Source organism: Scophthalmus maximus, chromosome 3 (assembly GCF_022379125.1).
Source record: "Scophthalmus maximus strain ysfricsl-2021 chromosome 3, ASM2237912v1, whole genome shotgun sequence".
NCBI lineage: Eukaryota > Metazoa > Chordata > Actinopteri > Pleuronectiformes > Scophthalmidae > Scophthalmus > Scophthalmus maximus.
Window position 1 is genome coordinate 12,621,778 of NC_061517.1, and position 139,449 is coordinate 12,761,226.

Sequence of the window (139,449 nt, forward strand, 5' to 3'; positions counted from 1 at the left end):
GGTGCTATCAGAATAGACCCTTTGTTCTGTTGTTGCCAGAGGTGCTGCTCTTTTCCATAGACTCTGAGGCTACAGCCACACTTACGTTTGAGTTTTAAACTGGACTGGGATAGTTTTAATTTTAAAACATATTAGTATGGATGTAGCCTGAATTAAATGTATCAGTTTGTTACACTGTAGACATGTTCTACATTCACGTATAGCCACCAGCCTCCAGAGAGTGGACCAGTCCCTTTTTCTACTAACCAGAGAATTGCAATGCGAGTCTCTTGTGCTGATTGTTTTCGCCTCTGTACTGATGGAAGCTGAATTTGTAGCAGGCCACTCTGACTGGACTGTAGCTATCCTGATCTTCTCCCCTTTTCTGTGCTTCTCGACTAGAGGAAAGCGCACAGCGATAATGGCTTCTCTAACCAGCTCCTCCTGGATCATAGACATGGCCTAATCCTCTGGCTGAATTGGAGATAGAGACAATTACCTCACCTCTTTCTCTTAGTACCAAGTTCAACCCTTCTTTCATCTGGGTGAGCGGAATATGGGGATCTGCCCCCAAATGCAGCATGTCCCGCCCAGGTTCACCAGACCTGGATAAGGAGGGCAGCCTTGGCTCCACTTGCTGCAGTTGGAGTGGGTCTCTATAAATATTTCCATCATGAAACTCACACTCGTTTCTTTCTTATGTCTCCTTTACAGAACTGGTCAGGATGGTGATGAACGGGTGAAGAGGAAGGGCATCCCACTTTTTTTTCCTCTTTTTTTTTTTTTTTTACCCTATCACATGTACTCTCCTTTTGCAGTTGGCTTCTACATTGCCCACCCCCTCCTCATTCCATGGATTAGTTTTCCACATTTAATTTAAGAAGTGCCTTTACATTCCCTTCTAAAGACCACAAATAATCTGGCTATTGCCCCCAATTATGTTGTTTGCATTTAAATAAATGTTTTCCCCGAAAACTTACCATGGGCCTTTTGATTTGATTTGTTTGATTCATTAGAATAAGGCAGAGGATCGTCACTGCCTCGACCAAAATGATTTTACAGAGCATTGATGTGTTTGTACTCTTTTTCCATTGCCACAAGAGGGCAGTGTTGCAGCTGAAATCTGCAATGTTGCAAGGTTGTTTGTCAAATAATATAATACAAGATACAAGGAGACAATCTTGTTCTGTGTTTCCTAAATAAATAATCTAAAGCAAACCCTGAGTGAAGGCTTTGGTCCTCAAGTCAAATGAGATTATTTTTGCTGACAAAATGTTGTTTTTTCTACCGTTGATTGCAAATCTTTAGGAACATTATAATATTAAATTTTAAACTTAAAAAATAAAAGATTTTAGATTGATTGTGTTTATCCCATACATTTTCAGAGACTTATTTGGCGACAAAGCGCTAGGATATGAGCTTCAGAAGGTTTGTTTGGTTTCTGACCTTTTCTTTATTTTCCCCACAAGCAGACACAACTATTTCCCCTCATTAGGCACCACAACTATCGGAGTGTGGAACTTATGTGTGTGGGATAAGGTTCAGGAGGGTGTCATAGTCCACTGCTGAATAGATTGTCCACTAATTACGCTGTGTGTGTGGTCGATGGAAGTCAAGGCTATTGATTATTTTAATCCTCCCTATTTGTGAGTCTGTGATCCTCATGGCTCGCCATTCGACAGGGGAATCGCTAATGGGCCTCAGCGCAGCCTGTGTCAGACCTCTCCCCGTCCAATTAACTTTCAACTGGAATCTGCCAGGAATGAGAGCCGGGGGCTGGGCCCAGGCACGGCGCCGCTACATCCCACCTTCTCCGCTCAGGAGCAACAGATTTACCAAATCCTTTAAGTCGTGTATGCCATCGACTCTCTACTCTAATTAGATGTTTTCCGATAATGTAATAGGTATTTGAGATGCATTCTCTTCAATGTTAGGATGATTTTTTTTATGGCTCCTTTTATAAAAAGGGGTGAATTTGCTGTTGAAAACGACACAGTATGGAAATATTCATCAATAGACTCGTTTTCTATCAAACAATGGCAATATATATAGTTTATGTTTATAGCAATCTATTGAGATTGTTAGAGCTTAAAGCTAACGTCACCGCATTAAAGAACAGCCACAATTTCAATACACAGCGTTTGTCAGCTCATGGCAGGTGTAACAGACTAGTTTATCAATCTTTCATGAATCTAAACCTGTTAATATGGCAAAAATTTGATTTGAGCTAGGCGGTCTAATGGACTATTTTAATCATAAACACAATCTTAAATGACAATTTATTTTTAGACAATTCAAAAGAAATACCACATCTAATCTCTTATTTAATTTTTTTTAACCTCTAGTGGCTATTTCATAGACTTATCTTTAGTGACATAATTGAGTATATTATCAGTAGAGTAAGTGATAGTGAAACTTATTGTGGGATTAAGCAAATTTTGGAAAAACGTTTTGGCTATTTACCGTACCACTGAAAACATACTGTATGCATCACTATAGGATAGCAATAAAATGAGAGGGATTTACCAATATTATTTACGAAAATTTCCCTGGATGTATTGTTGCTCCTGTTTATCTGGTTCGAAACCCAGATATACAGGAGCAACACATATCGAACACTGATCCAATTTGGTTTGTACACTTGATTACTATAATGCTACATTTAAAATGTATACATTGCCTGGAGTTTTTAGATCCTGGGTGTATTATAAGCTTAGATCAATATAGAGGTATTAATGTCCGTGTCTTAGACAGTGTCTCAATACATATTGAAAATCCATGTTGTAGCAGGCGGTGGCTGTGGTCAGCTACTGTTGCTTTGACTCCGCTGTAAGGCCACACATCACATCACATGTCGTACACCTGACTCCGCAGTCAGTCTCACTGGTCGCTGCAAATAAAACTGAACAAGGGTCTTCATGTGTTGATCACTGTTGAATGTAGATGATTTTATTCCGCCATGATCTTCACCATGCCAAAACAACATGTGGGAACACAGACACGATGGGTAGGTATAGATATTTTAATAGCAATATTGTCTACTCAATCTGTTCAACATACCAGACAGCCCATCCCAAGATTACGGTGTTTACACATATGATCGTACTTTCACAGGGTCTCTCAAAAATAAAATACTAAGTATAGGTATGGCAGTGTAATTACAGCAACCAGTCTGTAATATATTGTACAACATTTATAAGTAAAACACTGCAGCTGTCACATTTTTGGTGCCCCTGTATCCACTCATACCCACTGACACACATATTACATTCACACACACACACACACACACACACACACAATTGTCAATAATGCACTTGGCAATTTAAACTTCATCACGCAAGTGCCATCCACAAAATGTGAATTGATGTTTTGATTTGTAATATCAATATGTTTTGTTTTATCTTAACGTGGCGTCCTGTGTCATTGTGGAAACAGGAAAGGTATGTCAAACATCTGTGTTTATTCAGATTGGAAGATTTATTAGGGGTATTTTGCAGACCAGTCGCAAAATATAGGCAGGCTATTCGATAAGAGGTCATTAAAATGGAGAGCAGAGACATTTAAGTGAAGTACTGCTTCGGTAAAGACTGGAATTATATTTCCATTTGTCAGCTTGATTGACGACACCCTTAATACCCTTATTGCATTAAAAACAATCACACTGATGGTGTTTGTTACATTCTAGTTATCACAATGTCAGTCAACATGGAACACATTATAATATTTTAGATATTTCAGAGTCACAACTTGCAATTTTAATGTGCTCTTATACTGTACATATTCTGAAAATTCATGTTGCATACGGTGGCCGTCAATCAATTCAATTGATCATGGTGAATGGATCAACATCACACAATTCAACTTAATTCCATTCATCTTTTCTTGATTTTCACTCAAGTCACACTTTGTAGTCTGTTGGAATCTCAGGATGTGTGTGTGTGTGTGTGTGTGTGTGTGTGTGTGTGTGTGCGCGCCTGTGCCTGTGTGTGCATGCATGTGTGTGTATCTGCATTGAATTGCATACATACATGTCTGTGTAAGTGTGAATATGTCTTTGTGTACATTGATGTTCTTCTAACCAGTCCTCTCCCTGTGTGAGTAACAATTAGATTCAGTCTGGGTAGATGAGGAAGCCGGAGAAGGTGCTGTACTTGTTTGTGTTCCCTCCGTGGACCTTCCCTCCGTCCAACTGCACACACACCTCGTCGCCCACGTCCAAGTGCAGGATCACACTGTTGGAAGCATAGTCGTAATTCTGATCAGCGTCCTGAGCGATGGCGCTGGCTCTTACCTGTCACCACCCAAGGACATACAAATCAACAATTAGAACGTGGATAAAATTGAACAAAACATTTCAGATGTCACTGGCACTATCTCAGCAGCACTTTAACACTAAACCCACCATGTCTCACTCACTTCCTAAATTACATTTTTTTATTTTATTTTCTGGGCTGATCAGTTATTAACAGCCTTCAAGACAATCATGAATATGACATCACCTCTGCATTCATGGTGGATCAACAGATGGAATGGGACTGTGACCTGTGACCCCAGAGGTGGACTAAAAACACAGCCACTCCGCGTCTTATTGATCAGCTGTAGCTGAGCTCAGGTTGGTGGTCTGATTGGGTTGTGGAGATAAGCGGACTCAGTGGGGACAACAGGTTGTCTATGGGGAAACTAGCTCAGCCAAGAAAGAGCAGCTCTATTGACCTGTTGCTTATGGGTCCTGGGCCAGCTCAATATGCATGATATCGACTGGCTATGCCTAAGCCAGACAGTTTCTCATTTGCATGCTGTGCGTTAGTTCGGTCTTATTGACCCCGCGGCAGTGGATCTTTACTTGTTTGTTAACACATTTAATTGGGTTTACTCATTGTGGACATTTAAATACACATCTCCAGACCTAGTTACAGTTGGAGAGGAAACAGGATTTGTACATTTATTAATTTTTTTGTTCATGCTACTTTAGTTACATACCAAGCATAATAATATACAAAATATTGTGTACACTTAAAAAAATGATTAACACTTAAAAAAATGTGTTCTCAAATGATCCTTTTAACACTAACATTCTAGTTTTGTGTTACTAAAACAAATGACATGTCTTTGACAAATGCAAAACGTACAATTGTACAATAGGTAGCATCCCGACAAAACTCCACAGAGGGACGTATCAATAATTCTGGTGCAGCAGCTCCAATCATCCGACATATGTCAGCCATCAGTGGCCTTGTGTCTGGCTTAGTGTCCATCTATGGTGGGAGCACTCAATCTATGTCAGCAGCCAGACAAGCCACGCACACCCCCGTGACAGCCACAGAATATGATCTGCAACTCAACTACCATCATGTCATCCCCATCACTGGGGCCCCTTTCTCCCCAATGAGCATGCATCAATTGGAAAACAGTCGATCACTCAGCAACAGCCTGTATTACTGTAACAAAAAAAAAAAAAAAAAAAAAGCTATTTTCCTCTGCACCCATACATTTTGCCCTCGTCCGAGCACATTGTTTTCCATCTATCAACCCCGGAGTTGTGCTCTATTACCTTAACACTATCTGCAGGTCCTCTGAAATGAGATTCAGGTCATGGATGCTACATTCGACATGGAGCATGTTGGCGACCAGTGGTTAAGCATGTCCCTGTCCACTCTAAACCAGATTGATTAAGGGGGGAGAGAAGTCGATCTCCCGGGGCTTCACAGCTCAACAAACACACCATAAAACCGACCACAGCTATTGTTCCACCGTTATGACGGTCTTGTTTCATTAGATGTCAGATATTCTGTGGTCCTCAGGGGTGATGTTAGATTTCAATAAGTGAGGGCACCTCTGTCTATACCAGACCCATTTGATACAGAAAAACCCGTCATCAGTCTATCTCTACATGACAGAGAGTCTGATATGGTGAAAATGCCTTATGCTGTATACTTACAGTATAAAGTGTGAGGTATTGTAATATATTTATATATTCCATTTAGCTTTTAATGGCATATATTTAATTTCTCTATTCTCTATTTATTTTATTATATAAAATGAAGTTCCTTATTAGAGATTTGTTGTCTTTCCTCACAGTCTTTCTCTGCTGGTGTAACATGGGAATTTCTCATCAGGAATCAATAAAGTCTCATCTAATCTTAATAGGAGCTGAACAACCAGGACACTGTGTTTCATGTACACATCACGTCCAGAATATGATTAAGGTCACCACAAGACTTCTGTGGTGTGCATGCAGACATACAGACATACTCATTCCAGCTTTGTCCCCTAGAAATACAGTTTATATTCTGAACAAATTTGCTTTTGCAAATGTGTTTTTAAAAACGTGTTATTTATGACTGAAGTTAAGTTTACAAGATCAAAGTCCAGAGGGGGCCTAGTGTAAAGCTGATCTAGAGCACAAAATGACCAAAAAACAGTCCACCCTGTTGACACTATACAGATTGCATCGCCCTGTCTTCAGTAAATTGACTGATAAACAAGCCAGCAAAATCATTTGCTCCCCTCATCAAAACATGAATCATGTCAAGTTAAAGATTCTAGTGTATATCTGACATCCTTCATATTGCTATGTCTATATTATGTAGTGTAAAATAACATTTTATCAACAGTCCCTAGTCGTCAGGTGACAGAATGCTATTGGTTCATATGTATGAATGTTTCCGGCATTCATGAAAATGTGTATTTAGGCTTTAGAAAAATATAGCATAGAAAGACAAATCATTAAAAACATAAGAACATTTTCGACCCCTGTGCGAGCCTTTTTGAATTGATGTAATTAACCACTAAGCATAATCTACCCTTTCATAGACCGTCATAAGACCATCTTTTAAAACAATGACACCAATCTATTGTCATCTGTAAAGGTTATATTTTTGTTCTACTTGACATATGTAGTGACAGCCAATATCACATTTGCATCCTCGGCTGCTCCTGACAGTGATGCTGTTGTTGCGACTTCCCATATGTCATCCTGCTCATTATTTTAGCCAAAACAGTGTAATCGGGGGAGAAGAAGGGAGATCCCCCATCCACCACCACCACCCTCCTTCTCATCCACCTCCAAAGGCCTTCTCAGATTCTCGTGACTTAATCCATGCAAGTGTGGTTAAATTCTGCACAACAGAATAATGTTCCTCAGTGTCAGTGAAGACATAATTTTGCCAATATGTGCATTGGCGCTTAAGCTGAAGAAATATTGCAAGGCATCCTTTAATGTAGACACCAGACAGAGAGGCACGAGAGAGCCGTGGTGGGATTAGGGCGGGAAGCCGACAGAGGAGATGGATTCGGCTGGAGGACACAGACTGATCCATGTGAACCAGGCTGCACGCTGTGCTGATTCTGGAGCTGGAAGGATTGTGAGCTGTGAGGCAGGGACCCCCAGGGCTTGCCTGTGGCTGCCTCTGTGTCTGCCTAGCCCTTTCATTATAGGGCCTCCAGTAAACACACCCGGGAGCAGAGGGGGCCACAAAGGGGGTGTGGTGGTGGTTGTGGGGGGGGGGGGGGGGGGTTAGCTGCAGTGTCATTTTCTATACAAGGGGAGCCGCACTGCAGACGACAGACACGGATAGACAAAAAGAAGGGACAGGCAAAAAAGAAAAACAAGGGCCAGAAAAGGCGAGGGAGGGGGCCTGGTGTAACAGACTGATCAAGCGAAGCTATTTTGTGAGACCAGGGAGATGTGGGGGTATATGAAGTCTTGTTTTTATCTGTGATGCTGTGCTCCACTGGTAATAAAACTGACAGGATTCATTCACTGTGATATACTGACCTCTTAGAGTGGAGACAATAGAAAAGTAGCTGTTAAACTTACCTAAGGGACTCCAGTACATGGCAAGAGGGTGGTGGACCATTGTGGTGGGGTGGGGGATGTTGGTGAAATAGAATATTTATTGAGTTGGTTTTACCCTTCCCCCTGGGAGTCCAGGGATTACATGGCGACAAGCTGTAGCAGATCTGTATCTTTTGCATTGCCTTTACCGGCCATTCAGTAGTAAAGCCTGTGGTCTGCAGCAACAAAACTGTCAAATCAGTGCACAGTATGAGTGGAATTGACTCATCTTAATTAGTGTGTTTCATCAGAGGCATGTTCTGATTTATTTTTCACATCTCTTGTGGAAAAGACAACTATGTTTCTTCTATGTATCCAGCTCTTTCTTATAGCCTTCGCAGTGAGGCTAATTATATCTCACCTGTAGTATATCTACATCTCTGTACAGGTACCGGTCATTATAGTGAGTGATGACATTTTAAGGCTTCTGTGAAATAACTTGGCCTTTAACTGAGCCATTAAAAGAGTCTATGATAAGTAAAGGGAAAAAAAGAGAGGGGGCGATATTAATAAGAGCTGCACCAGTATCTATTTGTCTACATTGTACATTGTGTTAGGAATATTTGATATGGATATACAGTACAGTGGTGCATTATGGGAACACAAATGAGCAGGTGAACAGCCCACATACCCCGTGGTTAATGAGGGGAAAGGGTGAGGTTCTGTTGAGAATGTGTGCCGGACGCGTTACCACCCTTCAAAGCATAAAGCTTGCCGCCATTAGAATAGACCGTCTTAATAACATTTGCTACCAAGCTGGAATGTTAAGCAGCATAAAACCCATCCATCCCTGGCAGTGAATTAAGAATGGAGTGATTAAGCACATTTATAATATGGTGGCACCAGTAGGAAGGGCATTCATGCCTATTTATTTTGAGCAAGGCTAAGATAATATTTAATCATTAAGTATCGTAAGGGTATAATATGGATCCATCATCATCCCAAACTGGGTTATCAAATTTGACATTGGGAAGAAAATTACACATCTTGGTTTGATTGGCCGAGCAAGAATAGGACGTAAAAGAGTTGCTTTAACATCCACATTGCACATTGGAATTGTACCACAAGTCAATTACCGTTGCATTACACACATGGAGGCAACTGAAGTGTGACCCCCATTCAATCCCAAAAGTCCCGACTCTGAAACCCTGTCATGCTGCAATGATTTGTTGAAAGTTAGGTTGAGGTGTGAGCTTTTACACAGCGGGGATTTGGTGTAGGAAATATTTTTTGGATCTATAGGATCCAGTCCTGCACAACCCAACGCGTCCTCCTGATATCCTGGCATTGCATTGTACATGCACAAGTCACAATCCATCAGCCAATGCACTGTGCAAATTCCAAACACTATCAGCAATAACACAGATAGTTATATATTTAATATTCCCATTAGAAATCTATTGTGTTAAGAGTTAATTATGTTACTGTATTTAATCCGTCTCTTATGAGCATCTGCACCTGCTGCATTGGTGCATAAACGTAGTTTGTAAACCAGTTTTCTCTCTTTCTCTCTGGCCGGCCTTGATCACCTGTCAGCGCGAGACATCTTGAGTGGGTGTCCATTGGTCATCGTGCCTGATCCCGTCCTGGCCTTCACCACCAGCCTCCCAGATGCCTCATCTACCAGCCCACTGTCTCCACAACTCCATTAAGTCATCTATCTTCCTCTGCTCCACCCCTGATCTTTCCAACAACTCACTTGTTTTTGTTTTGCTCTCCCTTTCACTGCGTCCAAGCGGATGTTTAAGCATGTCCGTGGCATGTCGAGTCTCCTGCGTTTCATTCTTTCTCAATGAATTTGTCTGAGTCCTCAGTCTGTTGAGCTGGCTGCCTAACAAACACAGGGCTGCAATTGATCTTAGCTCAAGTTAATACTCAATCGGAAAGGGAAGGTTTTTTCAGATTTGTAACTATGGCAAACCTTTTTATTGTTATTTATTTTTTTATGAAAGAATACCCAGTGGGTAGACAATATATCCACTAAAGTAACAGCAGCCAGGGCAATGAAAAAACAGACCATTTGATTCCACAATCAGGAATGCAGCCCGTCAAACATAGTGCCCACTAAGTAAACCCTAGCCACTGACTGGCCTCAGGCAGATCACCCGCCTGCCGCTAGGCTTAAATAACTGATATTAAACATAAACACGATCAAGTATTCTCCAGCAATTCATCCCCATGCTCTTTTCATGTACCAGGAGCTCTGTTTGGGTAGATCCCTGTTAGTTGAGTGCTCTATTTAACGGGAACTGTTTAAGGAGGCCACCTGATGGGTGTCATATGGACCTCGGTGAGGTTAAATAATTGAGTTGAGTGAAAAGATAATTAATGGAGAATCAATGGACAAGCTGGGGCGGGGTTAGGGGAGGAAAGTATAGTGGGTGTTCAGGGGATCTAATCAAAGATGTATAAATTATTTAGCAGTCTAAGATGACTTGAATGACAATATAAGATATAAGGCGGGGACTCATAAACATATTCATCTTTGTGGTCTCATGCATATAATAAAATGATGAATGGTTTTAAACATTTAGTTTTACATCTCACCAAATCAAGTCTAAATGAAGTATTTTAAATCAACCTGATTTATTACTAGAACTGTGTTGGTGAACCATATAGTGCGTATGATTAGTGTGTTCGACCAGTCCTTGGTACACTACATTGGAGAGTGAGGTCTGAGTACAGAGTATTTGCATTTAACGCCCTTGCTGAATGAATGAATGAATGAATGTAAAAAGCAACTTGAAGAATGTTTCCGGAATTTGGAGTCGTCTGATGAATTCCTTGTGATTTATCCCACCTCTCCTCTTCCCCCCCATCAGCCCCTCTGTCTTTAATTAGTGTCTGGGGAACGAGGGAGTGGATGAGTGGACTGTCAATTTTACATTCATTATTTATTTAGCTGAGGTGTACGCTGACTGGTCCACATACTGACTGACATTTCTTCTGTGCTCTCTTGCACTTGAGTTTATGCGATAATCAAGCTCTGTGTATGATACCCACTAATTAGGCTGTTCCTTTTGGCGACAGCGTTTGCATTCTGCCACTTGTCATTTAGCCACAGTAAATGTGGGAATGCAAATATCTGTGGCTGCAAATTTAGACTGTATATCATGAATTCCCCATAATGAGGAGGAAGATTGCTGTTTCATTCTTTGGCTGTCATGTTTCCACCTGCCAAACGGAATGTGCTCTGAATCTGAAGAGCTCAATGTTACCGAGGTGAATGTGTCAATGGTAACACAGGACGGTCAACAGTGGAAAAAAAAAATCTGTTGCATGATCGTGTGTGTGCATACAAACACATATGTGTATACACACACACACACACACACACACACACACACACACACACACACAATTTTACTAACCAGTCCGTTCTTCCTCAGGTCTGCCCACATGCTGGTCCCATCACCACCTCTCATTAGAACATGGTAGGTGAAGAAGTAGATGCCAGGTAGGGGGCAGGTGAACTTGCCGGTGCTGGGCTCATAGTAGTTGCCTACATTGGTCACCACATCGTCAAACTTCAGTATTTCACTCCCCTCGTGCTGCTTGCGTAGCCCTGCATAAAAGGCAATTTTGGGAGTGTAGAGTGAGGCCGAATAGCCACCAGGACCTGGACCCGGGGGCCCCTGTGGACCTGGTTTGCCCGGATCACCAGGGGGGCCACGTGCCCCTGCAGGGCCGGGGATCCCAGGAGGCCCACGGAGCCCTGACTTCATCTTCTTCCCAGAGTAATCCTGGGGTGGTGGAGAGACAGCTGTCAGCTCCTGGCCTGGCTGAGAGGTGGCGTAGGGATCACATATCATCCGGCAGCTTCCAAGCTTTTCATAATGGCTCCCTGAATTTCCAGTGTTCCCCCCTTTGGTTGTGTGGACCAACAGGGGAATGGCCACTAACAGTATTAGAACCATTGCCACACCTACAGCAGCGCCAATGACACGTTTCCTGCGGCTGAGCCGCGAGGCGGCCAGCGTCAGGAAGTCCTCCTCTCCCTTGGCTGGAATAGTGCCGGCCAGGATGAAGCCTCAGATTGGTATGGATAGGTGAAGAAGAATGTGGAGAGGAGTGGGGAGTAAACGGTGTATCACTGGGCCGAGAGAGATAATGCAAAATGGCAGACGGTCAGGTAGGAAACGACCAGAGGAGAGGATCCTCGAGAAATTATAAAGATGTCCAGAGGACTGGGAACAAGATATTCAAAAGCCTATGTGGTTAAAAAAAAAAGATTTACATACCATAATGTTGAAGGGAGTAAACACAAAATTTTAAATTCTCAGATGTGTGGTGAGACACATTATTTATCTGATGCAGTCTGGATCACCTTTTTTGACCTCTCCTGTCGTCCTTCACTTCAATGCAATTGGCGGCACCAAACCATGGCCGGCACGCAGATCGTCGAGGCTTATTGTGAAACAGATCCAATCAAAAGTATGCTGGAATAAAAGCTGGTGCCAAATTCAACTCATCGGGGAGGGAGTGGGGGTACTGTTTGTTGGACGAAGAGGTAATTTACAGTTGTTGTTTTTTTTCTTTTTTCTAGAAAAACCTTTCCAGCCTCCGCTGCAAAGCACAGGATTTCACTTCACGTGGATGTCACTTAATGCCATGACTGTGAGTGACAGAAGTTCATCAGAGCTCTTTTCTGAACACAGCCATCTTATGACAGTCCCGCTTCTCTCTTATTCCCACTGTCCACATGAAACAGGTGGCGTAACAGGAAGCCAGGGACACTTTTGTCAACCTGGGGTGTGATTCTTCCTCTATATTTGGATCTGGAAATAATAGCAAAAAGAGCAAAGACACACAATAGATCATTTGTCCCAATTTGACCACAACGATCAGAGAATGATTCAAATCAAATGATAATGCTAAATATCAAAATAACCTATTTCAATTTTTTATTTTTTAAAAAACAGAAAATATGTAATGACATTTTACAAAAAATAGCAAAGCCAAATTATTGTTTTTATTTTCTATAGATTAAACATGCAATTACAGAAAATATGTACCGCACTAAAACGCGCTATGGCCGCGCGTAAGGTTAGATGTGAAACTGCAAAGAAGCGGACAAAGACGAAGAAAAAACTCACCATCTATTCCTCATAATCCCCCCACCAAAAAAAAAACTGTTTCAGAAGAAACAATGATCTGAGTATCAGTCCAGTCTGCGTCCCGGCAAAGCGAGCGGAGCACTTTGGACCGCTGGAGTTGCCAGATGGAGAGAGATGGAGAGAGATGGAGAGCCGCGCGCACGAGATGCCGGGAAAAGTGATGAGAGTTTCTCAATCCCCGCTTTTCTTTTCGGGCAGGCAGAGATCGCTGTTTGAATGCCGCTAACTTCAGAGTGCGTGAGGCACCGAGGAAAAGACCGAGGAAAAGACCGAGGAAAAGACCGCTGCGGGGACACTTTTTGATGCAATTACACACGAGGGACGCGAGACAAATCTGACGCTCGTGCCCAGCGCCTGTCCACTGTGGAGCCTATTGCAGCGTTTGGTCCATGGGCAGTCCGAGCCGACACCTGTTAGATCTCTCTCTCTCTCTCTCTCTCTCTCTCTCTCTCTCTCTACCACACACACCTACTCCTTTACACTGTACTAACATCTGTGTTTTGCTCTTCTATGCAAACTGTAGTTCACAGCCAAGCGTATGAAACACAGACGTTGCAATTCGATGGCCAATATCCGCGGCATTTTGCTTCTGTATCATTGTCATCATTTCTGTGAGCCAAGCTCAAACGGTGAATGCATTTCACCGGGGCTGCACTGGTGTGTGTGTGTCTTGTTTCGCCTGACATTCACCTGTTGTTAGAGGCAAACTCTTTGCAGGCAAAATGTCTGATGAAGTGTTGCCAAACGGAGGCAGATGTTGTTTCATCTTCCGTATGCTATGAAAGGGAGGACAGGAGGGTGACGAAGTAAAAGCAGCCACGGCGTGGTGTGCGAGGAATGGAGTGGAGACTCTAAATGTTCCCGTCTGTGTGTGTGACTCGCATCCCACAGTGTTGAAGCCTCATTAGTGAGAGGCCGGGCCCCACACGTTGTGCTGCTCCCGTTCCTTTACCCAAAACCTTACACACAAACGTATACAATGCCTGCTCTCTGGTGGCACTGTATGCAAACACACATGCACGCTCATACAAACACACAAGTATACAGAGAAATTTCTAGAGAAGTCATTATTTTATATTCTTGCATCCACATTTTCACACTGTAGGGGTATTAATAAGACGTAGTCAACAGTAGGCTGTAATGTCAGCTAAAGAAAATGTGTGGTGTTTTTTTTTACAATTTACCACCAAGGCACATTCACTGGTGAGTACATTTCATTTCAGGGACATTTAGGGGCAGATTTTTTTTTGCTCATTTCATAATTTCCTTGGAGTCGCGTGTCACCTGTCTGACAGGGACAACCACACATCTGTGAGTTTAAAGTTTAATGGCTGAAGCGTCGGGAGCAAGGCGAATGGGTCTACATACAGTATTGATGGCTCGCCTTTTCATCAACCACCACCTCCGCGACCTCTCTCTCCTCTCTCCTGATGACCACTGTCTGGCAACAGGGATCACTCCGCCTGATCCCGCTGGACATGGCGAGGTGGATGATTGCTGGGTTTAAGGTGGTTTTCCAAGGATGGTCTGGAGTCAGTCAGATATTAAGGTGGAAGGGTGTGGAAGGCCTGTGATATTTCCATTGGGAAATGTTGGTGTAGCTGAGCAGCGTATGGGGATCAAGTTAAATGCTGTGTCAGTCCCGGTTGGCGGGTCAGTCAGTCTGTCCCACTAGAACATTGCTCAGAGGTCCCAAGCAGCATCGGGCAGATAATCATTGCCAACAGTCAGAGGCAATATGCTCAGGATTGGATTTTTAAAGCCTGTTAAAATATTACTGAGGTGATTAATATTGAAATATGTGCATGTCTTTAAGCTATCTATCTCCCCCCCCCCTCGCAACTCTCTTCTTCATTTGTTCCCCTTAGTATTCACACTCACCTGGAATTTCAACATTATGCATTATGTTGATGAAATATGTCTTTTTTATTCAGTGCAATTGTTTTATCATTTCACTTGCCCTGACGTCACTGACACACAGTCTCCACTGTCACCAGCAGGAAAAAAGGGCCATAGGAGAATCAGTGCCGGGCTGTTTGAGTTATTAGTTTGGTTAATAATTAATTTAAAATATTATGATGGACCAAGAATAAATCTCTGTCATTTGTGCACACGTCTGCATAATGCAAGGTCTAACTTTTCTCTCCTCTGTTCTATGTAAACAAGTGAGAGAAGAGCGGGAAATTATTTACGGCCACATTACTCATGTTATATTTCTCTCCTGCTGCGGCTGGTTTGCCTGCATGTTTTCTCAAAGACATTCTAATTCTTCGGGTCATCCACCCACAGCAAGATTTAAATAACTTATTTTCTATATTTTATGAAATAAGTCGCAAAAAAGAAAATCGGGTGGAACTGTCTCAGCAACCTCAGTCAGTGGAATATATATCACACGTTATATAAAGGTTCTGCATATGTGACATATTGTTTTATTTTGAGATAGCAGCACCATAACACCACCCAACCCAGCACAGGGGGTGTGACCAACTCATACTGTGCATCAGCTCTGAGGGATGATGACATATCGTCCTCAAGAGGCACGTAGCTGCCTGATGGCCGTCACTCCCCGGGGAAACACAGCTCACGTCTTCCACAGTTAACACTGACAGGAAGCCAGCTATTAAGATCCCATTCCTTTCTATAGATCACTGCCTTGTAAATCAATTTTGAGGTCATTAGGGATATAAAGAGATGATTTGGGGGTGAGACTAAACCCAGGGAGAGCTGTACAGTTGAGGAAGAAGTTGCCGGAAAAAGGGCATCCACACTGCTGCGTTTACAGTCATGTCTGTACGCGGAGAGTAACAGAATGTGAACAGCTGATACCGAGGCTGCTGTGGGACATACTGTGGAGTGCAAAAGTGTGGTTTTGCCATAAGTCACAAGCAAGATAAATCAGAGATAACTGAGAGGTTTGTTTATTCAGACCTCCTCGTCCATGCATCGCGTTGTTCTCGCACTATATGAAATCCTCTATTCACTCTATAGTCTCACCTGAGCATGTGCTCACTGTACAGTAATTTGTAACCAGCGTGCACATGTGTGGACATGTCTACATCCTGGTGTTGTGCTGTTTCATTAGGACCTGATTATGGGGCCTGATGCAGAGTGACAGTGTGCAGATTGAGTTGCACAGCCACTCTAATTCTCTCTATTAATAACAACCCCTGCACACTGCTGTCCTGAACCACATTTATTAATCACAATTTGTCATCTGTCCGATGCTCCACCCTCTCTTCCCCCCCTTCTGTAGCGGCGTTCTCCCTCCCAGCAGGGACAGTTACCGCCTGCCCCTCCCCACCTCGCCCCCTCCTTCCCCTCACCCCGGCTCCGCTCGCCCTCAGCTCAGAGACATGGTCCAGCATACAGAGGGATGTTCTGGCACTCCTGCCTCACTTACTCCTCTGCTCGCTCACTTTAACTGCACTTCTGAAGGAGTCTGATTAATCAAAAGCTCTCCAGGTTTGATTGGACAAATAACAGTTAACAACTTAGGTTGTGTGGACAGTTTTGGTGACAGTGTACTAGCGATAATTCTAGATTAAGATAAAACAAAACCTTTATTTGCAAACAATCTTGTTCTCTGCTGGCTTTGCAACACATACGAACCTCGTACATTGTAGTGTAGATAGCACGCCATGGCCTTTTGGAACGAGTTCCTTTATAGCATTGATCCCAGCTATTTGGAGTTTTTTTGTACACAAAATGCAGGCATTTAATCAATATGTATGCAGGGATGTGCAGATTGTATCGTTGCATTATCGGTGAAAAAATATTCCCATAGCTAAATTCACATTTCTGCTCATGTCTCAGTCAAATGGCCCTTGACCCCACTCAGAAAGATGATTTATGAGTCAGCCAGTCCCCTAGGTCTTGCTCTGCCACTCCAATTTTCAAGCCGCTTTTATGCTCATTATATTGACACATTGAGGATATTCATTCACCCTGAACTGCAGTTTCATCACGCAGATGAGAACGTTTCTACTAATTTGTTTCTCCAGGAGTTACAACCATGTAGTGAATCTGATTGTTAAATGCCCAGCGCACTTTGAAAGTAGTGCCTCCACTGCTGTGTGTTGAGGTTCTGTGGCAGTGGTGTTCGTCTAATTGCAGCCCTCCCTCTCCTCAGTGCTACCAATCACAATCCACAGCCGTCTCACACAGAACCAGGGTCCCTCTACTGTTTCCTTTCAGCAAAATGGGTGTTTGGGGGAAACAGGGGCGATTTTCATGTGCAAATGTCAGTCAGTCCGCTCCCAGCAATCACAGGCCCGTCTTCTCCAGAGATCAGGGCTTGAGACACAGCCTGAATAATTTAGCAGCTCTGTGCCGCCGTGCTTTTGGGTCGCAACCTTCTAAAGTGATGACAGAAAAACGTTGGCTGACTTCCCCTCCGATTCACTCCCATTACCACTTATTTACCATTCCTGATTCCAGGCAGACGAAGCAGAAGGCCACGCTAGGGAAGAGAAATCATCGTCACTGTATAAACTGTGTCATAAAGCAGAGCACAACCAAACAATGACATTTTCACAGCATCCCCAAGTCGGTGACGATCCCCTCCTGTGCCCCACTATGAAATAAACACGCGTCGCACACACGGTCATCCAAGCCAACAGTCACAGACAAAAGAGATGATCGACACACATACAGAGAGGAAAGGTCGAGAAGTGACACACAGCAGGGACAGATGTCAGAGTGGAAACCCTACCGATGTATGACAGGTGTGGATTAACATTCAGACAGCGGTGGGGGGGGGGGGGGGGGGGGGGGGGGGGATAATTCTCTATTTCATGGGAGAAGAGAAAACATTGAATTTCAAGGTACGACAAGGAAAGGCATGGAGACATAGAGGACAGAGTGAAAGAAATTGATCCCTCCTGCCGCACAGACACACTCTACATTTCTATCATTCAGACGGAGACAGACAGCGTTTGGTCTGACAAGGGTGGTCATCACTCGTCGGCGGCAGGGCTCTGACAGCAACATGACGAGGATGAATGGACTGACCAGCTGTCCCAACCAAGACGCATGCTGTTGGAGAAATGATACATTTATGCGCCTCATAATTTCTCTCGGTCATGATCAGGTCCTTCACATCTCTTGTTCAATTATCCCTCAGCTCTTGTTACACATTTTTGGCCACATATCATGGAGTTGGGAATTTGTATATACATAATAATTTCCCACTAAGCAGTGGAATTTTTATGCAATACAATTAATATCTACTGACAAAATTGTGATCGATACGTGATTCACACCTGCACATTTGGAATTCCAAGAAACAGAAACAAAATACAACCTCTGAATGTCTCCAGAGTACAGGAGGATATCATTGGAATGTGACTCAACAGCAGTGAATTGTGTATTAGTGATGCTGTGGGACGTTCCCATGGAGATGTCAATTGTGAAAGCCTATTAGTCCAGCTGCTGGGATGCAGAAGGCACACTGGGAGGAATGAACGGCACATCCTGCTTCTCTCTCCACCCTCACGCTCTAACCTGTTGTCATGCACTGCAGCAATACAATCAGTCAAGTCAAACCCGGTCTGGTTACACTGCATTTATGAAGAGCTTAGAGTGTCAACAGGCATGTGGTTTGACCGCGTGTCATGGGAATGCATTGCAAGGGCAGACGGAGGGGAAGGGAGGACACGAGAGATCCCTGCAAATTATTGAGAGTGATTATTTGATGACTTATGGTTGGTGGCTGTCAGGGACGGCATGATAAATTGTGCCGAGCAAGAATTACACTTTCTCATTTCTCCACTGTCTATTTATCTGCTTTTCTCCCCCTGACCACCCCTTCTTCACCGCACACTCATCCCTCAACCTCCTCTGTCCTTGTACTAGTAAGTTCTCACACTGGCTGTTGGGGCTGCACAACCTCAAACGTCCTGTCATGAAGCAGCATGATAGCGGCTGTAATCACTTTAGGTTTAGTTGTGCTTTTTCAGCCAATGATGGCAACATGGCTCAATGGTTGACTATGTCGGTCTGTTGGTCATTTTGTTGGTCAGTCCATCACTTTGGGTTCTGACTAAAATGCTATGGACTATCTCAACAACTAGCCTACTGTACGAATTGCCATGACATTTGGATAAATCACTGACTTGTCCTCCAGCTCGATGTAGTCCTGGCCTTGAGGTACAGGAGTCTGGGCTCAGGGTTTTAATCCAACCACAAACAGCCTGTGGCAGCCAGTGACGGAGCTGCAAGAGGAAAGGGACGAGGGTGATTTGATGAAGATGAAAATGAGGCAGTAGCATCCTTCTGAGTTGGAGGAGGGAGTTGCAAGAGGGATGATTAAAGCTTGTTTATGGAGCGTGGTTGAATGTACGGTCTGATGCAGTGCACATTGTTGATGGAGTTCCCTTAACGGGTAGATAAACTGATGGATGATGAGAGGACGTACAGCACGGGGTCAATTTTGACTTTGGTTGAGCCTGTTAAATTGGAGAACTCCTCTCTCAATGAATAATAAGTCCCCAAAGACCATGAAGTTTGGGGTTCTTCAAGACTTCTCCAGGCGAATGTTATCCTCTTGCTCCTCCTTGAGTGGCTTTGTTTTCTGTTTTTATTGTGCGCATACCTGGAGACCCATTTCCCCATTTATAATTGACATTCCCTGTTGCATAATGTTTCTAACTGACTGATCAGGTATCAGAGATGGAGTTCTTTGTGTAAATGCAGTCTGAATAATTCATACAGGGCCGTCAGAGAGAGAGAGAGAGATAGATAAGGGGCATTTAAGAAATCAGCTCGTCAGGCCCCTGACCATGAATAATTGATCTGAACTGATTAAAGTTTGCAGTGATTACCCCTCACCTCCCCAACAGATAAAATGCCACACCTGTGTTTGCTGTCTCTGAAGTCATTCTTTTTTTTTTTCTTTCTCATTCCTCTCACTCAAACATGTTTTAATTAACCACATGGTGAAATTGTGTGTGGTGGAATTTAAGACACTGTCTCATATTGTCAGTTGAATTTATAGAAACGAGATGATTTATCATTCCTTCATGTGCATTCACAGGCACAGTTGCGCAAAATTCAGTTCATTAAACAGTGTTTGTATTCAGGAAACACTACTTTGCTACTGTTCTCCATCTCCCTGGTGAAAAAACAAAATTATACTATGTTTTAACTGCAATTCTAATTATCATAAGTACTGAAAAACACTTTTTCCTGCCTTTACCTCTCAGGCAGGGGATCTTCAGATAGCTTTAGGCTCTCTAAAACACCACTGTAATTGCAACAGGCAGAGTGTCGTTGTAATACTCAGAGACACTGGGCTCCCAGCAGGGCTACCTCGATCAACATGTCTCCACTCGCTGCACATCTGCACATCAGATAACACACATGCACACGGACTCATAGCAGGCTCATTCTTGCTCTGGGATCGCTCCTCACTGTTCTTAACCTTCAAAGTCCAACTAAAGATTGGACTTTGATCCGTGTTCCAGAACCGTAGAGAAAAAAATGCGTGACAGAGAGCGACTTGAAGGAGGAGAGGGGCAGGGAGTGGGAGGGAGTGTGGAAGAGTGACAGCTAATGACAGTAGCTACAAGCTGTGACCTTTAGAGCGATCACACAGGCATGACGAACCCGGCTCAAGGTGACAGAGAAAGCTGGCTACTTTGGAAGAGAGATGTTCGGGACAACAAAAGCTTTGTGTGTCGGTGGGTTGACTGTCATGGCGCGGCTGTGGTAAATGGAGCTGATAGGTATGCAGGTGATCAATAACACTATGTTTCGTCAGAGAACAGTGGTTAACTATGTTTAAATGCACCTGCAGATAAAATAATCACTCCAACTGTGTGGGAGAACAGCAACATTACCTTTTTAACCTTCATTTATCCAGGGAAGGTCAACTGTGCACATGCTACTTCACGGTAATACAGGCAGGTAATAACGCACACTTGCATCTGCATGTGTATGTCATATTTACAGTAGATCAACATGACTGTCAAGTGAATACACTGAATTAATTGTGCATCATCCACCAGGAGGACATTGCACTTGCACCGGTTGTTTCATCACATCGGTGTTCTAACAGGTCCAGCTCTGAGAATAGGGGGTCCACAGAGTCAACCTGATGTACAGATTTTTTTTAAAAAGAGAGTGGAGGTGGATACATGCAGAGGATGTGTCCAGTTCAGGTCTCTGGTGGAAGTGACTGGGCGCTCTGCCTGTCCTGTCAACCTAAAACCTCCCAGATAGCATCACACACGGCTGGCCTGGGCCTCACTGGCCATCCACTTGTCTGCGTTCCCTTCGCAGAGCCTTCATAAGAGATGGGAGGAATACTAAAAGCAGCCATGGATTTTCTGCTGGGGGGGTTGGAGGAAGAGAGGGAAGGCTGTTGGAGGGTGGAGGGGTTGACTGCCCACATCAAACTCACCCCTCTCCCTTTCTCCTCCTCTCCCTCTCATCTGCCTGGCTCTGGAGGGACCCCCTGTTTGTCAGCCAGGCAGTGGAGCGTCTCTCTCTAACCCCACCCCATCCTGGCTCTCTCTCTACCTCTCCCTCTCTTCCTCTCTCTCTCTCTCTCGCTCTGTTTCTTTTGTCTTTTCACAATCCCGGTTTCTTGCTTTCGCCAGGACTGTTAAACAGCCTCTTCCATCCTCCTTTAAGAGAGAGCCAACTGATAAAGTCAATAAGGACAATAGTCAGAGCGAGATATGATAGATGTACCTATAAGTGAAGAGCAGTGTAAGAGATGATGCAAATCAAATTGATGCAAAGAAATTCATCAAATAAGTTTGCAAAAAAAAGAAGAGGAAGAAGAAGAAAAACGAGTATCAGAGACGATGACTAGCCAATAAAGCAATGAAAGTTCTGTGTAGCATTTCAAAGTTTCTTTTCCACACCAATATGTTGCATGTATGTCTGTGTGTGTTTGGCTTGCAGTGTCTATAGGCTATGGAGCACGTTATATGTCATTTAAAGGAGAAGTCCACACTCTAAAGTCAGCATATACTACTACTGCATATATGAAATATAAGACATTGTATAAATCCTGATGTTGCTCCAGAGGGAGCTGCATTAAATCTGATGAACCACCTCAAAAGATGTCGTCTCCGTAGGCCGCCCCTCATCTCCGCTTGAGGCTGTAGCTGCTTAAGGCGGGGATGAAGGCGACAAATAAAAAAGATGATAGCTCTGGTTTTGCATTTCAATATTTTTTTAATCTTTTATTTAAACTGTTCATCATGGGTTTGAGAGTGTTATGGGTGTGCAATGTGACGTAAAGTGGAGTTTCCTTTAAGGGGTCAGATCCCAAAATAGCTGTATGTCTGTCCCTGTTGCTCTGCGTTAGCCAAAGACTTCACAGTAACCAACTCCTACAAGGTCTATTTCTTTTGTTTGTACAGGGTAATTGGAATGCTATTTTTGGCGCAAACTCAGAATTTTTATTAACATAAATGTTTAATCCTGTAAACACTGCTTTTCATTTCCAGTCTACTGGGGTACAGGTAGAAATGTGTTATTCTCATAATTTTGGGTATCATTTCTCGATATGAACTGATTAACCCTCATTTCCCCCCTGGCACAACCTCTTCCTCTATCCTTAACCCTTTCTTTCCTCTCAGTCTGCCCCCTGTTTACTACCAGCCACTTGTCTCTCACAGAGAGGTAGAATATCGGGAATCAGGGAGAAAATACAGATATTTATTACCTACATCTTAAGTGCTATTGTTTATGTTTGTGTTTGAGAAAATGCCAGGGGCAGTCCATTGTGGCCCACCACTGAGCTGCCAGGTCAGATTGCAGCAAATGCCAAAACAGAGGAAGGTGAGTCACAATGGCATTTGGAAGCGGAGGTCTCAGTGGATGAAATCTATCATGCCTGCAGATGTGGCCTGCAGCTGCGGCAGGTGGATCGCAAGCAGCCACAACAAGGGAATAACTGGTGAGAGAACAAGAGGGTGGCATAGACGAGATTACTGTGACATAACACCATGCCATAAAAGGAAAGCCCGTGTACCACAACCCCCGCCGCAGACCGGATAGACTATGGGTCTGGTCCTTCTCCAAAGGATTAAACTTGATAACATTTTCTGATCTGTCAGTGTGTTGTCCCCTGACCCTGTGTGACCTTTTTCCGCTTAACTTGTTTTCCCCTTATTCTTCGAGGCAGCTAACAAAGAAAGAAGCGTCGTACATTTTTTTATGTGGATGCATTCATTTCGGTGAGCCACACGTGACAAACTTGCATCTAATTTATTTTCCTCATTGACTGCCAGGTGTGTAGCATTCCATCTTTAAGGATGCCACGCATCACCAGATATATAAATCAGTTTTAAACTGGGTGTTTGTGTCTCTGAAATGTGGGCATTAATAGCTGACAGTCTATTGACTGGCCTGCCAAGTCTTGTTAGACCAACTGGCAGCTTTTCCAAGACCAAAGCCTACATCACATCCTTTTATACCGACCACAAACTTCCTTCCTCCCCTGCAGCTATTTATCTACCTCTCAATGCATGTCACCTTTCATTTCTCGCTATTGTTTTCAGCTGTCTTCTTGCCTGACCCCTGGTCTCTCTTGAAAGATGCATGTGGATTCCTGGCAGATTGCCGGGGTTTTTTCTACCAACATGCCACGATTCGATGATTGGCCTATGAAGCTCTCTTTGAAGCCTCCCCGCATCCTCTAAACATCCTGGGCACCATCAAAGCCCACACGTTACAGGGGGAGCAGAGTTCGACTAGGGGCCACTGCAATTCTCCCTCTTCCCCCCATTTTTTTGCAAAAAGGATTTGCGAGCAAAGGGGAAAAGGGGTTGGAGGAGGAGGCAGCTTCTCTTCCTGCGTTTGTGTCCATCAAGTGTCATGGCCGCTCTTGGCTTTCATGTTCTGTCTGACTGAGTCTCTCCTGCTTCAGCAGTCTCTGTTTCCTTGTTGAAAACCGGTGTCCCTCAGAGGCAGGAGACGCGCTCTCCTCTGCATCCATTTCAGCTCAGCTCAGCGTTGCCGGGCTCTGCTCTCACCTTGCTGACACCAGCTCCTCAGCAGACACCTCTCCCCCTACATGGGCTCAGCTGGCTGACAGGCAGCTGTCCATACAGATAAAGCAGGAGAGGACACACACTGTACTATAGTCACCACCGCTGCCTGCTTTTCTCACACCTTTCCGATTGCACCTCTTTGATTTAGACACTTGTACGGGAAGCATCTCATGCTTCCTCCGAAAAAACGAAACATTAAGGAGACATCAGGTGATTTCTTTGTTTTTACTGATAGTCTGATCGAAGGTTTTCAAAGGGTATATTTTTTTTGCATTTTGTAGTTGTATTTTTATGGTTTCTTTTACTCCAGCAGCTGATCATGTTCAAAAAATACCCTCTTTACTAGTTCATGATGTTGCTGAGTAATTTCAGTGTTGCATCTCAAGTGTGGCTAATTGTTTAGTATAATATAGCGGACTTGGACTCAAGCAGTTGAGAAGTTGTCCACGTTTGATTACCAGGGGAAAGGAAAACTCAGTTGCAGGGGCCCAAAACAAGCCAGTGGCTGATGAAGACAAATGTGCAAACACATGTTGGCAGAATTGCTTTTCAGTTGAGCGTGATCGGGTACGCTCAGGAGGGCGGAACCAGGAGTTGTGATTTATAGTTTTGTGTTGTCCCTGGACCACCGCTGTCTGCTGCCTCCCACTACTGTAATTACCATGTGTCTATTAGAATAGTACAGCTGCCCACAATGCATTGCTTCAGCCGAGAGGAGAGGAGAGGAGAGGAAGGTTTCCAGAGATAGTCTTGTTATTCAAACAGTGTTCTCTACAGAAGCGTAATACAGAGGAAGGGTGGAGAGCAAAAAGACTCCACAGATGATGAGATAAAGGTCAAAAAGAACCATGGTGAAAGGTTGAGGTGTGTATTGAAAATGGGAGAATAAGGACAGAAACAGGTCTCTTCCTATAGTAGGTCATGAATGACTTCATTTAGATGCCTAAAGCCACACAAAGATTTAGTGACCGTAGACAGTATTTTGTAATTGCAGACAGTAATTGTTTACACCAAAGGCCACTTAGTATTCTGTAAAGCCTCAGATCTGCCTTGCCAAATATTAAATAACAGTATCAAGGTTGTTGTATGATGTTATTTTATATTGCTTCAGCAGGAGATTTCAACAACATTCAATCTTGTTTTTTTACGCTACATCTCCTCCTACATCCTATCTTCACCCCAAATGTCCTAAACTCTGCTGGTCAGGATTCTGTTTGCTTTGCCTTGGGCCTTATAGCATCTCCTAATGGGCAAACTGCCCAATATTTTCAGTCTCATGAAAATTAATGCTTTGAATAATGTGATTCAAGTCGATATCACCAGGTACCTTGACAAATTAGAGAATTTGACATCTGCTGAGCTTGTTTATAAGTTGGATTTCTCTGCAGTGTTTTCATTATGGATACTTTTCCTCTGCTGTTTTGTAGTCATGGTGTGTGGACAGTCCACAGTCGTTGTCAAAACATGTATGCCTGCACAAATTACCATTTTGTTTAGAGCTAATAAAGCATTTTACATACATTAGATGTATTTCCTTAATCAAATGAATCCTTTTTTTTCCTACATCTACCTTAAAGTAGGCACTGAATCTCCTTTTTCTTCTTCTTGAGGGCTTTGAACTGATAATGAGAATGGGCATTGACCTCTGGTCAGTGTCATTATACTGTAATTGGGTGGGGGTTGTAAAGAGCAGTTATGCATCAGAGAAGACAGAGAAATAAGTGGCTTACAATGACAGAACTGAGAGAACGTAAAAAAGTCAGTGGGCACAAGTCACACACCGAAGAGAGTCAATTTATGACACGACTTGCATTATGTCTACAAAACATTATGGTGTTTATTACAAAGAAATGAACAAATGGAAGAACAACGGAATTTTAAATCTACAAACAAGTTAAAAGCAGAAGAATTTTAAATTTAAAATAAAATTTACATTTTACCATATTTGTGCCCCATAATCTCTCCCACTGTTTACTCATACGGACATCCCACCTCCACCCCATTTCTCCATGTGTGGTTCAAGCAAATTTACCTACAACCAGAATACATATTAGATACATATACACCCAAACCATTCACATCCTCTGAAATACTAATATCTCACATCTTATATTATGTTTTTCAAAAAGAAGTTCCTTGCAGCATTTGTGTTAGTTTAAATGGTTGAATCAAGGGGATACTCGAATGATTGGGGTTACACAGAGGATGGGGTTGGCATGTTCACACTGCTATTACAGCTCATTAGATAAATAACCATGGTCTCAATTGATCTCACTGACCATGAGCTCAAGAGGTTCAGGTTGAATTTGTGAGCCATTGATTTCTATGGCTTATTAAAGGAATGAGTATCTTACAATACGGAGAGATGTGAAAGTGGGATTACCAGGAAATAGAGGTATTGATTGGGTCAAGAAGTCCGGGCTTACATTTCACGTCTCACCTGGGAGATAGAATTTGACAGTGTTAACTGACAGAGATGGTGAAATATATGTGGTGAGTCACAAATTCCTTAGTCATGTGTTTGAAAAAAATACAGAATCTCATGTAATAATAAATTTCACTGATGATAATACAAAACAATATACAGGGATTCCAGATAGATAGATAGAAAGATAGATTATACATTTGATTTCTGTTTTTGTCATGGATGTAATATTATTATTATTATAATTAATAATAATAGCATTATATTTGTTATTGTTGTTTTGTTGTTTTGCTTTTATTACTACATCCATGGTTTTTGTCCAGTAGGTGTCAATATCTCTGCAGCGAATTTTTTTTTCCCCCACCCGAGGTGGAACAAGACCCGCCCCTACCTAGCCTCTGATTGGCTTACTTTGATGTTGTTGTCTAATATTAACCAATCATTGCTCCTCTTGCTTGGCCCTAACCCAATCACAGGCAGGCTAGGGGTGGGTCATCGTCAACATCCGTGACGACAGCCGGAAGTGTGAAGCATGCTAGCTGCAAGTACGTGCTGAATGCCGAGCTAAAACAAAAGCTTCAGTTGCTTTTACAACGTGAGTCAATTGTTTTTCTAGAGTTTTCTCCGCAGTGAAGTTAGTCAGTGTTCGGCAGATTCTTGCATATCTGTGTGTCTGCGGTGCTGTGACAGAGCCTCGCCTGTGGGAAGATGTCGTCCGGTCGTGGAGCATCGTGGACTTTCATCCCGACCGCGGCGGTGACCGTGTTTCTGCTCAACGCTGTTGTTGTTGCAGAGGCGAAGGTAAAAACCCGTGACGCATCCTGAACAATACCTTGTTGACGTGTTGCGTTTCTCTTGTGTTCTGTCTCCTCCACATGGTTTCAGTGTGAGATGGAGTCTGACTGGACCTGTGTGTACAAGCCATGTTGTGTGTACACTGGCGGAAGAGAACAGTGAAGTATATGAAGTAAACACTTGATCCCAGGTTTGATCCGCTGTCTTCTCAAATTGCAGAACTTTGAGGATGTTCGCTGCAAGTGCATCTGCCCTCCGTACAGAAACATCACTGGCCACATCTATAACCGAAATGTGACCCAGAAGGATTGGTAAGAGAAACCGACAGCCACGACTCAGACACCGTCTCTGCTGTCACACCTCACTGTAACGTTTAATACCTTCTCTCTCCATCTAAATCAGAGTCACATTCGCTCACGAGCAGAGTTTTCACATACAAGGAATTTGTTTTGGTGCATAACAAACTTCTAACTAAGTAGAAAGACAAAAAAAGCACATCCAAAAAAGGACTGTAACTACAAGGAGCAAGATAAAGATTAGACCTTAAAGTACAAGAGCAGTAAGTTAAAAACTACACATCAAATTAAATATTTGACATAAAAGCAGAAATATCTAAGCTATGAAAACATGTGCAATCTGCCACCTTAGAGTTACAGCTGTACAAGTTGTGCTGGAGAAAATGTGTCCAGACAAGGCGTTAATGTAGCGCATGAAGTCCATGGGGGCTTTTAATGCTGCGTTCCAGTATACCTCGGAACTCGGGGCTCGGGCTTATCGTTCCAGTACCATTTCGGTACCACGCCCAGGAGAGTTGGAATTACGACTTGGGAAGTTGCAAAATAGTCCCCACCCCGACTTCCGGGGTCCGAGTTCCGAGGTAAACTGGAACGCAGCCAAAGTTGGGGGCCTCTGACCTTGTAGATAAGGTCCGCTGCAGAGGGAGAGCTCTTGAGGGGTGAGGTTTTGGTTCTGATGGATCGCGGCCTTCTGCCAGAGGGGAGTGTCTCAAACAGTTTGTGTCCGGGGTGGGAGGGGTCGGCTGCAATCTTACCTGCACGCCTCAGCGTCCTGGAGGCAGTTTCTCTGCAGAGCGAAGTATACGGTGCAGTCTGTCCTTAGCTGTGGCAGCAGCGCATCAGGAGGAGGTGAGGATGGGCTCGATGATGGTCGTGTAGAAGTGCACCATCATTGTCTTTGGCAGGGTTGGATTTCTTCAGCTGCCGCAGGAACTACATCCTCTGCTGTGCTTCTTTTTTTTTTGTGAGGGAGCTGATGTTCAGTTCCCACTTTTGCTGGTGTATAACGGTTGATCTCCTGGGTATTACTGCTCACTGCACAGTTTTGATGTGTTTCACAGTAACTGCCTTCATGTAGTGGAGCCCATGCCGGTGCCTGGCCATGATGTTGAGGCTTACTGCCTGTTGTGTGAGTGCAAGTATGAGGAACGAAGCAGCAACACCATCAAGGTACCACCAGACTTTTGTCAGCATATATCATTTAGTCATTAAGCAAAATAACAGTTTGTACAAATAATGTAATGTCTGTTTAATCTGTATCCTTAGTAAAATAAAAAATGTAGTTGGGGGAAAACCACGCCGGAGTGGCTTGTAGAGAGTACCGACTGCTTCTACTGACTTCCAATCAACATTTTTGGCCTTTTAATGTCTAACACTCACCCTGAAAAATTCCCAAGAAATTGTACGACGAGCACAAATGATGACATATAATTGCCAAGTGTTGTTGAACACAAGAAGTAAGCTGTGTTGTTAGATGCCAGCATGTTAGCTTGGCATATTTCTGAATGTGTTTTTTTTATCCGGTGTATCCCAGGTAACCATCATCATTTACCTGTCTGTTGTGGGTGCACTGCTGCTCTACATGCTGTTCCTGCTCCTGGTGGATCCTCTTATCCGCAAACACGACACCTACACCCAGCCTCTGCACAATGAGGAGGACTCTGAGGTTAGCATTCAAACAAACAAGACATATGTGCTTGTGTAGAATGTGTTTAAACATTACCCGAGGGCCCCCGCAGGTTCTCCTACACACTCAGAGATGTATGGGGTTAAAATCTGTAACTTCACGGCTAGATGCCACTAAATCTTTCACCCCGGTCATTAAAACGTGTACAGTACACCCATATATTTCATCTTAGTTGATTTCACGTGAAGTCATTGATTTTGATTTATTCTTGGCTTTTGTGCGTGTGTTCAGGAGATGCGTCCGCAGGTGGACAACAGCCAGGCGAAAGGAAACACAGTTCTGGAGCGGGTTGAGGGAGCACAGCAGCGCTGGAAAAAGCAGGTCCAGGAACAACGCAAGACGGTTTTTGACCGCCACAAGATGCTTAGTTAAACCCCACAGCTGACCTCAAAACAGGTTTAGAATAGGTAACTTCATCTGGCTCAGCACACTGTCAATCAACCCTTTGCATTTGATGTGCACACATTTGAATTAACATTTCCTCTCTAAAAAACATTTAAACACACTGATCTAAAAAAGCTGATATTTATTAGACGCAACGCTGCTTTATTCAACGCTAAGTGGCAGTTTGCACACGAAACGGCAATTATACATGGAATATCTTGATAGTGGGAACTTTATTGTCTATTGAGACAAACTGTGAATAGCCTATAAGCTTCTTTGTGATACTTTTTGTTGTTAGCTCCTTGCTAATATGGTATTATAATAACAAGCAATCTTTCTTGTAGCATGACTTATGACGTTACCTAAGAAGAGGTACAGCTTTATGTTTGTGAATGATCAGTGGGGTAGAAAGCGCACCCCATATGTGCGTTTGCAAAGCATTGCACATTTTGTTGTTTAGCACTAATGATAATTTATTTACACACACACGCACACAAAAACACACATATATATATATACATATATATATGTATATATATATATATACATATGGCTCACAAACATATACATATATATATATATATATATATATAAAACCCTGGGAATATATGGCTTCATTTGCACTCATAATTTAAGGAAAGGATTTTACATTTTTGGCTCTGTATTTCAAAGCTACTTTTAATACACCCTTTTCTGTTTTTCTCCTTTTGTCGGTGTGTGTGTGTTGCACATAACTCCAGTGCAAAAGTTGGCTCTTAAATGTTTATTCACAGCTTAAAAAATGTGACAGGTGGTAAGGTCTACCAATAGATTTTGCAAGATATGTATACCATGCAGCAAGGAAAAGTTATATTAAATCAATTCCTTTTGGATTTATAAAATCCAACGTCAAATGGATCAAATCCTGCCAGTGAAGAATATTCAAAATCAGTAACGCTGCTGATAATGTGTTGAAATATTGCAGAATCAGGAAGCCTCATGGCTTTGAAGGGCCCTCGTGCATCATTGTATTTCAGTGAATTTTCACTCCCATTCTACTACTGAATTTTTAATTTTACAAAGAAATGTACGCTGACATTACCTCATGCACAATGTGAACTGCTGAAGCTTATTTGTTTATTTGTAATGGTTTATTTCGTCACATACGTTCTAGGTTGATTTACCTTTAATTTATTATCACTGGTAACAGTGTTTTGTATTTATTTTTCTCTCTCCGGCTTAAACTGGAGTGTTTTGCTGCTTATGTCTTTACATTTGGCTTGATGGTAAACAATAAAAAGTAAAAAACTCTTTGGTGAGCGAAAATGTTTTGTTCCTGCCTGTCATGGAATATTATTTTGGTTGCTGCAGATTTTCCACTATTGGAGTCACTGTTTCTGTTTCATTGGCACTAGAGGGCGACAGAGCACATACGACGTGAGGGTCGTCCGCTTCCACTGAACCAGGAGAAACGCTTCAGTGTTTACCGTCAAGTAAATCCTCACATTTGTTTTTCCAGCTGTTGTGAAAACTACCCTCTGACATGCTGACGATTGCGTCCAGTTTAAAAAGAAGTAAGCAACATAAATATTTTATTCCCAAAACCACATTCAGACTCATTTCCTGTGGGCTGGGGGGTCATTTATTATATACATACATTTAAATTGCATCATGATAGCATTTTTTTTATCCAAAGAAACACATTTTTGAACAGCTAATTTGTTATAATTGCTTGCATTTTCTATTAATTCCCCCATATTGGTAACACTTACTCCCCATATAGACGTTAAATAGATTATAACACACAATAATGTATTTGTATGCAGTTGTTGTTTTGAAATGGAGAGCAGCTTCTGAAGGCTGGTGGGGATATTCTGCCCCTGCAAAACCCCCCAAACGGTCTCTCCCCGCCTTTGTGCTCTTGTCTGCCACTGCTGCCCTGCCCCAACCCCCCTTGATCCTGTCTACTCCCTTCTTCCACCTTCTACCCACCCCACCCTCATAACCATCCCCAAGCATGGCCTGTGTCAGTGGTTCACAGTCTAAATTTAAACTACAGCAGGGCCAACTGCTCCTCCAGCAACTCTGGGCCCCTGTTATTTTTCCCTGCCTGGGGGGGGGCTTTTTCTGTCAGAGGCCCTCAGCCAGGAGGAGACGCCTGTGAGGGAGACGAAGTCATAGGGAGAGGAGAAGAGGGGGAGAGAGGTTGGCGGAGGAGTGAACACAGGATCAGCAGGCCAGGACTCCACGTGCCTTCGCAACAGGGAGTCTATAGCGTGCCTCGCTTTGGGATTATACAGTTGAAAGGACTAACTTCTCGTGGAGTGGGAGTTTACCTCAGGTGGAAGCATCAAGATGGCGGCCAACGCAGAGGCGGCCAAGCCGGTCATCATGAATGAAGAGGAGCTGAAGAGGAAGCAGAGGGAGAAGCTGAAGAAGCTACAGGCCACAGGGGGCAACCCTCGACCTGCAAGAACCCTCTTCCTCTTCACCCTCAAGAATCCCTTTCGCAAGGCCTGCATCAACATCGTAGAGTGGAAGTATCCTTAAAATCTTACACACACACACACACACACACTCTCTCTTTACCTAACCCTGACCTTATGATATTTGTTTCCTCTTAAATTTTAAAGATTTACATTATGGGTCTTGCTTTTTGTCCCCAAAATGAAACTGTTAATAGATTCAGGTCCCCACAAGATGAATAATACCTAGACCACACACACGCATACACAGAGTGAGCATTCCCTTCAAAAATATGTTTAAATATAAAATGCTTAGTCAATCCTGCTACAGAAAAGCTACTTTTGAGTAATGAAATGTAATCTTAATGAATATACAGTATGTAAGATTGAGATATTGTATGCCTTCCTGTGGTTAAGATCACTGACAGTGCGGATACACAGAAAATATGTGTCTGCATGGCAGTGAATTATCAGTTGTGTGGTTCACCTGCGATAAGCCTGGGAGGCCAAATCTCTGTTAAGGCAGTCACTGATGTGTTAAGACTGTTGTAATGTATTTGGCCACCCCCTGTGCTAAAGTCAATTCTGTAGACCTCATATTTTCAACAGTAAAGCTTCCTAAACTAATCTACTTACATTTTAGCATACATAAAACATAAATGAAGCAGCCTCTTTATAGCGTCCTGACCGGCCGACATTCTGATCTTAATGTGGAAATCGTTTGGGCTCTGCTGGCCCCGATAACAGGAACACAAGGCAGGTTACTGAGTGATGTTAAGGCCCCTGTGGGGGTTGTCCTGCTTTTAGCCTGATGTCCATTCCTGTATGAAACATATTATCCATTCTTATGTTCACATTTCAAATAGTATGTATATATATAGACGTATAGAGTGTATCAGTGAATGTGCACTGTAACTCATCATTATGGTGTAAATAGTTTCTGAACAGTTGCATTGATATGCTCGACCAGGTCATGGGCTTTTTACTGCAGCAGATTAATCACATTGGTATGTGATCCAGTCACACAGGACATGGGTGCTGTAATTAGAGCAAAATTACCCAATATGACTAAAACTCTGTAGGTGCAACTTAATGTTTTTAAAAAGAAAACAAATCACTGCTCACAGACCTAAAGAATCAATAGACACCTCAAACGATAACACTTTTATTCCTGATGAGTAGTCGGTGTTAAAATGGTTTGGTCATATTCTTGGGCTCTGCAGCTGTTGGTCGGCATCACAGAGAGACATGATGCTGACCTGGCAGGGGAATTTTCTTGGAGCGCCCCCTATGGGCGAGAATGAAGCAGCACAGCAGACAAGATTACATGTGCTGCGGTTGCTCTGCCATGCCGGCTGCCCGACGGGCCAGTGTAGGGATGATGTTTCAAGCAGCATTTAGAGGCACCGATCAGTGTCGGCAGAGCTGCAGAGTTGTTTTGTTACATTACATCACAAGAAAGTACAGAAGAAGCCACACGAATAAAGTAACGGGCCAATTATTTTCAAAAAATGCCACTCAAATATTAGTGTCATGAGTTATTCCCTGTAAATTGTATCCATTTTTGCAATATTTCCTTTTGGAGTTAACTGGGTTTTTACCAGTCCTGCTCTTGTGTTATTGTTATTATCCTGACCATCCCCCATCCAGAACATTTGAGATCATCATCTTATTGACCATCTTTGCTAACTGTATTGCTCTGGCTGTGTTCCTGCCCATGCCTGAAGAGGATAGTAACAACACCAACACAAGATTGGTGAGTATGAGTGTGTCCCTTTCGCCTTTACTGTACTGCATTTCTTCAGGATCTGGTGGATCCCAAGTGGTTTGTGTTTGTATAATGACATGCTGGATGTGGTAAAGGAAACTCCTGGTCTCTTGGTTTTCTGACGAATCCAGTTTTTCACCATGACCAGAAGATAACTGTGCAGCTAGGTTCAACAATTTACTCGAGTTTAATCCAGTAAAATGAGGCTGCTTGGTGTTTCAACTGGTCACTGGTCTGAGTGCCAACTCACTTTAAAAGCCTCTAGACAAAACTCAGTTCTTTATTTGGAGTCCCATCTGTGTCTCCATAGGGACTTGTCATGAGACATGGGTCATGTACCCCTAAACTGGGATCAGTTCATCCTTCTCTGACCAGAACCTGCCTGAATTCATGTACCTCATGTGTGTAGTTTTCACCTCCATGAAACTCAAACCTGAACTCATTATATCTGAGTTGGTGGTTCATATGGCTTCTTTTTTTTGTTTTACAATAGTTATAGAAACATGTATTCTTCAATACAGGCATAGTTATCTAAACTAGCAGGGGGAGGGTTAACCCCAGGATACTACTTTATCATATTTGAACCTCAGAAGTGTGTTTATACTGCTGGGAGCCTGCGGACAATGTTTCACAGGTCTGAGACTGAACAATACAACCAATTCATTTAATTCATTCATTTGGTTATAGTGAAAGTGTCTTTGTGACCATAAGAGGAATGTTTGCTCCACAGTGTACTTATCCCTAATGTATTTAACATTGTATTTACATGGGCGTCATGATATTGATGGGCCTTATAGTGAGAGTCTTGATTTGTGGATCTCTGACATCCAGTTCAAATGTCATTGTACAGCACCCGTAGCCAGCCGTCACATAAAATCCTCCATGCATTCAATAAACGCCACAAATCACTAGGTCAAAGGCAAAATAAATCTTGTTGGCAAACAACCGGTTGACCTACATCACAGCCAGATTCGTCAAGTTATCAGGTAACTGGACCTAAAATTCACCCCTTTACTTTGGCCCTCCTACCAACCTGCTCCAAAATCCTTCTTACTTTTGCGTGTGCCATTCTTCCGAGGTGAGCGATGTAAGAGGAGCTAGTCAACCCATCCACCACCCCCCACCCCTGGCCCTATCCCACCCCCCTGGTACTGTTAGAAGTAGGTCGGCCCAGACACGTCAGCGTGGATACAGGAGAATGCACAAATATTGTCTCACGTAACCACACTCATACTACACACTCAGTAGCTCTTTCTATAATTCTATAATTATAAAACATCTTGAGTTTATATGTATCATTGTCAGTGTGTCTCCTTGGAGGTTCTTATTGATCAGAGGCTTGGGGGGCTGTTGTTGGGTGTTTCAGCCAAACATTATTGACCCGATTTGTGTAAAAGGATCAAAGGGAAATAAACATGTCATATATAATTTAGTGTTCCTCAAATGAACTCTGCTGGGGCTAAATTCCCCATGAGTCTTATTTGACTGTTCCCATGTAATTTCCTCTACATTTATATTTACATCAACAATAAAGAAGAAAAGAAAAAAAAATTTGGATGACAATTGCAAGTTGATTTGTGTGTGTGCCACCAAATAATACTAGTCTGACATGTCGCAGAAATGATTCAGCACCTGAGGGAAGCCGTGTTTACTCAAAAATATCATCACCGATTATAAAGACACAGATGCAAGCCAGAACTGCCAGCAGATGTTTTATTCAACAGTCCTGACATTTATCCGTTCCCCACTTCTGAATAAAGTATTTCAAATCCGGTAAACTGTTTGCTCTGTGTCAGACTCTCTCTGTCTCAAAGCTCTCACTTGATAAATTGTGGCTACAATTGTTCCATTCATCACCGACTCACGGGCCACATTTGTTAAAGCTGTCTGAGGTCATGACAGGTTATCAGAGCTAATGAGTTCATCTCTATTTTAAATTCAACCTTTGCTTAAACTCGAGAAGCTCGTTGAGGTGGCTCTCATTTACAGCGATCTCGTGTGATTGAATATTGTCAAAAATAATCACGCAAAAGCAACTGCAGAAATCAATTTAAAGGGCAAATTATTGATAAACGAAAAATAAGCAGTTATACACAAGGATGTAGTGGTTTGTTAGTAGGGATTTGACTGACACACATCTAACACCAGCAACATGTATTGCTCAGCTCCATAACAGGTGCTTAAAGCCAAATATGTAATTTTCTGCAATCTTTCCAGAGAATTGAACCCGAGTGTCGTGAGCTTTACAAAATATAATATCCTGGTTTGTGCTTGTCTTTTTGCAGGAGAGTTTGGAGTACATCTTCCTTATAATCTTCACGTTAGAGTGCTTTCTGAAGATAGTGGCGTATGGGTTAGTCTTCCACGAAGGCGCCTATTTACGGAACTGTTGGAACATATTGGACTTTGTCATCGTCTTCATGGGGTAAGATGAGCTGTGCGCTGCAGGTGGATATCGCCTTTGCCCAAGGACAGTTTTTCCTTGTATCACTGTAACTTCCTTTGACAAAGCGGAAAATGTTATATCTTAATTTTGTTTTGAAATTAATTAATACAGCTCATCTTCAAAGCAACATTTTGTTGGGGTACTGTAGGTGCTTATATTATCTCTTTGTCTGGCAGACTCTTCACCTTTGCTGTGGATACGATCCATATGATAGCCGACATGCCAGTGGAGAAGGGTGGGGGCTTTGACATGAAGGCACTGAGAGCCTTCAGAGTACTCCGACCCTTACGCCTTGTCTCTGGAGTCCCCAGTAAGAGCCTGTGATTTGATCCACATAAACCGTGTTGCTGTTTTATAGTGTTAAACCCATATTGAATCAATGTTTGTCTGTATTCTACAGCATTGTGATGATCTGGTTTTACTGTTCTCCTTCAGGCCTGCAGGTGGTGATGAACTCCATCCTCAAGGCCATGCTGCCTCTGCTGCACATCGCCCTGCTTGTCTTTTTACTGGTCACCATCTATGCCATCATGGGACTGGAGCTCTTCAAGTGCAAAATGCACAAGACCTGCTATTATACTGACACAAGTATGTATGAAGGCCACAATCAGATGCAGTTGAAGTTGGGTATTCACGTGATGTTATATTCATCTCTTTTTATCCGTGGCCCACAGTTCTCTATGCCACGGCAGAGGATGAGCTGCCGGCTCCCTGTGCTCAGGCTGGTAACGGACGCCGTTGCCTGATCAACGGCTCTGAGTGTCGACCAGGCTGGGAGGGTCCCAACAATGGCATCACCCACTTTGATAACATTGGCTTTGCCATGCTGACTGTCTACCAGTGTATCACCATGGAGGGATGGACCAAAGTGCTCTACTGGGTCAGTGACTGCTTGAACATTGTCTCACTTGTTTCTCAGTTTCAATATTGGGAGAATTTGTGTTCTAACCACCGACGCCTCTGGAATTTAGGTATTTCTTTTCAGAAGCGTAACAGATGACAGTGTTTGTCTTTCAGGTAAATGATGCCATAGGAAACGAATGGCCCTGGCTCTACTTTGTTCCCCTCATTCTGATCGGTTCCTTCTTCGTGCTCAATCTGGTTCTGGGTGTGCTCAGTGGGTAAGACGGCTTTGATAATTCCTGCTGTCCGTGTTTTGCTTCTTGACACAAACAAACTAAAAAATAATCACATTTGCTGATGTACTTTTCTTCCTCTCTCCAACCAGAGAGTTCACCAAAGAGAGAGAAAAGGCAAGGTCGCGTGGAGAGTTTCAGAAATTGCGAGAGCGTCAGCAGCTGGATGAAGACCTCCACGGCTACATGGAGTGGATCACTCACGCTGAAGTCCTGGATGCTGACAGAGAGGGAAAAGGTCAGTACTAAAAAACCAGCTCAGCACCCATCCCATGCAGTGATACTGTTGAGGTCAAACTGTTATTCTCTCTCGTCAGGACTGCTGCCTTTGACCAGTGGTGACTCTGACACAGACAGCCTGCATGACCTGGAAGGCAAGAGTCGAATCATCTACTATTAGTGAGTCAGCTGTTTTGTAAATGTGTAAATGTTGATATGGAATATCCACAGCGGCTTGTCACTGTAAGCCAAGATTATTTTTGTATATAGCCGCCTGGGCCGTCGCTGGAATCGTTTCTTCAGGATGAAGTGCCTGGTGTATGTGAAAACCAAGAGCTTTTACTGGGTGGTGATGTTCCTTGTTTTCCTCAACACCCTGACCATAGCGACAGAGCACCACCACCAGCCTGACATGCTCACTTCCCTACAAGGTTACAATGATTGATAGATATTATCATTAATATCCTTTTTACATCAATCATATTCCTCCCAGCTTCATCCATTCGCCTCTTTCCCCTCTTACCCCAACAGATGTTGCCAGCCGTGTACTGCTGGTGCTGTTTATCATTGAGATGTTTTTGAAGATGTATGCTCTGGGTCCTCGAGCATATTTCATGTCTCTGTTCAACCGTTTTGACTTCTTCGTGGTGCTCTGCGGTATCCTGGAGATGATCATGTTGTCTGCAGGATCCGTGGCTCCTCTCGGTTTCTCTGTACTCAGGTGTATTCGGCTGCTGAGGATCCTCAAAGTCACAAAGTGAGTCCAGTACCCTGAAAGCATCATGCTGAATTGAATTTTACAGCTGTTGTGTTATTTATTGTAATTCAACAACTCCTCCCTCAACTGATTTGCAGGTACTGGACCTCTCTAAGTAATCTTGTGGCCTCCCTCCTCAACTCCATCCGCTCCATTGCCTCCCTGCTCCTCCTCCTCTTCCTCTTCATCGTCATCTTTTCGCTCCTCGGCATGCAGGTCTTTGGAGGGAAATTCAACTTTACCGACCACAGACCCAGACGCAGCAACTTTGATAATTTCCCCCAAGCCCTCATCAGTGTGTTTCAGGTGGGGCTAGATGCTAATTTTTAAACTATTACTAAAGTTTGCTTTGATTTGTGAAACCTTACCTGATATTTGTGATTCATAGTTTGTAGTGGAAAGTCTACATTTTAACCACTGACTGTTCCTCAGATTCTAACAGGAGAAGACTGGACTACCATCATGTATAACGGCATCATGGCCTATGGAGGGCCAGTCATCCCTGGCATCCTGGTTGCCATCTACTTCATCATCCTCTTTGTCTGTGGAAACTGTATCCTTCACGATGTAATGTGATATTTAAAATGTGCATACATAACAATGATGTCAACACAAATCCCAGGGTTTTGTTTTCCTTAACTCGGTACAATGAGATATCCTCCTCAATGTCTTCTTGGCAATCGCCGTCGACAACCTGGCAGAGGCTGAGAGTCTGACTTCAGCTCAGAAAGAAAAGGCAGAGGAGAAGATGAGAAGGAAGCTACTAAGGTGAATAAAGGAGGTTTAACGTGGGGGAGATGATCTGCTCCATCTGCTCATGTTGGCATTTATTCTTTTCCTTTCCCATCATACCTTTCAGGTCCAAAATGCCGGACAAGACCGATGAGGAGAGGGAGAGGATGGCCAAGAAACTTGCAGAGCAGAGGGCCAAGATAGAGGGCATGCCCACCACAGCCAAGGTTAGTGATTTTTTTCTGGTATTATATTACTCTTAAACACTAGCATATTCATTTAAAGTATAAGATTCTATACATACACTAGGTATATAAACATGTGTACTGTAAATCTGTGTGTGTGTGTGTGTGTGTGTTTTCCAGCTCAAAATTGATGAGTTTGAGTCCAATGTCAATGAAGTGAAAGATCCATTCCCACCTGCCGACTTCCCAGGTAATACTAAAACTAAGCCTCTGCATTTCTTGCATCTCAAACCATTTTCTTTCAGCATTGACCATTGTAGCAGAAGGAGTTCACTGGTTGCAGGAATTTGTATTCATTTCACTGGCTCTTAACCAGCGCTGCTGTCTTGGCTGTGTTACAGTACAAGTATAGTAACCCCTCATTATTATTAGACTCAGCCAATTCCCTGAGCTTAGTTTATAGCAGAGTCTAAAGTCAGGCTATTTCCACACGACTCCATATAAAGCCTTCTATGTGATTCAGTATAGGTAGTATAACTTATATATCTAGCATATATTTCCACTCAATTAAAACTCATGAGTATTAATTCAATTTTCTGGATGTTTGCTTTTCTCTCTCTATATTCTCTCTGATGCTGTTACATGAGTATCACTAATAGACTAGTAAATAGTGGTAGATGTGACATTACGCTACAGAATTTTGTGCCTGCTCTCTTCCACATGGCAGGTGATGACGAGGAGGAAGAGCCGGAAATCCCCATCAGCCCTCGGCCCCGACCGATGGCCGACCTGCAGCTGAAGGAAGAAGCTGTTCCATTGCCTGAAGCCAGCTCCTTCTTCATCTTTGGCCCTCAGAACAAGTGAGAACCCGACTGTCCTTGCACATAATACCAACCTGAAAATGTATTTAACATTACAATTAACGATATGTATGTGTCTGTGTGTGTGCGTTTGACTATCCACTGGTGCCCAGGTTCCGCAAGTTTTGCTACAAGATAATCAACGCCTCGTCCTTCACCAACTTAATCCTCCTGTTCATCCTGCTCTCCTCCATCTCCCTAGCAGCTGAGGACCCCATCGATCCTAAGTCCTACAGGAACCAGGTGACGGTCGGGTCGAGCGTTACACAACGGACAGGAACTGCAGAAAGAACATTTGATAACATGACTCTCTCTGTGTCTTTCTTCCAGATCTTGGCCTATGCTGACATTGTCTTCACAACTGTGTTCACCATTGAGATTGTACTAAAGGTAAAGACAACTGAGAATCGTGTTCCGTATATTTTTAATCGTTCTGTATGGCTAATTTTGGTAGTCAAGATACCAATTAGAAAGGTGAAAATAAGTTCATCTTGACATTTAATGCTTCAGCATTCTGTGGGTAACTTTGATATATGTGACCGACAGATGACAGTGTACGGAGCCTTCATGCACGAAGGCTCCTTCTGCCGTAACTCCTTCAACATCCTGGATCTGATTGTGGTCACAGTCTCCCTGCTCTCTATGGGAATGGAGTGAGTGACTACGCAAGATATGGAACTTTCCCATTGTTATTTTCTTTCTCTACATTACAGTTGTTCAGTTTTTTCCAGACATGCATATCAAGACTTGCTTTTTTTGCCGTGTGTTCTGGGCAGATCCAGTGCCATCTCTGTGGTGAAGATTCTCAGGGTGTTGAGGGTGCTGAGGCCTCTCAGGGCCATCAATAGAGCTAAAGGTTTAAAGGTACAACACATGCATGAATAATTCCGATGGGAAAATGTTTCCCATGTGGAAAAAGCTTTTCAGACCCTTCACTCATGTTTAAGTACCAATACAATAATGAGAACATACTCAATTTCCAGTAGATACAATTGACATTTCATCTCATGACATTACTAGATTGTTAATACAGATACATTACTCATTAGTTGTGTTTTAAAGCTGTAGCTTCTTAAGATGAAGTTTACCTACCGTACCTTCCATTAGCTTCTTTAGTCTAGTGGGGACTAACCATCAAAGGGGTCATGGGATAGTTACAGGGATTGGAAAGATTTTTTTTTTTTTTGGTGAAATATTGCACCTCTAAATATTTAAACAAACCTTCTGAGAGGTTTAGAAGGAAATGTCTCTGTGAACAACCTCAAATAGAAACTGGGGGTCATGAGCCGTTAATAATCCTTTATAACCTTTTTTGTTCATCAAAGTTTTTTTTATATAAGATCTTCAACTGAAAAGTACAGTGTGTTGAGATTAATACTATGTAGTAAAAAGTACAAGATTTTCCTTTGAATTGTAGTGAAGCCAAATTAAAAAGTAGCAGAAAATGCAAGTACCTAATCAAGTAATTGTATTTGCTCACTGTGTATTTTCAGAAACCTGCACCTGACTTGTGATCATTGTTTGTCTGTTCTACAGCATGTGGTCCAGTGCGTGTTTGTGGCCATCAAAACCATCGGCAACATTGTCCTGGTCACCATGCTGTTGAATTTCATGTTTTCCTGTATTGGAGTGCAACTCTTTAAGGTAGGATTTGACACCACTTGCGGTATGAAAATGTCAAAAGTCACGCTGCATATGTAATAAATGAATCGCTAATACTTTGCCTCTCAGGGAAAATTCTACAGCTGCACAGACGCGTCCAAAATGACAGAGGAGGAATGCCAGTAAGGCGGAGATGTTTCAGATATTAATATTCCATCAAAATGCATAATGCTATTTTAGAGTGACCATTGGCTGTGTCTGCTCCCAGGGGATCCTTCTTGAAGCACATGGAGAATTCCCTGCAAGACACCGTGGTGGCTAAGAGAGAGTGGCTCAACAATGACTTCAACTTCGACAATGTGTTCTATGGCATGCTGGCTCTCTTCACTATTTCCACATTTGAGGGCTGGCCAAAGTAAGCACTGCTTACATTTTGATTTGACTAATTGTGTCCTTGATAGGATTGTTTTGATTGAGTTAGAAGACAGGATATCTCATTACGTGGATATTGGGATAGAAGTAATTCCATTGTCTCGAGCCAGAGATTGTAAAAGAGGCAATATATCCTTTGTAATCCCATGAATTATATATTCCATCTCCACAAATGACCCTGATTGTGTCTCTAATTTTTGATCTTTGTCCTGCTTACTTCCTCGCCATGTGTTCCCAGACTGTTATACAGAGCCATTGATTCAGATGAAGAAGACATGGGACCTGTCTTCAACAACCGCGTAGACGTGTCCATCTTCTTCATCATCTACATCATCCTCATTGCCTTTTTCATGATGAACATCTTTGTGGGCTTCGTCATCGTCACTTTCCAGGAGCAGGGCGAGCAGGAGTATAAGAACTGTGAGCTGGACAAGAACCAGGTACAATAAGACACTCAGCGATGAAGCTTTGGACATTGATAGAGTCTATTCTTGATCAGTGAAATCTAAAACATCTTTCTTTTGTGTGATGCCCCTCCCTTCAGCGTCAATGTGTGCAGTACGCCCTGAAGGCTCGTCCTCTGAGGTGTTACATCCCCAAAAACCCCTACCAGTACAGGGTCTGGTACATCGTCACCTCCTGCTACTTTGAGTATCTCATGTTCCTCCTAATCATGCTCAACACCTTGTGTCTGGGGATGCAGGTATGTGAATCAAGGTCACGTTGTTCTCTATCAACATTTCAATGATAGATAGATAATGGATATTATTAATAACGTTATTTTTTCCCATTTCTGTCTGGTTTAAATTGGGCATGGCTCAGTTGGAAAAAAAAGTGATACCACATATTCCCATGTACCAATGACATTCTGCAATCATTCTATGTTAGTTAGTAGCTGCAACACGTAAAGATTAATATTTGCTTTCCCTTTTGAACAGCACTGTAACCAGTCAGACCATGTGACCAAGCTGTCGGACACTCTGAACATGATCTTCACTGTGCTCTTCACTGTGGAGATGATTCTCAAGCTCATGGCCTTCAAAGCGAGAGTAGGCACTCAATGACACACTGACGTCTGTCCTTCAAATGCTCATCCACTCAATCCGGTGTCCTACTGTCTCATCAGTGATTTGCCTCTCTGCACAGGGCTACTTCGGAGACCCCTGGAACGTCTTTGATTTCATCATTGTCATCGGCAGCGTCGTGGACGTCATCTTGAGTGAAGTCGATGTGAGTGCGAATAAGAAAGAAAATATTATTTAATCTATTCTAATGAACTCCAGATTCTCACTACAGGTGCTGTACATGAAAGTCCCTTGTGTTGTCGTAATGAGACGTTCCCAGTCAATAGTATGGTTTGAATTGAAATTGACTGAATGTATTTATTCAATGCTCTGACCCAGAAGTATATAATCGTGGCCCAACAGCTGATTGGTGCCAGCAGCACTAGCTCACAGGACATGGTCAGTACTGTTCCAGGACCATTTCTACCTCATCCCCTCCACTCACAACCTCCTCTGTGGCTTACGCAACCTCAGATGTTCTTCGCATTTCCATCACAAAAGCATCTAAACATTTTTTTATTCATTACAATAAGTTCACTGATCTAATATGTTGTTGTATATGTTGTTTGGGCATTTAAAAAAGAGCACCATATCAATTAAGGGTTTCAGTGTTGTTCTATGAGGGAATGCCACACAAACAAGACGTGTTTCTTCTGACGAGTCACAGTTTTATCTTGTCGCTGTTTCACTGCATAATCCTCATTGTTTTTGTCCACCTGGTTTCCTCCACCTGGGACTTATTTCACATTGTCTTACTCTCCCACCCCCTTTTTTTCTATCCCCACCAACCCCTCTGCCCTCCATGCATCCCACTCCTCACCTGTCTATCCTCCACAGACTGCCCTGGCCTCCAGTGGAGGACTGTACTGTCTCCATGGCTGTGCTGTAAATATCTGATCTGCACTGCACTGCACTGCACTGCACTGCTGCATGAGCCTTGCTGTGTTTGAGCACTCCACTGTGTTCTCTACTAAACGGTTGTGATACTGTACTGAACAGTTTGTGGATCGATCTGCCGGTGAAGCATCTTTGTTTCTACTGTCTGTCTCATATGTCAGATACAGTAAGACCTCAAGTTGTTTGCCATATTGTGTTGCAGTCTGGCTCCTACTCTCTATACAAATAGGGCGACATCTCAACGCATTTTTTGTAATCAGTATTAATGATGGCTGAATGAGTGAGAACTGTTAATATTTATGACAGCATAGTGTGTGTATTTTGTTTATTTCGCATGAGTTACAAGTTTTTTTTCTAGTTTTCAGCAACTAAGACCGGGAGGCTTTGTAACTCATGAAAGGTGGAACAATCATGTTTAATATTAACCCTATTTGGAATTTGTAAATGATACCTTAACACTGTTAAACCATTGATACATGCTATGTCTGATATATGCTTCTTATTAATGGCATCATAACTTATATCATACATAAGTTGTGAAAAGTACAGTATGTCATCTTTACATCTTCTTTGTGCAGGAGACGAATCCTTTGCAAGTCATTGCGGTAAGCCTAAACTGTCCCGGTATTAAAACCCAGCGATGTTTTTATTGTTTTCTTTTCTTCATGTGCTTCATGTTTCTTCCGTCCGCAGGCCTCTGAAAACGCCTCGGTTTCCATCACGTTCTTCCGACTCTTCCGTGTCATGCGTCTGGTCAAACTGCTGAACCGTTCGGAGGGCATCCGTAACCTGCTTTGGACCTTCATCAAGTCCTTCCAGGTCTGTCACACTCATTGTCATCATTTTCATTGTTATTCTCGTCCTCCAACAAAAAGATCATTTTGTTTTGTGTCCACAGGCTCTCCCTCACGTAGCTCTGCTCATCGTGATGCTGTTCTTTATCTACGCTGTCATCGGGATGCAGGTACTGTCTTCAACCTCTTTAGATTTTCTGATCAAATGGCACTGAGACAAGTATCTCCATTTGACACCGGTACACTAATTTTGTCTGGGATTGTAACGTCCCTTCAGATCTTTGGAAAAGTAGCCTTAGTGGACGGCACCCAAATCAACCGCAACAACAACTTCCAGACATTCCCTCAGGCTGTTCTGATGCTATTCCGGTGAGTCTGTGGGCAGGGATGCGCCTCAAAGCTCATTGTTTTCGGAATCAAAAAAAGCCAAGATCTCACCATTGTTGTTGTGCATTTATGTGTCCAGATGTGCAACTGGAGAGGGTTGGCAGGAGGTCATGATGGCTTCGATGTATGGGAAGAAGTGTGACCCCAAGTCTGACTTCCTGCCAGGAGAGGAGAACACCTGCGGGTCAAACTTCGCTGTTTTCTACTTCCTTAGCTTCTACTGTCTCTGCGCCTTCTTGGTGAGGAACAGACGAAAACTCAACAGTTATCTTTAACGCTGCATTAGTATTTATTGTTATATTTGAGCTGTTATCCTATGATGAAAAAGCTCCTCTCCATCCCAGACATGTTGAAACAGTATAAATAAAGGTATTTTGTTTCTACCTTCTTCAGATCCTCAACCTGTTTGTAGCTGTCATCATGGACAACTTTGACTACCTGACCCGTGATTGGTCACTCCTTGGTCCTCATCATCTGGATGAGTTTAAGAAGATCTGGGCTGAATATGACCCTGAAGCCACGTAAGCCAGAATTCAGATGAGATCCACAATTTAATTTCTACATGTTAATTAACCCCATTGATTTGGTCAGATTAAGGTGGGTGCCACCTTATAACATGTTCCTCTTGATCGAACAGCGGGAGAATCAAACATCTGGATGTGGTGACACTGCTGCGACGCATCCAGCCTCCACTGGGCTTCGGCAAGTTCTGTCCTCATCGCGCTGCGTGCAAGGTACGTACAATCATAAACAGGGTCAAAAGAATATTCATATTACTTTATAGATGTCTTACAATGTTATTTTTAATTATACATTTTATTTAAAGGAGTTATACATGGTATCCAAAGTCAAAGCCCTCCTGCGTTTCACCTCTTCTCCGCCGAGCCTTCCTTTCCTCACCTAAAATAATATTATTAAAATAATGCTGATGATGATGATGATAATGATAATGATAAAAGCATTGAATTAAGTCAGTTGCTAAAACTATTGAGGAAAAAAAATACCAAAAGTATTTGAACTTTTATTGAATTGTTCTATTCGTGACTGGTGCCTGAATTGTCTTGGTGTCTTGCAGCGTTTGGTTGGTATGAACATGCCTCTCAACAGCGATGGCACCGTCACCTTCAATGCCACCCTGTTTGCTCTGGTCAGAACTGCTCTCAAGATCAAAACCGAGGGTACAAAGCATCAGTAACTGATTGAATACAATGAACAGATATATGTTTTTCCTCCCACCTGATTTCCAAACTGTGATTCAATGCAATTTTCTGGGACTGTTTTGACTAGGTAATTTTGAGCAGGCCAATGAGGAGCTGAGGGCCATTATAAAGAAAATCTGGAAACGCACCAGTATGAAACTGTTGGACCAGGTCATCCCCCCGATAGGAGGTGAGTCTAAATAAATATAATCAGTAAGATTTCACCTTTCCAAAATAATCCACTACTTCTCACGATGATTACGCTCTTACTTGTCTGGTTATAGATGATGAGGTAACTGTGGGGAAATTCTACGCCACCTTCCTGCTCCAGGACTATTTGCGCAAATTCTTGAAGCATCAGGAGGAGTACTACGGCTACAGGCCCACGAAGAAGAACGCCTCAGGCCCAGAGATCCAGGTGAGCAGACAGTATATGGGTTCAAAGTCATATTGTCATCACTGCACTTAGCTCACAATCCCGCCCTGCTTACAGTATATCTCACTTGCTGCTTTTCTTGCACTTGCACTCAATTTCATCTTTTCTTTTCTTCCTGTCCTTGGGATCGCGGTGGCTGTAACTCTTTGTTTCTCCACATCCTCCGTGTTTTTTTCTAGGCGGGTCTGAGGAGTATAGACGAAGAGGCAGCTGCAGAGATGCACAGGACAATTTCAGGAGACCTGCAAAATGAGGAAGAGTTGGACAGGGCGATGGAGGAGGCTGGAGAAGAGGGAATTTACCAGGTGAAAACCAAATTCTGAAATAAAGTGCACAAAAAACTGCACCATCATTGTTGTGTTTAAGACGCAAACCTAAATTTTTTTGTTGTTGTCATCTTCAGTTTTCATTTTTGATTGATAAAAAGTGGTTGCCCTTTGGTTCGCTCAAAACCCTTTAAAGTTCTAAAAATGCTCAATGTCAAAATGAACTCGTCGCAGTTTTTCATATTTCCTGTACAAGTGGGCATGTTTTCCTGATTATTCCTTATGGTGATAATATAATCTAGAAAAAAAAATACTATAATATAATAGACTTCTCTAATTGATTAACCATGTGCACTAATTTGGGATTATACCTGCATGTTTGTCTTGCTTGGTGTCTCCAGCGCTCACACGGTCTGTTTGGTAACCGGGTGGACCCCTTCTCCTCTGAGCCCACCAACACTCAGTCCCCACAGGTGACCAGCCAGCGGCCCCTCCAGTTCTCTGACAGCCAGCCTGAGTCCCCACCTGACTCCGCCCTGGTGCCCACTACCGAATTTTTCCCCACAACCCCTAAGAACAACACGAACAACAACGCCTTCGCAGAGTGAGTACCCAACAGGCGCCGATCTACCATGATGACACGTGCTCAGAGTGATAATGTGGAATGGGTGGTGATTTGTGTTTATCTTTCAGCTTTTCATTTGAAAGAGAAGGCAGTCCCGAGGAGTTTTACAATTCTGGTGACGATGAAGAGCCGGGTTCGTCCAGAGGTCTGTTGTAGACCACTGCCTCTTCACATACAGTGATATTTTTGCTGTTTTGTTACAGGGTTTAGTGTACAGTGCTGCAGTCAGCATTTTGTATTACGGGTCAAAATGACTAATTAAAGTTTAAAAATAACGTATGGATGGAATCTGGCAAATAAATAAGACCTCAGAAGATTTAAAAGAGATGGATTAAGGCTACAATTATTTTACTTATTTATTATTTTCTCAATTATAGTAAATTTGCATTATTTTGGTCTATAACATGTACGAAAATGGTCAAATAAGTAAATAAATAAATTTCCCACAGGTGGAAAAATTTAATCTATCAAGGGTAAAATAATTGCAAATTAATTTTCTGTCAATAGATTTCTGTAGATACCTTTTCATTGTCCTTAATAAAATACATGTTTGTTTTTCTTTTTGTTCACCCTTGTCCAGACAACAGGCGCTCCTGGAGCTTCACACTGAGAACACTCAAAAAAAAGGTAATGTTTTATTAGGGGAACTCATCCACAACTCATGCAGAGGCTGAATGAATGCATGTGTTTTCTTTGCAGTTCCCTTACGACCCTCACTATGAGGACAATCAGAGTGAGAGCTCCCACACTGCAGCTGACCAGCTCGTCCAGGAGGTAAGTCTCTGACCGGCCACCTCTTTAATGAAATACTAACTCATTGACACCAGGAAATGATGCTCTGATGACACACTGTCCCATTTGTCAGAGATAATAGAGATTTGTTGTTCAGCTCTGGCCTCTACAAAAATGTAGGCTAGTCCTGAATTGAACTACATTTATTTCTCCTTAAAGTACAGTCAGTGAAGTTTCAATCAGTTTATTTTCGAGATTTCAAGAGCAGACGCATTACACACTTACAAGGACGCCGGAGGTAAGGGTGCTGCAGTGGCTCCCACTGATGAGAGACTGCAACTGCAAGACAAAAAGGTTTTTTCTAAAATCCATTCATTTTTAAGACTAACATTTTGAGAGTAGCGTAGTATTAGACGTAACGTCCACCCATTTTAATTAAGGCCCGAGCGCCACGTCTGTTTGGTAGAATAGAAATGTTACTGTACGTAAGCACCAATACTGCATATTGTTCTGTCTTCCAGGCTCTCGTGGAGGGCGGTCTAGCCTCCCAGGCCAGAGACGGGGACTTTGTGTCTGTGACTAAGAGGGAGATGGCTGATGCCATACACATCCCCATCCCTGAGATGGAGGGCCTTGCTCGGGGCATCTTAAATGAACGCTCTGTCAAAAAGAGGCGCCCCGTCCCGGAACCTGGCCGACATGTGGCCGCACAGGAAACGCGGCAGCCAGACCCCGCCGTGAGGAGAAAGAGACGTCCAGTGCCTACGGTTCCCTCTGTGCCTAAGCCGGCCAAGGCCGACTCCAAAGTTTAGAGGCTGACACTTTACGTTTACGCGGTTATGTGGTTTTTACTCTTGCAGGTGGCTCCACCTTACCTCACTTTACCAGGCTTCGTCGCCCACGTGAAAAATCTGTATCTACTAGCTTGGCTCAAAAGCCTGAAGGCTTGATATACTGTCACGTGGAGCTTAAATTGAACCAAAGAGAAACAATATCTCTGATCATGAAACATCTTCTTAATCCTCAGATTTATTGAAACTAATAAAAACACTAACTTATCTGAGAGCAAACAGGTTGATGCACTCCTTTCTTTGTAGCGTTTGTTGAGGTTATCCATTCCACAGACTTATGGGACAACCATGTGCGTGAGCGGAGTGTGTTGCTGAAGCCCCAGAGAGAGAAAGAGAGAGAGAGATGATGGTGACCGATGACTGAAATGTGTGAAGTGACTCAGCAGCTGTATTTAGCAGGCTGCAGTTCACTGAGAACAATGGGCGAAGACTCCACTGAGTTTCTATGCATCCAGGCCCAGATATGTTCAACCGAGTGTTCGGTTGACACTGTTGACGGGCTCTGGTGCAAACGCTGCAAGTTGAAGTTTGCAAAGCAGCGTCCTCTGATCCATTAGGACTTACTGTCTTTGTCTGTTATTATTGAGATTTTAGGTTTTCTCCTGCTCACAACTGTTTTTCTATGCAGTTGATTCCAGCAGATTTTAAAGAGGACATTTTTTCTTTTAAATTTGGGACATAGAGGTACGTTTCATTTATGAAATAATTGTCTAAAGGTTTAGCTGTGTTTAGGTATTTTTTTCAATGTTTTTCATATACATTAATGTCATAATTTTGAGTTGGGAGGGAGGGTTGGTTTGACCTGTACAGAGAATGCATCTTCAGCATACCTGGAGTATGGTGGATTTAGCCCGTAAAGCTCACTGACGGTTGTTCAAATCTTTATTTTTAATTGCATGGGCATAAATTATTGCACTTGTTTCATGTTTTGTGGCCAAATGCAAACATGACAGGCCTTTAAGAGTCCTGATTTCTTTTCCTCTTGTTTACATTATCCTCTGATCAGCCTGTGTTTTGCCGTCATACATGAAGTTTCCACGTTTTGGAGATTACCCCTATTTTGAATGAACATTACAGCTCAACTTCTGACCTTAGCTCTCCTTCACTCCTGGATCTGTGCCAATATGGTTGATGTTACACTGATGTTTCCACCACTGGAAAAATAAAGAAATCATCCAAAAGCATGCATTTGTGTTAACATTTTTTTGTTTTGCAAACAAACCAAAAATAGATATCTGACATCAGACTGGGATTCAGGAAAAGGAAAAACACCAGGTGAGTCTGCTGCTGTAAATAATCAAAAAAGATTGTGATAGATTTGAAATGACATGGTGAGAGCAGGCAGAGCCTCGATGAGAAGATAGGTGCTTTAGACGCTGCCCCCACCCCCCCAGAAGTTAAGGTGTGAAAGTTGAGAGCCTCTTAAAATAATCTTGCCTAGCAAAGCAAAAAACAAATGCTCCCTGCTTGGGGATGGAAACTAATGCGGCAAGATGCATGCTGCATTGTGGGTTCAGATAGGTTCATGTAAAGGTAAGAAATTCAAAACGGAGGCCCGAAGCCTTCAGCAGCGGAATCCGACACCAGAAATCTGGTTGCATTACGAATGTAAACAAAACAAAAAGGAGCTTAAATAATTCAAATTTTATTTATTGAAGCAAAGCGATCCAAAAAAAAAAAAAGACCTGACAGATTATTCTCAACCACAAAGTTTTCTGTTTACCTACAGCGGTTTCAGAATATCACTCTGGGAATAAAAAGAGACTAAAGAGTTATTCATACACCTCAGCACATTTCCTTTGAAATAGTTTTCTGATTAAGGTTTTTGACAAAGCTCCATGATCTCATTGTAGCACCACCAGTTGCAGCTACAGTAAGTAGTGGTGTTATTTTAGCTATCACACTCGGGAATGTATCCACACTGTAACAACAGTTTCCTGGTTAAGCTTTTAAAAAGCGAGCACATAAGAAAATGCAAATACATCTTTTAATACACGCAAAGGAAGACAGCGAAGGGCTTTACAGCACACTGTTGAAAAGAGGGCAGTATAAAAGTTCTGAGAGCCAAAAACTGGTTTCAGGTCAGTTTAACACATTTTACCGTACGATTAAAATTCCACAGTCTGTTAAAAAGGTTCGATTCCCACTTGTTTTCATTAGATTATAATAATTTTTCTCTTATCACCGTTTGGCCAAATTGAGCAAGGGCTGACTTGTATAAATGTACATACATCCTGGTTGTCGCAGTTTATAAAGAACAACCACACCACAACTTTAAAAAAAAATTCACTAATACGCTACTCTAGCCTTTCCAAAAAAATACATACACATAAGAAACAATAGGAAATAACGTGGGACCTAATAGATACATGATCTGTGTCTACAGAGTACATGAGCGATCTGGAGAGACGAGCTAATAAATGTCCAACTCACTAAAATGCCGGTGTTGAGAGAGTCTTGTCCTATTCATTGGGATTTGGGTTTGCATCAGGATACTGAGAGAGGTCGAAGGTCAGAACTTTGCTGATGACACAATCTCCTTGCTGTGGATGGAATGGAGCAAAATAAGTTCATTATGTAACAATATAACATTTTGGATTCTGATCAGATCAGGCATATATTTAAATGATGTGAAATATGAAACTAGTTGCCAAATCAGACTGATGATTAGGGCTACGACAAATGATCAACATTATTTTCATTATTAATCCCCCCCCATCATGGTCAATCAAATGTCAAAAATAACAGAGAATGCATAGACAATTTGATGTCTTCAAAAAGGTTTACTACAACATAAAATACAATTCGATACTGCCAAATGGGCATCAAAAAACTACAAAATGCAAAAATGAATTGTGAAATGGTGATTATGGCTTTAATTTTCTCTAAATCGATTTATTATCTTTTAATACCTTTATTTACAAAAAAGGACACTGAATTCAGTTATCTTGAGACTTAACAGACCAGCAGATACCCTTTTTATATGACACTCAAAGCTTCATGGATCGATGTTCTCTAGTATTTAGTACATTGAGAAATATTGAGAAACGCACCTCTGGATAAACGCCGATGAGCGAGTCCGCCTTGGTGTAGAACTCCTCTTTCAGAGAAATGACGATGGCCTGGAAGTTCAGCACTGACTGGTCTTTGATGTAATTGGCAACCTTCAATTCAGAGGAGAATAGTTTGAGTTGTTTTTAACGTGATCATCATTATCAATAGAAACAATCTTCTGTTTACATCAAAAGCAGCAAAAAAATTCAAATAAGTCATAAAATTTATTTTCGGAACAAACCTTTCCAATGTTAGTGTTGTCTAGAGCAGCGTCAATCTCGTCCAGGACAAAGAAGGGTGCAGGCTTGTAGCTGCAGACACGCGGGGGGAGAGAGAGAGAGATGATGTTACAATATCCGAACTGTGCAGAAATCTTCGTCACCTTTCAAGCAACACAATCAACTATTCAGACTTCCTCCTCGACTCCTTCGCGGTTTCACCTGTGAATGGCAAAGAGAAGAGCGAGGGCAGCCACAGTCTTCTCTCCTCCGGACAGGTTGTCCATGGGTCTGAACCTCTTCCCTGGAGCCACACAGTTATAGTTGATGCCGTCCAGGTACGGCTCCTCTGGGTTCTCTGGGCCCAGGAAAGCCTGCAGAAGAAAGACACACTCACTGTAAAAAGTTATCCAAACAAACAGTGATGTATCTATTAGCTGCCTGAACATAAAAGCATTAGATATATAGGAGGTTACACTATGGCAGATTTATGAAATTATTGTAAAAACACTGTTGAGGCAGACCTGGGCACTGCTGTTGCGTGAGAGGGCTTTGTAGATCTCATCAATGTTGGTGGCCACAGACTCAAAGCAGGTATTGAATCTGTCATATCTTTCCTTTTTAATCTGCTCGAAGGCTTGCTTGGCCTTCTTTGCTCTCTTACGAGCAGCTTCAAACTCTGAAACAGACGGAAACACATTTGATAATTATTACTCACAGCTCTAGAAGGCACCACTTCCTTCTGTTTCTCATTTAACCCTCTTGCAACCTCACCATCGCTGGTCTCTTGGAACTTGTCCCTGACGCTCTCGAGCTTCTCCATGGCCTTCATGTTGGGTGCACTGATCCTCTGTAGGATACTCTGTTGCTCATTCAGACGCTGCTGCAGTGTGTTTGTCTCCGCTTTGATCTCTTCCTCTGAAAGCGTATCCTGCAGGAAGTCAAACATGATAACTGAAAATAGGGAGTTGTTGCAAATGTCACCTTTTCTGTGCTAAGTTGCTTTTTTAATCATTACTGTCACCTAGAAAACCAAATAATACAAATCCAGATAGCTGATGTTACATTTAAATAAAACAATGCAGAGGTCAAAGGTGTAGTTTGGACTAGCTACCTTGAGGTCTTCGGACAGGTTGCTGTAGTCGATTTCTATGAGAGCCTCTTTAGCCAAAACACTGCTGGACGTCCTCTGGCTGCTGGACTCGTCTGTCTGCGAGCTCCCCTGGATCAGCAGGACAAAGGGAGGAGGCCATTGTCATTTTCAACCCCAATGGAATTCAATTTGGAGCGTGCATGAGTGTATATGTGTGTCTACCTCTCCCTGGCTGATATCATCCATTGTTCCAGAACGAAGAGGCAACCTGATGTCCTGCATTTTGCAGGCTTGAAGCAAGTTGTGACGGTCACTGCGCTTCTGTTCCAGTTTGGTCTCGATGGCCGTCACCTCCTTCTGGAGCTGTGTCAACTCCCTGGAATATACAACAACACAGCTTTTAGAACAAACCTGACTTAAACTTTACATCTATATTCACAACATAAGAATTATTAAAGTTGATGTGTGTGTGTGTGTGTAGCCACTGACTTGTTGGCGCCGCCCAGTTTTTTGCGGATCTCCTCCATCTCGTGGTTCTTATCGTTGACTTCAGATTTCTTGGTGAGGTGCTGGTTCTTCAGGTCCTGCAGCTGGGCCATCGTCTCATCGATGATCTTCATGTGTCTGTGCTCCTCCTGCAGGAAGACAAGAAACACGTGTAAGATTTAACTTGCTAATAGATTATTATGTTTTCTTCCTTCACTTTATGATTTTACCTTCTTAAGTCGCTCTATTTCAGCCTCGTCCTTCTTGACCGTCTGCTCCCACATCATGACTTTCTCCTGGTCCTCCTTCAGCTGGTTCTTCTCGTAGTCTACCTGGATGCCCAGACGGGTCTTCTGGGTCTCAAACTCAAGACTGAAGCAAAATAACAGATGTCAGGTTAGACAGAAAACCTGGAACAGGCTGACACACAATCTAAAAAGAAGGATGAATGATCTTGACAGAAAATGAAAGTGAATTCACAAAACTCACCGCTTCTTCGCAATCTCATTCTGCCTCTTCACCTTCTCTTCCTCAAACTCTCTGATGTTCCTCACTCCAATCTCCTCACAGAAATCTACAAACACTTCATCCTCCACCTGGAAAACAAAATCATTCACACAGATAAAACCGCGAGGCCAAATATTTATAAACAGACTTTTTCAAATGACCTCACTTCCTGTCAGTCTCACCAGGTTCATGCGGTCCCGTAGGTCAGTGATCTCCTTCTCTCGGGAATGGATGATCCTCTTGATGTCGTTGATGCGAGGTCCAAAGTTTGCCAACTCACTCTCTAGCTTTGACTTCTCCTGCGTGACACAAATTAAACGTGTTTTAGTACAACAAGTCAATAAAGCAAAAACAGGAGTAAAATGATGAGCTGTAAGCGAACTGCACCTGCATGTTGAGGGAGAGGTGGCGGGTTTTTGTCTGTTCCAGGTCACTCTGGGAGTACTTGAGTCTCATCTGCAGACCGTGGGCCTGGGACTGCACCTGACGCAGCTCGGCCTCCTTCCTCTTGGCCTTCATTTGCTCCTACAAAAAAGAACAGAGTGGAAATTGACTAAACTATTAAGCGACAAACCATCAAACTGCAGCCAGTGACTAGAGATCAACAATTCACATTTTGAAGTTAACCAGGGGATGTCAACCGTAATTAACATTGCAACGTGTCAGCACACACTGCTTCACACTGACTCCAAACTGTTTTTATAATATCATGCAAACTAACACGACCAAAGTCACAACCTCCTCGATCAAGGTATTCATCTTTTAAACTACCTTGAGCTCTTCTGTGAGTTTTTCTTTCTTTTCCTTGAGCTTGTCCACTGCCTTCTCATCCCAGCGCCTGGCCTTGGCCTTCAGGTCGCTGGCTCCTCCAGAGATGACTCCAGACTTCTGGAACAGAGTACCATCCAGCGCTACAGTCTGGACACAGGCAGACAAGATGGGGTTAGGTGTAAGAGGAGACAGGGCTTACATCTACCGAGTGATTAGGCAGGCATGATGGCTCTCCAGTCCTCTCATCCTCATGACCTGTGAAACCTCAGATCAAGCACCTTGTGTCTGTATGGCCCTCCAAAGGCGATCCTCCGTGCGTCTTCTACATTGTCACAGACCAGGGCGTTCCCACACGCATACTGCAGGGCTTTCTTGATGTGAGGCGGTTCGTAGCGAATCACATCTATCACCAGCTTGGCTCCTCGCAGCTCTCGCAGTTTCTCATCTGTTGGTTTCACCTTTATTGCAAGAATTTTTTTAATTAATTGAAGCATTTTTTTTAAGGGGACAATTTCAACAGGAATACTAGTGCCTGATATTACGCAGGGAATAACAAACTAAGAAAGCTGTCTTTAAAACCTTTGCACTCAAATTAATATTTTGATTAGTCACACATTTAATTTAGCAGTGTCAAAGTGATTCAAGACGCTTTACGCATCTACAATAAAAAGTTAATTCCTGCCCTATTTTCTTATTTGTGGAAAGACTGTGGTTCAATTGGTCTCTTTCCTTTCGCTCCTCAATGGCAGCTTTGATGCTGCATATTCTAACTCCGCTAAAGACTCTTGATCAAAGCTACAATCAATACTTTTTAGTACTCACCTCAAGGTAGTCGAGAGGGAGGAAGGTCTCGGGCTCTCCTCTCTGCTCTTTGATGTATTGAATACAGTCTCTCCCAGTCTTCTCAGAGTCAACAATGATGGCATCCATGTTCTTGCCCAACACTTTGGTCACAGCGATCTGATACTTCTTCTGAGTGGGCTGACACAGGTCAATTAGACGACCATACTGAGGAAAGAAGGAGTTGATGAGTTTATTCAATGCTTTCACAAAATTTTGCCAGCAAAAGAACATTTACTAATATAGTGGTGAAAGTTGTCAGTTGCCTTACCACAGAGCCAGGGTAGAGTCGTTTGATGCTCTCCATGATCTCGGCCTTGCGCTGCTGGCGACTGTTCTCCTGTCTGTCGATTCTGGCGTCACCCAGCTGCTCCATTACCTGCAGCAAAGGTGAATAATGTTAGGAATTTGTTTTAGACACTTGTCGCTGTTGGCCCGCAAACAAAACCAGCAATGTGCTCTTCCCTAATGAGTGAAAATGTCTACAGTAAGAAGTGTCTGTTGATTCTACAAATGGGTATCTCTCAAATTCTTTGGGGTTAGGGTTGCCAATATCTTGACTTTTTCCAATACCAATTCAAATCCATTTCAACAAAATGAAAGTTACATTACATATTACGTTGCAAATCTTAGATTTTAGTTTTCAGCTCAAAGGCATTATCAAACACTCAAAGCAGTTTATACCAAACATTCAACATTTATCTCAATGTGGTTTAAGTTTTTCTGTTTAAACTCTAGTTGTATTTTCCTGCTCTGTAATGATGAGCAGACTTGAATGCTGAAAGGAAGATGGCTGGGGTCTGTTCTTTTTGCTGTCAAACACAGAGCAACTCTCTGCGCTTTCATCAAATTTCGTCATGTCATCAGTGTTGGAAACAATGTCCTTTTACATGTATTGCATCATGTGCTTCTGGCGTGGAGCCTGATAAAACAGAGTTACACTTTTGATATCTTAGAGATTTTTATACCTAGTATGCGACACACACTGTAGAGTCAAGCCTCTCGAATTACACCAGCATGCAGATAAAATTAGTTTTCTGCTGCAAACTTCCAGAGCACAGGTTAGAGAAGCAGGTTCAAATCTCACTTATGACAGAATAACAGGTCTCCCAGAGAATGGGCCGTAACGACTACAGACTGCCTTCCTTTTCTTTCTTTCCTGTGGGTGTGCAGTGTGTACCTGATTAAGCTCCGTGTTGATCTCATCGATCCTCCTCTTGGCCATCTCCACCTCCTCGGTCAGCTCCTCCTCCATGCGCTTCTGCTCATCTAGTGACTGCCTGAGGGGCAACAGGACAAAGGTGTTTGAATGAGGGACTACAATGGAGAAACCGAGATGAAATGAACAACGAGAGCAGCTTACCTGCTGGTGGTAATATAATCCTCTAATTTCTCAATACGTTTCTGGTTTTCCTCAATTTCACGGATCTTCTGTTTGATTTTGGCCTGGACAGTAATGACATAATATTTAGTTGTATGCATTCAAATCAGTGCAAATTGAGTTTTTTTTCTGGCACAGGAAAAGAACTGTTATTATTTTATTTACCTCTGTCTCGACTTTCTTCCTCTCCTCCAAGTCAAGGCGGTCCTGGTCGGCCTTCTGGTCCCGGTTGAATTTCTCCAGCTCCTGTGCCAGTGTAGCAGCACGTTTACTGGCCTCCTCTTTCAGACGATGGTACTGCTTGACCTGTAGGAGACAGACACACAGTGGGTTGTGTTAAGTCACTTGAATTTAAAATATCCATTAGGCGTTGACACATCACAAAAGTCTGAGATGCCGTTATCTCCTTTCCGATTGTACCTTTATCTTAATGACAAACAGTCAAATGCCAAAAGTCTAACAAACCAGACCTGGTTTTCCTCCAGGGTGAGGTCCTGGCCCTGGCTCTGCGCCTCCTCCTCCATTCTCTCCTCAAACTCTTGCTTGGTCAACTCCACCGCCTTCATCTCTTTATCCAGCTCGTCCATGTCTCCTTTGCGTTTCTTGTACATCTTCTGGGCATTTTGCAATGATTTGCGCGCAGCCTCAAGCTTCTTGATCTTGTGTGAGGTGTTCTCTTTGGCCTTGATGTACTGCGGCCTCTTTTGGTTCAACTCAGAGTCCTTCTCTCTGTGGAGAAAGTCACGTGATCAAGAAAGACCATGATTGTAAATTGCACGGGTTCTATGGATGTGCATTAAAAAAAGCATGCCATGGTTATCCTGTCAGTGACTTACTTGATTTCTTTCTCAATGGTCTGCTGCTCCCTCATTAGCCGGCCCAGCTCCTTCTTCTTGTCCTTCAACTCCTCCTCCACATGGTCCATCTTTTTACGGTCCTTGTCAATCTCCTTGTTCCGCTGCCCCAGCTCTTTGTTCAGCTTCTCAATCTCAGTCTCGTTGTGGTACAGCTTGAAGAGCTGCAACTGAACACTGGCCCTGGCTACTTCGTCCTTCAGACGCTGGTAACGCTCAGCCTGGTAGGAGACACAGAAAAAAGTTAGAAAAAGTAAATTGTTTATAATGAATAAAATCTCTTTTACAAGACTATTCTTGACAAAATAATGAAGGCTATCAACTAATCACAAAACCTTCCTCTAGATGAAATATATATATGTATGCAAAAGTTACATGAGGTATTTTATTTACAATCCAAGCAGAACACAAATGTATCGGAGTAACTGTAAATCGAGAGATACTGTATTTGCAATCAACACATCAGGACAAACCTCCTCTTTCTCTTGCTTTGCTTCTTTGCGCTCGGCGGCAATGTTTTTCTTGCGATGATAATTGAACTGGGTGTCCTCTTCTGCTTTCACCATCTCCTTCTTCCTGCGCTCATATTCCTGGGCCAGCTCTCCGGATCGGGAGATCTCCTCGAACAGAGCTGTGCGCTCCTTGGGATTCTTCATGGCAATTGACTCCACGGCTCCCTGGTGGTAAAATAAGGAAGGAACCAAACTGTGATTTCCAATAGCAACTGCCAACACCATTTTACCAGATATTAATTGTAGAGCAGTAAAACTACACTATGGACCTCTGCCCCAATTGGCCAGGTCACAATTAACATTGTGATACCATGTGCCTGATTACATTCATTGTTTACACCACAAAGAGTATTGGCAAAGCACAAAACTAGCCCACTAACAGGTCAACTTGAATAACTTCTAATCATCAGTGATTCAATATTGTCAATAAAATAAAAGCATTTATTACATTTGTGCACTCATCTTAAAAATGCAACAAGCAATTCAAACCATTATGAGCTAAACTTCACGGTTTGTGCAGAAATCAGTATAGTACAATTGTATCACAGCACAAATGCCTTATGAAAAAAATGTTTTAAACAAATCTAACAATGATTTAATTCCGTTCACAAATCTTAAACATTTTAGGATTTCAGTCTCACCTGAAATACCAGGAAGTTCCTTGCTTTGATCAGGATGCCGAGTTTTTCCAGCTCCTCACTGTATTCAGGCAGGCCCACCACCTTGCTGTTGATGCGGTACTCAGAGGAGGAACCTGATGCACATGAACATTACAGGAGAAGAAATACCAAAAACATTAGCTCAGCAAATGAGATGGATAAAAGGGTGTTTCATTACACTTGTCCAAGGAAAGATATTTGGATGATAATATAACACATCTGAACATATCATTATTAAGTGTTTCCGGAAAAGAGTTTATAGTGAAGAGACAGAAATGATATATAATATCCCACTCATATTTCAGTTCAATTCCTTCAGGACATAGAAAATACACATTCCTAGTAATTTCAGGCATATGGAAGTTATTATACGGATATTTTCAATTACTCAGAGGTAATCATAATTTACATAACCAAATCATACATTCCAACATGACTGTCAAAAGGGGATCATACCAATAATGGCCCTTGTGAAGGAACGTTCCTCTCCATTATCCTCCTGATACACCATACTGACAAAGGCTCTGTTGGCAGCTGGCTTCCCCACAGGCGCTCCGTGGATTAGATCCTTCAGAGTCTTCACACGCAGGTTACTGGTCTTCTCTGCCAGCACGAAGCTGATGGCATCCATAAGGTTGGACTTTCCTACAAGAAAACGTGATCAGACTTTCACCACCTGACACAGATCTAACACGAAAAAGCATTATGAACTAAGCCGAGTGAACCATTCAATGGATGAGATGTAATGCAAAACAGCGGCTCTGCAGTAAAGTTTATCATCATTTTTTCAATGTGCAATTGTTTACACAGTTTATATTTTTTCAGACGTCAATCGATGGCTGTTGGCCACAGGATATTGTGATGTTTCAGTGGATTGAATAAGAAGTGTTTTTTGCAAAATTTTAATTTTATTCCCAGTGTAAATGAATGGACTCTATGGCCATGAGGAAGATAAAACATAACTTTCACTTCTAGTACATTATTTTAAAAAACATAATGCAAGATAACAGTCAAAAAACAAGAACACATATAACACTGGATAAGACACTGAAAGCACATTCAGAAATATTGCGGATAGACAGATAATAGAAGTTGTGGCAGCTCATGTAAAGACAGGGGGGTATCGCTGCACTGTGTTTACCGTTAGCCAATGCTAACAACCTGTGTGTATATAGCATTAGCCACGACCATAACATACCAGATCCATTGGGTCCGATGATTGCAGTAAACTTGTGAAACGGTCCAATGATCTGTCGTCCTTTATACGACTTGAAGTTTTCGATCTCTATCAGTTTTAAATAGCCCATGTTGGTTGTATATGTAGCGCTGTTCTAAAAAAAAAAAAAAAACCTGCACAGTGAATGTTAGCAAGTAAAATATTGCTAATGCTAACAGCCAATGTTCACCGACCGAGCTATCTTAAACGTGAAGCATGCGCGCAAACGAAGAAATCCGCGGTCAATCTGTAGCTGCCCTGTGTATACGTCACATTATGAAGTGCATATCTGGTTTAGTATTCTAAACAGCTTCATAATCCAAATCAAGTAGCCGCGATGTACTAGTGACAACAATGCGCCATTTTACAATCCAACAGGAAAACCCTCGAGCGCGCGAGACTCCAAATCTCGCGGTTTCTCGCGAGGCGAAATTGCGTCGGACAAGAATTCCGCCGTGTTGTGTTCAGGGTCCCCTGCTAACGTCGAAGGGAACTGGTTTACACGGTGATTAAACGTCGCGTTAACATCGGCGCGAACTAGAAAAGGCAATTTCTGAAGATGAGGGTGTATGAAGAGTTGGAAAAGTGGGAAATTAGTTGTTAATGTGTAATCACTAGAACAGTGGCGGAAAACGTTGAATATTTCGGAAAGTTAAAGTTATGAAAGAGTTGATACAAGCAGGAATGAACGTGTTGATGTTTTAGTGAAGTTTCGACGTTGAAAAATGTGGAAGGAGAAGACTGCCAAAAAAACAGGCATATGTTGTAAATGCAAGGTAATTACTTTAAAAATGAAAATATGTTTAGTTATAAATGTCTTGTTTTATTGCGAGAAGGATTCATTGCGGAACAGGAAAGCACATCACAAGACAGCGATAGAGAAAGAGTGGAACATTTAATAGGATGCAGAAAATATATATTCAATAGCATGTATGAGAAAGACAAACATCAAGTCATCACCTTTCAGAAACTCGACCTGCAGATGTTTGGTATTTTTGCCTAAAGAAAATGTCTGATATTATTATCAAAATATTTTTCGAAATTGATTAATTATTGTGAATCAAGTTAACTGTATTAAAGAAACCGGGGCCCTTCCAGGACTAAACTAGGGATAGGTGGGCTACACATAAATAGTGTTACCCTTTATATGAAGTATTACTAAACACACCACCGGTAGGTGTTTAGTATAAATACTTTAGTTAATGGGGAAAAATGACAAAGCACAAGGGGTGGTTTTCTGTGAATTCCTTTGGTTTGTTCGTTCATTTGTTGCTCATTCGTGTGTCTGCGTGTGTGTGTGTAATTAGAATTTAGTGCAGTTGTAAAATAAAAACAAAAATCAAATAAAACATTCCATTATGATGCAAATGTGATGCCCTCCCCTTTGGTGCAGTGATCAAAGGATCAAATCCACACATACTCCTGTCATCTGATCTCATCACATAACAAGTTGTGAATCCTCTCAGTCTCAGGATCCCATGTGAATCAGAGGAGACACTGAGCCACTTGACCACATTTGAAAATTCAAAATTCAAGACCACCACCCGGAAAGACGAGCACAATTTCTGAGTATGTGTGAGGCCGACAACATGATAAGAATTCTGTCTGTCCGTTTATTTGTTATCAAACATAGCATTATGTGTTGGTGTGTTACCATGGTTACCAAGGCCATTCAAACGCATCACAACCTGAAGCAGCTCCGCGCACCGTGGTTTTGGTTCCGGTCGCCAAATTGATGGAATGTATTCGTACACATCTTTACTGTCGAAGGTGAGAGTTCGAGCTGGAACAGCTGGAAGTCGGACAGGAGTTTTCGCCTCCGTGTTGTTCGTGTGACGGTGCCAGGTTCCAGTCCACCTGTGAGTTTAGGTGTTCATTCAATGCAGCTATTTCAACTTTAATTCATCTCTCAGCGGTGGCGAGCCAGTGCATTTAAATACTTCACCAAAGTACAATTTGAAGGTACTTTACTCGAGTACTTTACTCGAGTACTTTACTCCACTTGCAGCCACGGTTTTCATTATTCTCCTGTCCTGTTCCAAGCCACAGTTACTCCCTTTTAGAACATTTTATGAATCGAACTGGTTTGTATTACATGATTACAGTGTTCTCACTGCTGGGACGGCGTTTTTACTCGCTGCGAATTGGATTTTGAATGTGTAATTGTGTACTGAAATATTTAGTCGTCAGTATTCATCCATGTTTAACACACACCCCCATGTTGTAATCTTACAAAGGCGAGCTGTTTAACGCAGTGTCGCTCCCTGCTGCGTTGTTACTTAGGCACGAGGATATTTGTGAACATGCACAAAGTGGATGTGGCCGCGGACCAGTTCGCTGCGGAGGCTGCGGAAAGGCGAAGGGCAGCAGAGTCAGCACGCAAGGCCCGCATCTTCAACACCCGCCAACGTGTGATCGGTCTCGACCTCGAGGCTCTGAACCAACAGGTCCGGGAGAAAAAACACCAGCGACACGCGGAGAGACACCGGGACAAAGCTTTCGGTAAACTGGGGTTAGAATATCAGACGAGCTGAGTCACAGATGCCATTCCCCTTTCAGCGCCAAAGAGCACTGATCACAGTTGTTCTCGTCATCGATATATTGCAGATGCGCTGAGGGAGTATCATGACGATGTTCTCCTGCAGCAGGACACTGATGAAAGAGGGAAGCGAGCGGACTCGCACGCTGACCTGGTCAACTACTGGGCCACTCACCAGCGTGTGGAGGACTCTCTGGATGCTGATCTCAAGTGTGGCCTGAAGGGGGCAGTCAGGATCACCATTCCAGAGAATGAGCTGGGGCCTGCCAGTATGCAAATCTTTCAGGTAGGCTTTCTGTGACTGGCAGGCGGTGCATCGTGTGCATCGAGAAAAAATCCAGCAAAAGGGTTAGGTAAATCATCACACAACTCCTGGAGCACTGTGCCCTTGTGTTATGTACAGGGAGAGGGAATCGGAGAGGAGCAAATGAGGAGGGAACAAATGACAAAGACAGAAAGAGATCTGCAAGTGCAGATGGAAGACAACGCGAGAAGGCAGATGAGAAACAAGCACAGAGGTGAAAAGAGACAAGCACACACCCAGGGACGCTCACACATACACTGTAATCCCAGATGAGCTCAAACACTATACACTACAGCCTCTGCAAATCACACACATGCTTCATGCTTTCCTGCACAAACAATCACACACTCCTACGCACAGGCCTTATTGCCAGGTGGCATTGATGGATGCTCATCCCAGAGAGCCTTTATGTATGTGTGAGTGTTTTGTTGAAGAGCTTTGTACAGTGGCTGATGGCTAATGCACGTGTGATAAAAAAAAATAAAAAAAATCATTTTCCGACGCATGCGTGTTTGTGCCACAGAGATGCTTGTGAACAGAGAACTGGCGCATCAGGACCTAATGGGGGTTCAACAAGTGGCACAAGAGGAGGAGTGTAAGAAAGCTGCCCGCATCGCACTGGACAACTACAACCTAGCTCTGGTACAGTACATGCATGTGCACACACAGATGGACACACAGACACTCACACACCGACTGCTAATGCGAATCCTCACACTAACATCCAGTGGGGGTTTGAGCCGTGACATGGAATTCTCAAGTGGGATTTTGAAATTAAAATGTCTAATTGAAAATCTAAATTGATGCACACACTTGCTGCAGGAAGGATGCTATCATGTTAGTTGGCAAACAGCAACATGGATGGTTAAACTGCGTGGGCCTTGTCTGTTTGTAAAAGGCCCTCTTTAGCTCCCCACTCATTTGCCTGAATGCACTTGATTGAATCCTCCATTGGGAGGCGTCATTACAAGTCCTTCAGGTCATTGTGATTTTTGACAGTTGTGTGGTTTCTCTAATAAACACTTGCATGCATGATGCACATGCGAATACAACTGACTGATTGAATCTCTCAGGAGGACGTTCAAGCTGATTCTTGACTCTAAGCCAGAAGTAACCACGTATTAGAGGTTGGGTTTCGTAAAGCTGCGGGGTTTCCCAACCATCAAGGGAATGATCAAGCAGCTGTCCCTGGATCCCTGTTAATGCCCTACCATGCCCTGTTACTCACAGGCTACAGAGCAAGAAGAGAAACTGAAGGAGCAACATAGGAGAGACGAAAGGGAGAATCTTGCAGAGATGTGGCACACCATGACGTCCGACATGATGACAGAGTCCGCAGAAGCAGCAGAGAGAGAGGTGCGAGGAGGGACGCTGTCCCGGGTTCTGACCGACAGGTGGAAGGGAATGAGCCCAGAGCAGTTGAGCGCCATCCATAGGGAGAGAGAGGCGCAGCGCCTTGAGAGACAGGTACTGCGGTCGCCCTGATTCACAATGCACCTCCCATACACAAACAAGTAATTAATGGGCAAGTCACGTCTTACTCTTCTTCAAACTCCTCTTCAGTTCTACCATTCTGCAAAATTCCTCTCAAAACGTGGTTCCCCAAAATTTCATACCTGTAAAAGTTAAGTGATAGATGGGTGATAAATTGGGAGAAAAATCAACATAAAATGTCTGGGTAAGGTGTTGAGCCATAATGAACAGCATCCACACAAAAGTAATTTGCTTTTTTAGTCTTTAAATGACAACTGCCATCAAACACACTGACTCAAAATGCCCCGTTGGTTTTCAATTAGGCTGAGATGTGGTAACTGTGAAGGCCACACCATGATTTACATAGTGTTCAGCTTTATCAATTAACATTCATTGACCCCTTGTTTCCTGTATGGTTCTGAATTTATTATGTATCCCCACCAATCTATTTATTTTTTTTCCGGCTATAATTTGTCGACCACCTCTAAGTCTACTAGTACATTTTTCTTAACAGTTTGCATATATCTTAAGATTTTGACCTAAGGAGTATTATTCCTTCTCAGATTAAACATTTTTAGAGTCCGAAAATGATCAAATATTTTCATCTGCCAAGGAAAGGTTTGAAGAAAAACAAAACAAGGAAAAACTTAATTTTGATCAGAAGAAAATGTGTTTTATTTTATTAATTTTTAATCCCTTGACCTAACATTTTGGTCAGATCTTAAACCTCACATAAGGAAACACTCCTTCATGGGTAAAATGAAAAATGATCCCACATAGTAGTTCCACTCAGGTTTAGCATTTAGACTTTTATTTCTTGCAAACTTCAGAGACAGCGTGATGCTGAGAAAATTCAGGAGGCAGCGTGGGACCTTCAGCTCCTGAAGCTGTCCAGAGAAACAGAGGAGGAGGAGTTAAGAGCAGCCGAGCTGAGAAGACAGAGGAGGATTCAGATGGACCAGGACAACATGCAGCTGGCCAATGAGCAGCAGGCACAGTGAGCACTGCACACACCTACTCTACATACACTCATTATTCAAGAAGAAGTCAGCAAATCATTTTTGGGTGAAGGTCATAATGTAGAATTCGGACTTAAATAGCCATTTTTTTGGAGACAGTAACTTACCGTGTGTTTATTTGTGTCTGTGTCTACCCCAGTCAGGAGTACCTGAACAAGAAGCTATACACCAACAAACCCTCGAAGGACTACTTTTATCAATTCAACACCAGCTCCCGCTGACCACATCACACCTTGTCCAGGCCTGTCCTCCTTTGACAATGTGCTAATAAAATCTATCGACTGCTAAGCTCACACTCAATGTGGAATTGAACCCTTCTCAATCAATACTTACTGCATAATTTTGAGTGACACATATTTATTGATTTCATTTGCTCATATTGGTGACAAAATAGGGAATCTTTGTTTTTCGGTACAGATCGTTCAATGTACTTTATTTTCAGTCATTTATCCAGTTACAGTGGTAGATTCATAATGCAGTTACAATTATAGTGGCCCCACATGTGGTACAATTCCACCCAACTTCTAACGTTGACCCATGATACATATAGATCCCATCAGTCCCATTATGCTAATTTTGCACCCCACACACCACAAAGAGGCACATTTAAACCCCAACATGGACACACGCCTTACTCATCCTTCCTCCCTAATCACCCAAACCCTCCTACTCAGGTTTTGTTGCCTGTCTGTCCGTTTTACTGTGTTATCAACAATCTTCTTTAAATGAACCAGTTCACTTTTTCAAAGGTTTTTATCTATTAATTATAAAAAGGGGGAAACATAACAATGCTGGAAACCAAATGTCAGTGTCCCCGGATTTCCCCATGACACATGAAAAAAGCAAAGTGAGTGGCAGTCGAGTGAGTATCTGTGTGTGTACACTCATTTCCCATTCAAAGCTAACATTTGCCCCCAACACTGACAAACACAGATGTTTAGCAGCAGATAGTCGAGTTAGAATATTGGCATATTTTTGTGTCATTCGTCGCTGTATGAAAATAGATTTTTTTAAACCTTTATTTGTCCTGAGTGTGTCTGTATAACCGACAGCAGGGAGCTCACACACACACACTTCTGTGCCACCGGCCATTTTAGACATCCCATATTCTTTACCTCAGGGAGTGTCAAGGTGATATTTGGCCAATGTCAAGCTCTTATTTGAGTAGGGAGAACTGAGATTGCAACGTTGCATATAGGTGCTCCCTGTGGTGTGCACAAACTGGCTCGCTGCATCCCTGCCTCATAACTGCATCAGACAAAAACTCCACAGATATTCACTGCACTGCAATGCATTGCTGAATGGTTAAGGGCAGGAACAGAATCTTAGCTTTCATTGTAATGCAACTACTACTATCACTAATGACACTAATGTACATTTTTTTGATTTCCAAATGTTGAAATATTCAAAAACATCTACAGAACAATATGGACCCACCCCTTTTCTTTCCTCAGCTATGAGCTATTTCTGCTAAAACAGACAAATCTCACTGCAGACATTTGTCAAAAACAGCAAAGGTTGAATTCATAGCAATAGTACAAAGAAGAAATGTTACAGCTTGCAACAATTTGAAATTAAGTGATTTTAAACCTGCACATTTTTCACATTTTATTAAATCAAACATGGTTGGGTTCATAAGAACAATCTTTTAGGGTTGTATTTACATTCAGTGGGGGAAAGAATTTCCCTCCAGGTCTTCTCGTAGCCACTCCTCTCGCAGTACCTTGTATCTCAGATTTATTTATTTTTCCGAATCAGTAGCATGTAGATACAATGTCTACCCAGTCTGAAAAGAATACATTCCCTGTGTTTGATGTAACTACCAACTGTTTACCTCTATTGTACATCATTACGCCCGTCTGCAATATCAACTTGCATTGATAAGGGTCAAAATAAAATAAAATTGAGAGTGTTTGTCCACTCTCCAATCTGTAATATACATAAATACTGCTCCTCAAACAATTTGCGTAATATGAGATGAACAGGTATGAAAAGATTGTTAATTAGAGACAACAATGTTTTTAATACAGTGTAGAAAGAGACAGACAGATACAGAAAGCTACACATAGGTCTTGACACAAAAAATTACAATATCATTTCCAATAATGACATTTAACTTCTGGTGGGAAGGCGAGAGAGTAATGACATCAATCTGGTGCTCTATGCAGACCCAGCAGGCACAGGGACATATAAGGAGCATGTACATATCTATAATACTGTATTATGGCTAAGTAGATAAATGTAGATGCAGCTATATACACCAGATGCTACTCAGCATCTTCACAGCAAGTTCCCCTTAATGAATCAACTGCTATTTATAGAAAGAAACTTGGCTTCGGTTTGTTTCAATGAAAACATCTTGATTTATGAATTATGTCAATAAGGAGAAGTCATGAGTCTTATATAAATAATGTACAACACAATAAGAAAACATGATGATAAAAACAAAAACCACAGATCATGACAAAATTGTTTTTTGTTTTTGTTTTCAAACTCAAAAAAACTAAAATGTCACTGATGAGTAAAATCAAAGGCATCAGATGGTGTTGGACATAAAAAATAAGTCAAGACATGATAAATAATCTAGGTTTCAAGACTTGTCACAGCAGCACGTGCTGTCTTTTTTCCTCACACATCCTCCTCTTTAAATGTACAACTGCATCTCTATCGGACCACACCGACGGTCCTTCGGATATTTCTAGCTGTACTGCATTCTGTTTTTATCTTTTTAAAGAGATGGTTGCGGAGAGAAAGAAAGAGAAGAAAGGGAAAGAAATGAATGTTAGTAATTTGGATTGGTTGTAAACTACACAAATAAAAGGGGGGGGGGAGGTCTAAGGACATCTTCAGGTCAGTCAGACTTGTCCACTAATTTGGACACTCCTTTGGTCAAAATAGTCCAGTCGATCAGATGACTACCAGGGGCATCTGAATAGTCAATATATTGATTGTGTATTAGTCGTCAAAGTACAGATCAGCAAGTCAGTAAGGAACAAGAGCGTATGGGCACATATGTGTTGACATGTTTTGGTCTGGTGGTCCAAGTGGATGTGTGGGGGTTAATCGAGGATGGTTACTGAGTTGGGCGTGCCATTGGTGGCTGAGGAGACGGTGGTGGGGTTGAGCGGGGAGTTGTCTGGCAGGCCATGAAGCGCCTCCGGACCTTCGCTGGGCCGACTGAGCTGGCTGGCCAGAGACTCATCCAGGTGGAGCTCCGTGGTTATGGCGCTGCCGCCGTTGAAGTCAAGGTTATCCTCACTGCACAGCCTGCTCTCCTCGCACAGGGACGGCTGGCTGGCCGTACGCTTCTCCTCCAGGTCGCTGAAATATGTGAGAGCACACAAGGGGTCAAAAGCATGGAGTAATATCATAAGACAGTTGTTTTTTCCCCCGAAAACAAACAGCCAACATGCAGGCCAAAAATAGATTATATGTATAATTTGCTGGGTTTTCTTGCTCTTACACTAGCAAATTGAAAAATATTGCGTTTCGGATATTTTGATTAGCATTTTGATAATTAAAAATAAGTTGCAGCCCCACACAATACATTACAGATTATACCGAACGTTACAGGGAAACCAGAACTGAAGTAAGGCATTAGCAGAGTTTGGCAAAATCACATCACAGCATACCTTTCTAGAGATCTGTATAGCACAGGCAAGCGTTGGGGAGAAAAGGGACAATGAAAGGAAATTAAAGGGTTAGGAAAACCGAACAGTGCTGCGGGAATCAGGGCTGTCAGCCGTTAGAATTTAAAGCATCTATAGAAGCATGATGTAATATTCCAAAGAAATGACGTGCACTCAGATGACAAACCTGTACTCTCCAAAAGTCTCATCCTTCATAGGCCGTGCCTCCGAATCCATTGGGCCCTCTTCTTTATCTTTCACTGACGAGGGGAGAGATTATTGGATTTTATTATCAGGTGATCTCAACCATGTTTCTCTCTAAGCCACTGTCTCACACAGTGATAATGACATTCAGTCGGACAGCAAGATAAGACCAAATGTATGTAAGTGGAAAAAAAATATCCTCACAATCTGAAGACGATCGGTATATTGATGAGGTTTATAGTTGAGGTTTATGCAGTTTTCAATAGCAATTAGTCGCTCAGAAGTATGATGTCATTGGGTATGAACAGATTTATTGTTCAGTCATTTCTTGGAAGCCACTTGTTTTCCCCCCATGTGGAAAGAAATGAAAGACTTTTTTTTTTCTCATTTATTTTTTGTCCAGTGGCCTGCAGGTTTCAGCTACTCTTGTGGTTTGTGATAATAATGTCGCAATTCTTTTCAGGGCAGAACCTCTTTCTTACTCACAAAGTAAGAAGGTATAAGCACAGAGGTCTGTTTCACTATAAGTTTAATGTGAAGGCTGCAAAAGGAGAAGGTTGACCAAGAGAAATCTGTCATTTATTAAGAGTTCTGTGAGAAAAACAAAGTGAAGTAAATGCACCGTGTTTTTGATGCATGATGCAATCATATTTTACTGCCTTGTTTCCAGTCACAATAATCTTGTTTACTGTGGTGCATTCCTGTAACTGCTTATTGTCTTTTCCACCGACGTGTCCTTTTCAATATCAAACAGATTTATGGCTCCAGACTGTTACAGACATAGTGTGTCACAGCAGTTGTCTGACATTGCATTGATCTTACACAGGGGCTTTGAAGGACAGGCAGACATTGTAAATTCTTCAAAACTTAAATGAATTATATTCATCAAGAGTTCAACATCTCTATTGATGAATGCTTTAAAGTCATTGTGGTGGGTTACACTTGCCTGAGTACTTTCCCCCTTTACTTCTCTTGATGAAGCAGAGGATGAGCAGTATCAGCAGCAGCAGCACGATGGCGCTCACAACGCCGATAAACCAGCCTTGCGTTGCGAAGCTTGGCTGCACCTCCGTCACTCCTTTAAAGGGAAAAGGAGAGCGAGGTGGAAAGCGGAGAGAGTGAGGGAGTTTTTTGTAAAAGGGAGACAGGATAAAAGTACAAGAGGAGTAAAAGGACGAGGAAGGACGAACATGGTAAATGAGGGAGCAGAATCTAGAGCAAAAGAGACAGAGCATTTTGCTTTCTGACGGTGGTATTTCACTGAAACAAACTCAAGTAATGGATCATTTCATATGGCTAACCAAGCTCTCGTTTCACAGAAGTCTTTGAAAGCACTTCACAGGCCAATACATGGAACTGCAAGACACTCTGTAGGATCAGCCTTTATATTTAGATGTGTGGAAGCCCAGAGGAGGGAGCAGCGAAGATGAAAGAACAGAGGATGAATGAAGGCAGAACGCTCATTTCACCTGTTCCTTCTGTCTCAACGTCAACGTTCCAGAAGGTGATGTTGCTGTAGGTGAAGCGTAGATGATACAGAGAGCCAGGTGTCAGGCCCTGGAGCTGGTAGAAAGACTGAGAGGAATTCACCATTTCTGTCTTCTTCCATTTACTGCCATCTGTAGAGGCACAACATGAACCGTAGTTTCTTTTTTGTTGTTCAGGGTTGTGAAACTATTCCTGTAAGGAACTAATTGGATTACAATGAGTGTTTCATTCTGCACATAGAGAAGATACCATACCGTTCTTGTTGAGGTAGTGGATCTGGAAATTAACATTCCTGTGTCTCTTTTTGGCTACCCAGCTTAAGTTAACTGAGTTTTCCCCCACAGACAGGCTGATGTTGGAAGGAGGTGCTGAAATGCATTCACACAATTGAATTTAATTCATGATCCTGTCCTGTATGTGTCACGTTGTGCCTGTAAAGCACGTGGTTTTGTACCTCCATCCAGCGTGGTGGCGCCCTCCTTCTTAATGGGCTCTCCATCCCCAGTAGCAGTGCGCCCCCTCAGGTAGAAGCGGTAGTGGCTCTGGCGATCCAGGCTCTTCAGGGTGAGGTGGGTGACCGTGGGATCGTCTATTGTCTCCACTTGCATGGGGCTGTCGTCACTCTCCACAACTGACCACAGGAGAGAGAGAAAACATTCGATCACTAGTTGATCTTCAGCACATCGCTATGGGCGACACCTTGTCCTGGGTGACGCGCGACAGACTGATGAGCATCATTAGGAGGCTATGCTTTTGACGTTTTTCTGATGTTATTGATTAAGCTGTAAATTTATTCAATGGCATTATCCACAAAGGATTAAATGTGAAATAATGCTTACCCCGTTGGTATTGCAGTAGATATCCAAGGAGGACTCCGTTGGGCTGGTCTGGAAGTGTCCAGTGGAGGGTCATTTCTGTCTCTGAAGGACTGTCCAAAATCAGGGACGTGGGAGGACCAGGAACTAGCAGCAACACAAACAGGCCTGATTAAAATGCACTTGAGGCATTATTATACTATTTTGATCTACTGTCACTATCTTCCCTTCCCTCCAACCAGTCATGCTCTCTATATCTGTGTCATTTCCTCGGTTGTAATCTCAGATCCCTTTCATTCTTGCTCCATCTTTTTTCTCCACCTGTCAGTTAATTAAACCTCTTCACCCACTTTATCGATCCCCTCCCCCAGCTACGTCGCCCTTCCCCCCCTCTGCCCCGCATTTTTCCTCTCTTTTTCATCCTCACCTCCCTCATTAGTCTTGAAGGACAGCATCTCCGAGGCAGGTCCCTCTCCCTTGCTGTTGAATACCGTGACTGCCAGGGTGTAGTGGGAGTACGGTCTGAGATCACTGATCACCTTCTTCTCCTCGTTGGCCCCAGTCTCCACCACCATGGTGCTTTCTGACTCCTTGGCCCTCCGGCCTCTGTGGTGGCCCCTAGAGCCAGTCCTGGTCAAGTAGATCTGGAACGAGTAGAATCAGTCCAAGAAATGGTGAGGAAGAGGAAATCACTGGTTAGTTTAAAAATGTTTAAACATTTCAGACACTTATTATACTTAATTCAATTTATATTATGTTGAGGGATGTCGTCACATGAGGAGAGACATTTTCTTGTGGCAACATTAAAATATGGCTTGGATTTTGAATGGAACAGGCACAAAAGACCCAAGAGAAGGGACGTTTAAAGTGATATATTTTGAGGTGAGATCATCTAAAATAAAAAAAAAAATAGGCTCCATTCTTCACAACCTTGAGACTAAAGAGAACTCTGAAGCCTCTGCCAAGCTGAGATGTCACTCCCCCCGCTGTAAACCCAAAATATGTATTATTAATGAGGCTGAATATGTTTAAGCCAAAAAACAGAGGAGATACGGGATCAGTACCTTGTATCCCAGCAGGTGTCCTCTGACCGTCTTTTTGTCTACTGCTGCCCAGGTCACTTTGATGGTAGTGCTGTTCATTAGCACAACGCCCACATCCATTGGAGCCTCCAATGGGACTAAGAAAACACAGCAAGTGAGAAAGAAAATTACAAAGAAATATTCCCTGTAATAGAAAAGCCTATTACTGAAAAAACCTTCAGTGATTTCAAACGATTTGCAGTGTTCTTTGTTTATCTTTAAATATTTTACCGTCTTCTCCTGGGTAACCAATGACTGGGTCTGGTTCAGGTCCATCTCCTTTCTCATTGACAGCCTGAACTTTTATCTCAAAGGCAGAGAAGTTTCCAACATCATTGACAATGAATGGCGGTGCCGTTGTGTAGTTGATGTGCCAGGTGGGCCCGCTGCCCAGCACGCGCCTCCACAGCACCCTGTACCTGAATTCAGGTCCATGGAAGTCGCGTTCGTCCATTTCCTGTAATGACGGCAGCAACAGTCAATAAGTCACAAAACCTTTTTATTTAAATTGTTTGGCATTGCTTCAGAATATAATACGTTCAGGTAAACGGCGTACCTCCCAGGTGATGACCAGATTGTCCGGGTCTGTGGACTCACTTCTTACATCTTCAGGGTTGTTTTCTGGAGCTGTGATTGGGGAACAAAAGTACAGAATTGTAATTTGGAGGGTTTACTTAAACAGAGTGTGGTTAAAAACAAAAAAAGAATCACTGGCTTACCTTCAGGAGATGTCTTGTGTATTTCAGATGGCTTGCTGGGGTCGCTCTTACCCAAATCATTGACAGCAATGACCCGGAAACGGTAGGACATGTTGGGCCACAAAGGGAGGCTTGCACGCTCTGTGTTTCCACTTACTCTCTTCATCTCTTCCCAATTCCTCTCCTTCGATCCTTGGTCCTCAAACTCAACCACATACTCTGTACAGAGTCAAAGATCAAAAGGAAATGATATGCTACAGATTATAGAAATTATATATCTTCTTACAAAGCAAAAATGTAATCAGGAGAAAGAGTATGAATGGGACAAGTGGGTGAAAATATGTATTTTTAGACTGAGTTTGTGTGGGTGTGTCTGTACTAAACCTAGCACAGGGCTGTTATGGTCGTCTCCGGGAGTCCAGCTAAGGGTGACTGCACGACGCTTGGGATCAGTGATCTGAAGAAGAACAGGTGGGTCTGGACGATCTGAGGAGGACAACAATGATATCATTACCACATCTACTACCGGTGCGTTGCTTTTCTACAACCAATAGTGTACAGTACAGTATATGATCAGTGATCTTACCACACAAAGTGAGGGTGCCACTGGCTTCAGCCATGTCAAGCTTAGTGATGACCTGACAGGTGTACACACCCTCATCATCTGGTCCCACATTAGCAATTATTAGGTCCGGTCCTTCCAATGTGTATCTGTGAAAATATCTTTGTTATCCTCATGTTCCTTCTCCTTTTAATTCAGATCACCTTGCTCCAGTTGTTTTTATCATCTTCGCCATCTATATTATTATCTCATCCATCTCGATTTTTGTCACATGCATTTATTTGTGTGTAACTGGGAGAATACAGACAAAAATTGACACATGGTAAGAAGAAATGTAATATATATAAGGTGTTCCTGGAATTCAGTGAACAACAGCTATACTAAACAGATAGATGAAGCAAAAAGTCTTACTTTTCGTCACTTTGGGACTCAAACAGCTTCTGATTGCTTTTTCGCCACTGAATTAACGGAGAGCCGAGTTTGGGGTCAAATAGGGCCAGGCAAGTGAAGATTGCTGTGTTTCCAGCCTGCACCTTCAGAGCCTGCGGTGGTGTCAGGATCACTGTCCTGTCTACAGGAGGCAAGTAAGAGGCATTTGATAGTGAGACAAACTGCATGGGGAAATTGGCATCAGTTGTTTTGTGTGTGTGTGTGTGTGTGTGTGTGTGTGTGTGTGTGTGTGTGTGTGTGTGTGTGTGTGTGTGTGTGTGTGTGTGTGTGTGTCACTCACTGAGCACTTCCAGCTCTGCATTGACTGACAAATTGGTGTTCTGTACAGAACAGGTGTAGAAGCCCTCATCGTCGTGTGTGACGTTAGAGATCTCGAGCCCCCCATTCGTGAGTAGGTTCACTCTGGGATCCGCCAGAAGGGAGTCGCTGCCTCTCTCCCTGGTAAACACACACGCACAGTAAAGATATTAACCTTTCCAGCTACAGTAGTGGCTGTTTAATTCACCACTTTAATTGCCACTGTTACAGAAAAGAACAAAGCCTCATTGGAAACCAGCCACTGACAAAATTCCCAGTCACAGCTCAGATGTAACAGCATTTGGCTGTCAATTTATGCATATGAAGATCCACCTACGCAATATCACCTCTGTGAATTATTTTGCTGTAAACATCTGTCAAACAACAAACTATATATATACAATACGAAGCAATAAGCCATGCACCTCACCATATGACTTTAGGTTGAGGAGAACCAAAGGTCTCACACTCCAGCAAAGCCTTTTGGCTCTCTGTTAATGTGTACTTATTCCCGTCTTCAGTAAGTATCTGTGGAGGCAGCTCTGAAACAACGCACAAAGAGAAATGAGTCACACGCTGAGATGCACACAAACAACTGTTTAATTAGTTACACTGAGAAAAAATCAACACTCACCAATGACATAAACGTTGGTGTTTGTAAGGATGGTTCCATGCTTGTTGGAGGCCTGACACTGGTATATGGCAGTGTCACCGAAGTTGACATCATTTAGGATTAGAGATCCGCTGGTTGTCAGAATACGTCTTGAGTCCTTATCGGTTGCTGTTAAAAAGTACTCACTATCAGTACAAGTGCAGTACCCAATATTGTGTGTTGAGGTATGTGTGTGCAGGTTGGGTGCGTGTACTGACCTGATACCGGGATCCCATTGATAGTCCAGCTGATGATAGGAGAGGGGATGCCGTCCGCCTGGCAGTCTAGCCTGACAGTCTCACCTGGGGCATATAACTGACTGACTGGCTCTTTAGTCCAGTAGGGACCAGCTATAAGGAGCAAAATATATTAATAACGTACAGTACAAACAAAGCATTACAGTCTGTACATAAACATTATGAAACAGGTTATAAACCTAGAACTTGACTAAACATAATAATTATTATAAAATAATAAAAATCATGATTTAGTGCTGTGATTAACTTTGAATCACGATGATTGTGCAATATAGCGTAGCACATATGCCGCACATCATAACACTTACACAAAATATACCTGATGTGTTAATGAGGGTGCATAGGTTTTTTCATTTATTAAAATGAAATTCTGTCCCTGGAGTCTACCTATTAAAACATTAAAAGAAAATTCCAACAACAGCCAGCTTTGAAATAATTAATGGTATATTAATAAATATATACTGTAGGTGTATATGACGTACCTTCCACAATCACAGTGTAAGTGTGTGTGATCGCTCCTTGGGAGTTGTTTGCTCTACACTGGTACTCTCCCGCATCACTCTCTGAGATACTACTGAAGCGCAGGCGGCGGTCAAACATGTCTTTCATAGTTCGGTTGTTGGACATCTCACCATCCTTCCACAGCCACGTCACATCAGGAGTAGGACTGAGGAGGAATAATACATGTAATAATCAACTTTATTTGTATAGCAATTTTCAACAAAATTACAAAGTGCTTAACAGAAATTAAAGAGCATTAAGAAACAGCCTTTTCCACAGTTTGGAGGCTCTAACAGCAATGTCCTGGTCACACTTAGTCACTAGCCATGTTTGGGGAATAACCAACAATCCAATTAAGAATTGATGATAAAGTATGGTATGCATTGCAGCGTTGATTGACAGCTGGTCCATCCAGGCAGAACATGGTTACAGGTTGGGCTGTTAGTTTGAATTATATATGACTGCTTGTCATCTATGTAGGAGTGGTAGGAGACCATTGCTCTGCATGATCTGGCGAAGATAAAACATGTTTATTGAAAATAGCAGTGGGCCAAGGATAGAGGCTTGAGGAACACCACAATTAAAATGGGCAACAGAAAAGTTATTTCAGCGAGGTTTGAATGGAGTAGATTTAAAACTAGGTCCCTTAGGACTTACAAAGGTTTGTAGACTGTGCAGGACAGTAGAGTGATCGATCGTGTTAAAGGCAGCGCTTAAATCTAAAAGCACCAGGGCTCTGCAGTTACCTCTATCAAATGTTAAAAGCAAATAATTTAAAACTTTCATGAGTGCTCTCTCTGTGCTATGGTAATCTCTTAAACCTTTTGGAAATATAATTACTATTTGTAATGAATATTAGTTGAAATAAATTCCTCAAGCATCTCAGGTAAGATCATTTAGAAGTTGGTCTTTAATCATCCAGTTTTAGGGCATCAATTCTAGTTGTTATTTTTCAGCAAGGGCTGATTGATTGCATGTAAAAACAAGTTGGAGGTAAGAGAACTGTATAAAATGACTAAAAGATGGATATATCTCTGAATAATTTTGTCTGGATGATATCAATAACACAAGTAGAGGATTTCATTTGAGAAATAATTTCCTCTAGCTATGGTTTGAAACTTGGAAAGTGAAGCAAGATAATTGTTGCAGTTGGGAAGATTTTGGGGATCAGGGGATAGTTGGGGCTGAATTACAATCATAATTTTCCCAATGAAATGAGCAGTGAAATTCTCCGTCCAGTCATTTTCAGGTGCAAGACTTTTATCAGATGGGACATTAAGAACATAATTGATTACAATAGACTTGGTTCTTTTGAGATATTATGTCTGATAAATAATGAACTGGGCAAGAAGAGGTTGAAAAATAATGGGAAGATTGAGGAGGTGAGGATGCAACAGAGGAAGGAAGATGTTTAAAAGAGAGAGGAAAAAACAGCTATGTGTGTGTGTGATAGTGGTTGAAAGTGACAGGAAGTGGACATAAAGAAGAAGGCAGGTAAAGAAAGAGAGAGGGGCATGCAGGGAGCTGGAAAGAAAAATGAGATGGCAGCAGGAAGCAGAGTTGGCAAGAGACAGCACAAGATAGATAACAGAACGAAGAGAGGGTGCGGAGGTAGAAGGAGGGGAGAGAGCTGAATAAGAGGCAGGTAAGATTGATCAGAAGACGTGAGTTTTCTGATTGATGGAAACAGAACACGTACATATATGCACACAGAAACTCACAGGCCTTGGACGATGCACTCAAGCTCAACGGTCTGGCCCCTGAGGGCGTGGTAAGTGCTGTGGCTTCCAGCAGGTCTCATCATCTGGGGTCGCTTGTTCCGCACTACTGAGTTGGCTGGAGAAAGAGAGGTGGAAACACAAAGACAGAGAAAAAGATTCATACATATGTATGGGTAATTTTCAGATTGCCGCCCTGCTGACACAGCAGCCACTTTGGAGATTCTCATAGCCTCTCTGTGTGTGTACATGTGTGTGTATACGTGGAGTCACGCTGCGAACTTTTGGCCAGAATTCACCTCTCTAACAACACATAATCAGGCAGATTTACTACATACACACAGAGGTCTCATGTTAACGCGTGCTCATCTTTCTGACCTCGGGTTGGGCCACAGATGCTGGCAGCCACATCTCAGTGTGAGCTGTATCTCATTACCACTGAGCTGAGGTGGTGATGGGCCCCCTGTTGGCTTTGAGACTATCTACTGGATACAATCACTGCTTTGGTCAGCACAACATGCCACCACATCGAGGTGACTCTGGTTGAGCTATTTTTAACAAATAGTAATTCAGAAAAATCTGATAGCTTCAGAACTATACAGTATTGTAGTATACAGCTACACAGGAGCATGGCTCTATAGGGAAGCCAGTGTTGGTCTGTCAGGTGGTTGGTCAATCCACACTATATGTCAACAGTTGCTCAATTGATTGTCGTGAAATTTTGTACAGACATCTCTGTTTCTCGGAAATAAATCCTGTTGACAGTGGTGATCCTCTGACTTTGCCATTGTTGCCAACATGAGATTGACATTTATGGTTTTGACAGGGTGGTAAAAATGTCCTTTAAAAACACTGTTAAAAGATTCTGCAAATGACTTTGCTGCTGAATATTTATAATCTAATTTGTCAATGCTATGGGCACAGCAGATGCAAATCCATTCACCTTTATTTATACTGAGGTGGCGGCAGAAATGTTTAAGGCAAACCCAAACAATCTGCTGTTTAAAATAATCTACTTGATTTTATTTCATTCGAAGAATCGACCCTTTGACATTATATCATTTATAAGTTGTTGTTTTTTTAAAGAAAGAAAGAAAATGGTGCTCTCATTTTACATATAGTCCAATATTTTCCCATGAGTCTGACATCTAATTTCATTTTTGGAAAAAGTTCAAACACCTATAATGTTTAGCTTATTGCATAGCATTAACATTGAGGGCCAGTTTCAATACTGTTTCCTTTCCACTTTTTAACCCAAAGCTGCATTACAGGACCGCAGCTCATTTCAGGTCATACAGTTCAGTCAAGTCAGTTGGAGCTTAGTTGATCCAGAGCAAAACTCACAAGCGGTGACGGTCAGAGTGATGGGCTCCTTTGGTAGAATGGTGCGGGTCGCCAGATACTGAACATTGCAGGTGTAGTCGTCCCTGCTGTCCTCAGTTGTCAAATGGGCAAAGTACAGGTTTCCATCCTTCCCAACCATCACTCGCTGACTAAGCTGGATATGGTGCAGCCCTGATGAGGGTGGGGAAGAGGGAAGTGGTAAAGAGAAAGATGACTGATGGACACAACCCCAAAAATGGATTCTGAGGAGTTCAGCAATGGAATAAAATAGTGAGAAGAACATAGAGATATACTCTAATAGGATAAGAGAAATATGAAAGAATTGTAAAAAGAGATGTTAGTGAATGGGTGTGAGATTAAGTCCTGCTCATCCTACAAAATGTTCTGTGGATATGTTTTTGAATACAGGGATAAAAAAAAAATGAGCACGTTGTTTCAGAAATAGATGATGAACTGTACCTCTCTTATCATGATGTGATAAAAGTGGACAACAATAGGATGGACAGACAGTCCTAGTGGCAGAATTTATTGAGGAGACAGGAAGGATGTAATGGAAGCAGAGATGGAAAGGCAATGTACTCACTCCAGTCCATCCAGTGAATGATAGGCTCCATAGAGCTCTGTGGGGGATTACACTTCAGAACAATACTGCTTCCCTGTTCAGACTTCACATGAACCTTTTTTTCTTTCTGCAGGGTTGGAGGAACTAAAGAGAGACAAGCATGGGAAAAAATTGCAGACCCGTTATACTGCGTAGATACACAGAGATGATGTACACAAAATCTTGTGCACGTATTTGTTGTCCAATATAGAGACGTCTTAAAGTAATCCACATTACAGGTCAACTTAAATACACAATTATATGGACAAAATGAACTTTAGGGATTTGAGGAAAAGCTTCTTCAGAGGAGGCGCCAGGTTGTCTTGTGTCCTGCAGCAGCAGACTGACGTGGATCGTGAGTCATGTGTCTCCCCCACCCTCCCTACCTCTGCCCATTGTTGATAACCCCAGAGGAGCTACTGTAGAGTGCTTCACATGACATCAACCACAGAGTGTTTCTGGGGAAACCGTTGTCAGGGAAACTGTGAAGGAAGGAGGTCGCCAAGGAGAGATCCAGTCACACAGGTGGATGGATACCCAGAGGTGCTCTTCACTTGTGCTCGGGAGACCATGTGTGCTTGTGTGTGTGTGCTTATGCATACCTGAGTGTATGCTGATTATTGTGTTATTGCATGTAATGATGTTCTGGGTGGCGGTACTCGGAGGTATCAGTGTGAGCCTCCATATGCTAACGAATGAGCACACTTTAAAGCAGGGCAAGGGACAGGTTTATACACCGGCTCCGTTCACAGCTTTGTAAAACGCTATATTATTGCTGATAAACCGACAACAAGCAGCTCACCTTTAATCTGTTTCTTTTACAGGAGAACTAACACTGTAACTGGCATCTATAAAAGACATGTAACACCTCTAATGTGATGCTGTTTTTTGAACACATATCAGAAGATGCTTGATATTTTTTTGAAAGCGTGTGATAGCTTTCTTAAGGTAAGGAAAGCCAAATCAATGCAAATCAGCAAATACTCACTGTGCATGACTGCATTTACATATTTGAATTATGTAAACTTCAACATTTAATGACTCAATGTTTCAGCAACTGGTCAGTGGTGTCTTTAGGATTAATCAGTGATCAGCATGCAGTTACCATCAGTAATGAGTAAGGCCTCATTAGACACGGCAGTCCCCAGCTCATTGGATGCGTAGCAGACATATTTGCCCTGGTACTGCTTCAGGCTGTCCATAGTATTACTGAGCGTGTAGAACGGGAACGAGGCAGTGACCTCAGAAACCTTCAGCTCCGGGTCGCTGCCTTGGTTGAACTCAAGTCCGTCCTTTGTCCATCGGACACTTAAAAAGAAAAGAAAAAAATCAGTCAAATAGACAACAGAACGTTCATTCGAATATCAAAGTCAACAAAGTAATAATTTCCTAGCATTTAAAAGCAGTCTCTAACACACACAACAATGCCCTTACATGTCACACTGAATTTGTTGAAACAAAAGAATGGCTGCTAAATTTACACAAGATGCCCCAGTGGGACTCATAAGCTTGTGATGTGTAATTGTGATATTCATCTCTTCCTTGGCAAATGGACCAGTTTTCCACTTCAGAGCGAAGAAAGTCTGACTCTCATGTAACGCTAATATGTAAATGTCAACCGAACAAGGAGAGGGAAGGTCACTGTTCTCCAAGATAACTAACTGCTTGGCTCATCCTTGACAAACACAGCGTCTTCAGACAGAGACCCACTGTGTTTTTTTACACGTGGTGGATGTGTTGGTGCTGACTAACATGGGTGGAGGGTTTCCGGAGGCTTTGCATCTCATGACGAGGTCCTCCACGCTGAAGACGGTGACAGACTCCGGCTGCATCGTGATCACTGGAGGCCTCTTCACTGCAAGGACCAAAACGGGGAGGGTTTTCATCAAGCAGATGTGCACACACCCTAACACCTATATAGATATATAGCAAGACATACACACACGGACTCAACACTGAATACAATTCTGCATCCATATCACCTGCTTTCATGCTGCATTGAACTGTAAAAACTCCAGCTATGACATACACACATGTACTGCATCACCCCATTGTACTACACACATCCCTAAATGACTGGTAAAAGCTTGGCAACAGTACAGAATAACAAGAGACACCACTCATTTTCATAGTTTAACAGCTGCCGATGAACATACTCAGTCAATATCACTTAAAAAGAGTCTCCCCAGAGAAGGAGATGAAATGTTGAGGAAAAGGGAGAGAGTGAGAGAGGAGGTCGGGAAAATGGGATAAGATGAGAGGAAATTGATACAGCATAATGTAAGAGGGAGAGCTCATGTAAAAGAGATATATGGCACAGGGCTCCTCGAGAGACAGGGAAATGAGTGGAAGAGCCTGTGTGGAAATGAAGTCGGATTAAAAAAAGAAAAGAAGTAAAGACCACCAGAGGATGTTTCTCTTTCTCTGTCATCAATGCCCATAATAGCCATAAAGCAATGACCCAATAACTGTCATAAAAACCAGGATGCTGGATTGCGGCATATTAAATCAGTATGTTTGATTCTTCCATATGCTTTATGGCCTATGTCGTGTTTGTATGCATTGTTTTCAAAACTTATAGACAGAAATTTTAATATTTTTCGCCACGTTCAAAGGAAGAGGAATAGAGGTCACAGCTTGATAGCTGTTGGTAGAGTCTTAAATTTGACTTTAAGGGAAAGAGGCAGAGCCAAAGACAGAGATGAATTTACATTATGTAGGTAAACGGGTAAAGGAGGGGAGGGGGGGCAGTGGTAGATGAGAAGAAGGCAGTGGAGAGGGTGAGCTGAGCAGACAGGGGAGAAGGATGGAAGCGCAAGAGAGAGCACATGCAGTGAAACGGAGCAAAGGGAGACGAAGATAGAGGAGGGAAAAACAAACAGGATTCGGAAAAAGACAGATAGCGAGAGTGAGGGAATTTAATGAAAGAATTCCCTCTGAAAGAGGGTATAAGCCCATTTCCTCAGCTGATCAAATTGAAGTTTGGGCTGCGGGCACTGCTGCATTATTGGCAGAGGAGGAGAGGAGCCGGTGCTTAGCACTTTAACTCCTCTTTATTTTCCCGTGGCTTTGATCTGACAGCCCTGCTGCCTCTTCACAGACAGCACTTCCTCACACTTCCTCTTCCCTGCTCCTGCAGGGATCTCACCTATAGGGAGCCAATGAGGCTAAACACACACCCGCAGACAGAAAAGGACACTCTAGAATCAGGCGCATTTTTTCGCCAAACAACACGCCTTCTCACATACAGTCACACAGGCACGACAAGACACTTCCTCTGAAACAGATGCACAAACACGGACGCACACACGACCACAGCAAATGCACACCACTGCCAGATTCCACAAAGTGCAAAATGGGTTTTACTGTTTGCTGAATGGGAAATAACCTCTCTGCCATAATGAAAGTGTTCACTATAAGCATTGCCAGCTCCTGCATTAAGACAGATAGACATCAATAAAGTGAAAAGCACTTACGATCACTTATGTGGTCTGTTAGTCAGTCACAGAGGTGGCCAGAGAAAAGGCAATGAGGGAAAAAAGTTTAGTTACAGTAAACAAGATAGACAGATAGACAGATAGATAGATATACATATAGATCATATTTATAATACCACTTAAATACACAGTACAATATTCATATTAATTGATCATGCCTCCACACCCTTTTTATCACGACTTGTGTTTAATTTTTCTAATTTCATAGTGCTTGCACAATGACAATGACGTTCTTGAATCTTGAAGATAGGTAGATAGATAGATAGATAGATAGATAGACAGATAGATAGATAGATAGATAGATAGATAGATAGATGTGTAATGTCTCCTGTAATTGAGCGTGGCTGTCAACCCCGTCTTCCTTCACCCAGATCTCCTGTATTGATCCTGATCCAGACCTCACTGACTCTCGTTGACATGGTAGAAGCTCGCTAATTGAAAGGCAGGGGACACATTGACCTTTTACATCTTTGACCTGCTCCTCCTTCCACCTCCTCATCATCCTGCCTTCATCCTCCTTGGCCCTCACACCTCCCATGTCACCTCGTCCCCTCGGGAATTAGATTGGGAGATTTACTGCATTTCATCAACACTTACCGGATAAACAGTAAAATGGGTATTTACGTGAGTGTGTGTGTGTGTGTGTGTGTGTGTGTGTGAGAGAGATAAAGAGAGAGAGAGATTTCTTCTTTGTATACACATACTTTTGAAATCTGTGTGGGTGGTGAAGGACTGTGATTCATTGCAAGCATCCTTAGATAAAGAGTGAACAACAAAAGCAACAGTGGAAACAATATTCTCTCTCTCTCCCTCTCTCTCCACTGGAGCTCTGTGGGCAGGTCCGCAGCGGCAGACGAGATGAAGATCAATTTCCCTGCAGGGCCACAAGCTCAGCTGTATTCCAAATGTCCACATATTGCATCGAGACGGAGACAGAAATGAGCCTGCTGAATTTTGGTTGTATAACTTAATTGTTGATTAAATTACTCAACAATCAGATTCTGCTTTGCACCAAGGAAGGCGGATCAATAGTGGGACTAATCAATGCAGTATGAGGGGATCAATTACAGAGTAATTAGACACACCACAGGCAAAGATGAGCACTAAACAAAGAAGCCTCAAACAGTGGAGTCGTTTGAGCATAAAAGTGCAATCCAACCCTGAATATTGAGGTGAGTGAAAGAGGGACGTGTTCATTCTGCTCATTTGCACTGATTAATCATAATGAAAGATCATTATTAGCGTGCTTTGATGAATCAACAATGCAATTAGCACAACAAATGGATCTTTGAACCTCATGGAAGCCTTCAGCCACCATCGTTATGAATGGTACAATATGGATGGGTACTCACAGTTGGAGGGTATGTGTATGGCAGCTTGGCCGAGCTGGGCAGTGAGGGAGATGAGGAGGAGGAGGAGGGGGCGGAGGCGGGGGGAGCACTGCCCCCTACTGCCAACCTGCTGTTGCTGCGTGTGAGGCATTGCTCACTGTCCCATCAAAGTACCACCTGCTCACACACACGTACAGTTAAATGCACACAGAGGGCCACCCCAACACAGACACACACCCGTGCTGAGCAAGTGTGAGGCTATGTTTCTCTACCAGGAGGCCTCTCCTCATATGTCTTTGGTCACTCTGGGTCGTCTCTCCTTTTTTCCCCTTGTCTCCTTCTTTAGCTGAGATCCACGCCCTCCTGCTGGTCTCCTCTCTGCAAGATAAAAGAGAAAGGGGAGGGAGGGGACGAGGGGTGTGAGGGGAGGACACGATGAACACAGGGAGAGGGAGGGGCAGAGAGGGGCCATGTGTCAGAATGGGAGAAAAATTACCCTGCACCATGTGGTCAGCCCTATAGACAGATCGAAACATGGAGTTAACGCACCAATCAAAAGTCAACAATACACATCCTGAGAAAAGAAAACACAAGCAATGCCTATCGCTAAACCTGTTCCTGGAAAAAAACAAAAAACAACACCATTTGGTTAATTACATGAGCAGTGGCACATATGGAAGAGCCACAACAAGAAGCCGAACAGAGCCTCCCCAACCCAGATGGGCCGTGGACAGACAAATGCAGACTGATGACGTGTCAAATCAGATGAAACGCAAGACAGACAAGCAAATGGTTGATAATTAGGTCGACTGGTCAGGGCCCCAATGCACAAACTGAACAGTTTGTGGTGTACTTGGGCGATAGTGCTGTGATAAGCGTGTGATAAAGATGCTATCGGTCTTGGTGAGCATGGCAAACCAGCCCCTGCGATGAGTCTATCCATTCTCCATCTGTACTCTTGGAGACGGGCCTCGCCACAACATGCAGGCTGTCCTCCCCCGCGGCACCACGCGGCGCAACCCACTGACTGTTTACACTACTCAGTATCACACACAAAGAACTGTTACAGCACACCATGATTAAGAAGTACATGTGAGACAAAAGAAAATGGCGGTAATAGAGAGAGCGTGCTTATTTGGCAGCTCTAAATGGCAGCGTGATTGTGAGAGTTTTGGCTCTGCCCACTGTTGTGCGTTTACGATGCCAAACCGGGGTGATGGTTGACCTTGGAGAGTGGGAAAAGGTGAGGAGAGGAGGTAAGGTGATGGAGCAGAGTTGAGCGCGGAAAGAGAAGAGAAGAGAATGAAGACTGGTGATCATCATTCATTTTCTTGTATATATTGGGGAAAGGGTTGGCCAGTTAATTTCCGTGGATATTTCAAATGTCAATCAATGGACAATGAATTGAAAAGAGAATCAGGAATGTGGGATTTCTCTTTATCAAAAGATCCAAATTAAATAAAATTAAAGACCAAACAAGAGCTTAGCTCTTAATAAGGCAGTTTAAACTAACAGCAGGATTAAATGAGCCGTTACACTCACTCGCTTGCCTTGTCAGACGCACGTCACAACAAGCACACTGAGAGAGGGAGGAGTGGGAGGAGAGGGGGGGTTGAGGTGGGCGGAGGACTTCTGGGGAAAATGAAAAGTGGGTATGAGGAGGAGAGGAGAGGAGAGGGAGAGGTGGAGGTGAGGACGGAGAGAGGCAGAGTGAAACTGGGAGGGCGGGAGCTGATGGGAGGATTGGAGGGATGTGGAAGGAGGAGAACGGATGACAAAGGGTGACAGCTGTGACGCTAATCCTATCCATCCACTCGCATACGCACACATGCAACCTCTCCCAATCAATGTGCATTATTTGTTCCCTTTCTTCTTGGTCCTCGACTTCTGCATCTTCTTTTCCAGTGCCCATATTAGACTGGAGCTGCCTTAGTTATTGCTCCCGGGAGACGGAGCCAATTACTGTGATCCCATCTTAAACCAGACTCTCCACAATGCCATTAGAAGCAGACAAACAAAGCAGAGCTAGTCGGGGTATTAGTGCTGGTGTGGATGTGATCCAAGGTGGGAGCTTGTCTTACAGTGCCCCCGTCCAAAGAGACGGTGAACTGAGAACTGAGAGCTGATTAACGACGTGGCGGGCCGTGGCTTGTCATGCTGCCAGTTGCAATTTACCAAAAGACTTTGCTGCATGTGCGAAAGCAAGGACAAATACACTAAGACAGAGAAATGAGCTTGTGATGCATGGAGGGACAGACAGTAAGAAAGGCAGGCAGACAGACACACACACACACACACACACCTCGACTGGTTTGAGAGAAGAGATCAGACGGATAAAAGGGCATGGTCCAGTGGGCTCCAGTCTGGAGGTAGACTGTGCCACAGAATATTCCAGTCATATTGAGAAGGAGCGGTAAAGGGGAACACTATAATAAGTGGGCAGGGGCGTGGAGGAGAGACTGCGTGAGGGAGCGGCTGAGACAGACGGACAGACAGGGAGAGAGTAGCATGGAAGGTTGCCATGTAACAGGGCCAACCCAGCCACCCAAACATGCTGATGGCGCAGACTGATGTGGCCTGAGACACATTTGCACAAATGCACACTTCCACACTGAGTGCGTGGCATGAAGCCTCGCGCCGGTCCATCATCACGGGGGTGAGAGGCACTGACATTGAAGCAGACGCCTGATTTCACTTCTTCAGGGGTGTCCGCTGTGCAGCTGTCAGCGATCCAATCCCAGCCCTGTTACCTGCTTCGTTGGACAGGGTCAGAGTTCGCGTCTGGGATGGTTGCTTGCAGCGGGGCTGAGGTGACCCGTCACGCTGTTCCTGAGTGCTTTTAAAAACTGTTATCACCACTGGGATGTCAACGGGCACCATCAAGAGACATTCAATCACAGGGAGATTGTAGCATGTGCAGTGCTGCGTTGAGATTTGAGGGCGTGGTCTTTTTTTTTTTTCTCAAGAAAAGCGTCAAACAGGCCGAATCCACCAAGTGCATTTTACAATTATTCATGGTTTGCTGTTTTGTGATGTTTTGCTTGAAAAAAAAATAATAATCCAAACAAGGTGTATTATGAATTATTAGTGTTTCTATCATTAGTACAGTTTAATAGCTGTGTTACCAATGTGATGTGCCACCCCCCCCCACTTGTCATCCATTAGATAGTAAATTACACCCTTCCCTCCTCTGCAAAATTTAGTAATTAGCATTAAGTAGGCATGTTGGGCGTTGCCAAGGACTTCCAATGCTGAAAAGGCTCTCTTATCTGTGTGTGTGTATGTGTGTGTGTGTGTGTGTTTGCATCGGCGTGTGTGATCGAGATCAAACCCTAAAATCATGTTCCGGGATTCACACATTTTCACACGGCGTGCTAACCACCTACACACAGGACACGTCTACTGTTTGCTTCGTATCCTCATGCAGCTGGAGCTGCTCTATTGATGAATGCAGCTTGCAATGTTTTCTCTCAACGCAACGCAGTGTGTGTGTGTGTGTGTGTGTGTGTGTGTGTGTGTGTGTGTGTGTGGAGGGGGGGGGGGGGGGGGGTGCATGTTCAAACATGTGTGCAGGTCTTGCGCCCTGTCATGCCTTGCTCTTAAATATTAACTACCTCCAGCTGTGAAGATGTGTAGGGGGGAGAGGATGCGGGATGGAAGGAGGGGGGAGAAAAATAAACGAATACATGCCCCCCTTTACCTCCTCCTCTTCCCCCAGGGTTCCTCCGTCTGAAGAAACATCAAGCTCAAAATGAGACAGACGGCAAAAAAGATAGTGATTACGACATAAACAAAGAGAGTACTCACGCAGACAAATGGAATGATGGAGCTATAGTAATACAAAAGAAGAGCAGCGAGAGGATTATAAGGGTCAATGGATAGTAAAAGTGAGGGGGGGTCTAATGAACAAGGTGGTGCTGGTGGGGGGTAGATGATCAGGCCCCCTACAGAGTGAATTATTCATAGAAATACCCTTCCTGTCGGCACAATTTGCCCCAAATTCACCCAGATTCATAATTCATTTGCCCCCCTCGCCAAACATTTGGTCTGGTCTGAGACGGCTGCCGTCCATCTCTACCTGGTGTCTTTGGTGTGGCTGTCTGATTCTCTCCTTCACACCCTCCCCTCGTCCTCTCTCTGGCAGGGTCATACTTAATGCATGAGCCTGTTGCAGTGAGACAAGACTCAGACCCACTTTGTCACTACAGCAGAAAAATACCACAAATCATGTGTAATAATACATGCTACCTGTTTCCTCCCCGCTCCGCGATTCACTCTGTAACACGGGCATGTCTCTCATCATTCACCGCAGTGAAGATTGCATTTCGTACAAGCTTTTCTCATATTTTCTCAAAGTGTTTGTACTTATGAGCCCAGTCTTATAATAGGAGCTGTCCAAGGATAATGAGTGCCCATTTTCCAGTCACCTTTTCATCAATCCTCTCCCTCTCCTCTCTCAGCCCCCTTGGTAGCCGACACTAAAAGCTTTCTTGAAAGATCACCTTTCACAATACGTTTGTGAGTCTCTTTCCATCTCCTCTTTTCCATATTCAACGTCTTTTCTCAATTTAATAAACTGCTGTGGTAGCACTCTAGCCAGGTCAATAGGCAGTGTGGCCGATTAATTCAATTTTCACAATTTAAATGTGAAAGGGGCTTAACAGCCCACGGAGAAACCTACATCTCTCTCATGCCGGCACTCTTTGTTTAAAAGGCCAAGTAACATGTGTTTAAAGACTGATGATCCATGGCCAACGCCAAGTGGAAATGTACCAGTGGAAAAAAGCTGCAGAGCTACAGCTAATCTGGAATCAGGGTACCGGCACAGCACATTTATCAATACCACTATTAGCATAAACTCAGCCGTTAGAGACTTTGCCACTCCCACTATGTGTCAGAGGCGGAGATAGAATGCATGCCATATTTCTCCCCAGTCTCCAACGCCCCGCACCTCTTTCGAGGTCTCCACCTCACCCCACCCCCTCATATTTTTTCAAAGGTTAGGGGTTAATATTGGAGTGACACAAAGCTGGAGAAAATAAAGGTTGTCAGAAGAGCCATGAGGGCAACCGCCTACACTCTCTCTCTCTCTCTCTCTCTCCAGGTTGCCATGACAACAGGGTCTCCTCACAGCATCCCCCACTTGTACATACAAATTCAGTTATTCAAACACATGGTCACTAACAGGTTTGCGGTATCACTTACATATGCGCATGCACGCAGGCATGTACGCACACACATGATCACTCATTTGCCGATGCACATGGACAGGCCATCCTTAAAACACACACACATTCATATGTGTGTACAAATACTGTAAGTCTTTCTTATGGCAGAAAGTGTTTAAGTCAGTCAAACATTTATAGGTTAAATCATTTACAGACTCATTCTACTGAAAGTCAAAATACAAAACACAAGTACAAGATTTCCAAGGTCCTCCCTTGTCATCCCTCCTACTGCCACCACTGCGAAAGAAGCCACCTATGGCGTGATTTATTTATTGATGTTTTTCCCCTTAAGACACAACGGGAATGGTAGAATAAAAGAAGTGGTGAATAATTCAAGGGGAAGGGAGTGGACTCATTAAGACATCCGTGAGGGCTGGAGAAAGACTGCAGAGGTGTATGGAGGGACGGAGGATGGAAAAACCAACAAGGAGAAAGAAGGGCAAGACCGGCGGGAGATCAAAGGCGGGGTTGACAACAAAGTAGACAACAGAAAGTCTGAAAATTTAATAGAACCTGGAAACAAAGAGGGGATGAGGTGGAATGGGAAGAACAAAGAGAAAAAAGATGAGCAGAAAAAGTGTGAATGATTGACGTGATGGGAGAGGGAGAGATCTGGTGATGGGCTCACTCACAGTAAAAGCTCTCTAATGATCAAAAACAGTTGTAATCTGATGTACGAGTGTATCAGATTCCCTGTGTGTGAGTGTGTCTGTGTGCGCGAGTCCATACGTGTATCAGTAGAGATCAGGCCGTGTGTCGGCAGGTCAGCTAATCTCTCTTGTCAGCTAATGGAGCCGGTCTTGCAGATGGAGTGCTGCCTCTAGCCCTCCATCCTTCTAGCATGTTGGCTGCTGCTCACTTTGATGAACAACTGATAAGGTCATCTGCTTATGGCTTGACTGTCACTCAGCTCGTAGCAGGAAATGGTGATGTATGGTACTTTTGAAATAACGAGTGGAGCCGAGTGGTAAGTTTGCGTGTTTGGGCGGATAAAATCACAACAGTAGACTTCATGGTGGACTGGTTAAAAGGTAAAATCAATGGGCAATGCTGTAATTTAGATTTATTTTTATTTTCCGTTTCCTTTCAATACCCTAGCAATCAAAATGCAATGAAAGAAAACAGACTGGAATACTAATAAATGCACACGACGAGGAAACAAATCACATCTTTTAAGTATACTAAATGACAAACATATGTAGGCTCTCTGTGTACACACTAAACCCACCCTACACTGCTGCACTCTGGCTGGTGGGTATCATGTGCTTCATTAGCAGCAGCATCAGTCAGATTCTGTGCCTGCAGCACCAGCGCGTTAATTACAGACACACCCTAGGTGTCAGGCAGAAGACATAAGATGCGACGCATGCAAACACGTCCCTCGCGAGCACATTGTTATGCACTCTGTGTGCCGAAGGAACATGCACCGATGAACCCACGCAGCTTGTGAAGATGCTTCTTTTTTTTTGGGTGGCTGAATGGTTCACTGTCCAAACTGTAGATGGTTAATGGTGTTAGCTTGTGTAACGAGGAGCAATCATGACATTATGAAATTATGTGGAAGAGCTATTAGGAGTGACCTTCTCCTTTTCCCCTCCCTGCTTCCATTTAAGCCTCCTACTCAGGCCTACAGTCCCTGCCCTCCCTCCCTTTATCTCTCCCAGTCAGCCTCTCCCTTTTTCTCCTGTTCCTCTGCACAGCCTTGCTCGTGTTTCTTCTTACACTGACCTTCACTGCCACTTCTTTCTTTCTCTACCTCTGTGATGACATGTGCTGTTTGGAAACCGAAGCTCGTTGGAGATCCTCCAACAAATGTTTGAATGCAGCCATATATCAGAGAGAGAGAAAATAGAATAGACGGAGATGAGATGGGAGAAGAGGAGATTTTATGTGTGTGTGTGTGTGTGTGTGTGTGTGTGCTAGAAATGCCTCCAGGGATCAAATTGTAGCCAGACAGGCCAGCAAAAAAAGCTGACATCAGTATCTGTCAGAGTTAGCCCTGAAACCAGAAGCTTAACACTGTAGGAGACAACAAACCAGCTACAACAACATAAACAGTATGAAACGGCACCGGCGGCAAATCAGCCAATGAAGCAGATGTTGGAATACATTTGTACCATGGCACGTGTACATTGCACAAAACATGGCTATGATTATTATTTTTTTTCCCATACAGATCACATTGTTAGACATGCATAAATAGAGTGTAAAGCAGCGGAAGAGACAACTATATGACGCTGAGGTTATCTGATGAGCCCTGGGTGTGAATGGGAGCAGATGCGTGCACTTGTGTGCATGTCTGCGCAGCATCAAGTGAAGAGTGCAGGTGGGGGGAAGGGGAGCCTGCATTGGCTGCTGCAGGTATTGATGCCTATGGAGGAGTTATGCATTCAGTCATTCGGCAGACAGAGAGGAGGAGGAGGGAGTGGTCCCCTGGGTCAGGTGATAAGTGGCCCATGTAGCGATGGAGGACATAGCTGCCGGTGACTTGTGTCACACGCAAGGACATGTGGTCGCCTCCGCAGGGAAAATCCTCATGCCACACCCTGAGGAGGAGGGCGGGGCGGAGTGTGTGGGGGTATGTACGTATACGTGACCTACAACTTCCATCACAACAGGTTGGAGATTTGAGAAACTACCTGTTTTTTCCTTCTGCAATGTATTTTTTTCCCCAGAGAAATGTCTATGTCTCTGTTTTCCAGGTTTTCATCCAAGCACATTTTAATAATATTTTTTAAAAATGAATTCCCCTGCCCCCTAGGATTCCCCGCAAAAAGCTTACTGCTAAGATTTTGACTTTTGTCGGAAATTTGTCTAGGTGTCCTTAGGTTGGACGTAATCCTGTGCTTTTTCACCACTTCAGGGAAATGAGCTACTGGCAGGACAAGGTCGCTAACTCATTTGCATGAAAAGGCCCCAGTGGTTCAACGACTGTGGGAAAGTGGCTGGGTTTTACTTTGTCTATCCGGATACTGGGCTTGTGGAAATCACACTTGCGATTACAGACAATACATAGGATGTACGACATGTTTACCACCTTGCCGATGCAGGACAAACACATACACACACAGTTCTATTGATTATATAATAATGCAAAAGAGAGAGCGATGTAAACAATTGCAAAAGTCCAACAAAAACAAACCAAAACAGCCTGCGCATAACCAATCAGGCACACAAGTTAACTGACTACAGGAGCAGCAAAACAGTTCACAGGACCTGGCGTTCCGCGTCTTCGGAATTATTAGCCAGGACAGGCAACCGCTTCTTGGCAATCCCATTAACTTTGTTAAAAGATGCAAAAGCAGCACTTCCCCCTTAAGTGCTCCTCATCTAATCAAATACAAGGTCTTGTGGGGATGAGGCAGGAGATGTAACATCAGTAAATATCTATGGAGTGGAAACAGAGGGGGCGATCGTGTGAGTGTGGACGAGACGGAACAAGAGAAGCAGTGGCGAGAAACTAACAGACATGGAAGGTCTTTTGAAACAGTTCAGTCTCCCAGAGATTGAAATTCAAATTTAAAAAATGGAAAACTCACACGGAAAACTCACATTTATCGATCCTAACTCTCTCACTCTATCTTCTGCTCGTACACAACTAAAACTACTATAAGTGCAAAGAGTCTGAGTGAGCAATTTCCTTGATTTGTTTCCTGTCCAGTATGGAAATCTTCTTTTCTTCCTGCTGTGTTTGCACTTTGCTGTATTTTATTTTATGCTTCACATTTAAGTCAATCTTTAGGATTTGCTGTTTGTGCTCTCAACATATTCCCAGTCAGAGTAGCTGAACGTCTAACATCAGTAATGTTTGCACGATTCAAGTCAAGGTGATCTGTGGTCTGTATTGTCATCTCCATAAACATGCCCCCGACTAAAGGCCAATTCTGCACTGAATCGACTCCATATACAGTGTACGACATACCCATGTACCCTACGCCTTGGGTCACAGTATTGAAGGATTCTATATTAAAAAAAAAAAATCAATGTACAAACACAGATGATTATTAGTGTGTTCACTGGCTCAGAAGACCGTGCCCCACTGGAGCTGCTGCTTCTCTCTTCATTAGCCTGTTTCTGCCTCTCCCATCTCTCCGTGGCATCAGCACATACAGGACAACAGCAAAGCTCAGATATGTGAAGACTCTCTCACACACACACACACACACACACACACACACAGACACACACACACATAGCAGCAGACTGAGGGTTAGTTTGGGTAATTGTCTGGCGGGACGAGTCAGTTTAAGGAGATTTGCCTGCCATTCAAATGAGGCTGAGTGAGGATAAAAGACAGCAGAGCGACATGGGAAACAGAGTTTGCATGGTAGTATGACTTCTGGGCTTCATAGATGGGTGCAGCTTATTTGTACACACCACCTGTACCTGTGTGTGTGTGCGTGTGTGTGTGTGCGTGCGTGTGCGTCTAAGGTTAGGTGTCGAAACCCCTGGCTCACTTTCCTTTTCTCAACCTACTATCACCATGACAACCTCCTGACACCAGCTCAGCCGCACACGGCAAATATTTCTCTCCCATCCCCCTCCCACATGTTCTTCTCCCTCACCCTATCCCCCTAAATCACCCCCCCCCGCATCTATCTGTACTTTATACTCTCCACCTTCATCTCCTCTCCCACGTCTCCAACTCTTGCTCTCTTCCCCATCTCTGCCTTTCTCCAGACTCCCTGTTATGTCTACATGCCACCCATACATAAAAGAGTTCCGTATTCAGAGCTGTCGTCTCTGCCGAAAGTCTTCTTATATGCACTCCTCTCTCACTTTTCCGTCTTTTCTCTATTCTCTACTTCCTGCTGATTGTCTCTCACTCCTTGCATCAGTATGAAACTCTGAAACTGTCTCCTTCTCTCTCCCTGAACTCCTTTACCCTCCCCTCACAGTCCTCTTGTCCTTCCCTATAGAAAGAAGCTTATGGAGGAACCGACTTCCATCTGTCCTGAACTACTTCTTCATAACAACCTACAGCCAAGATCATATACTCAATGTAATTACAGGTAGCATCCTATCAACCTGTGCCATCAACTCTTATCAAGCCTGGGAGAGACTGTCCAGTCTAAGGGGAAATTTGCAGTCTGGCACAGCATCGATACAATCCCTAAGTGGCTGACTAACTCCCATCGCATCTGTTATCATTATCATCAGCAAACCATTTCTGCTTTGTAACTAAATCCAATCATTACCAATGAAGTCCGCAGCGGAGATCTATTTGAGGCGGAGCAGCTTGTGCTCTCCACGAGAGGAAGGGCCAGGCTCCATCAAAGGCTGCAGTGTTATCTGAGGCGCACAGCCACGTCTCTTCTGCAGACCCTCGTCTCTGCAAATCCCCCTCCCCAACGTCTCTACGCGGCTCCAGCACTTCCACACACCAGCGTGTGGCGGTGCAAAGAGATCAAGGACATGACATTTTCTGGAACGCACAGCCATTTTCACAAGGCGCAATATGAAAGAGAGTAAACAGACGACTTGTTCCGCCCCGCCTGTGTTTGCATGCGTCGATGTGTTTGTGTGCGTGTGCGTCATCTCCTGTCAAGATATTTAAAGGGAGTGTATATCTGGTATATCTGGCTTTACATCTATTCCAGGAGACAGACGGAGTGAATAAGCAAAAAAACGAGGATGCTGTTTCATCTATTCTTTTTATACTGTTTTGCAGAGCTTCCCTTCCTCCTCACCTCCGCCATCCTCCTTTCTTTCCCCCCTCCTCTTCTTCTGTGGCCGCGTCTCCGCCGCGCTCTCTCATCTCTCTTTCCCTCTCGTTTTGCTTCAGTTATGAGTGAAGACAGCAATTCCAGTGAGAGGAAGATAGGGAGTCCAAAAACAGATAGAGAAAAGGAAAAGGCCACAGAGACGCAGAGGAAGCCGTGGTGACCTTTCCCTGTGGCTAAACAACCAGCTGATGAGCTTTTCATAGAGAGTTAGGCCAACGAGGTCTGACAATCTGTACTGTACACACACACACAACACACACAAACACACACACACACACACACACACACACACGTACACACCTTCTCCTGGAGAAAACAGACCAGTGGCAGTTTTCTAGTTCCCTAAATCCCCTGCTATAGTCGCAGATATCTAAAATCGTTTCCATCCCATGATAGCACAACTTAAAACCTGCTGATCGCGCTGGTTCCTATATAGGACACCCATACTGCATGTCAGCAACTCCTACCAGGTAGTGCAAGTCAAACAAACACAGCTTATGCATGACAACATCTTACACCTCAGAGACCTTTTTTTTTCTGTATTCAAACTGAAAGGAGAAACCGGCTTTTCTGACACTTGTGGAGGCCGAGGGGCCGACACACGGGAAACAGTGTTACTGACAGCTGCACACGACGGCTAACATCTCTGTCACTAACATTTACCACAGGCTGGTCAAACCGCTGCTCACTGCACCGTCGTGAATAAAACACAAACTGTCTGGACCACTGGATGGAGGGGAGACAGGAGGAGCAACGGAAAGATGGAGGGGATGAGGCGGGGCGGAGGACTGGAAAACCAGTGTTGCGAGGATGTATGAAGATGGATTGATACACGGCACCCAATGAGAATGAAATCATCCCATCACCGAACACACACTGATCTAATCCTGTCAGTTCAGTTTCAAGGCGCTTCGGCTGTTTGTGTTTGGGGTTGTGTTGCTCTTATTCGATTAGCGCCACAGAGTTACTCAGTACACAGCCTGAGAAAATGCAGGTGAGCTGCATGTGTGTGTGTGTGTGTGTGTGTGTGTGTGTGTGTGTGTGTGTGTGTGTGTGTGTGAGTGTGTGTGCTTGGCAGGTGTGCATCTGCCTCTCCACACACTTGACATTTTAATCGCTACAGGATCTCGGTCCCTTCATCCTCCCATCTCTCTCTGTCCCCTGTATCTCTTTGTCTTCGCACATTGTCCTCCCGTCTTAATCTCCGCACTCTCACACTTCCTGCTCGTCGCCCTGAGCGGGATCACACTTTAATGGTACAATCAACATTTTGTTAGTGATTAAAAAAGTGGCTTTCTTTCTCGCACAGCATTCCACTTTCTCTCGCGCCTGCCGGGCCCCACCCAGCCATGTAAGGCCTGGAGGATGAAGTCTTTTCTTACGAGTATAATTACCTCATTAATAATATCCAGACCCACTGTCTCTTCTTTCTAGCTCCTCTCTTTATCTCTCTCTGTGATTGGTTTTCTGCTCCTCGTCTATTCTGTCTTCATCTCCCTCCTTCCCCTCATTGTGACATCTGCACTCCTAAACAAAATCAATTTTCCCCTTTTGATGCTCCTGTGTTTTCTCTACTGGGGTTGTGTCTTTTCTCTTTTCCTCACATCAACAAGAACGGTGGTGTAGTGGTTAGCGCTGTTGCCTCACAGCAAGGTTTCAAGGTACATGCGTGGGTTCTCTCCGGGTTCTCCGGCTTCCTCCCACCGCCCAAAGCCATGCAGATTGAGGCGAGGTTAATTGGAAACTATATATCGGCCATAGGTGTGAATGTGACCCTTAATGGATAAAGCGGTATAGATGATGGATGGATGGACAACAAGAATCCTCCCCCCATGTGGTCTGATCGCTCCCTGCCACATCTGTCCGTCCTCTCTTCAGCACAGATTCCAACAAATGATCTGCAGTAGCCTCTACGCCGAAGTCTGCCCCGCAAGTTTGGCCGCAACAACACATTTGCTCAATTCTTCCCGCTGTGCAACAGAGCGCGGTGGCTGATGTAAACAGACAGTTTTTTTGTAGCTAAATATAGAGTCTCATTATTGCAGATTGGGCCCTGTGCGGGGTTCTCTGTACCGCCAGGCCCAATTACCCCTGATCAATTCAGAGAGCGAACTCCAAAAACTCCGACACCAACCTGTTTGGATAACACACACGAGTCCACACCACCAAGAGGCTGACGAGGACAGATCCACAGACAACGTCCTCCTCAGGTGGATGGTGCGTGTGGAGTGTGTAGCCGGCTTGCGTGGCCTAATTTACTCTCGCTTGTGAGCAGATAAGGATGGATGATGAGAGAGATGTAGGTCATAAATGGTAAAAAGAACAACAGAGTAGGTTATATAAGCCCATTTTTCCAATGTGTGAAGTCTCTGTGACATGCAAATTATTTACAAACTTGGCAAAAGAGATATGGCCAGATATGGGACATCGCAAAGCAGAAGGCTCACTGGTTGCCGCGCTAAAATACATTTATTTAAACAATCCAAGAACAAGTGTGAAAGAGGGGACAGCCAGTGTGACTACAAACAACAGGTGAAATACACTTCTTGCAATGCAAACACAGATGATTACGTTGAAGAGAAATCTATAGGCAATAATAAGGTTTAATGTTGTTTTTAACAATGTCAATTTTTTGGTCTGTTTTTAAGTTTCATCACCTGCTGGGGGATTCTACACTCACGCATTGGGCTTAGATATATTGTTTCCCATCAATCTCTACTGTCAATCTCAATATGGGCTATGCTGCCCTGAAGAAAAAAAAACTGACAGAGCGAGAAACACGCTTGCGTCTATCTTTTCTATAGATTTATAATAAGTCATTAGAAGTTTAAAGAAAACAAACAAATTCAAGAAAGCCCTTCTCTAAATCTCAGCCGTCTCCTCCGCCGTCTGACATTTCTTTACTCCTTTGACATTTTCTCTTTCCTTCTCTGTACTCAAAACTCTCTCCCGCTGCTCATAATCCATTTGCCTCCTCCGTAGCTCTTTTTCTGACAATCCTCTTTGTCTTCATGCCTCTTGTGTGACATTACCCTGTTTTAACCTTGCGTGCCCCGCGTCTGTTCTCCTCCAGCCAGCGCCTGCGATGCGTGTGGTGGGTGTAGTGTGTAATAGGATGGCACAGTAGGTGAGATTAAATTAGGGCCAGTGTATGGGGATTACAACCCACTCAAAAACTGATCCCCTCCCACTCTCTGAAATCCAACCCTAATGAATATATCATGGCTGACACAGCAGATAAAGCGCCTGCAAGAAACCACAATCACAACATCACAGAGACAGAGAGGAGACGAACCCCCGACAGCCGCGTTACGTACGTCACCTGCAGAACTCGAGGATGCTGCGTCTGTTCAAGTGTGTTTGGATGCTCATGTTTCATGCGCCATCTATTTCACTTACGGTTCATTCCAATGAAGTGTAGGTTTTAGAGTCGGGGGGGGGGGGGGGGATCAATACACTTAAATGTAAACACTCCAAATGAAACGTTTGAAAACAGCATCAAACCACATTGCATTTCACATTTGAGAAAATGATGTCGAACCGCCACCTTTGATTCAGCACATTTACTCTAATGCCTTAGAACACACACACACACACACACACACACACACACAAACACACACACACACACACACACACACAGTTCACGTCTGCTTTCCTGACTATGTGTGTCTCTGCTGCAACGTACAAAACATTGCTCCCAATCTTTTCAGTGCAATTTATGGACTTTAATTAATCCACTACTGAAGCACAATGTTTCCAAACCCGATTCTCAAAGTCGCAGGGAACATCATTTGATCAGTAAACTCTGGGGTGTGCTTCTGAGATGCTTAAACAAACTTGGAACTGCTCTGGCATGAGGCTCAGTGTCGCAGTCCAAGCCAGACTCTCTGGAGACGAAAGCATGTTTCTCCGAGAAAGACAGAAACATGTTTCTCTTTGCTCCCTTGGAAAGAGAAACATGCCAACTACTTGACTGCAGTCAAGTGCAGTGAATGTAAATGTCTTCTCGGATTACTTCCTCAGCTTTGGTTAAACAGTGACTTGCAGCCTCCATACGAAACATCCAGCCATGACTGTCAAATACAACCTGTGCAACAGATGCACCAGCACATATGGCCGGTGGCCAAACACTGTTGTCACATTGACGGCAGCAGTTGCTAAGTTTAAGCAGTGGCAACAGAAAAGATCTAGGCCATGGATGAAAGTCATCCCAAAGACATGGAGAGTCAGAGTAGAGGGGGAAACTGACAAGAAACACACAGAGCACAGATCAAGAATGACTTCCAACAGTATCGAAAAGGCCTGTCAAAAGCTGAGGAGAGCAGTGTGATGTAACTTACAGCGAAGCAACAGTGCTGAAGTAGCCAGCCATACGCCCAAAAGTTTCATTAAAAATGCAGCCAGCCCCACAGCAACGAATCAATAAATTAGCAAGCCAACGCTGTCATGTCGCCTCGATAAACAGCCAGTGCAATGTAATCAAAAGCAGAGTGGTGCAGTGACACACCAATTCCCCAAAGTGCCACCATATGGTCAGGGGAGTCGGAGATAGTATGTCAATATTGCCAAATGGACATATTAGTTAATATCAGATGGTCCTAAATATGCTATTACGGAATTGTCAAAAGCAAACCAGCGACGGCACGGGAAACGTTAGGTGGCGCTATTTACATTAACTGGTGTTTAGCTTCATCCACAGTCTAACCATCATCTGTTGTTTGTTCCACAGCAAAAGATGTTGGAAAGATCAGCGACTCCATATTTTGATTGTGAGAAAAGGCTGTCAATCCCATAATTACATAGTGCTGGCAGTATTTCATATTAAGTCGGTATTGTAACATTATTACATGACTACTCGGTACTCAGACTTAAATTTGATTTCAACAAAATGACTAAATTTGTCCACAGACATAAACACCTGTAGCCAAAGTAAGCTACTCAAAACCGCACACACAAATATATATATAGCTGCTGTATGTTTATGGGTTATTTTTTCTGATAAGTAGTTAATTGATGCTATCAAAAAGGGGTGATGCCCCCAGATCACTACTGTGCAGACTCTGGCTGAATGACATCACCAGCGCAAGATGCACTGTCACAGCAGCACAGGAGATGTCAAAAATAGAAGAACATTGATTTGAATAAAAAGTAAGAAATAAGTGAACATGCTATATATACATGTGTCAGGTATACCAGCTATAATTGTTGAAAGACATTTTATGGGAAGCTAGTGTGGGTTGTAGCCATAGCCAGCTATACAAAAAAAAACAGTTTAAGAGGAGGCTATTTGTAATGTGACTAAAACATTAATAATAAAAAACTCTTAATGTATTTGTTTCTTTTTGTGGTCAAAAATAAAGTAAACTTCTACTTCATCTCAAATCTTTAGGGACGCGAAGGTGAAATAAATCTTTACAGGGATTTTGAAAAGATGAGCATAAAAGCTTCTCTATTTTGAATGAAAATAAGCAACGGCTTTCTGTCGGGAATGATGAAAGCCCAAATGAAGTATTAAAAACTTACTTTGATGCAGAAAAGGAGACACATGACCTAACTTCAAAGCTATTTCTACCCAGAAGCCATTAAGCTTACAGACTCACTGTTTCTAAACAATGCTGCCAGACATTCATCATTTAGAAATGGAAGGCAATAACCCAACATTGTTGATTAATGTCGGTTATAATTCACTCATTCATGAGGACATGTCATACTGGGCCCTGTTGATGGCGTGCCATGCACCCATAGCCTGCAAATACACAGAGACGCATCTCTGAGACTCAACAGAAGACTTCATAGAGAGGAAGCATGCAGTCAGGAAACACACTGGACAGAGGCTCAATTTAGTCCAATTATATTCACTGGTGTGGACAATAAAGCGCCATTGATGGAGCTGACAGTGGTCCAGAAGGCGTGACGCTGAGGGGAATTCTGTGCTGCCGAGACAAAGAAATAATTTTGTCAGACTAAAAAAAAAGATGGGGACAGCGTCAAGGAGGCAAAGAGAAGGTCGCACAAGGAGTTTCATATCTCCCCTCATTCATATTCAATCCTATGTGTAGCTTTATTGCTTTGCTTCCGTTCCTGGTTTTAAAACAGTGTGCGCCAAAGAAATTCACAGAATTTGAAAAAAAAACTAAAACGATTCTTGGCTATGTGGGGCCTCCAGTTTGGTTATTGGTTTGGCAGTAATTCATTTCTCTCCTGGTATAATATCCACCATGGGGTTCCACTTTAACCAGCAATAACGTTTTTGTTACTCGGGGGAGTTCTACAATTTCCCCTCTCCCATACCATCATCTCTGAAAGCTGTAATAAGGTAACTCACTCTCCCAAATTAGTTTCATTTCCATACACGACGCCTTTATTTGTGCCCTAGTCTCCATCGCAGGTTCAATTGTATAATAGGGCCGGATTTATGAGTCTTTGTCCGAGTGCCTCTTTCTGGGAAAGCTAATAGGAGCCGCAGTCATTATTTTGATTAAGACCCCGATGTGGGCTTCTCGGTCCACCTCTGCGTGAATACTGATAAGACAAGAGAAACCCGAGAACAAGGGAAGAGAAAGTAGAGAGACAGAGGCAGTGAAGGATAGGTGTGTCCTCCCTGTCGGCTGTCTAAGACGAGCGAACGGGACCGATGACTGGAAGAAAGGTGGTTCAGTGAAATTGCCATGACAATCCTCTCTCCCACTTTGTCCCATTTTCCATAACAGCGTTTGTCTTTCCACCATCTCCACACCACACCCTGCTGCTTTTTAAATCAGCCTTTTCCATCTTTAGGTTTTCCTCCCCGCCTCTCTCATTTCACCTCGGCAAATTTCATCCTTCCCTTTGGCTGGCCTCCTCCCCTCCTCCTCATTTCTCTACAATCATTTACCCACGGCTGGCCCGTCAATCCATCTGACCCTTAGCTCCCTGAATCAAGACAATGTATTCTGGACCAAACCCTGACAGCATGTCTACACGATACCCCCACTTGACACCCAGTGGGCTGTCTCCCATCTGCACTCTAAATCAAACAGCCTCCGAGCTGCAACCGGTGAGGGTGGGGGGCGACTGACTCTGCATCTTGACAGCATCCGGAAGGTGCAACTGCAACTGCTCGCACACAAGGGCAGGGCATCGGAAAGACACGCACGCACATGTTTGAAGACCACCCGAGGGAGTTCACTCACAAGCCTTTGAGTCTGCGCTTGTGAGTTCGTAACTTTACAGCTATTAGTCCCAAAGGAGGATGAAGAAGAAAGCAGAGATGAAACAGTCCTTGTTGACACTTTGAGATAGTTCTCTCTCTTTACACTTTTTTTACCCTGTCGCCGCCTTAATAGCTGAATCCCCAGAAAGTGCAGTGTGCGGTCTTTGATCAGCAGCAGACGCTTAAGTAATCAGGCCGAGGAGGCAACATGAGAGAATCTTTAATTTGGCGCAGTGCAACAGGATCTCTGCAGTTTGCAGGGCATTTGTTTGCATGTGTTGCCTTTGCAGATGTGTGTGTGTGTGTGTGTGTGTGTGTGTGTGTGTGTGTGTGTGTGTGTGTGTGTGTTCATACATCTGTGTTCGGCGAGCGGGATGGCAAAGGTGCCCTGAGGCTACAGTATAACAGGTGGCTGAGGAGCGAGGGGCCAGTGCAGCGCTGCTCTTCCCTGGAGTTTGTTCCTAACTGGCAGATTGAGAGCAGCTCACTTCTCTCCTCCTACACAACACCAGCTCTCTACTTCAACTGCAGGACTAAAGCCAGTTGGAACCAGGCCATGCTCTTGCGTTTTCATTTCATGACAAAACAATACCGCAAAAGCATAAATATCGGATCATACGTTTTCAGGGCTTCTGCCTCCTAATTGTCTTAAATTTGAATCAAATTGATTATTTGTGAATAGAATGTGTAAAATTCTTCTGTAAGTCTTTTCACCTGTCATTCTTTTCTTCTTGTTCCTCCTTTTCCTATACAGCCAATCCTCCCTTGTGACCTTGCCCCTTCTACATCCTGACTGATCCCTCCTTCTCCCTCTTCACTCCTTTCAACGTCCACTGCAGAGAACATGCATTAAAGGATGCAGAGGGCTTTGCCTTTCAAAAGGAAGTCCACCGTCTTCTCCTTCACCTTCATCTTTTTTATGTTGCTTACACCACCCTCCCCTGCGTGTGCTCTCTTTTTATTGGAGATCCGTCTCTCTGTCCCGCGCTACTCACATAAATCCCTGTTTCCATCCATCTCTCTGATGGAACAGCTCAATTAACCAGCCCGCGTCAGAGGGGAGATTACATTCTGCACCATACTGTAGCGAGGGTAATCATAGACTTCAAGTCTAGCCAAGCTTCTCTGACAACAACATCGCCTCAACACCAGCAGCCCCCAGCTCGGTCTGATCCGACAGCCATGGCCGTAACAACCCCACTGCATTAAATAGTATGATAATGTGACCAGAAGTGGGTCTCTGGAGCACTGCTGCTATGGAGAAGACACACACACACACCTTCCTCAGCGGCAGCTGCACGGTGATCTATTGTGTGTATGTGTACAGTTCAGTGTGTTTATGGATGTTGTACAGATGGTAACAAGTCATTGTCAGGCAAAGCGCCTTCACTCCCCTCCGGTCCCCTGACTATGTTCATGTGAGAGAAGCTGCAGGCTACTGAGGCATGGAGGGGGGGAGGGGGGGGGGGGGGGGCAGGTTCACTACACCACTAGCGCACACACAACACACACATACACACACACGCTCATTAGTACAATAAGATACACAAAGCTTTGCACAAACTGACACATACGTCTCCTACATGTTTATTATAGTTGTGAATCGGAGAATATGCACAAAGATGTACTTACCCGCCAGACAGAACAAGCTCACAGTCTTTTGCAGCTGCCTTGGGTAATAATACACCACTAACACAATATTGTCCACTTTCTGCCGTACAGAACAGAGGAGTAATAGGCCACGGAGGGGGCCCAGTAGCCAGCTGTGTGGCACACAGCCAGGTGAGTGGCTCCTTGTAATGGGCACACCTCCACGGTCTGCTGTGTGCACTGCCCCACCCTGATTTTCACTTCCCCTGACATCTCCGTCAGTACAAACATCTCTCTCACGCCGTCTCCCGTTGATATCTGAATCTTAAATTTCCTTTATTTTTTTGCTCCTACAAGTTTTTTCTTCTTCTTTAATTTCCCTCTTTTTCTGTCTTCCCTCCAAGGGGTCTACTTTATGATTATCCAGCTCTATCTTTGCAAAGGCTGTTCACCACGAGGCTGGAGTTTCATCCTCCACATCGATGGAAATTGTAGCAGCACGTTGCAATCATGGGCTGCACTGATCATGAAGCTACTCAGCAATTAGCTGGGGGAGGGGAACGTGTAGGGAAAAACGAGTTTTCATATTAAAGTAGCGAGGGAGAAGACAGGCGAAGCCAAGCTGAGAATTTTCCTGAGGAATTAGACTCAGTTCACAGGAAAATGCACAGTATGAATTGCAAAGCAGCAGATTTTAAGTATTTGCGTTATATAAATATATATATTTTTTACATTTGGTGGGATATTGTAAAGAAAGGCTGTTGATACATTTCTTTGTATAAATGTATAGCGATGCAACAGATTTAAAGCCCAGTTGAGATCACTTAAAAAAATACGTTAATATTTCTGAATCATTACTGCACCTAATTTTAAACACAAATTCCACAATTAGGCTTAATAGACAATAAAACCAAATAAAAGGTATATTATATATATATATATAATCTGTAACTATGGTCAATTAAGTCTTTAGTGATGCGGTGCAAATGGCAGAATCAGAAGAAACCCTGTTGCATGCAGTGATATTCAATCTGAAAGATGAACAAAAAAAAAAAAAACTGAAACATTTTCCTCAAAAACTATTCTGCACCAACAGGTTATCCATGACACCCGGCATTGATCAAATGTCGTTTAACAGCTGAAAGTGTTGCAGTGCCAAACGCATTTTTGTCTCTCCTAATTATTATGATTTGATTTAAGCGTGTTGAATTGAATAGTTTTTTCTCAACATCAACACGGCTGAGAAGAAAGTGATTTTTACGTGTCGTCTTTTACCGCCTGAAGAAGGTGAAGCAAAGGTGCGACTCCATAACAAGCCGCCTCCACCTAAGAGCCTAATTACTCTGCCAACCAGCTCTGTCATGTCATGACAAACAGTTCATCATCATCACATAGAAAGATCTTCTTACCTCCACACTGATGCCCCTCTTTTCCCCCTGGCAACTCCTCGGCGTGCTCTGTTCCTCCCTCTCTTCCTTATCTACTTGTGCCTTTTCTTCTTCTTCTTCCCTGTGAAATTGATTGTGCACCTCTCCTCTCTGCTGATGCTGCAGTGATAGAAAAACACACCCTCCTCCGGCCGCTCTCTCTCCACCCCTCCTGGCCTCTCATTGGCTGCCTGTTAGAGGTGACATCACCCTTCTTCTCTGCCTGCCTGCCTCCGTCCTCCTCTGTTCCCTCCCTCGCTCTCTCTTCACCTCAATCTCGGTGGATCCTGGCCATTCCTTTATTGTAACTCCCTCCCCTGCATCCTCTCCTCCTTACTGTCCTCTATCTGTCCCCCCCCCCCCTCTGTCCTCTTCTTCCTCCCTGTACGTACAGTCTGGATTTATAGGTCCGATTGCTGCTATTACTGCGCTTACATGCAGTGCCAAGCATATTAATGCAAACTGCACATTAGCACACAGCACTTCTTCTCCTCTCTCCCTCTCCTCTGTGAAATGACGGTCATGTGAAGTAAGTTTTGTGTTAGTGCTCTATACTCCACTGGCTCAACTCTGAATTCATTCCACCACTAGAACACCACGTGGGGTTCAGTTCATTATAGTGCAATCAAAGGCATGACTGGGGTGAATATTACGTAACAGTGGCGAATATAAAATGTGACAGAAATTGCTGCCGTCTCTTATCTGAATCTAACTGGGGGGGGGGGGGGGGTGTACTGATGTGGTGATACCAGGGTAATAAAGGCCTGGGTGATCCAGGGGTTGTCTAGTATTTGTTGTCATGACAAGATAAAGCAATTGTTAAATGTCACTGGGTTGACTACGCTCCTGCACATGTTTTTTTGTTTTTTTCATATGCTGCATTGTGAATACTGTTTATTAATGTGTCAGACCCGTTTGCCCCCCAGCCCATCCCAAATCCAGAAATACAAAGCTGAATCTTCTTTTGTTTGCTTTTAAACGAAGCATTAGAACTGGCACCAGTTTATTGTTTAAACCTCCTCAGTCCCTATTCCCCAAACCCCTTTCCATCTTCTGAATCATTTTTCCTCTCATTTCTGCCCAGTTAAAACCCAACACTGGCAGAGCATTTCCCATTGTGGCCTGCAGATTGTGGCACAGTTATACCCGATCAGGAGTTACGTAACTTTTTGTTGCCAATTTGGAATTTCTTTTGACTTATTATTGTCCTATTGAATTTATTTTGTGGGTCTGCACTTCTCTAAGCAAGTTGATACTGTTGTTGTTGCCCTGATGGTATAATGGTTAATGGGTTGCAATTTGAGTCAGTGGGTCAGTCATTGGAAAATGTGAACAGCTCACCCAGAGGACGCCCTGGAACTCTGACAATTCTTTAACGTTTCCTCTTGTTCCATTATCATTTCAAACATTTTAACCGTCCAATATTTATGACTAAATTCCTGAAACTTTATCAACAATCCCACTCAACTCTACTGTGCCTTGTGTTTACGGCTGATTAGTGAATATTTGCATTCTAACAGGCTAATGGTTGACATGGTTAACCCCTACCTAACATCAGAACTGTCATTGTGAGCGTCTTGGCATGCCGACCTGAGCATTTACCACAGTGCACAACTGTACCCAATCGCACCATACTCACTCTGTTGTACTTTGAAGAGGGCTCACTCCCTCCGCATACTGCACACAGATGATTTTTGATCTGTTCCTAAAATTAGAGAAGGGACAGGCAAAGGAAGCCTGGGGTGATAAAAGATGATTAGGACACTTATTTCTCACACTCATTCTACACATGGTCCTAAAAATAAAGCTCTCAGAAACAGCTCAGGTAATTGGGGCAGCACCGAGTCCAGTCAGAAAACCCCATTCCCACTGAGCTGCTCTACTTTTTCTTTGTGCCTCCCGAAACCCGACGATGCCAATGTGCCCATCTGCCGCTGGAGGACCTGCCAGGCGTGCGGACAAAAGCTGCTGCAGGAGTGGACAGCGGAGGGAATGATGATCGATGACGCCAGATTAGATAGGTGGGAACCTCCGCCATTATCCTCGGGACAGGCGGGATGTCTGGAGAAAGGCTGAGAGTTCAGGGTCAAAACTGGGGCTGGATGGAGGCCAGAGGCGGAGACAAAGAGTGAGAGAAGATGGGATGGACATGACAACGCTAAATTTATCTGGAATCAAATACCAGCTTCTTCTTTTTTTCCCCCCCTCGGAGGAAGTAATCAGTTCTGTCTGATCAGAAATTGATGGTTTTTCAAATTAAGACGCCCCCAACTAGATTAGATTCTGTTTGATTTTGAGCAGAGACAAATATCGCAACGTAAATGTGATTCAACCGCGAGGACACTGGCTCGACAGGACAGAACAACAGGAAGTTATCAGTAGTTAATTGTCAGCATGACTCAATCTGACCACGGCCTGAGTCATTTCAGCTCCTCTGCTCAGACCAAGCCATTAAAACAAAAGCCAACACTGTAATATTTAGAAGGCAGCTGCCAGTGGAAGATGGAGCATTCAGCTTGTAGGAAGTCTCACTCAGGCTGATCAATAGGGATAATGTCTCTCCTGTCTCTGATTGTTTCACCCCCTCATAGCCATGTGTTTTCAAAGGAACCAGAGCGGGAGCGTAAATCCACTCCCCTGACCTCTGTGGTAGAAACGTATCTGTGTGGAGACATTTACCTCAGCTGTCACTTCGTCGTACCCACCGGCCGGGACCTCACTCAGAGACGTTCATCTCCCAGAGACTTCTCACTTGCCCCTTGTGAAGAGCTCCTTCCTCCCGACTTGACTGCAAGTGAGTCAGCTGGCGGACTGGTGGGAGAGATGGGATGATATGTGGGGAGGAAGACAAGAGCGTGTGGAGAGAAAGAGAGAGAGAGAGAGGACGGCTGTGAATGAACAATTTAAGACTGGAGCTGGGAAAAAGAACAATGTGGTCAGCAAAATACAGACAGAGACAGAGAGGGAGTTCCATCAGCTTAAAAACAAGGGGGTGGAGGCAATATAGTAAATGGCTGCAGTCTGGGTGTGGAGGTCCAGAGAGAGAGAGAGAGAGAGAGAGAGACGGCAGTATTGAGATGGAAAGCACAACTAATTAAAGTAGAAAGGGAGAAGAGGATACTGTGTCATGGTGGGGAGGACAAACATACAGCAGATATAGACAGGTGTCATGAAAGCTACAGAAACGGTCATTGTTGTTGTACACTGAGAGGTTCTAGAAAAAAGACAATCTGCACTCTGGTCCTCGAAAAATGATTCTTTTTTGTTCGAGGAAAAGACAAGAGCCACTGCAGGTCAACACTACAACAGCAGGAGGAATAACAGGCTGCCAGAGAGGCCTTACAGCCTTAAAGAAGCATCAAATGATGAGAATGAAATGTTCAAGCTCAACATTCTATCTTGAAGACATATGCATGAAAAATGACAGAGAAGAGGAAAAGTAAAAATAGAAAAGAGGAGGTATATTTACTGTGTGTATTGAAAGTGTAGCAAAATCAGATGAAAAACACATGAAGGAAGTTGAGTGGACACAGATGGCAGGCAAAAAACAAATTCCTAGTTCATGAGAAATCGCTTAAGGTCTTGGGCAATAACATGAGGTCCATGTTATGAATAGTTGAAATTGGCCGATAATGGGAATTTTCGGCAAACGATGAGCGGTCATTATCAAAAGATTCACGTTGTCATTCAGAGACATCTCATCGAACTTGTATTTTCATGTGGTCATGTGGTCAATGTGGCCAAGCAACCAGTTTACTACAGGGTTCATGAGAGACTATAATCAATTGCATAAAATCAGACGTACATGATCTGTTCGGACCATAAACATGTTCATTACATGTTTTCTCATCAATCATTCGACAAGAGAGACGACCTTTCAGTCCAAATCTCTGTTCAACAATCGTTGATTAAATTTCAACAACATTTTTGACATTTAATCTTTTTTGTTTGTTTGTTGCTGTCTCCATCTACATAATCAAATAATGTATATAAACTGTAATCAAAGCCACCCTAATATTCTTTATAAAAGGGTTCACATCAATACTCATAACCTTCTCTGTGTTTTAAAATCATAGTGTGTAGGCCCGGAGCACAGATTGTTGTTCAAAAGATCCTACAGATCAACATTCATCAAGAAGAGAAAATCACATCTGCCGTCGAAATAATTTCCCAACAACTTCACCAACTGCTCCTCCGTACATTGTTTGTAAGGACAGCAGATGGATTGATGAGGCCTTAGAGCCGTGAAGAGGAAAGGAGTGAGCAGCGGAATGAATCTCCTCCAGTTAGTCACAGCCACTTTCACATGAAGGCTGATTTGCCAATTCATTGATGAGTTGATCAACTGAAAGTAATTACTCAAAAATATTTTTTTAATAGGTTATTGGGTAAATCATTCATTAAGAAAAAAAAAGCTAACCATTGACAGGTTCCTGCCTTTTCTCCAACATGAGGATTTCCTATTATATATTACGAACCTTAGACCATAGAATATTTATTAATACCTGTTCTTATTACAAACCTATTGTACCGTACATTGAATATTTATATATATTGATGAACATTAGATTTTCAGCTGTTTGACAGACAGATCAAGCAATTGGAATGACACATCCATAGGTGCATTTCATAAATTTAATGAAGGCCGAATTGCATTTTCACTATCTGCCTCAGTTCCACATCCATTTCTCGCAGCCCCCAGTTTTGCACTGAGGTGTGCAGGTAAACACGGGGTTAAAAGAAAAGTAAAGGAAAGTGGGAACATGTTGTGAGTGCAGAGAGTGACAGGAAAAGATTCTTTAATGAAAGAAAGCAGTGAGCCAACAGTATGTGGGGAGAAAAAAGGGACAAAGACATAGAGCGTTGATGTGACAATGCAGCAGGGAGAAGGGGGAGAGGTGACAGGCGGCAGAGCCGAAGATAGATGTAAGATCCAGCAGTGAGAAGTGGCCAGTCGGAGGTAGATTCAACCACGCTTTGCTCCACTGACTTGCACGGGGCCTGGGCTGCTGGTGTGGCCGGCCTTCGGAGGTCCATTGATCCAGTTAAAGTCATTAGGTGGCCAGAAGGTCAGCCAGCCGTCTCTGACCCGGCGTTAATCACTCACTAATTGAAGGGAAATGACTCTGATTTAGTTTCCCTCCGTGTTTAGAGTGGCGCCCGCTGCCAGATATGACCAGCACTTCACTCACCAGAGCACATCTCATCAGGCATGTTAACTGCGTGTAAATGGCAATGAGTCGGCCTCAGACACACGTGCAGGATGCAGCGGTATGCCAGAGATTAGAGCACCGCCAAAGACCAGTTGTTGTTGTTGTTGTTGTTGTTGTTGTTGTTGTCAGTGAATCAAAACAAGGGCAGTCAGACAGTGGGGAAATGGCAATTTGCAGCTTTTGAATACTCAAATTATCCTCATTGATATTCAAATCAGGGCTTTGCATTGGAATTTGTTACCGTACAAACATTGTTAAAGCCAACTGTGATGTTTACTGCCTTTTTTTTTTACTTCAAAGGCTTTTTGCCTCCAAAAAAGCAAAGACCCCCTTCCTGCTCTTTATCCTGTATCACAATGCACCATGTTGGAGTTACATCAACCCCAGCATGTGCATTTTTTTTTAAATGCAGCGTCATGTGCAGCCCATGGAAATGTCACCAAGAGGAGACGGAGATCTTTTTTTGCACTTTAAATTTCTCCATGCTGTTTTTACAGATAACACACCGTTTATTTTTCTGGTGGTCTCGTCAAATACCTGTGCAGTCGTTACATCCTGCTATATTACACCTCTCGCGGCGGCTTAGCAGCATCGTGCCTCCAAATGATAACCTTCAGTAGTTGACTGCATTGCATGATCTGTTTTATGACAGGGCTGAATTTCATGCAGTGGCTCCTCTCCTCTAAAATGCCACAAGGTGCCCACTGCTGTGCCACAGAGGGGAGGTGAGGGAGAAGCTTGGATGGGTGGGGTGGGGAGGGGAGGGGTTGCAGATGCAATGTGGTGAATAGATAGCGACCACGGATACTTGGAAGCTCAGACGTAATAAAGACTATGACCTTTACAGTAGGCAGACTGTCACTTCTGGTTTGCGTCTGGACGCTGCGGTCTGCGTCCTGGCGTCGTTGACCAAAGGCCAGCCGTACGTGCATCCACCCGAGCCCAACTCTTTCCACGGCTGACCCCTCCCTACAGGTAAAAGAAAATAAATCAAACGACGCACACGGATGCACAATTATATTCAGCAATAAGCCAAAAGATTTGTCACTGCGTAATTCGTGCTGCTCCCTGGTCCCCATCCTCTGAGGCAGAGCAGAGACAGCCAGCCGCCTGATCAGGAGGTGATGACAAACCCGAGAGATTCACAACAGCACATAACGCCCTCCCCAACCCGTCACGCCGCTGTCAAAACGGAGGGCTGCTCCTGTCCACCTCAATATGTCAGGCTTCTCCTTCATCTAATCATCAGAAGCACATGGGTTCACGAGATCTGCTTCAGGAGAGTCGCGCAACTGAGGACAAACGTGAAAAAGCACAAAATCACGACAACAGCGCGTGTCTCAGTTGCAAGTTTCCACCTGGATTCTTTATATTTGGAACATCCATCATGAATAAACCACACTGTAATAACAACAGGGGAGAAACAACAGAAAGCCTTCGGTGTGGCGCTCACACCCTGTAAATAGCATTCGTGTTAACTGGTTGGTGCTTCAGGTGAAGCCAGTGTTTAATGATTATGAATATTCATGCAGCTTCACCTTGTTCTTTCCAGTGATTTGGAGGATCAGGGAACTTTTGACAGAGAAAGGAGAGGGAGATAGATGCAGCAAAGAAATCAGTGAGCAGCATTATAAGTTTTGTCCAGTACAAATATGTCTCTCAAGCTAATTAGAAACATTTAAAACAATTACTCTAATGAACTGATTCTGTTCCTTTGCACGCTTGGGCTCTCTGCAAAAAATGAAAGAAAGGCTTAATAATTTTGCCTTGTGAGCACTGTATTATTGTGATTTATTCCAGAGACACTGAAGACAGCACAAGTAAAACAAATTACTCTGAGAGCTTTCTGGCTCATACACAAAGTAGTCATTATAAATGAACGACCGGCGGCCTTCATTTCCTCCTCAGCTGCACTATTACTGATGAGGAGGGATCACGATTATCGGTGCACTTTTATTTTTTTATTTTTTATTTTTCCATTTCCAATACTCTTGTCAATTTCTGCTGCCTTTTATGCATTTCCCCCTCCTCTTATTCCTCACATGGGTTTACGGGAAAAGGCAGTCTTGATCATTTTAGAATTTGTTACTAACAACAGTCGCGCCCCCCCCCCCCCCCCCAAATTGTTCCCAGTTAAAGGCACTTTAAACCAAAGTGCACTGACATGAAGCATGTATGTCAGGGAACATCCTGTTCACTCTGGGCAGTCTAATGATCTCCACCCAGCGGAGGCCCCGGCACAATGCATTGCAACAGCTCATTTAGCAACACCGCTGATATTTCCTTTTCTTCTCGACAGTTATAAGAAAGACGCTCAGCTGAAGTTGCAACAAAATTTCTACAAAAGGAAATCAAAAAAACCAAAAAAAAACATCTTTCAAATCTTTTTTCTAGGGAAATTGCCTGCATGGTTTTATCATATTTTCTCCAGAAATTAAAAAAATCAAAGCCTCCTTACAGCAACAGATGCTTTCAGAATGTGTAAAATCAAGCGTGGCCAGTAGAAAATTGCCTCTGTGCTTCATACATGAAGGGAGGTGGGGGGCAAAAACCTGCTTGGCCAATGTACTGTAAAACAAGGGCTTAGCATGGGGTCTGAAATCCTTGCATGGCAGCACTGTAATTTCATTTATCACGCCTCGGCACACACTAAATCAGACATGGACGCTCCCCATTCTGCTACGGGTATGCAGGTCTGCAGCAGGGGGGCTGAGGGTTAGAGGTGGGGGAGGGTCAGAGACGCAGCAAAGAAACACCAGCAGTAGCGGTGGTGGGGTTTTAGATTTCCAGTGTTGTAATGGGTCCTCAGGTGGAACAAAATCTGCACGCAAGAGCAGGTAAAAGAAGACGGGTACACAGGGGAGGATGAAGAGGAGGAGAGAGAACGACAGGTGCAAACTGCAGACATGCAAGGGCTTTAGTGGAGGAGAGGAGAGCCAGAGAGGCAGAACAAACACGTCTTTTAAGTTTGCATTTGTTACTGCTAGGAAAACACAAAAGGATTTAGTTTTAAATCCCTGGTGACAGTAAAGATTTTCTTGATAAGCAGGAGTGTAACTGAATGTGGGCAGTTTTGAGCTCTAATGTACCAGTGGATTCCAGTAAAATGTTGGATTCATGTCTATTACCAGGAAGCACATGAGCATCTCAAATTCTTTGCAGGTGACAGGGCAGTAATTTGAACCACAGGAGGTGGAAGTCATAGTCATAGTGAACATTAAGGTCTGTAATGAAACCAGGAACAAAATGTCAAGACTGAACGACTAGTAAACCTCGCCATAGCCCGACGTTTCAGATCTTCTTGGCAAGGCACGTCGGTGAGCAGGTGCACAACACCAGGATCCTGCATCCTTTCTTGCATTCACTGGAATGCAGTCATTTTTAGTCACATCAATTGAACCGGTGGCATTTCCGGCTGTAACTTGTCAATCTGTCAGTTGTAAAGGTCTATTTTGATCTGAAATGTGTTGAATATGAGCAGATACCTGAGACAAAGCCCTTTAAAGTCAAAGTACTTGTACCATAACAACAAATCACAGTTAGTGCTCTCTCGCCGTCATCTTTTGCTCATCAGTTCTGACAAAGCAGCAGAGAAGGGACACTGTGGGAGTGTGACGTAATCAAGTGGAGAGGCTGCAGGGCAAATTGGGTCAGTGCCAGCATCAGTCTTTACACATGATTTTAGCGTGTTTGAGATTTTGTCATGCGTGGCAGTTTGTCTGAGTCAACACTAGGATCAGTGTGAGCGTAAAGTGAGGGATTGATTTCACTTGTCACAGCATCATCAGGGACTCTGTTGACAAAGTGACCATATTACCAAATAAGATATTTTCTATTGATTAATGTCCAATAAGTTAGAAAGATTTTGGTGTGATTACACACCGAAGTGACACGTTTGGTTTTGATGAAATGAATTGACTGCAGGTAAATGGTAAAACATGGTTAAAAGAGACAATGGACGCAATTTTATGCATTTATTCATGTAGTTATTCCACTCCGATTCAAAGGCTCAAGGCTGGGTCAGCGATTTAATAGCCAAAAATACTCTAGAATTTATGGTTAATGTTTTTTTTTTATCTCCTTCAGGTTTTCTCTTCATTTTTTGTACCATCCTTCCTTCCTTAAAAATGCCACAAAACTTTGAAAAGTGCATTTTTGTGAATATCTCCAAAACTTCTCAAGTTATCCATAATACACCCCATAAAAATGTTCCCTGTCGTCAAGGCTCGTGAGGTCACAAATTTGCAACAAGAAACCACCAACATTTTTTCCCCAAAGGTTTTATAACCATCCTGTTCAAACAACATTCTCTTTTTTTCTTTTTACACAGCCAGAGAACAAAAAAGATTAAACATAATAAACTCCCAAACCTTTTGTACAGAGAAATCAAACTAAATGAAGAAAACGTCTCTTATATTAGTCCATGTTTTATCCTCTGAATCCACACTTGTATTTGCCATTTAATTGGGAAGGGAGACACAACTGTGTCAAACATGAGGCTCTCTGTGTTGTACGCGATGTCAATCAGTCCGTATCTCTTGCTGGTTTTATCTGTTTTATATGGAATAGAAACCAGTAAGTTTAGGCCATTCAACAAGTAATCCAGTATTGTCTATGATAGTGTGTGCGTGTGTTCAAAGGTTATCAGTGTGAATGTGTCAGGAGTAGGCAAATCTAAATCAACTGTCTGAATGCATGTCTGAGTTTGTTAAGAGTCTCGTAGTTTAAGCCAGTCCGAATCCCTCGGAGCATTCCTGAATGGCCAACAGCAGCATATGTCTCAGCTTCTCATAGCTCTCGTAGGCTGGGAGGTCCAGCTGGTTAAAGCTGTGGAAAGGGAAAGATCATACAATTTAAGTTCGATTTTCACAATTCTTTTCCTTTCAGGACGGACACTGTCATTTGTTATTTTGGTTATGGATTTGTTACACAAGTACCAGGTATGAGCAGATGGCAGGCGGTCAGTGGAGCGGTCGTCACGGTGAATCTGGAACTTCTGGATGCCGTTCATGCCCTCCAGAGCAGCAAAGCCCTGGAGGGGAACCTTGGACGTACCAGTGACAAACTGTAGGAACTTGGCCCGGTCTGCTTGGTCAAAGGACCGCAGGGCCCTCCAGAACCACTGGATCTAAAGAAAAGCGTGACAAACGCAGTTGGGTTATAAAAATGTTCCAGTACAATTTTGTCAGTCGTTTTTCTGTCTGGGGGAACAATAGCAACGGCTAGAAGACATGGGCAACAACAGCAAAATGATAGCATTTTTTACGCATATATATATATATATATATATATATATATATATGCATATGCATACATTTCCATAATACTGTTGTGAATTAACTTATGCATACCTGGATGGAGCTGGACTGGTATTTGTGATATTCAGTGTTGGCCTTTAGGTCGTCGATGTCAATAGTGGGCAGGCCAGAGATGAGCAGCTCCAGCTCCTGCTCAGTGAAGATGGAGATCAGTCTCTTGGGGATGATCTCGTAGAATCCCTCGAGGAAGGCGGCCAGCTGCTTGCGGATTGCACCTAGAAAACAAGCGTTAAGTATTCACTCTGGGATCTTTTTTGTAAAAATGGGAAATATCCTCTATTTGGCATGCGACCAACTGTGCAATCAATTCATTTGGCGGCTATTGCTTCCAATTAAGCAGCTGGAATTGTAATACTTTATTGAATAATGAAAGTGAGCAGCAGCTGGAGGATGTTGGTTATGATAAATCTGCCATCTTACTGAGAGAAACACCACTGGCTCCCTTCTGAATATTGATCAGCCCAACATTTAAAAGTGCTGCCACCTGGTGCTTTCTTTGTGTACCTATGAGAATATATGCCCTGAACTGACATCTGTAGATTAAACGATATCGATAAACCAATATGCACTGAACGATACAAATATTATCATTTTGAGAGCCTTCTGCGCTCCGCTCCATAAGGCCCACTTGTGGTGCAGTTATGGTAAAGCAAAAATGAAAAAGATTCAGGAGGAGTTAAATGAAGCATTCAGAATCTCAAGCTCCAAAGGTGGACAAGTACTTGGCGATGTTTCTTGCTGTGTTTACGAATTTGTAAAAATGTGTCTCAATTAATTGTATAAAAAAATATTAGACGCAGCAAAGTAACACCAGCAGTAGCGGTTGTGGGGTTTTAGATTTCCAGTGTTGTAATGGGTACTCAAGTGGAACAAATTCTGCACGCAAGAGCAGGTAAAAGAAGACGGGTACACAGGGGAGGATGAAGACGAGGAGAGAGAACGACAGGTGCAAAATGCAGACATGCAAGGGTAACCCTCTTGTTTTTGGAAACATTGGAACAGTTGTCTGTATATATTTTAATCACTGGGGACTTCTAGTTTCTGTGTTGAGGTCCTTGTATTGTATTTCCTTGTTTTTATAATGATAAGGACCCATGTGTCTGCAATAAAAGTTAAAGTTATTGCACACTTGCTGCAAATGGGAAATTAAAGGTTTGGTAAGATAACCATAGACTTACCTGTCATCTTCATCTGGCAGACCAGGTGCACATACTCCTTTTTGTTTTCCTCTGTGACCAGGATATTGGCTCCATTGGGCTTGAGGTCTCTCACTTCACAGACCCCAAACTCCTGGACCTACAAACACAGCACACACACACACGGACGCTTTCAGTGTTGGACGTCTTACAGAGTTTCAGTTAAAAGATATTTTAATGCAATCGGATTTCTAATGACACTTGTGACAGTGATTTTAAGAGAACATTAAGCATTAAACTACTGAGGCCAAATCCCAATTTCAACAGTTATGGCAGGAAAACAGTATGAAAATCAATTTTCCACTTGAAGCTAATTGGAAAATTTAAAGAACAGATGCCAACCTCTGTGCTAAACGTCAGCTCATAGCCCAGTGTGGAAACATCATTCTCCAACAAGTAAACCAAGCCCTGGAAGAACGGGTAGTCCTCACTCTCCATGTCTGTGTATCTGAGAATAACAGGAAATACAAACATTTATTCGTATATCAAGAAAAAGAATGCAAAATATAGGTAACCAAGATCTATTGATGCCACATTTAGTATAGCAATCAAATTGGCTTGGTTTGTGGGGATTATCGGTTGGTTGGAACATATCTTGAACAATTGGGTTACTCGATTGTAACAACCAGTAGCTCAAATACCTGACACTCTTGCCCAGGATGTGCTTGTAGAAGCTGCGGGTGAAGTAGCATTCCAATAACCGGTTATCGTAGACTGCCTTGGCCACCACGCGACCCACAAACTTGAAGTAACTGAGGTGATTGGGGTTGCAGTGGGATGAGGGGTTGATGGTGTATGTGACGCGGTCGCCTGGTGAGGTGCGGAACAGGGCGTACATGGGGTTGAACATCTCCCGGGAGATGATCATGTACCATTCCCTCAGCAGGCCACCAGCATCCTGGCCCTCCTCACCTTCAAACACAATGTACCTGTAGTGGAAAGGGAGAATATAACTCAGGTTGAGTGGTTTAGTCGTCAAGTAGTGAAGTAGTGGGCTGCTCAAAGATCAAAACATCAATTGGTGCAACTGGCCACAGGTGGAGAAAAGAGCAATGGAGCCTTACAGTCTATTTTTCATGTCCTCTGGGCTCTTGCGATGCAGCTCCCTGTAGGAGTCCTCAAACACGTGATCTCTCCTCACATGCACGGCCATGTCCTCTTTCCTCAGGCCTTCATCCAGCCGCTCCAACTCCTGACGGAAGTACCTGCAGAGACGGCCATGAAAGAACAGTCAGTAATTTGAAAAAACAGTAACTGTCTATTAGACAGTGTAAGACAGGAGTGTAAAACAATCCACCCTTACTTTCTCTTAACATCAAAGTCCAGGATCCGTATGTAGTCAACCAGTACTGCAAAAGGCCCATCTGCCAAGTGAGTCGTGGACTGGCGCAGGATCTGGTTAAGCACTGTACGGTGAGTTTCTAAACAGGAAGAAAAAGTCTTGTTATACACTGTACTACACACAAGAACAAAACATTATCATTCTCCTTACTAAAGTCTTTCAGGCTCACCGGCAAAACGGAGGAATTTCTGGGTGTCCGGTGGCAGGTTGGAAGAGATATGCATGGAGGATGGTTCCCTTGAAAAGAATGGGTCCAGGGATGATGGTGTGGCAGGTGTAAGGGGTGCTGGTGAAAGCGGGGGAGGCTCATCTTTGATGTGGGACAGCTGGCTCTCCCGGGTGTCCCTCACAGGAGGTTTGCTCTCTCGTTCCGTGGCGTGGACAAGGAAGAAGGCCTCCACAGCAGGCTGGAGAACTTCAGAACGAAAGAAAACATTCTTATGGGAACACATTCCCTAACCTGCGGCTTCAACAGAAATAAATACAATACAAATCACACAAAGCGTAGAAAAATGCATTTCTTCAGTTGCACCTACCCAGTACAGCATGCTGGTCATGGGACTCCTCCAGCTCCTTCAGGCACTCCCCAAGCATGTCCCACAGTTCATCCAACAAAAGCTGCTCACTGAGCAGAGGGAGTTCTGGGAGTCGCTCCTCACTCTCTGCCTGGCTGCTCCCTTCTTCATCTAAAAAAAAAGGAAATTTCCAATAAACACGGCAGGTGATGACTCCTGTCCCTTGTCAAATCTGTACAGTGTAACCAGTAAATGATTTATATCATTGTATCATGAGCTCTGGATGTCGGAGGCATTTTTACTGAAGAAAGGCAAATCACCAGGTGTTTGAATTGTCACTAAAAGATTGAACAGTCATACCCAGAGGTGCAGGGTCCTGCTCTAGAGGAGAAGGCTGGTCCACGTCCATTGGAGAGTCGTCTCTCTGGGCTGCTTGAGCTTCTGACATCGACTGCACCTCGGGCTACAGAAAATAAATCAGGAAAGACAAGATAGGGCAGTGACAGAGGATGAATGACAGGGAGGGGGAAAAAAAACCCAGAAGAATAAATGATTAACACAAAGAAAAAAATTCAAAGTTGTCTATTATGACTGACAGTGACATGCAAAATGACATTCCCATGATCCACTCAGAAAGGAGCAGTGCTGGGATTGGATAGGGAAGGGGGAGGGCGAAACGCATGAAGCCATGTCAGCCAGCAAACACAATATCAGAGGAACAGATCGAACTGTTTGGAGCAGGCAGCACATTTACATACAGAACTATTTAAAATGTAGTGGAGCCCCAGTGCATGGGCCACTCTGTTCGGGGCTGTCAACATTCATCATTGTCATTATACATAAACTAATTGACAAAGGCTCGAGCACAGACTGCATTATGTTGTTTACAGATAATTACATTTAATATCTAATGGTAAAAAAGGTAACTTTTCCCCAAAATATGACAGATATAAATTACAAGCAATAGATTATGAATTTCAAAATGCACAAACCCAGAGAGGCAAAGCCAAAGTAGATATGATGCATGTCAGCAGCAGTTAGCAGTTTAATAGCATTCATCTTGATGATGTTCTTTTTTTCATTGTTCACATGATTTCCTGAAGTAAGTGTGTGCAGGGTGTAAGTAGGAGTAGGCCTGCTGTCAGTGTAGCCCATGCTAACCGTGGCAGCAGCAGCCGTGCCAGCAGGGGGAGCAGCACCAGTGGGGGCATGGGGGGTCGCCACTGAGGATCCGGTGGTAGCTGCGGCGGCGACGGCGGCAGAGGCAGAAGAGGCGGTGGGTAGGGGAGCCTGTTGTAGCCGGCGTGCCCGCTGACCCTCTCTCACCATCTGGATGATGGCATCAGCTTCAGCCTCAAGTTGACGCACTGCAGCCTGGATGCTGCTGGTTGAGCCCAAACTGGTGGAGCCTAGCCATTTAGAGAGGGAGGAGAGGGGTTTTATCGTAGATCATCACGATATTGTAATGCACACATCAAGAAAACTGTCAATGTAACATCTTACCTAATCGCCCTGTCTGTTTGGCTTTCTTGTTGGCACGCCTCGTGTCCTCACGGAGCTGGATAATGACCTGCAGCACTCGCAAGAAAAACTTCTGCGTCGACGTCTTGGAGGTGAGTGAGCTCATACAGGGAAGCTGTAGTTCACGTCCCCCGAGAGTTCGCTTCTGTGCGGCCACAATGACCACACTCTCCGACCCGTCAAACCTGTGCCCCAGCCAACAAAGTCATACGAGGTAAAGGAAATTGTAGTGGTAGGATATTTCATGTAAAAACATACACCATCAGTACATACTAGTAGCGCTTGGGATAATTTAATTTGTTTAAATAATGTCAGTCTGCCAGTCCCCTTTGCAATCCCAGTGACCCTGTGTGTTGCCAACCTATTGCCATTGGGCAGCCCAGAGTCATAACCCGCTAACCTGCTGGTCATCTTGCCCTTGAGTCTGCCCGAGATGGAGGAATCCTCTGGCGGGCCATCCGGGGAGTGTGAATCAGCATGTGCCCGTCTCTGCTGCTCCAAGTTGTACTCTCTAAGTTCAGCCAGTAATGTGCCTGAGAGAGAGAATGTTCAAACATATCTGTAAAGAGATGTGCATTTGCCTACATAGGAGCATCACAACAGGAATCTGTACAGTCATCAGGCACTAACCGATCTGTTTGCACAGAGTGTATCCAAGGTGTCTGGCTCCACTGAGCAGCAGTCTGAGGACAGTGTCTCTGGTGGCACCGTCTCCTCTGGATAGCTGTAGCAGAATGTTAGCTGCATCCTCTAGACCCTCCTCTGAACATGAGTGAGATGTCAACACCTTGTAAGGAAAAGGAGAAGAGTTGTTAGAGACAACATTGGGGATATTGATGTAAAAACCCACAAAAAAACATCCGACTGCAGGTCTACTTTCTCTGGCTGTTTGTTTGATTGCTTGTTTGCTTACTAATAATGAGTAGACGTTATAAAACTAACCAGACAGACGGTATTCAGTTAACGTCTGTCACGGTCTAGATACTAGGGCTGCAACTAACAATCTTACATCATCGATATATCTGTTTATTTTCTCAATTAATCAAATAGTTGTTTTGAAGATAAAATGTAATAAAAAAGGTGAAAAATGTTGATTGTTTCCCAAACCACAAGATATTGCTCATTGAATCAAAAACAGATTTTCAATATTATTATTTATTTATATGTTAAAGGAGGAGATTCTGTTTTGCCCTCCCACTACTGCTCTGCACGTTAAGGGAATTTCAGTTTTCCATCGACAGTAAAGGAAATTCACACATTTCATGACAGCATAACTGAGACCTGTGACAGTTTTCAACTAATTTTTCCATACCTCCACAGACAGTTGAAGCTGTTTCTCTGTGAGTCCACTGGAGGCCATCTTGTCACACTCTGGACTGGTAGTGCCCCTCTGTTTCCCTATTTTGGAACCCCCGCCAAAAAACCATAGGTCATTATTCTCTACTATAATCTCTTTTACACTGTAATGCCTAAATGATAACAGTTAACATTTTATTTTGGAATAAACTGACACTACCTGTAGAGGTTGTTCCAGTGGACGTGGGTATAACGATTGTTGTAGAGGACGTCAGGGAGGCCGTTAGACTTCCTGAAGATGTACCCTGGGCTGCAGGTCCCACAGAGGCCCCTGGGCCTGCCACAATGGGCTGGGTAGAGGCCACAGATGCTGTGACCTGTGTTGTAACTGGGGCTGTAGCAACTGAACTGGTTGCTACATTGGTGTTGGCAGCCTGTGGGGTGGGGTGTCCAGCAGGCACCTCGGTGGCCTTGTTGTCAGGCAGGGCAATGGATATGAGGGAGAGCAGGCGTAGCAGCTTTTCAGTGAGCAAAGAGCTCCGTCTGATAACTGGGTGGGACAGCATGTTCATCAGCTGGCCTAGAGGGGAGGTCTCCAGGCTAAACTGGGCCCCCTCAGCCTCTGCACTGCCCCCTAGAGGCACTGTCTTCATAGAGGCTTTGCCCTTGCGACTGACATTCATGTTGTCCAGCTTGACCAGCAGGTCCCAAAAATCGGTGGAAATGCCCAGAGACTGGGGAGTAATGGCAGAGGAGCCAAAGGAGTTCAGTGCATTGGCGATATTGGAGCTGGGGTTGCTTTGAGACAGCAACCCTGACCTGGAGCTCCCACCTCCAACCACTCCCACAGATGAGCCCGGACAAAGACGAGACTCCAGGTCAGATGTAAATGCTGACAGATCCTTACACCGCTGCTGCGTGAAGTGGCTGGGAAACACCTGCATGGGGTAGACAAGAAAGAAAAGTGACTTAAATTTTAAATCACTAGACTTTTTCCTTCTACAACATGAAATAACAATATATGAAGAGGCGATGGCAGATGAATATAGGTGGACCGTCACCTTAGCTAGCTGGATAAGTGTGTCCAACACATGTCGACAGACCACCGGAGCAGCTTGAGGGTGGATGTGAACAGTAGAGCCTCCACCTCCAGCACACGTGACACCTGCAGCAGCACCTGACACTCCTCCCAGCGTTCCAGATCCTGTAGAGCCCCCAGCCGAGTGGCGGTCAGCATGTTTCCTACCTGATGCTCGCTGAATCTGGAAAATGTTTGTCCGGCAGCCCAAAGCTGCATCCATAGAAACTGAAAGCCAGGAAAGCTGGCTTGAGCTGCGAGACTCCACCCTGTTCAGTAGCTCTAAGGAGGATGACGAGGATGAAGAAGAGGAGGACGAAGAGGAGAGGGAGGAGGTAGCAGAAACTTTTCCTCCGCAGCCTCCCTGGGTGCTCCTCTTGCCACGGGAGTCTTCTAAGCGTGAGGTCTCCACACACACCTCACTTTCGCTGCTGCGTTGAAGGATGGACAACAGGCTCCGAATGACCCACCCACGTGTCTGAGAGTGGTAGCAGAGGTTCCTGAGCACACGGTGCAGACGGCTGGTGTTAAGCTTCGGTTCATCCACAAAAAGCAAAACCAGCAGGCAGGACAAGGCCTCGTGGTCCAGCAGCAATCGGCCACGCAGACGCAACAAGGAGTCCACGCTAGAACTGGATGGTCTAAGGAAAAAAATAAATACAAAATATTCAGTTGGTCACCTGTCACAAATGGTTTATCAGGACCACCTAGAAAATATTCAATAGCATAAAAGTGATCACTGTCGTCACCGTCACTGTCTTCTCTCACCTGTGGTTTGTTCCTCCCCCCATCTGAAATGTGCCCCCTCTTTGCACAGCCAGCCGGGTGTACTGGACGCCACGGTTGCTCCCTAACCGACTGGTGAAGGCTGGTGAGCGCAAAATGGCTGACAGCGCTGAAGAAGAGCTATGACCAAACAGCCTCTCGTGCATCAGTTGCCTCTGGCGTGCCTCTTGCTCTCTACGCAACGCAGCTGCTTCTGCTGCAATGTCTGGGGGCATGACAGCCAACACACTGTCCTCCATATCCTCCAGGACACTGCGTCGGAGCTCCGAAGGCAGCGTCTGGATGAAGGTGACTGGATCCAAAGGTGTGTCTCCCTGTGTAGGCTGCTGGGATAGCTCCCTGCGCTGCTGCTCTGCCCGTTGCTGGGCAAGAACCTAAGATGACCAATGGCATGTTTAATTAAAAGGAAATTATCTTTGCCCAGCTTACAGATCTAAAGCTAAGCATTTGTCTACTGCAATCTTTCATCATTTTTAAATGACTCACCTCCTCCTGGATGGCAGGTGGCAAGGCCGCCAGGAATTCGGGGCTGACTTCTGTGACCCCTGGTCCTCCCAGTATAGCTACAGCAGAGGGCGGCAGGCTGGTGGCAGCAGGAGGACGGGAGGGTGGTCTGATCCCAAGCTGATTTTGCAGCACCTCTCGACGGATGTCCTCTGGAAGAGCTGCCAGGAAAGAGGGATCCACGCCTTCGGGCAAACTGATGCCTGCCAAGGTTAAAATAACAAAACACAAATAATGTGAGATGTAATATTGGCTCAAAAATATTTTTAAAATGCAGAAAAATATGGTAGCAAATGATTTTACCTGCAAGTGGGTCCTCCTCCTCGTTGCTGGTGGATGGGAGGGGCTCTTCCTGTATGGCTTGAGACTGGCTGTCAGCACTATCACTTCTAGGCATCGTTTCCCCAGGGGAAGATACAGAAGTGGAGCTGTAAAAAAGAAGAACATTCAAAGAAAAAAAGGTTTTTATCAGTTAGCCAAAATGTGTGTGATGATATACTTATTAATATGGTTTACAAAGTGATGAACGTAGTGGAATGTGCTTTAAATCATATGTGAAGATTTAACTGAACCATTAAAATTGTTTTGTATTGGTTAATAACTGTGTAGCAACAATTGTCAAAACTAGTCCAAAGGAATGCAAAAATGTATTTGATGACAGACTTTGCCCAATCTCTGAGCGAAATTGGGCAAAATAAGCTGGGTTTTTTGTATGAGATTGAAATACACAACATACGTTGCCAATGAAAGGGAGTAGGAATTTTACACTACCCTTCACTTTTTATATAAAAGTTTATTGTTACCTAAGAGATAAAAAACACGGATACGGATTTAGATTTGGTGACATGAGCTACTCACCCAGTCTCTGCATCTGTCTGCCTGTCAGTCAGCCCACTTTCCCCACTACCAGAAAGCTCCTGAGACAGCTGGGTGGTCTGGGCAGGGATGGGAGCAGTGTCTTCCTGAGTGGCAGAGGCCGGGCTGCTGGTATCCATGGGTGACCCTTCTAGTTGTGACACACCCACTATTGCAGGCTCTGAGGTCTCCACGATGTCTGGACTTAGGGAGGCTGAGAAAAAGAAAAGAGTAACAGCGAGGGGAAAGGTTAGGAAACAATGTCACTAAAAGCCAAGTAGTCTAGTTCCGTGGGTCACCAATTTGTATTTCAGTGTTCAGACATTTTTATGATAGATCCAGCTACAACCAGGATCAACACGATCATTTACATTACAGATGCTTGTCCTTACTGTTGGCTAGTCTGTATAAAGAGAGTTTTCAAAGTTAGTCTACCTTCCCTGCCTTCATCCAATGCTCCTCCTCCTCCTCCGACTCTCTCACCGATTGTGGGTGCTGGGGACATTTCCATCTGAGATGCCTCCGCTTCACTGTTTGGCCTGTCAGCTGCCGACAAGGGTGGAAGGCCTGCGCCCGCCAAAGCAGCCAGCGAGCTGGCATGCGATTCGGCCAAGAGCAGGTCAGCAATTGGCTGGTGGACCTGCTGACTGATCGCAGTCTCCAGGGAGACTAGGGCCTGTTCATGAGGAGCAGGTGTGGTGGGAGTGACCTCTCCAGATGGGGGAGCAGTGAGGAAGCCCTCGGAGACCCTAGGTGGGTCCAGACATGATACTGTACCACCCTGAGCCTGCTCTCCCTCTGCAAGATCCAGAGAGAAAACTTGTGTGAATAAAGGGGTGTAGTTTTTTATTTAGAGGAACTAAAGCCTACTTATGTTTAGATTTCAATTCTAAAAATACTACTGCATAATTGTTGCTAGTGAGTAGTTATGGTCTAAGCATATCAACAGCAACTATTTTATAATTACTAAAAAGGCCATTCAAATATTTAACAATTATTGGAACATTTCCACTGTACACAATTGCAGCCAAGTGTTAACAGAACAGAACATTTTCTACACAGGTGTCAATAGCCTCTGCTGAGGAAGGCAGTAAGTTGTATAGTTATCTCCTGAACGGGGTGCACAATCCTTATCCCCAACAACAACACAACTTACTACCTCACCACAGCACAGCCGGCTGCAGAATGACTGTGAAATACAAGACACACACAAAGCAAACATTGTACACATGAGATATAATATAAATATGCTGAGTTGCGAGTCTAAGACAGCAAAGTGAATCAGATATTTTCCTTATGATGATTATCAGTTATTTACAAGAGTTGGTCTCCTTTGCAGCCGGTAGAGATGCCGAGCTGATATGGCGTTGCCATAAGAAAGACAGTAGACTGTATAGTTATCTCCCAGATCTGGTGTGATCCTAAAACTATACAAACTACTACCTCATCCCATAGCACGCTTTGCTGGCAGCTTGCCTCTGGGTGCCCATCACCGAGTTGTGGCAATTTCAGACAGGTTCGGGAATTTGAACATGAAGAAAAAAAAAACTATACAAATGCCAGTACCTGCAGTGTTGTCTGCACCATTAATTGTCCCCAATCCAGAACCCTAGGGACAAAAACAGATGACATTAGCAACTAGAATGACACATCCATGTCTGACTCTGACTCATATGTAGTGAAACTTTGTAGGAATTTAATAAAAATTTATTAGGTATATTTTTTCTGGACAAGTGTATACATTTTTTAAGTCCAAGTTAACATTTTTGACAAATTTGAAGAAATTCCACAAAGCAATCTTGAGATATCACATTAAACAGACCAAAAAATTTACAGCAAAAAAAAAACTGTATGTATAATTCACCAACCTGCAGGCTCTGTTCCCTGGCCTGTTCTGCGCCAGAGGCCCTCCTCTCATTTTGCTTCGACTCCTCTTCCTCTGCCAGCTGCCTCCTCCTCTTCTCTCTACGCTCTTCGAGTTCCTCATCTCTCAGACTCTCCAGATGCTGCAGGATAGGCACCTTCACAACTGAAAGCAAAAACAGACGTCAAAATTCATCCTTGGTTTGGGCTGTAACAAGTCAGTTAATGCCCCATAATGTGAAGACATTAAACCTGGTGTATTGATTCAAATAGGTAAAAACAGCTTTCACTTATCATAAATTTGGAGGACATTACACATTAATGTAAAATAAAATTATTTACTCCAACTTATAAACCAATGAAGAGCAAATAGACACACTCACATCATTACGTGTATAAAAACACAACACAAGCTTCTTTTTTTTTACATCAGAGAGGCAAGAAGAAGTGAACGCTATGTCCTGGAGTAATTTTTTTTAAAGTTGTATCCACATTGTTTGCCATACAAAATAACATTGTTAAAATAAAGAATGTGATGTAACAGTTGAGCAAAATGCTCAGTGGCTAAAATGGTAGGGAAAACTTGGCAATGTTGAAGTACTCAATCGGAAAGTAAATCAAATTAATCATTATTGTCATACATGCTATCTTAACCAAACCAAAACAAACCTACCTGCTACACAGTCATGCATACTCTCAGCATCCAGCACTTTACACTCATCTGTCCATCTAGTTAAGGCAGTGGGAATACTGGAGAGGGTGCCTAGAGACAGAAAGGACAACAGTTTAGGAATTCAGGCTAATACTAAACCAAAATACCATTTTATTAAGGACAATCAATAGTAACTTTCACCTGCTTGTCCCCCAGTACTGCTCTGCTCATGGAAAAAGTCATCCAACAACTCATCATCTGAGCGAGCAATGATGTGCACATCTTCATTTCCAACCAAAAGGCGGGCACGACCTCGGGACTGCAGAGGCAGAGAGCTGGACAACTGCAAAATGTCTGCTGCAGCGCTGGGGCCCAACAATCTAGAGAAGGGAGCAAACATTTTTATTAGCAATATTGTGCAAAGAAGATGTTGCAAGATGTATTGCTTAACACAGCCACCTAACAACATGCATTCACCTTTGTAAGATGAGTGGAGGGTTGGGCTGACGATTGCCAGGGTAGTGGACATGGATAGTGTGTCCACTGTTGGCAGTGAGCTGGCGCAGTGTCCGCTGACTGCGACCCATGCCCTGGGCTAGGCGGCTGCTAGAGCCCGCCACACCAAGGGTAAGGGAACCGTGGTCAGCGTGGCGCACCATCAGTGGGTGGGAGCTTGGGATGTTCCCTGGGGAGGGAGGGATGTCAGCTGATGGAAAACAGAAAACAGTAGGCAGACATTAGGGGGACAGAGCCACTTACTATTTGACAGACTTTTTTTCCACAGCACAGGAAACGCACAGGTGTAATCGATAACATTACAAACAATTGGAATTTATTTAGGTGAGCTGGTTCCAGGGCCCTGGTATTATGCATGCAACACTATTTGTTTCCACTGTGCTATTCCTGCTACGAAAAGTCAAAATGTCTGCCACGAAAAAGGTCTTTTGTTGGGAAAATCCAGCTGAATGGGTGTTTTTGCAAGGATCAGAGGGAAATGCCTAAAACTTTAATGACCATTTTAGGTGACTCAAACTGAGATTGTGTGTGAAATATCATCATAAATGTATATTTAAGTAATTGTTGGTTCTAAATTATCCTGCTTACCATTGTTGGAGAACATGTTGTCAAACTCTATGATGAGGTCATCGTCCCTATCAAATCTTTCAAAACGGATGTGAGGCGCGGCATTGATGTCAGGGAAGTCCTCATCCAACTCCATCTCTGAACCTTCATCATCATCATCCTCATCTCCTTCCTCATCATCCTTGAGGAAAAGTACCCGCCATGAGTTTTAAGAATAAGCAACAATTGAAACTTTTTTTACTTTACTTCATCGCATTAAACCAAACCTGATCCTCCTCCTCCTCCTCTTCTTCCTCCTCCTCTTCATCCTGGCTGTCTTCATCATCATTGCTGCCACTAGAATCTTCCTCCTGTGTGTGCTCCTCATCCTCTGGTTCCAGGATGTTCATGGAGTCTAATCAGGGAGAGAAACACAGTCACTTACAAGAAGATCTTAAGAACCGAGAAGCTGTCAGTAAGTTGAATTAAATAAGTCAAATTTTTTCTATGTAGCCTAAGATTAAAAAGAAAATTTCCACAAGGGTGCTTAACAATCAGTACAGTATTACAACACCCTCTGTCCTTAGACCCTCAAGTCAGAAAAAAAGGATCCAACTACAAGGTGATTTATCATTATAAACTCATAACGTTGTGATGTGTCAATGTCTTACCTTCACGGTTGGCCTGAAGAGTGGATGCTTGGCTAATATTTGAGGGTGCCTCATCCATCAACACGTCCTCTTGCGATTCATCTTCACCGCTGCGTCCCACTGATTGACAGGAGAGACAGTAGGTGTTACACTTGTTACTTTGCCTGTTTGCAAGACAAGGAGTACCCACACTCAATCATATCGTAAAAAAGAATGATTCCAGTGTGCAGGCACTCTTCATTAAAACAAGGGATTATTTTTTCTTTTTTTTCTCAGATTGCAGACACTCTTTAAGTAAAACTAAATCCCCTGCTGTGACCATGGATTATTTTACTGCTGAGTTTTCAAAAAATTAACAGACCAATAGCCTTTACGCAAGGATTCCCGTTTATCTTACATTACCTAAACTTTGTCGTCACGTCATAATCTTATTTGTCCCACCACAGATTCAGAATGTTCTGAATCTTTTTCAAAATTCTCGTTATAATATAAGATCTATCTTAGGGCTTTTTACTTACCTATAATTGTACTGTTGACAGTACCAGCATCTCTCTCCAGCAGCTCATCAATCAGATCCACCAACTCATTTTCTACCTACAAGCACAGGAAGTTGTATACAAATACCTTTGGTTATATCTACTTTCGTGTTATAGCCAGTAATTACAGAGGATGCAATGTGATACAATATAAATCACCTGCATAGCCTGTGTGCTGAGAACCTCGGGCTGACCAGCAATAACCACTGTGTCTCCCTCTGTCTCTCCATCCATCAGGTCGGTGTCTGTTCCCTGCACCCTGTGGTTGCCCTCCACTGGCTCTGCCTCACCAGACTCTCCTAGAAAAGATGTCACATATCAGCAACAGAAACATTTAGAATCCCTGGATTTTCAAACATCTGTTCTGACTCGATACCTTGGTCCTGAGTGTTGCTGTTGCTGTCCCTGGCAGTGCCCACAGTATCATGTTCAGTCTTGTTCTTGCTGGACCCTCCTTTTCCCCCAAACAGACTACTGGGCTGGTTAACAATGCGGGACAGAGTCTCCAGAGGCTTCAGGGCAGCATTCACTGTGTTGGCCATGTTGGGACTAAATCAAATGATATAAAGGAAGAATATGGAGTCATTTTACACTGATTTTAATGACACAAATAATATTGTTTTGCAAAGCCAACTGAATTCTGAAATAAAACGAATAAGCCCTCAAGTTCAATTGTTTGTGAAGTTGGCCTTCAGACTTCTGTCAAAATAGCAAAACCATGTGCAATTTCGATATATATGGTGTCAATATATACCTGGACAAATCCAAGCTGTGAGGCACACGGGCCAAGTCGTTAACCAGTCCTTTCTTGAGAAAGAGCCTTATGATGTTGTTCATTCCGTTGTGTTGTGTCTTGGCTGCTGCTGTGCTATAGAAACTGGACGTGGAGGGGCAGGATTCCATGATGGTGCTGATGATGCACATCACTGCCTGAAGCCTGTATGTCAAACAGTAAGAATGGGGGTATGGGTTTGCGCAGATCCATATAAATGATCAAATCCATCAATAAAGGGTTATATTGAAAATATCAGGTTGGTTAACATATTTTTAAGCTGTTTACCTGGCATGTTTTTCAGGACCTTCAGCCATTGCTAGTGCTCTGCTCAGAGCCGCCTTCACCTCATTCACTAGGGCCACCTGGGCATCAGTGCCTGTACCGGCAGCGGCCAGGCTGGCTAGGAAGAGACGAGCCAGGGCTGGGGTGTCCTTGTCCTCTGAATTCTGGGTGTGGGGCAGCAAGTGGTCGAGCACAAAGGCTAGAACACTGCAATCCTGTTATGACGCAGGGAGGTCAAAATGGGTAAAAATTATATCAAAGGCATGACAATACAGAGGTATGAAGGATTGACAAGATTCTAACTACCTACCTCCTTAATAAGTTCGGACTGTCCAGCTGTGTAGCAGTAGGATGCAATCAATGTGGCGATGCCCACATAGGAGCGCACCAGTTCAGCCAGCAGTCTCAGGATGGTGGAGGTTGGCATCAGAGGCTTACTAGCCTTCACCTTGGCTGCTTTACCCTCATCTGAGCTGGTGCTCTTCTCTCCCTCCTGTTCCTTCTTCTCCTCCCGCATCTCTTCTGGTGTGGAGGCTGAGAAACAGAATGACAGATGACGAACAGTTCACAAACTAATAAGGGGGATTGGATTGTCTTGCATAAATAAAATGAAAACTTTAAGTCTTACACTCTTACTATTCCATATCATACAGGTGCAGTTCATTTGCACTTAGTTTTATGGTTTAAAAAACTATTTTTAGTCTCACCTTCTCCTTGTGGTGTACCAGACTGAGAGGACTCAGCCACACCTCCATCAGCAGCAAACACCTGACTCTGAGACAAAGAGACACGACTCTATTATTAAATTAGGAGATTATACATTTCATATGCAAGTTAAACTGGACTACTTGTCTTTGAGACTCACATTGATATGGAAGGCAGACTGGGAGTCAAAGTCGCTGCCCTGTCGTGTGAGTCGGTACTGCTGGTAAACGTCATCACCGACATCCTGCAATATCTGGCACAAGTCTTGACCACCAGGAACCACTGCTGCACGTTCTTCTGGACGCTCAGCTATTCCACACACAAGAAAACACACTTAGCTGAAATGTTCAAATACCTATTTCCATTAAAATAACATATACACCCTTCAAGTCAAGATCTTGGTTAGCATGGCTTACGTTCTTCGGGAGCATGGTAGGCAGCCAAAGCATTGAGCATGTCATAGATGACCTCCTTGATAGTGTCAGGGATAGATGGTAAGGGGGAGAGTTTCAGAGGAGTGGTCTTCACCAGCTGCACTGCATTGGGACCTTTAATTCGAAGGTTCTCAAACTCATCATCAGATGCTGTTGAAAGAAAAGTGCAGAATGAGCATTTTGGAATTCAAAAATTGAGATATAACCAAATACCTAAATAAATCTTTTTTTATTCAAAGTACTAGTAACTTAAAAACTAACCAAGTCACACCTGCTACTGCTAGAGTCTAACAAAAGCTTGCACACTCACCAGTGCCGGCTCCACGTGGTGCAGGAAGAGCAATGCGGACACAATTGTTGGCTGTTTCAGCAAAACATTCAGGATTACGGCAGGCTGCAGGGCCCAAGACACGAAGAATGTAATTGATTTCTCTGGAACCAAGGCTGCCTGACACCACACCGGAGGTGGTACTGCCTGCCCCACTGGTCACAGCTGATCTCACCACCTATTGCAACATAGAATTTGTTTAAATATCCACACAAATTTTATCCTGAAAATGTCATACTAAACAAACTACCCAACGGTACCTTCAAATCTTCAAATTTATAATAACAAAAATGGTTAAAGCTCTGTTAAAGCAGAATGAGAGCAGACTAACCTTTTCCATGGTATGCCGCAGTGTGGCTGGATCTTCTATGATGTGTCTAAACAGCAGAGTAACAAGTGGAGTGAAGCCATTGAAGCCGGAGCTCTGCGTCAGCCCCAGAATCATCCGTGTGCTCTTCAACTCGGCAAACATCATAGCATAGTGATGATTGCGTGTCAGGCGCAAACAGAGACGCAGTGTGGCGTGGAGGGTGTCTGGGTCCACGGGAACACTTATCATACTGACACAGGCCCGAATAAGGACGGTGGCCATGTCTTCAGTCAGGCCTTGTACCACAATATCGGAACCCTGAGTGTTATCAGAGTCCAGGTTGGGTGAGGGGCCCGAGGTGGACTCCTTCACCTGGCTGGAATCATCCTTAGGAGCACTCATCTCCACAGCCGCCACTGAGTCTAGATCAGTCTGGGTTTCCTCTGCTTTGCTCTTGTCTGCCTCTTCTCTTTCTGAGTCAGTTATGCTACCAGTCTTGGCAGGCTTGGGAATGCGTGGCACTCTCTGGACAGTCAACATCACTGGCCTCCTGTTACCGGTCTCCTCATTTACCTGCCCAAGAGAGTGGATTTAATCAAAGCAACCGACATTTAATAGAGTTTAAAAATATATTTGTGTCTTATGGCAGTTGATTGTGTTTGTGCATACCTGCACCATGGTGTTAAATTGCACAGTGTATCTCCTGCGTCCAGCTGTGAAGCGGACACTGCTCTCCCCGGCCCTCCATGCTGAGTCAATGGTACTGTTGTTTGATGCACTGTAACTGCACCAACGGCCAGAGCGATCGTCAAACCACCTCCAGTTATTCCCATTGGGCTGGAGATACTAAAGTTAGAGAGGGAGAAAATTCCCAATTTGTACAAAGGAGGTGCACAAAATAACAACACCTTAGTGTGAGTTTATTTCAGTTAACTACCATGTGTTTACTTTATTCCAACACGGTTCTCTGTACGTGTGGTTATAACTGGGTCTAACTATTCAAGTATAATACTTTGGTCAACTGTAACTCTTTGTTTTATAATGTCTACTTGTACCTTGTTCATTTGTCCTCTGCGCTTTGAAGAGACGGCCATCTTCTCATAGAAGTCAATGATCAACAACACTGGTGTGATCCACCTGCAGAAAATGTTATGTGATGTTATATAATAAATATAAATACATAAAAAACAAATTTAGTCTCTCATGATGAAAATATTTTCATGTAAAGAGGTGTGTAGGGTTGTGCAAAACTCACTTTGGTGTCTGGATGTCCTTCTGTTCCTTAGCAGCCTGCAGGCAGGGCTGCACAACCTCAAGCAGCTTAATCAGCAAATCTAGAATCCCACTATTCTCCACTACTCTGGCACCCAACAGCTTCAGTTCCTTTTAAAAACAGAAAACATCAAATGATTTTTAGAGGTTTGCAGATGACCAGAAAATGAGTTCATCCTCTGTGGGTGACATTTTAAAGCTAGAACTTGCACTGGGTGTGTTTCTGTTACCTCAAAGAGCAATGTGAGCAGGAGAATTCGTGTTGCCAGCTTGGAGGCCTGGGGCAGCGTGGCCATCTGTCTGGTCCACTCAGACACCGTCTTTGTGTCACTGGTTGTCAGGGGCTCAGCCGCCTTAATCAGCACGTCCGCTGCCTCCCACACCTTCACACAACATGAAGACCATTAGGCTAGTGCAAACATGTTGTTCCTCTACTGTCAAGCCTTATTAAAAACTCATAGTTAAAAGATGATTTTAAGAGAAGTTTTTGTGGTTGCTTGTCATGAATGATAAAACAGAGTTCAGGTCAGCTACGTAATTAAAGCATTTACTCTAGAATACTTTACAATTACAGACAAAAATATAAGTTGAACACAAATGTACACAATGAATTTGTTCGAACAAGGTTGCATGAAACAGGAATTTTGGAAACATAAATAAAGAATGATTATATGAAAATATATATGAATATTAACAAAGTATATCGTATGGTTCAGATAGCAAACTGCATTTTAAATATGCGTTTATCCTCTCACCTGGTGGACAACCTGGCCGAGGATAAGATCTCTGTATTCTGGGCCACTCCTCTTGATGGCAGTCATCAGCAGGTCGCAGAGTCTGTAGACTGTGTCAGGCAGTTCATCGAGAAGATGGAAGCAGCCGGGCAGCATGGAGTCAGTGAAGGTATGCAGCTCCTGGGGGTCCAGCGGTTCAGCCTCCATGAAGCGCTCCAAGCAGCGGGCCTCTTCTTCCTCTGCCCTCTCCCTGGCTCTCCTGTCCTCTTCCTCACGCCGACGTGCTGCTTCCTGAGGCAGACAGAAATAATTTCAACAGCTGTTCAATTAGAGGTTGCATTTTTCATTTCATTTTGCAACAGATGGCTTGGAGCAAAACTGTTTTTCACATGCAATTTGAGCAGTGACAATGCTCAAATTACCTCAGGAGAGTCAGAGCGCTGCTCCATGCTGACTTCTTGCCCAAGTGACATGGCAATGGCCCTCATCATCTGGTCTTCTTCAGACATAGTCATGTCCTAGATGGAATAAAAGCAACAATGTCAGCTGCCTGAGTTTAATTTATGAGCGTTAAAAGAATGGAAGTATGTGTCTTTCTGTCCATGAGGCCTTACTCTAACTGCTCCGCCAAGAAGTGGAGGAGGGTGTGTTAGTAGGTATTCTGTGGCCTGCTCCATGGTGCTGGTGTTCAGTAGGGCCTCCATGGCATGCTCTCTTGAGAAACCCATATCCATCAGCTAAAACAAAAAAGAGGAAGTTGTATTTTTACAAGTATAAACAAAGAAGACTTGGCAAATAAATAGGAGGCCCAGGATAAGGTCTTAAAAAACGTGATTCAGATGAGGGAAAGTCAGACACCTGTTATCATTATGAAGGACAAGAAAAACATTCTTCCACTTACTCCTGACCTTTCCCTTTTTCTTGAATCATGACGAGAAGCCTCTTCATAAAACCTTTCTAAAAACCCTCAATTCCTTCCCAGGTCTGTCCTGATATTCTACCGCAAAAGGTCTGAATAATCCAATTGTCTGGTCCAGATTCCTCTCTCCCTTTCCTAGCTCAATCAATTCTCTCTCTCCATTATCTCTAACCCTTTTCCCTAACCTCCTCTTTCTCTTTTTAATTCTCACACTCTCCCTAATGGCTCTGATACCTGCTGGAACTGCTGCTGGTGGACCTGTGCGTGCATCCCTCTCCCTCTGCATCTTTCCTGTTACAAAACAAACGGTGGCCCAAGATTCAGTGCATGCAGGATATGGGGGAGGGTGATTGCTAAACAGAGCATATCTGTTTTAGATTCTTGATTACATGGGCACCTTGATTTGTAATTATGTAGTAAACCTGTCCGATTAAAACGGCTTGCTGCTGTGGCAAAGCAAGCTGAAAATATTGATACGGCTGCAGGAAGAAACCAAAGCAAGAAAATATTTCAATCAAACTATACCACACAATTTCAGAAGAATAAATGAAGAGATAAATCAATGTAGAGAATCTGTCCCCAATTGTTCCTGGGCTATAACCCCAAAGATGAACGCCTGGTATTATAACAAAGTGTGTACAAAAATATAGTCAATATCCCTTATTGATCACTGAGAGAACTTTTTCTAATGATGATTAAAAACAACATCAATAATCAAGCGTCAGACACATTTCCTGCATACCTGTGTAAGCTGAGACTGGTTGACCTGGGGTTCACGGCGGGGGGTAGAATTTGTTGATTCTTCAGCTGATCCGCCAGCTGACACTGCAGGAGTTGTTCCAGTTGCTGCCGGTGGTGGTGCCTCTCCAACTGTTGTAGATGCTCCAGGGGCCCCAGTGGGCACCAAAGAACTAGAAGCAGTGGAAGTCCCCTCGTCCTCAGCACGTACTGTCCCCTCTCTCTCCTTGGACAGGCGCTCTTGGATAACCGGCTCCCCTCTTAGGATGTGGCAGAGGATGGCCAGCATGGATTCAGCCATCCTGCCTCCATACACCTTCAGCGGCTTCCTATTCCACAAGCTGCGGATGCAGCTGAATGCAGCCTTGATGAGGGAGAGACTGTGTTACTAAAATACTAACAATAAAATATTCATGGCAAAGCCTTAAATTCTCATATGTAGGAAGCAAAATAATCCTAAATGCTAATGTGCATGTAAAACAAGGATTCCATATAAACTGACTGATGCTGTCCCAAATATTTTTCTTTATATTAAGTTGCATGACAGTTTGTTGCTCAACATTATTTATGGGGTTAAAATTCAGAAATGCTACTACAGAGAAAACACTTTTTTTGAAAAGAGAGCAAGGGGCAATCTCACAGTGTCCATCTTTTCTGTTCCGTCTGCCAGTTAAACAACTAGACTTCCATGCACGCATGCGACTCATTTAAATACAATGGCAGGTGGGTGCTGACCTTCTGGGTGACTATGAGGAACCGAAGGGCGCTGAACTGGGGCATGGTGGGGGTGACTCCGGGCATTTTAGCTGGGAGGGAGTGGGGTGAATCCAGTACAGTGCTTGGGTTCACCATCTTCTCCACCAGCATTAACCAGGCATCCAGGAACTCCCCTGTCCCATCTGGGAGATCATTGTGCTCCAGACCCTCAGAAACAGGCACCTTCCCACCCATTGACAGGGCCCAGTTAAATGTCCTGTACAAAGGCAACACAACCAATAAAACTCCTGTTAGAAATAAAAATCATTTTGGGAATCAGGAAGCAACATTTGAAGCCATTTTTTTATATGCCACTTGATACGGTGGAACTTACTCAAACAAGGCATCATGCCCCCCAGAGCAAAAGAACTTTTGCAGCATGAGGTGGTAGGGGTACTTTCTCTCATCAAACAGCATGGGAGATGTGAAGCCCACAGAGCAGATGAAGAAAGTCAGCCTGCCAGGAACAAAAGCATACTTCATGCTACCTCTGTGTACAGTGCACATAAGTGTAAAAGGGCATGGCAAGTTATGTAAGGGGTAGCCTGCTCTTACCTAAAGCGAGGGGTGGGTGTGTAGGGTGGGGGCTGCCAACTCAGACCCTTGGTGAGGAGCTTGGTAAGAGCAGAGGCAGTGGCCCGGGCAGCAGGTGTGGGGGTTGTGCCCGTGCTTGTGGCATGGTGGGAGCGACGTTGGCGAACTGGAGAGCCCACACACAGTTTCACCAGCAAGCCAAAGAGCTCAGCCAGAGCCCGACCTAGTCGAGATGAAGCTGGAAAAGTCACAAAAGCAGAAGTGAGTCAATCAACTCATGATTTTAAAGCAAGTTTGTTAGCAGACAAACGTTTTTATTGTATTATGGAAATGATCTCACCAGAGAGTAGCGGTTTAATCTGTTTGATGCGAGTGGCCATAGCTGGGGTAAGTTTGGACTTGGCCTTAGGGTCAGTCGCAGCGGGTTCGTCCGTCTCCATGGGAGCCAGGGTGTCCCCATCTAGACCCATGCCTTCCAACAGTCCACCAGCAGATGGATCCACAGAGGTCGTCTCAGACTCAGCTAGATAAAGGAAGAGGAGATTTAAGTTGTTGGTGGGTGGTCAAGGAACATTGTAGGACACTGTTGTTAAAGTTAAATGTCTTTGTTACCAGTTTTCCTGGAGCCAGCGGTGGCGGGTGCTGCACCGCTGCTAGATGGCTTCTCCTCTTTGGGCACCAGTTTCTGCATGT

At 43.6% G+C, this 139,449-nt stretch overlaps 8 protein-coding genes across 28 annotated transcripts in view; 4 read left to right on the forward strand and 4 right to left on the reverse strand.

Moving 5' to 3' along the window:
• zgc:153867 (uncharacterized protein LOC337226 homolog) overlaps positions 1-958 on the forward strand; it is a 5,659-nt gene extending 4,701 nt beyond the window's left edge. For all 3 annotated transcript variants that reach the window (XM_035645190.2, XM_035645189.2, XM_035645188.2), the window contains one exon: positions 694-958. Coding sequence is in view for 1 of the 3 variants with exons in the window: in XM_035645188.2 (XP_035501081.1) it covers positions 694-722 (29 nt within the window). In the remaining 2 variants the exon portion in view is untranslated. The remainder of the gene's footprint in view (positions 1-693) is intronic.
• A 2,029-nt stretch (positions 959-2,987) lies between these two features.
• On the reverse strand, positions 2,988-12,591 carry c1ql4a (complement component 1, q subcomponent-like 4). The gene is made up of 2 exons (XM_035643963.2): positions 11,191-12,591; positions 2,988-4,273 (listed from the first exon to the last, which is right to left on the reverse strand). The coding sequence occupies exons 1-2, from the start codon at positions 11,734-11,736 to the stop codon at positions 4,094-4,096; spliced, it is 726 nt and encodes a 241-aa protein (XP_035499856.1). The 5' UTR covers positions 11,737-12,591; the 3' UTR covers positions 2,988-4,093.
• A 14,255-nt stretch (positions 12,592-26,846) lies between these two features.
• tmem9 (transmembrane protein 9) lies at positions 26,847-30,822 on the forward strand. 2 transcript variants are annotated; one of them, XM_035643966.2, is made up of 6 exons: positions 26,847-26,965; positions 27,061-27,171; positions 27,385-27,476; positions 28,523-28,631; positions 28,996-29,127; positions 29,380-30,822. In XM_035643966.2, the coding sequence occupies exons 2-6, from the start codon at positions 27,079-27,081 to the stop codon at positions 29,518-29,520; spliced, it is 567 nt and encodes a 188-aa protein (XP_035499859.1). In that variant the 5' UTR covers positions 26,847-26,965; positions 27,061-27,078; the 3' UTR covers positions 29,521-30,822. The 2 variants fall into 2 exon arrangements, with proteins under 2 accessions (XP_035499859.1, XP_035499858.1); XM_035643965.2 differs by having other exon boundaries at positions 26,870-27,171.
• Positions 30,823-31,574: 752 nt separating this feature from the next.
• LOC118316289 (dihydropyridine-sensitive L-type skeletal muscle calcium channel subunit alpha-1) lies at positions 31,575-50,548 on the forward strand. Of its 2 annotated transcripts, XM_035643951.2 has the most exons (45): positions 31,576-32,051; positions 33,627-33,732; positions 36,030-36,169; positions 36,367-36,500; positions 36,626-36,778; positions 36,865-37,070; positions 37,208-37,311; positions 37,419-37,564; positions 37,644-37,725; positions 37,816-37,976; positions 38,077-38,302; positions 38,401-38,608; positions 38,735-38,855; positions 38,956-39,070; positions 39,162-39,261; positions 39,400-39,469; positions 39,947-40,079; positions 40,193-40,322; positions 40,410-40,469; positions 40,626-40,732; positions 40,856-40,943; positions 41,616-41,723; positions 41,811-41,863; positions 41,950-42,096; positions 42,352-42,553; positions 42,658-42,816; positions 43,052-43,162; positions 43,260-43,343; positions 44,015-44,062; positions 44,653-44,679; positions 44,768-44,893; positions 44,973-45,038; positions 45,146-45,237; positions 45,335-45,494; positions 45,649-45,776; positions 45,893-45,989; positions 46,331-46,433; positions 46,543-46,644; positions 46,739-46,872; positions 47,070-47,195; positions 47,558-47,760; positions 47,850-47,926; positions 48,362-48,408; positions 48,481-48,555; positions 49,035-50,548. In XM_035643951.2, exons 1-45 carry the CDS (start codon positions 31,867-31,869, stop codon positions 49,323-49,325), a joined length of 5,541 nt encoding a protein of 1,846 aa, XP_035499844.2. In that variant the 5' UTR covers positions 31,576-31,866; the 3' UTR covers positions 49,326-50,548. The 2 variants fall into 2 exon arrangements, with proteins under 2 accessions (XP_035499843.2, XP_035499844.2); XM_035643950.2 differs by having other exon boundaries at positions 31,575-32,051; positions 40,193-40,469.
• A 450-nt stretch (positions 50,549-50,998) lies between these two features.
• smc1a (structural maintenance of chromosomes 1A) lies at positions 50,999-61,346 on the reverse strand. The gene is made up of 26 exons (XM_035643956.2): positions 60,938-61,346; positions 60,196-60,384; positions 59,722-59,834; positions 59,042-59,245; positions 58,551-58,789; positions 58,185-58,443; positions 57,880-58,020; positions 57,697-57,779; positions 57,514-57,613; positions 56,605-56,712; positions 56,316-56,501; positions 55,772-55,951; positions 55,494-55,640; positions 55,110-55,247; positions 54,905-55,021; positions 54,705-54,811; positions 54,446-54,587; positions 54,219-54,364; positions 53,952-54,105; positions 53,751-53,858; positions 53,411-53,567; positions 53,161-53,315; positions 52,859-53,010; positions 52,660-52,729; positions 52,418-52,528; positions 50,999-51,907 (listed from the first exon to the last, which is right to left on the reverse strand). Exons 1-26 carry the CDS (start codon positions 61,044-61,046, stop codon positions 51,827-51,829), a joined length of 3,696 nt encoding a protein of 1,231 aa, XP_035499849.1. The 5' UTR covers positions 61,047-61,346; the 3' UTR covers positions 50,999-51,826.
• Positions 61,347-61,494: 148 nt separating this feature from the next.
• On the forward strand, positions 61,495-66,590 carry ribc1 (RIB43A domain with coiled-coils 1). Of its 5 annotated transcripts, XM_035643959.2 has the most exons (9): positions 62,403-62,524; positions 62,726-62,814; positions 63,239-63,457; positions 63,563-63,780; positions 63,898-64,012; positions 64,322-64,440; positions 65,029-65,265; positions 66,102-66,268; positions 66,430-66,590. In XM_035643959.2, exons 3-9 carry the CDS (start codon positions 63,259-63,261, stop codon positions 66,509-66,511), a joined length of 1,137 nt encoding a protein of 378 aa, XP_035499852.1. In that variant the 5' UTR covers positions 62,403-62,524; positions 62,726-62,814; positions 63,239-63,258; the 3' UTR covers positions 66,512-66,590. The 5 variants fall into 5 exon arrangements, with proteins under 5 accessions (XP_035499850.1, XP_035499853.1, XP_035499852.1 ...); XM_035643957.2 differs by lacking the exons at positions 62,403-62,524; positions 62,726-62,814 and adding an exon at positions 61,495-61,731; XM_035643960.2 differs by lacking the exon at positions 62,726-62,814 and having other exon boundaries at positions 62,388-62,524.
• Positions 66,591-66,706: 116 nt separating this feature from the next.
• On the reverse strand, positions 66,707-106,717 carry l1cama (L1 cell adhesion molecule, paralog a). 3 transcript variants are annotated; one of them, XM_035643952.2, is made up of 30 exons: positions 106,565-106,717; positions 85,689-85,794; positions 85,438-85,593; positions 84,065-84,079; positions 82,341-82,443; positions 81,694-81,896; positions 80,571-80,693; positions 79,988-80,158; positions 78,647-78,761; positions 76,907-77,091; positions 76,386-76,517; positions 76,150-76,296; positions 75,946-76,057; positions 75,499-75,656; positions 75,180-75,339; positions 74,793-74,917; positions 74,591-74,692; positions 74,228-74,425; positions 74,065-74,135; positions 73,740-73,965; positions 73,491-73,606; positions 72,854-73,070; positions 72,451-72,573; positions 72,066-72,242; positions 71,866-71,979; positions 71,593-71,742; positions 71,070-71,201; positions 70,107-70,179; positions 69,923-69,934; positions 66,707-69,611 (listed from the first exon to the last, which is right to left on the reverse strand). In XM_035643952.2, exons 3-30 carry the CDS (start codon positions 85,565-85,567, stop codon positions 69,350-69,352), a joined length of 3,852 nt encoding a protein of 1,283 aa, XP_035499845.2. In that variant the 5' UTR covers positions 85,568-85,593; positions 85,689-85,794; positions 106,565-106,717; the 3' UTR covers positions 66,707-69,349. The 3 variants fall into 3 exon arrangements, with proteins under 3 accessions (XP_035499845.2, XP_035499848.2, XP_035499847.2); XM_035643955.2 differs by lacking the exon at positions 84,065-84,079 and having other exon boundaries at positions 85,438-85,794; XM_035643954.2 differs by lacking the exon at positions 69,923-69,934 and having other exon boundaries at positions 85,438-85,794.
• Positions 106,718-115,756: 9,039 nt separating this feature from the next.
• The window catches only part of huwe1 (HECT, UBA and WWE domain containing E3 ubiquitin protein ligase 1), a 37,127-nt gene continuing 13,434 nt past the window's right edge, over positions 115,757-139,449 (reverse strand). For 5 of the 11 annotated variants that reach the window (XM_035646437.2, XM_035646439.2, XM_035646434.2 and 2 more), the window contains 56 exons: positions 139,369-139,449; positions 139,097-139,279; positions 138,778-138,994; positions 138,557-138,679; positions 138,202-138,439; positions 137,471-137,830; positions 136,963-137,019; positions 136,424-136,546; positions 136,232-136,327; positions 135,831-136,100; positions 135,306-135,458; positions 135,059-135,186; positions 134,859-134,940; positions 134,473-134,649; positions 133,825-134,376; positions 133,476-133,671; positions 133,148-133,315; positions 132,892-133,040; positions 132,734-132,821; positions 132,337-132,560; positions 132,030-132,241; positions 131,724-131,906; positions 131,346-131,518; positions 131,129-131,268; positions 130,952-131,027; positions 130,455-130,553; positions 130,071-130,198; positions 129,826-129,985; positions 129,199-129,427; positions 128,923-129,101; positions 128,743-128,832; positions 128,075-128,235; positions 127,773-127,815; positions 126,642-127,004; positions 126,210-126,420; positions 125,655-125,779; positions 125,334-125,554; positions 124,830-125,221; positions 124,045-124,702; positions 123,204-123,921; positions 123,000-123,085; positions 122,318-122,474; positions 122,088-122,220; positions 121,670-121,884; positions 121,328-121,575; positions 120,527-120,629; positions 120,188-120,337; positions 119,821-120,066; positions 119,613-119,730; positions 119,374-119,514; positions 118,951-119,238; positions 118,652-118,757; positions 118,292-118,409; positions 117,147-117,328; positions 116,733-116,923; positions 115,757-116,622 (listed from right to left, as the gene is read on the reverse strand). The exon at positions 139,369-139,449 is cut by the window's right edge and continues 32 nt beyond it. In XM_035646437.2, the coding sequence (XP_035502330.1) occupies positions 116,520-116,622; positions 116,733-116,923; positions 117,147-117,328; positions 118,292-118,409; positions 118,652-118,757; positions 118,951-119,238; positions 119,374-119,514; positions 119,613-119,730; positions 119,821-120,066; positions 120,188-120,337; positions 120,527-120,629; positions 121,328-121,575; positions 121,670-121,884; positions 122,088-122,220; positions 122,318-122,474; positions 123,000-123,085; positions 123,204-123,921; positions 124,045-124,702; positions 124,830-125,221; positions 125,334-125,554; positions 125,655-125,779; positions 126,210-126,420; positions 126,642-127,004; positions 127,773-127,815; positions 128,075-128,235; positions 128,743-128,832; positions 128,923-129,101; positions 129,199-129,427; positions 129,826-129,985; positions 130,071-130,198; positions 130,455-130,553; positions 130,952-131,027; positions 131,129-131,268; positions 131,346-131,518; positions 131,724-131,906; positions 132,030-132,241; positions 132,337-132,560; positions 132,734-132,821; positions 132,892-133,040; positions 133,148-133,315; positions 133,476-133,671; positions 133,825-134,376; positions 134,473-134,649; positions 134,859-134,940; positions 135,059-135,186; positions 135,306-135,458; positions 135,831-136,100; positions 136,232-136,327; positions 136,424-136,546; positions 136,963-137,019; positions 137,471-137,830; positions 138,202-138,439; positions 138,557-138,679; positions 138,778-138,994; positions 139,097-139,279; positions 139,369-139,449 (10,811 nt within the window). In that variant the 3' untranslated portion in view covers positions 115,757-116,519. The remainder of the gene's footprint in view (positions 116,623-116,732; positions 116,924-117,146; positions 117,329-118,291; positions 118,410-118,651; positions 118,758-118,950; positions 119,239-119,373; positions 119,515-119,612; positions 119,731-119,820; positions 120,067-120,187; positions 120,338-120,526; positions 120,630-121,327; positions 121,576-121,669; positions 121,885-122,087; positions 122,221-122,317; positions 122,475-122,999; positions 123,086-123,203; positions 123,922-124,044; positions 124,703-124,829; positions 125,222-125,333; positions 125,555-125,654; positions 125,780-126,209; positions 126,421-126,641; positions 127,005-127,772; positions 127,816-128,074; positions 128,236-128,742; positions 128,833-128,922; positions 129,102-129,198; positions 129,428-129,825; positions 129,986-130,070; positions 130,199-130,454; positions 130,554-130,951; positions 131,028-131,128; positions 131,269-131,345; positions 131,519-131,723; positions 131,907-132,029; positions 132,242-132,336; positions 132,561-132,733; positions 132,822-132,891; positions 133,041-133,147; positions 133,316-133,475; positions 133,672-133,824; positions 134,377-134,472; positions 134,650-134,858; positions 134,941-135,058; positions 135,187-135,305; positions 135,459-135,830; positions 136,101-136,231; positions 136,328-136,423; positions 136,547-136,962; positions 137,020-137,470; positions 137,831-138,201; positions 138,440-138,556; positions 138,680-138,777; positions 138,995-139,096; positions 139,280-139,368) is intronic. The other 6 variants (XM_035646440.2, XM_035646441.2, XM_035646438.2 and 3 more) reach the window with 6 other exon arrangements.

Bases quoted from the DNA above. Each gene is read 5' to 3' on its own strand.
- c1ql4a (XM_035643963.2), bottom strand. From the start codon at position 11,736: ATGGTTCTAATACTGTTAGTGGCCATTCCCCTGTTGGTCCACACAACC. The intron at 4,274-11,190 runs GTTAGTAAAATT...GGGTGGTGACAG, and splicing joins ACCTGAGGAAGAACGGACTG to GTAAGAGCCAGCGCCATCGC.
- tmem9 (XM_035643966.2), top strand. From the start codon at position 27,079: ATGTCGTCCGGTCGTGGAGCATCGTGGACTTTCATCCCGACCGCGGCG. The intron at 28,632-28,995 runs GTACCACCAGAC...GGTGTATCCCAG, and splicing joins GAAGCAGCAACACCATCAAG to GTAACCATCATCATTTACCT. The intron at 29,128-29,379 runs GTTAGCATTCAA...GCGTGTGTTCAG, and splicing joins ACAATGAGGAGGACTCTGAG to GAGATGCGTCCGCAGGTGGA.
- LOC118316289 (XM_035643950.2), top strand. From the start codon at position 31,867: ATGGCGGCCAACGCAGAGGCGGCCAAGCCGGTCATCATGAATGAAGAG. The intron at 46,434-46,542 runs GTACAAAGCATC...TGTTTTGACTAG, and splicing joins TCTCAAGATCAAAACCGAGG to GTAATTTTGAGCAGGCCAAT. The intron at 46,645-46,738 runs GTGAGTCTAAAT...GTCTGGTTATAG, and splicing joins GGTCATCCCCCCGATAGGAG to ATGATGAGGTAACTGTGGGG.
- smc1a (XM_035643956.2), bottom strand. From the start codon at position 61,046: ATGGGCTATTTAAAACTGATAGAGATCGAAAACTTCAAGTCGTATAAA. The intron at 53,568-53,750 runs GTAGCTAGTCCA...GACTTCCTGCAG, and splicing joins ACCTGTCCGAAGACCTCAAG to GATACGCTTTCAGAGGAAGA. The intron at 53,316-53,410 runs GTGAGGTTGCAA...CGTCTGTTTCAG, and splicing joins GTTCCAAGAGACCAGCGATG to AGTTTGAAGCTGCTCGTAAG.
- ribc1 (XM_035643957.2), top strand. The intron at 64,013-64,321 runs GTGAAAAGAGAC...TTTGTGCCACAG, and splicing joins GATGAGAAACAAGCACAGAG to AGATGCTTGTGAACAGAGAA. The intron at 64,441-65,028 runs GTACAGTACATG...TGTTACTCACAG, and splicing joins ACAACTACAACCTAGCTCTG to GCTACAGAGCAAGAAGAGAA.
- l1cama (XM_035643952.2), bottom strand. From the start codon at position 85,567: ATGCCTCACACGCAGCAACAGCAGGTTGGCAGTAGGGGGCAGTGCTCC. The intron at 75,340-75,498 runs GTGAGTGACACA...TGCCTCCTGTAG, and splicing joins TGCAGAGCTGGAAGTGCTCA to ACAGGACAGTGATCCTGACA. The intron at 73,966-74,064 runs GTACGCCGTTTA...CCGTCATTACAG, and splicing joins ATCTGGTCATCACCTGGGAG to GAAATGGACGAACGCGACTT.